The sequence below is a fragment of the Artemia sp. Qi Xiang Cuo genome, chromosome 15 (genome assembly GCF_049724085.1).
Source record: "Artemia sp. Qi Xiang Cuo chromosome 15, ASM4972408v1, whole genome shotgun sequence".
NCBI classification, from domain to species: Eukaryota; Metazoa; Arthropoda; class Branchiopoda; order Anostraca; family Artemiidae; genus Artemia; species Artemia sp. Qi Xiang Cuo.
Window position 1 is genome coordinate 34,022,965 of NC_142808.1, and position 144,179 is coordinate 34,167,143.

Sequence of the window (144,179 nt, forward strand, 5' to 3'; positions counted from 1 at the left end):
CTCGAGTTCAATAAGCCTACTGCCATTAATTCTAGTAAATTTCGGTTGTCAATACACAATTGCGATTTCTGAATTCGGTTCAAAAGCGCTTATTGAAACCAATTAAATTAGTTTTTTGCTTATTCTGCTTCAGAGCTTAATGTGCAATTTCTCCTTTAACTGACAAAAATTCTTGTTCGAAATATAAGTTTTTCAAAGAAAAGTAAAGGCCATTTTAAAGTTAAGATTAGCAGATACAAATACCTGTTAAAATCAAACTCAGGACGACCAGAAATTACTATTAAAGAATAAATGAAACCCAAAACGAACAGAAATTAAATAAACAAGTATAGTAAAAAACATACAACAAGTAATAATATAAATGAATAAATAGATCTTAAAGGGAATGATGCTTAGATTGAATATGAAAGTCAAGTTTAAAACGAAAAAAAAATATTTTGCTATATAATTATCAATGAAACTTAAAACTAACAGAAATTAAATAATCAATCAATGAAAAAAAAACATACAATAGATATTAATCTAGATGAATAAATAAATCTTAAAACGACCGAAACTTAAATTGAATACGCAAATCAAGCTTAAAACAAAGAAAAATCACTACAAACAAGAGTTTGGGTGTCGCCTCCTCTCTCTCACTGAAAAAGTCTAAAACCTGCTACGTCATTGGCGCCTTACTTAAAGCCAATTATATTACAAATATTTTCTTTTGTAGTTAATATTGAAAATAAACATTAAAATTACAGTAAAATTTTGAACCGATGAGCTTTCAACAATTAATATCATTAGACATCAAATATTCAGTTTAATTTATTAGTTCTTTCTAAAGTTGTTGAAGACGAATATAGTTTCACTACAAACAAGAGTTTGGATACTGACCCCAGTAGAGTAGTACCTTATACTTCTATCGAGGCCCTAGGAATTCCCATGCTATTTACTTGAGGCCATAGGAACCACGTTCTATAGAGGTCCTAAGAGCCATTGAAATGTATCAAGTTGAATGAACTTTATCTAGGTCATTCCTTAGGGCACTTTTCACCTTTCAAAGAGATTTGCTTGAGGCCCTAGGAATTCCCATACTATTCTACGGACCCTCTACGCCTTTTCAAAGAGAGTCAGAACTCCCTCACACAGTTTGACGCGCAAATTGCCAAAAAATTAAGTTTTGAGGAGATTACGTTCCTTGGCACCTTTTCATGTTTTCAATCAGATGGGTTTTTGAAAGCACAGTGTGTACATGTGTGTAGGCTTTGTTATTTAAAAAATTGGACGCTACAATCAGAATTCTTTGATTGGAATTTGCAAAAAAAGGGTTTAGCATTTGCAAATTTGATCCTATTAAGGTGGAAAAAAAAGAGTTTAGCATTTGCGAATACTTCAGAGCCGACTTGCTAGCAAAAAACCCTTGTGATTGACTTGAAATAAAAAAATTTAACAAAAAATGGCTGAAAAGTGTTTCGGGGGAGATGAGGTGATTGTGTACTGTATAATACACAAGTGATGTTTGGACAGTGTTGTCAATTTAAAATAGTTTAACGTTATACTATACAAAGGAGTAAATCGATTTTTTTTTTGTTAAATAAGTAGTTCTTGTATCTTTTAAAAAAGCTTTACGGGGTTTGAGAGACTCGGTTGCCTGATTCCGTGTTGGTTATTCTTTACTTGGTTCAAATTAATAACAAAATTCGTTTCTTACTGACTTTTTTAAGTTATAAATAATAATAGTTCTATTGATTCTGAACAACTTTCTGGGCTCATTCAGTGTTGTTTTTCCTCAGTTAGTTTTAGTTAGAAACGATTTTTTTTGTTATAAAATTTTGTCTTTTTTATTTTTTAATATAATTACGGGGTTTGAGACAATCGGGTGCCTAATTCCGTGTGGTTTTTCTTTACTTGGTGCCCATTAAAAACTAAATTTATGCGTTAAATGAGTAGTTCTTCTATCTTTTAAAACAGTTTTACGGTGTTTTAAAGACTCTGTTGCCTAATTCCTAGAGGTTTTTCGTTACTTGGTTCCCAATAAAAAATAAAAATTTTTGTTAAATACTTATTTTTTTTATCTGTTAAATTATCTTTACTGGGTTTTATAGACTCTGTTGCCTGATTCCGTGTGGTTTTTCTTTACTTGGTGCCCATTAAAAACGAAATTTTTGTGTTAAATATGTAGTTCTTGTATCTTTTAAAAGAACTTTAGGGGGTTTGACAGACTCTTTTGACTGATTCCGTGGTGTTTTTATATTCTTAGTGCCCAATAAAAACAATATTTTTGTGTTAAACACTTAGGTATTGCATCTTTTCAATGAGCTTTTCGGGGCTTGAGACTCTCTTTCGCCTGATTACAAGTTATGTTTCTTTACATGATGCTCATTGAAAACGAAATTTGTATCTTAGATTGGCATTCCTCTTATATTTAAATCTAGCGTTACGGGGTTTGAGAGAGTCAGCTGCCTGATTCCATGTGCTTTTTCTTTACTTTGTGCCCATTAAAAACGAAATTTTTTTTTTAAATATGTAGTTTTGTATCTTTTAATGTGCTTTACCTTGTCACAGTTACATTCTCTTGATTTTTCAAAGTTCATTTTGAATTTCTTTCGTGAAATGCAAGAGTTGGAATATTTCAGTAGTGTTGTGTCATGGCTTACCTTGTCACAGTTACATTCTCTTAGTTTTTCAAAGTTCATTTTGAATTTCTTTCGTTGAAATGCAAGAGTTGGAATATTTCAGTAGTGTCTTGTTGTGCTTTATCTTGTCCCAGTTAAATGCCCTTGAATTTTAAAATTTAATTTTTTATTTCTTTCATTTAAATGCACGAGTTCGAATATTTCAGTTGTGTTTTGTCGTGGTTTGCCTTGTCACAGTTACAGTCTTTTGATTTTTTGAAGTTCAATTTGGACTTCTTTCTTTGAAATGCAAGAGTTGGAATATTTCAGTAGTGTTTTGTAGTGTTTTACATTTTCACACTTTCATTATCTTGATTTTGCAAAGTTTATTTAGTATTTATTTCTTTGAAATGCAAGAGTTGTAATATTTAAGTAGTGTGTTGTCGTGGTTTACCTTGTCACAGTTACATTCTCTTGATTTTTCAAATTTTATTTTGAATTTCTTTCGTGAAATGTAAGAGTTGGAATATTTCAGTAGTGTCTTGTTGTGGTTTACTTTGTCGCACTTACATTCTATTGATTTTTCGAAGATCAGTTTGAATATCTCTCGTTGAAATGCATGTGCTGGATAATTTCGATAGTATTTTATTATGGTTTTACCTTGTCGCAGTTCAATATTATTATTGTTTATTATTTTATTTTGAATATCTTTCGATGAAATTCAAAAGTTTGAATATTTCAGTAGTGTTTTGTCGTTGTTTACCTTGTCACAGTTACTTTCTCTTGATTTTTTAAAGTTCATTTTGGATTTCTTTCCTTGAAATGCAAGAGCTGGAATATTTCAGTAGTGTTTTGTCGTGGTTTACCTTGTCACAGTTACATTCTCTTGATTTTTCAAAGTTCATTTTTGGATTTCTTTCGTTGAAATGCAAGAGTTGGAATATTTCAGTAGTGTTTTGTTATGGTTTACCTTGTCATAGTTACATTCGCTTGATTTTTCAAAGTTCATTTTGGATTTCTTTCCTTGAAAAGAAATACCAGAGTTGGAATACCATTTTTCGTTAAGTGTCAGAGTGAATAAATTCATTATCAACACTCTATCTCAGATATATTCAAATAAAATTGGCAAAATCTAAATTTCAGAATGAATAAATTCATTATCAACATCCTTTGTCGGATATGTCGGATAAAATTGATAAAATCTAAGTATCAGAGTGAATGTTTTCTTATCCACATCCTTTGCCAGATACATCGAATATAATTGATAAAATATAGGTGTAAAAGTTAATAAATATTTCTATCAACATCCTTTGTCAGATATACCAAATAAAATAGACAAAATCTAAATTTACGAACGAATAAATGCTTTAACAACATCTTTTATCAGATATGTCGGATAAAATTGACAAAATCTAAGTATCAGAGTGATTAAATTATATATAAACATCCTTTTCTCCTATACATAGGATAAAACTGACCGAATCTAAGTGTCAGTGTGAATAAATTTTTTTTATCAACATCCTTTGTCAGATACGTCAAATAAAATTGACAAAATCTAAATTTCAGAATGAATAAATTCATTATCAACATCATTTTGTCGGATATGTCGGATAAAATTGACAAAAAATAAGTATCAGAGTGATTAAATTCTATATCAACAGCCTTTTCTCGGATAAATAGGATAAAATTGACAGAATCTAAGTGTCAGTGTGAATAAATTTTTTTATCAGCATCTTTTGCCAGATACATCGAATAAAATTGATAAAATATAAGTGTCCGAGTGAATAAATTTTTTTATCAACATTCTTTGTCAGATACATCAAATAAAATTGACAAAATCTAAATTTCAGAACGATTAAATTCATTATCAACATCTTTTGTCAGATATATCAGATAAAATGGACAAAAAATAAGCATGAGCGTGAATAAATTTTTTTTTATCAACATCTTTTTGTCGGACACATCAAATAAAATTTGACAGAATCTAAATTTCAGAATGAATAAATGCTTTAACAACATCCTTTATCGGATACAGCGGATAAAATTGACAAAATCTAAATTTCAGAATGAATAAATTCTATATCAACATCCTTAGTCGGATATGTCGGATAAAATTGACAAAATATAAGTCTCAGAGCGAATGAATTTTTTTTTATCAACTTCCTTTGGCAGATACATCGGATAAAATTGACAAAATCTAAGTATCAGAGTGTCTAAAATCTATATCAATATCCTTTTCTCAGATACATAGGATAAAATTGACAAATTCTAAGTGTTAGAGCGAATAAATTTTTTTTATCAACATCCTTTGGCAGATACATCGGATAAAATTGACAAAATCTAAATTTCAGAATGAATAAATTCATTATCGGCATCCTTTGTCAGATACATAGGATAAAATTGGCAAAATCTAAGTGCCAGTGTGAATAATTTTTTTTTTATCAATATCCTTTTGTCAGACATATCAAATAAAATTGACAAAATCTAAATTTCAGAATGAATAAATTTTATATAAACATCCTTTTTCGGAAATGTCGGATAAAATTGACAAAATATAAGTATCAGAGTGAATAAATTTTTTTTTATTAACATCCTTTGTCAGATACATCGGATAAAATTGACAAAATCTAAGTATTAGAGTGTCTAAATTCTATATTAAAATCAATTTCTCAGATATAAAGGATAAAATTGACATAATCTAACTGTCAGAGTGAATAATTTTTTTTTCAACATCCTTTGGCAGACACATCGGATAAAATTGACAAAATCTAAATTTCAGAATGAATAAATTCATTATCAACATCCTTTGTCGGAAATGTCGGATAAAATTGACAAAATATAAGTGTCAGAGTAAATAAATTTTTATATCAACATCATTTGTTAGATACATCAAACAAAATTGACAAAATCTAAATTTTAGAATGAATAAATGCTTTAACAACATCCTTTATCAAATATGTCGGATAAAATTGACATATTCTAAGCATCAGAGTGGCTAAATTCTATATCAACATCCTTTTCTGAGATGCGTAGGATAAAATTGACAAATTCTTGGTGTTAGAGTGAATACATTTTTTTATCAACATCCTTTGGCAGACACATTAGATAAAATTGACAAAATCTGAATTTCAGAATGAATAAATTCGTTATCAACATCATTTGTCTGATATGTCGAATAAAATTGAAAAAATCTATGTATCAGAGTGAATATTTTTTTTTAACAACATCCTTTGCCAGATAAATTGAACAGAATTGATAAAATAAAAGCGACAGAGTGAATAAATTTTTTTTTATCAACATCTTTTGTAAGACACGTCAAATAAAACCGGCAAAATCTAAAGTTTAGAAAAAATAACTGATTTAACAGTATCCTTTATTGGATATGTCAGATAAAATTGATAAAATCTAAGTATCAGAGCGACTAAATTCTATATCAACATCCTTTTCTCGGATACATAGGATAAAATTGACAGATTCTAAGTGTCGGAGTGAATAAATTCTTTTATCAACATCCTTTTCTCGGATACATAGGATAAAATTAACAAAATCTGAATTTCAGAATGAATAAATTCATTATCAACTTCCTTTGTCGGATAGGTCGGATAAAATTGACAAAATCTAAATTTCAGAATGAAAAAATGCTATAACAATATCGTTTATTGGATATGTCGGATACAATTGACCAAATCTAAGTATCAGAGTGACTAAATTCTATAACACCATCCTTTTCTCGGATACATATGATACAATTGACAGATTCTAAGTGTCAGACTTAATAATTTTTTTTTTATCAACATCATTTGTCAGATACATCAAATAAAATTGGCAAAATCTAAATTCCAGAATGGATAAATGCTTTAACAACATCCTTTATTGGATATGTCGTATACAATTGACGGAATACTGGTATCAGAGTGAATAAATTCTATATCAACATCCTCTTCTCGCATACATAGGATAAAATTGACAAAATATAAGTATCAGAGTGAATATTTTTTTTATCAACATCCTTTGCCAGATACATCGGATAAAATTGACAAAATCTAAATATCATAGTGAATAAATTCATTATCAACATCCTTTGTCAGATATTTAGGATAAAATTTACAAAATATAAGTATCGGAATGAATAATTTTTTTTTTATCAACAACCATTGCCAGATACAACGAATAAAATTGACAGAATCTAAGTTTCAGAGTGAATAAATTTTTTTTTCATCAACATCCTTTGTCAGATACATTAAATAAAAATTGACAAAATTTAAATATCAGAATGAATAAATGCTTTAACAACATCCTTCATGGGATTTTTCGACTAAAATTGACAAAATCTAATTATCAGAATGATTAAATTCTACATCAACATCCTTTTCTCGGATACATGGATTAAAATTGAAAAAATCTAAGAGTTAGAGTGAATATATTTTTTTTATATCAATATCCTTTGGCAGTTACGTCAAATAAAATTGACAAAATCTAAGTGTCAGAGTTACTAAATTCATTATCAACATCCTTTGTAAGATATTTCAGATAAAATTGATAAAATCTAAGTATCAGAGTGATTAAATTCCATATCAATATCATTTTCTTGGATACATGGGATAAAATTGAAAATAGCTAAGTATCAGACTGAATATATACTTTATCAACATCCTTTAAATGTGTTATCAATATCATTTGTCGGCTAATTCAGGTAAAATTGACAAGATAGACATTGAGTGTACACCGTGATGTCGCATACATAGTGAGAGAGACATGCAAAGTCGACATAGCTTTATTTCATTTTTTAAGGTTAATTTAGACGAGGTTACGTGCGCGCACGTGCGCGCACGTCACCTCGTCTAAATTAACCTTAAAAAATGAAATAAAGCTATGTCGACTGTGCATTTCTCTCTCACTATGTATGCGCCGTTGCGGTGTACACTCCATGTCTTTCTTGTCAATTTTACCTGATTTAGCCGACAAATGATGTTGATAATGCATTTAAAGGATGTTGATAAAGCATTTATTCACTCTGATACTTAGATTTTGTCAATTTTATCCCATGTATCCAAGTAAATAATATTGATATGGAATTTAATCACTCTGATACTTAGATTTTATCAATTTTATCCGACATATCCGACAAAGGATGTTGATAATGAATTTAGTCACTCTGACACTTAGATTTTGTCAATTTTATCCGATGTAACTGGCAAAGGATGTTGATATACAAAAAATATATTCACTCTAACACTTAGATTTTGTCAACTTTAATCCATGAATCCGTAAAAAGGATGTTGATGCAGAATTTAATCTCTCTGATACTTAGATGTTGTCAATTTTATTCGCAAAATCTGCTGAAGGATGTTGTTAAAGCCTTTATTCATTCTGATATTTAAATGTGGTCAATTTTTATTCAATGTATTTGACAAAGGATGTTGATAAAAAAATTTATTCACTCTGACACTTAGATTCTGTCAATTATATTCGATGTATCTGGCAAAGGATGTTGATAAAAAAATTATTCACTCTGATACTTATATTTTGTCAATTTTATCCGACATATCCGACAAAGGATGTTGATAATGAATTTATTCCCTCTGAAATTTAGATTTTGTCATTTTTATCCGATGTATCTGGCAAAGGATGTTGATGAAAAAAAATTATTTACTCTAACACTTAGAATTTGTCAATTTATCCTATTTACCCGAGATAAGGATGTTGATATTGAATTTCGGCATTCTTCTACTTAGATTTTATCGATTTTAGCCAAAAGATTTAAAAAAGTTTGTTGTTAAAGCATTTATTTATTATGAAATTTGGATTATGTCAAGTTTATTTGACTTATCTGACAAAAGGTATTTATTAAGCAAAATTTATTAAGTCTGACACTTATAGTATTTAAATATTATTTTTTATATCCGATAAACGGATGGTATTATAGAATTTAGTCACTCTGATTCTTAGATTTTGTCAATTTTATTCAACATATACGATAAAGGATATTTTTATAGCATTTATTCATTCTGAAATTTAGATTTTGTCAATTCTATCCGACATATCTGATAAAGGATGTTGACAATTCATTTATTCCTTCTGAAATTCAGATTTTGTCAATTTTATCCTATGTATCCGAGAAAAGGATGTTGATAAAACAATTTATTCACTCTGACACTTAGACTCTGTCAATTTTATCACATGTATCCGAGAAAAGGATGTTGATACAGAATTTAGGCACTCTGATACTTAGATTTTGTCAATTTTATCCGACATATCTGATAAAGGATGTTGTTAAAGCATTTATTTATTCTGAACTTTAGATTTTGTCGATTTTATTTGATGTATCTGACAAAAGATGTTGATAAAAAAAATTATTCACTCTGACACTTATATTTTATCAATTTAATTCGATGTATCTGGCAAAGGATATTGTTAAAAAAATTGTGCACTGATATTTAGATTATGTCAATTTTATCCGACATATCCGACAAAGGATGTTGTTAAAGCATTTATTCATTCTGAAATTTAGATTTTGTCAATTTTATTTGATGTATCAGACAAAGGATGTTGATAAAAAAAATTATTCACTCTGATACTTAGATTTTGTCAATTTTATCCGACATATCCGACAAAGGATGTTGATAATGAATTTATTCATTCTGAAATTTAGATTTTGTCAATTTTATCCGATGTATCTGCCAAAGGATGTTGATAAAAAAAAATTATTCACTCTAACAGTTAGAATTTGTCAATGTTTTCATATGTATCAGAGAAAAAGATGTTGATATATAATTTAGTCAATCTGATGCTTACATTTCGTCAATTTTATCCAATGTATGTGCCAAAGGATGTTAATAAAAAACAATTTATTCTCTCTGATACTTATATTTTGACCTTAAAAAATGAAATAAAGCTATGTCGACTTTGCATGTCTCTCTCACTATGTATCCGCCGTCGCGGTGTACACTCCATGTCTTTCTTGTCAGTTTTACCTGATTTAGCCGACAAATGATGTTGATAACGTATTTAAAGAATGTTGATAAAGCATTTATTCACTCTGATACTTTATTTTATTCACTCTGATACTTATATTTTGTCAATTTTATCCGACATATCCGACAAAGGATGTTGATATAGAATCTATTCATTCTGAAATTTAGATTTTGTCAATTTTATTTGATGTGTCTGACAAAAGGATGTTGATAAAAAAAAAATTATTCACACTGGCACTTAGATTTTGTCAATTTTATCCTATGTATCTGACAAAGGATGTTGATAATGAATTTATGCATTCTGAAATTTAGATTTTGTCAATTTTATCCGATGTATCTGCCAAAGGATGTTGATAAAAAAAAATTATTCGCTCTAACACTTAGAATTTGTCAATTTTATACTATGTATCTAAGAAAAGGATACTTATATAGATTTTAGTCACTCTTACATTTATATTTTGTCAATTTTATCCGATGTATCTGCCAAAGGATGTTGATAAAAAAATTTATTCACTCTGACACTTATATTTTGTCAATTTTATCCGACATATCCGACAAAGGATGTTGATATAGAATTTATTCATTCTGAAATTTAGATTTTGTCAATTTTATCCGCTATATCCGATAAAGGATGTTGTTAAAGCATTTATTCATTCTGAAATTTAGATTTTGTCAATTTTATTTGATGTGTCTGACAAAAGGATGTTGATAAAAAAAAATTTATTCACGCTGACGCTTATATTTTGTCCATTTTATCCGACGTATACGACAAAAGATGTTGATAATGAATTTATTCATTCTGATATTTAGATTTTGTCAATTTTACTTTGTGCATCAGACAAATTATGTTGATAAAAAAATTTATTCATTCGGAAACTTGTGATTTAAGAATTATGTTCGATGTATCTGTCAAAGAATATTGATAAAAAAATTTATTCACATTTAGACTTAGATTTTGTGAATTTTATCCTATGTATCCTAGAAAAGGATTTTTATATAGAATTTAATCACTCTGATGCTTAGATTTTTTCAATTTTATCCGACATATCCGACAAAATGATGTTGATAATGAATTTATTCACTTTGAAATTTAGATTTTGTCAATTTTATTTGATGTATCTGACAAAGGATGTTGATAAAAAAAATTATTTATACTGACACTTCGATTCTGTCAATATTATCCTATGTATCCGAGAAAAGGATGTTGATATAGAATTTAATCACTCTGATACTTAGATTTTGTCAATTTTATCCGACATATCTGATAAAAGATGTTGTTAAAGCATTTATTCGTACTTAAATTTAGATCTTTTCAATTATATTTCATGTATCTGACAAAGGATGTTGATAGAAATATTTATTCACGTTTACACTTATATTTTATCAATTTTATTCCATGTATCTGGCAAAAGATGTTGAAAAAAAAAATCACTCTGATACTTAGATTTTGTCAATTTTATCTGACATATCCGACAAAGGATGTTGATAATGAATTTATTCATTCTGAAAATTAGATTTTGTTAATTTTATCTGATGTATCCGACAAAGGGTGTTTATAATGAATTTATTCACTCTGACACTTAACAAAAATGGTATTCCAACTCTTGCATTTCAAGGAAAGAAATCCAAAATGAACATTGAAAAATCAAGCGAGTGTAACTATGACAAGGTAAACAATAACAAAACATTACTGAAATATTCCAACTCTTGTATTTCAAGGAAAGAAATCAAAAATGAACTTTTAAAAATCAAGAGAATGTAACTGTGACAATGTAAACCACTACAAAACACTACTGAAATATTCCAACTATTACATTTCAAGGAAAAAATCAACAATGAACTTTGAACTATTCAGAAAATATAACTGTGACAATGTAAATCACTACAAGACTCTTCTGAAATATTCCAACTCTTGCATTTCAATGAAAGAAATTCAAAATGAACTTCGAAAAATCAAGAGAATGTAACAGTGACAAGGTAAACCAATACAAAACGCTATTGAAATATCCCGACTCTTGCATTTCAATAAAAGAAATCCAAAATGATATTTAAAACATAAAGAAAATATAACTGTGACAAGGTAAAGCACAACAAGACACTACTGAAATATTTAAACTCTTACATTTCACGAAACAAATTCAAAATGAATTTTGAAAAATCAGGAGAATGTAACTGTGACAATGTAAAGCACAACAAAACACTACTGAAATATTCCAACTCTTGCATTTCAACGAAATAAGTCCGAACTTAACTTTGAAAATCAACAGAATTTAACTCTGACAAGGAAAAGCACAACAAAACACTACTGAAATATTCAAACTCTTTCATTTCAAAGACGTAAATACAAAATGAACTTTGAAAAATCATGAGAATGTAACTGTGACAAGGTAAAGCACAACAAGACACTACAGAAATATTCCAACTCTTGCATTTCAACTAAAGAAATTAAAAATGAACTTTGAAAAACCAAGAGAATGTAACTATGACAAGGTAAACCACGACAAAACACCACTGAAATATTCCAACTCTTGCATTTCACGAAAGACAGTCAAAAGGAACTTCGAAACATCAAGAGAATGTGACTGTGACAAGGTAAAGCCCATTAAAAGATACAAGAACTACTTATTTAACACAAAAATTTCGTTTTTAATGAGCACCAAGTAAAGAAAAACCACACGGAATCAGGCAACCGAGTCTTTCAAACCCCGTAAAGCTCTTTTAAAAGATAAAAGAACTACTTATTTAACATAAAAATTTAGTTTTTAATGGGCATCGGGTAAAGAAAAACCACACTGAATCAGGCAACCGATTCTCTCAAACCCCGTAAAGCCCTTTTAAAAGATACAAGAACTACTTATTTAACAAAAAAATTTAGTTTTTAATGGGCACCTAGTAAATAAAAACCACACGGAATCAGGCAACCGAGTCTCTCAAACCCCGTAAAGCTCTTTTAAAAGATACAAGAAATAGTTATTTAAAACAAAAATTTCGTTTTTAATGGGCACCAAGTAAAGAAAAACCACTCGAAATCAGTCAACAGAGCCTCTCAAACCCCGTAAAGCTCTTTTAAAAGATACAAGAACTACTTATTTAACACAAAAATTTCGTTTTAATGGGCACAAAGTAAATAAAAACCCCTCGCAATAAAGCAACCTAGTCGCAAAAGCCCTTTAAAGCTCTTTTAAATGGTAAAAGAGCTAATTATTAAAGACAAAATTTCGTTTTTATTGTGCAAAAATTAATGAAAACCACACAGAATCAGGCACCACAGTATTTCAAACTCATTAAACATCTTTTGAAAGATACAAGAACTACTTATTTTAAAAAAAATTCGTTTTTAATGGGAACCAGGTGAAGAAAAACCACACGGAATCGGGCAACCGAGTCTCTCAAACCCCGTAAACCTCTTTTAAAAGGTACAAGAACTACTTATTTAACAAAAAAATTCGTTTTGCTTCTTCGTATAGTATAACGTTAAACTATATTAAATTGACAACGCTGTCCAAACATCACTAGTGTGTTATGAAGTACACAATCACCTCATCTCCCCAAAAATACTTTTCAGCCATTTCTTTTAAAAAATATTTATTTCAAGTCACTCACACGGGTTTTTCGCTTGCAAGTCGGCTCTGAAGTATTCGCAAATGCTAAACTCTTTTTTTTCGACCTTAATAGGATCAAATTTGCAAATACTAAAACCTTTTTTTGCAAATGTCAATCAAAAAATTCTGATTGTAGCGTCCAATTTTTTAAATAACAAAGCCTACACACATGTACACACTGTGCTTTCAAAACTCATCTGATTGAAAACATGAAAAGGTGCCAAGGAACGTAATCTCCTCAAAACTTAATTTTTTTGGCAATTTGCACGTCAAACTGTGTGAGAGAGTACTGACTCTCTTTGAAAAGGTGTAGAGGGCCCGTAGAATAGTAGGGGAATTCCCATGGACTCAAGAAAATTTCTTTGAAAGGTGAAAAGTGCCCTAAGGGATGGCCTAGACAAAGTTCATTCAACTTGATACATTTCAGTGGCTCCTATGACCTCTATAGAACGTGGCTCCTATGGCATCAAGCAAATAGCATGGGAATTCCTAGGGCCTCAATAGAAGTATAAGGTACTAGTCTACTGACCCCTTCCTTAACTGTAAATAAAAACCAAAAGTCTACTGCGTCATTGGCGCTTCACTGAAAACGAATTATATTACAAAAATTTTCTTTTCCAGTTCTTACAGCATTGAAAATAACAATAAAATTGGAGTGATATAAATTCTTGAACTGATGGATCTTTCAACAAATAATATCATTATATATCATATATCCATTTTGATGTTGTTTATACTTTCCAAGACTGTTCAAGACGCGTATAGTTTTCAGTAAAGCGCCAATGACGCAGTAGGTTTTAGACCTTTACAGTGAGAGAAGGAGGCGATACCCAAACTCTTGTTTGTAGTGATTTTTGTTCGTTTTAAGCTTAATTTGCATATTTAATTTAAATTTTACTTGTTTTAAGATTTATTTATTCATTTACATTAATATCTATTGTATGTTTGTTTGCACTGATTGTTTATTTAATTTCTGTTCATTTAGGGTTTCATTTTTACTTCAGTAGCAAAATATTTTTTTTCGTTTTAAGCTTGATTTTTATATTCAATGTAAGCATTACTCGCTTTAAGATTTATTTATTCATTTATATTATTATTTGTTGTATGTTTGTTTGCTATGATTGTTTATTTAATTTCTGTTCGTTTTGGATTTCATTTATTCTTTAAAAGTAATTTCTGGTCGTTTTGAGTTTGAATTTTAACAGGTATTTGTTCTTTTTCGGAAAGTTTTTTAAACTAATTTTTGTTGGTTTTTGATTGCAAAAAGTTTCAAGTTTTAAAACATTTCTTATTTCAAAATCAAACTTAAAAAAAAATCCAATCTTCATCAAAGTATCAAAACTGGTATCAAAGTAACAATATAAAAATGAAAAAATTTTGCCCCCTTTAAAATGAGCCCCCTTTGAAGTTTATACGACGACCCCTTCTATATGAAGTGCGTCTGGAAAAAAATTAATGGAGTGTGGGGGGAGGTTAGCTGCCCTCCGATCAGTTTTTACTCTACACTCCACACATCAACAACTTTATTGAGAGCAATGGGAAAACTATTATTCAAAATCAAAGGAGAGTACAGGATTTAACGACTAAGACATGCGGCTTTCATGCACTACTCTTTTTCATGTTCAGATGTCGTGGCTATACCTACAGACAGTTTCTCAACATTTAGAATCAAACATTTTTCCATAAACACAAGATTCCCTATGATTTTCTCTTTCTCAAATGTATCCATTGTTTGAGTCCTAGCACTCTCACAACCAACTTCAGACTAACCAGAATTCATTTTTCTACTTTAAAAATATACGATAGCCTACTATAGAAAGAAAAATATCCTTGATTTAGAAACAGTTTTATTGAATATAATTACAACAGTAATAATCACTGATTCAATTTATTTTCCTCGATATATTTCACTAGTTTATCTAATGCAGCTTGAAGTCTATCTATATGCCCAATTTTCAGTTTTGCTGCAAAGCATAATTGCTCCTCCAATTTAAATTTGCACAATGATATCACATATCTTACATACATATCGTCCCATTCGAGGCTTAGTCTACATCCACGTGTAATTTCCACTGCCACGTTTGGTACTCTCGCTCTTGTATCATTGCTGCTACCTGCTCCACCATCAAGCTCCAATAGTGTAAACGTACCACTCATTTTATTTGATAATATCGTCTCAAATAATAGTAAACTGTTCTCTCTCTGAATTCAAATCCCTTACTAATATGAACCACAATGAAAATCACTCCTTATATTTGACTCTGATTACTATACTAATCAAGTTACCGTATATGGAGTACCGTTCGTAGAAACATCTCTGATTGGTCCAGAAAATAGGTGTTGCCTCAGAAACCCGTCTGGTATCTCGCTGCATATCTCGCTTCCGCTTCACTTTTATGCCTCATTACCTCCATCTTTTTTCCATGCCTATTACTTTAGCTGTTCGGATTCATACAAAATCAAGTGTTCCAACACATATTCACTCTAAAATATCTAAAATTTGCAGCATCGTTTTAAAGCATCAAAACAAGCATCGTTTTATCCTTCAATCAGAGGCAACGCTATAGCTTTGCCTATAGTAAAGAACATACGGTTCCAATTTTTTATTATTTATTCATTTATTTATTTTTCCCAGAGGCACTTCATATGGAAGGGGTCGTCGTAAAAACTTCAAAGGCTCATTCGATTGGAAATCAAGAGTTCTAGTCTCCTTTTTAAGGGTCAAAAGCGATTGGAAGGCAGCGAACACCACTTCCACGCCCACCATTTCCCCAAACACATCTAATCAAAATTTGGAGATAGCCATTTTGTTGTACGTGGTGGATTTCCAGATAGAAATTATGTTTTTGAGTAGGACACAGCCCTCAGGGCAAGGATTGTAAGTTATGTCCTGGGGACATATAAGCTTTTTATAGAAAGCTTTGTCGTAGAAATTTCAAAAAGGGCTCATTCGATTGGAAATTCAAAGAGCTATTGCCCTTTTTAATAGTCGAAAGTGATTGGAGGGCAACTAACCCCCCTCTCACGCCCACCTTTTCCCCAAACACATCCAATAAAAATTTTGAGATAGCCATTTTGTTCAACGTAGTTGAAAGCTCTAGAAATTACATCTTTGAGCATGACACTCCCCCCCCAAGGTCTTCAGGGCAAGGGTTATAAGTTATACCCTGGGGGCATATATGGTTCTTATAGAAGGAATGATCGTTTAAACTTCAGAGAGGGCTCATTTAATTGGAAATTGAAAGTTCTAGTTCGCTTTTTAAGCTTCGAACGATTTTGGAGGGAAACCAGCTCTCCCCCCTCTACGCCCTTTTTCCCAAATGCATCTGATAAAAATTTTGAGATAGCTATTTTGTTAAGAATAGTTCAAAGATCATATAACAAAAACTCCGGTGTCTACACAACCCCCAGGGCCCGGGGGCAGGCGCTGTAAGTTATGCCCAGGGGGCATATATTGTTCTTATGGAAGGGATGCTGGTATAAACTTCAAAGAGGGCTCATTTGATTGGAAATTGAAAGTTCTAGTTCACTTTTTAAGAGTCAGGGCCCCCCCCCTCCACGCCCTTTTTTCTCAAACCCATGTGATAAGAACATTGTGATAGCCATTAAAAAAAATTGTTCAAAGACCATAAAACGAAAACTCCGGGGTCGACACAGACCCCAGGGCCCGAAGGCAGGCGTTGTAAGTTATGCCCTGGGAGAATATATGGTTCTTATTGAAGGGATGCTCGTAAAAACTTCATAGAGGGATAATTTGATTTGAAATTGAAAGTTCTAGTTCAGTTTTTGACAGTCAACAGAGATTAGAGGGAAATACCTACGAAAGGCTAGGAAATCTAGCTCAGAAAAGTCCAAAATAGCCAACTAGACATCTCAAATCATAAGTTTCATGCATCACACACCTACGAAAAGCTATGGATCCTAGCTAAGAAAAGTCTAAAATAGTAAATCAAACATCCCAAATCAGAGATTTCAGACAACATACACCTACGACAGGCTAAAAAAGCTAGGTCAGAAAAGTGCGAAATAGTAAACCAAGCACCCCAAATCATAGGTTTCAGACAACAAACATCTACAAACGTTAAGAAATCTCGCTTAAATATGAATATTTTATGTTTTAATTATTTTTTATGTCATTTTAAGACATGTAAAAAAAAAGTTGAAATAAAATTATCGTGTTAAGGAATAGGTATAGATGAAAGGAATAAGTATAGAATAAGTATAGATGAAAAGGTAACGTTGGGTAACGAAGAGATTGATCAGGTAAACCTGGTATTAGCCTATTACTAGTAAAGACGATGGGAGCAGTGAAGAGGTTAAAAGTGGAATAGCCAAGGATTAGGGTGTTTTTTCACAGTTAAAAAATTCTAGAAGAATAGTAAGATAAGTCTGCAAGCCAAGATTAGAATATTGGAAGCTACAGTGATGGTAGAGGTCAAATATGGGTCTGAAGCTTGGGCATTCCGAAAAGCGGATGAAGATTTGCTAAATGTTTTCCAGAGAAATTGCCTACGGACCCGGCTAACTGACCGTATTTCAAACAGTAGTCTGTACGAAAAGTGTGGTTCAATCCCGCTTTCTAGGGCTATAACGAGTGAATGATTGAGATGGCTAGGGCACGTTAGTAGTGTGTTATCAATTACCGCGAGAGGGGATTGCATAAAGCGAATGGGGGATTGCATAAAGTGACCAAACACGGTATATTATTGGACTTATAATACGATCAAGCAACCAGACAGGTTTTTCTATTTAAGCATCCTATTGTACTGGCACGTTAACAAATTGAGAGGGAGTAGTCAATCCGGGCTTGGCCCAGTTAAAGATAGGAATGGGGTCGCAATTAGCGATAAGGAAAAAACTAAAGAGAGATGGGCCGAACATTTTTAGAATTTGCTTAACCGAGATAGAGTTGCAGGAAAGGAAAATGAAAAAGTTTGTGATACCTTGAATGTGAAGGAAGATTTGTTTTTTGAGGAGGAATTAGCAACAGCACTAAAAGGATTAAAGAATAATAAGGCTCCGGGTGCTTATAGGGTGGTAAATGAGTTTCTTAAATATGGTGGCTCTGAGGTTAGAAATAAGTTACTGAAGATTATGAATATGATTTTTGAAAAAAGGGAGTACCTAACGATTTTAGGAAAACATTAATTAAGCCACTTTATAAGAAAGGTGATAAAAGTGAGCTTGGTAATTATCGAGGCATTAGTCTAGTCTCTGTAGGTAGTAAATTACTTAGTAATATGATACTTTTTAGACTGAGAGATGCCGTAGACAAAGTTTTAAGAGAAGAGCAGTGCGGTTTTAGAAAAACTAGAGGATGTGTCGACCAAATTTTCAGTCTTAGGCTAATAATTGAGAAGTGCCTGAGTTTTCAAACACCTTTGGTCCTAAGTTTTATAGATTATGAGCAAGCGTTCGATTCTGTTGATAGAAGAGCTTTAGTAAAGGTTTTATCCTTGTATGGCATACCAGACAAATACATTAAAGTGATTAGTGTTATGTACGAGAACAAAACTTGTGCGGTTAAGGTAGGAAATGAGTTAGCAGCTGGTTTTGTATTAAATCAGGAGTTAAGCAGGGTTGTGTTCTATCCCCCTTTACATGGATTATTTTGAGGGACTTTGTTTTAAGGAGCACAGGAAAGGCAATGGGAGACCACGGAATCAAATGGGGAGGAAAAAGTCTCCTGGACTTGGATTGTTCTGATAATTTAAGCATCCTAGATGAAAGTGTGAGCAAAATGAATGAAGTTTTAGAGGTTTTGCGAGTTCAGGGTGCTAGAATTGGTTTGAAAATTAATGTTAGGAAGACTAAGTCACTAAGGCTAGGAATAAGTGAAGATGAAAAGGTGATGATGGGTAATGAAAAGATTGATCAGGCGGGCAGCTTCACTTACCTTGGTATAGTAAAGATGGTGGGAGCAGTGAAGAAGTTAAAAATAGAATATCCAAGGCTCAGGGTGTTTTTTTCAAAGTTAAAAAAAGTCTGGAAGAATCGGAAGATAAGTCTACAAACCAAGATTAGAATATTAGAAGCTACAGTGATGACAGTGGTCAAATATGGCTCTGAAGCATGGACGCTCCAAAAAGCGGATGAAGATTTGCTAGATGTTTTCCAGTGAAATTGCTTAAGGATTGTTCAGGGTACTCGGCTGACTCACCGTATTTCAAACAATAGGCTTTACGAAAAATCTGGTTCAATACCACTCTCTAGGGCTATAATGAAAGAAAGGTTGAGGTAGCTAGGGCACGTTGTGCAGATGAAGGATGACAGATTGACAAAGATTGTTCTTTTTGGCCAACCATCTAGGGCTAAACAGAAAGCAGTTCGTCCCTGTCTGGGGTGGGAGGACGTCATAAAGAAAGATTTAAAGGGAATGGAAGCTTCGTGGGCGGGTGTAAAAAGGGAGGCTTTGAATAGATTGGGGTGGAGGAGGAGCGTGCTTAGCTGTGTTTGCCTCAGGCGGCTAAGTGCTGCGGTGAATTGTTAGTAGTAGTAGTAGTTGTAGTAGATGAAAGTGTGAGAAAAATGAATGAACTCTTAGAGATTTTGAGAGTCCAGGGTACTAGAATACGTTCGAAAATTAATGCTAAGAATACCAAGTCACTAAGGCTAGGAATAAGTATAGATGAAAAGGTAACGTTGGGTAACGAAGAGGTAACGATCAGGTAAAGCTGGTATTAGTCTATTACTAGTAAAGACGATGGGAGCAGTGAAGAGGTTAAAAGTGGAATAGCCAAGGATTAGGGTGTTTTTATACAGTTAAAAAAGTCTATAAGAATAGTAAGATAAGTCTGCAAGCCAAGATTAGAATATTGGAAGCTACAGTGATGGTAGAGGTCAAATATGGGTCTGAAGCTTGGGCACTCCGAAAAGCGGATGAAGATTTGCTAAATGTTTTCCAGAGAAATTGCCTACGGACCCGGCTAACTGACCGTATTTCAAACAGTAGGCTGTACGAAAGTGTGGTTCAATCCCGCTTTCTAGGGCTATAACGAGAGAAAGATTGAGATGGCTAGGGCACGTTAGTAGTGTGTTATCAATTACCGCAAGAGGGGATTCCATAAAGCGACCAAAAATGTTATATTATTGGAGCTATAATGCGACCAAACAACCAGTTTTTCTCAGTTCAATAGCCAAAAATAAAGACCTTGGTATAGCGTATTCAAAGGTTTGATGGACTTTCTGCCAGACGGGTATCTGAGATTAAGAGCCTAGCTGGTTTACAGCCAAGCTGAGCGTGTAATAGTTTCATAGTTAGGTTTAATGATTTAATACGGTATTAGGGATATCAAAAGTTGTATTATCGCATAAAGCTAACTCAATTTGTGAAAAGATATTCCATTGGCATAACTCTACTCTGAAGGAACTTAATTGGTGATTGAATAAAGGGGGTGAAACAGAGCTCACTAATATTTTTATTTGGATTGTATGAAAGTGGTAAAAAGGTTTAAACTACTTACCAGTTAAGGTAAGTCCGAGGGGGGTACCTTAATATCATTGATATCAATCTATGGAAATGGTTAACGATGCCAAGGTGATAATGGGACTTGACCTAGCTTTAAACCTCGACCGTGTTCTGTATAATACACAAGTATCAATCGAGCAGTGTTGTCATTATAAAATATGCCTTAGCATTGGACTTTGCTAAAAAGTTGAGACTAATAGAGTCGTAGGCACCAAGATGACCTTGTGCTTTGACCTAGATTTACTTCTCGGGTTTGTTCTGTATAATACACAAGTACCATTTGAGTAGTGTTATCAATATAAAATATGCCTTAGCATTGGAGTATGCTAAAAAGTTGAGACTAATAGAGATGTAGAATGCTAAGAAAATAATTTTAATAAAGAAATTCAGAACAATCCTTAGAAATCCTTAGAGATCAACTTGTGAGATGATTATGGGTTGGAACCATCAAGGACCGCAACCACCAATGACCCTAACCACCAAGGACCTCAATCACCGAGGCTCCCTTATCTCCAACCACCAAGGGGCCCCCTCCCTCCAACTTTTTGGGCCCCTCTCCCCCTCCCATTTTTATACTTTTTTTGTTTGTTTTTTAATATTTTTTAATATTTTTTACATGGTATTTTTCAACTTTTTTTTACATGTCTTAGAATGACATAAAACATGCTGTAAACATAAAAATTCACATTTAATATTTTCCAAATTCAAATGAGAATGATATAGAAATGTTAGTCGTGACTTTTACTATTAGCAAAATAATGATTGTAGCAGCACTTTTTTTTATGAACTGAATTTCTTGGACTTTCAATTTCCAATCAGATGAGCCCTCTATGAAGTTTATGCCCGCATCCCTTCCATAAGAGCCAAATATGCCCCCAGGGCATAACTTACAGCGCCTGCCCCCGGGCCCTGGGGTTTGTGTAGACATCAGAGTTTTTGTTATATGATCTTTGAACTATTCTTAACAAAATAGCTATCTCAAAATTTTTATCAGATGCATTTGGCAAAAGGGCGTGGAGGGGGAGGGCTGGTTTCCCTCCAAAATCGTCGAAGCTTAAAAAGTGAACTAGAACTTTCAATTTCCAATTAAATGAGCCCTCTCTGAAGTTTATATGAGCATTACTTCCATAAGAACCATATATGCCCCCCAGGGTATAACTTATAACCCTTGCCCTGAAGACCTTGGGGAGGGGGGGGGTGTCATGCGCAAAGATATAGTTTCTAGAACATTCAACTACGTTGAACAAAATGGCTATCTCAAAATTTTGATTGGATGTGTTTGGGGAAAAGGTGGGCGTGAGAGGGGGGGGGGGTTAGTTGCCCTCCAATCACTTTCGACTATTAAAAAGGGCAATAGCTCTTTGAATTTACAATCAAATGAACCCTTTTTGAAATTTTTACAATGCTTTCTATAAAAAGCTTATATGCCCCCAGGACATAACTTACAACCCTTGCCCTGAGGGCTGTGTCCTACTCAAAAACATAATTTCTATCTGGAAATCCACTACGTACAACAAAATGGCTATCTCCAAATTTTGATTGGATGTGTTTGGGGAAATGGTGGGCGTAGAAGTGGTGTTCGTTGCCTTCCAATCACTTTTGACCCTTAAAAAGGAGACTAGAATTCTTGATTTCAAATCGAATGAGCCCCCTTTGAAGTTTTTACGACGACCCCTTCCATAGGAAGTGCCTCTGGGAAAAATAATTAAATGAATAAATAATAAAAAATTGGAGCCGTAAGTCTTTTACTATAGGCAAAGCTATATAGTTGCCTCTGATTGAAGGATAAAACGATGCTTATTTTGATGCTTTAAAACGATGCTGCAAATTTTAGATATTTTAGAGTGAATATGTGTTCGAACACTTGATTTTGTATGAAACCGAACAGCTAAAGTAATAGGCATGGAAAAAAGATGGAGGTAATGAGGCACAAAAGTGAAGCGCAAGCGAGATATGCAGCAGCGAGATACCAGACCGGTTTCTGAGGCAACACCTATTTCTGGACCAGTCAGAGATGTTTCTACGAACGGTACTCCATATACGGTAACTTGATTAGTATAGTAATCAGAGTCAAATATAAGGAGTGATTTTCATTGTGGTTCATATTAGTAAGGGATTTGAATTCAGAGAGAGAACAGTTTACTATTATTTGAGACGATATTATCAAAGAAATGAGTGGTACGTTTACACTATTGGAGCTTAATGGTGGAGTAGGTAGCAGCAATGATACAAGGGCGAGAGTACCAAACATGGCAGTCGAAATTACACGTGGATGTAGACTAAGCCTTGAATGGGACGATATGTCCTTGAATGTATATAGATATAGCCTTGAATGTATGCAAGATATGTGATATCATTGAGAAAATTTAAATTGGAGGAGCAATTATGCTTTGCAGCAAAACTGAACACTGGGCATATAGATAGACTTCAAGCTGCATTAGATAAAGTAGTGAAATATATCGAGGAAAATAAATTGAACCAATGATTGTTATTGTTGCACTTTTATTCAATAAAATTGTTTCTAAATCAAAGATATTTCTCCTTCTATAGTAGGCTAGCGCATATTTTTAAAGTAGAAAAAAGAATCCTGGTTAGTCTGAAGTTGGATGTGAGAGTGTTAAGACTCTAAGCAATGGATAGATTTGAGAAAGAGAAAACCATAGGGAATCTTGTGTTTATGGAAAAACGTTTGATTCTAAATGTTGAGAAACTGTTTGTAGGTATAGCCACGACATCTGAACATGAAAAAGAGTAGTGCCTGAAAGCCGCATGTCTTAGTCGTTAAATCCTGTTCTCTCCTTTGATTTTGAATAATAGTTTTCTCACTGCTCTCAATAAAGATGTTGATGTTTGGAGTGTAGAATTTATAAGATAGACCAAGAGAATAAAAAAATTCGATATTCTTCGCTGTTTGAAAGATGCATAGCCAATGACCTGTCTTCAAACTCGATGGACTGCTATTAACAATGATTAGGGTATTGTTAACACTTGGAATTTTTTCAATGATGTCTGATGATATGCAATAGGACTTGTACTGGTACATGTATAAAACCATATTAAATACGTTGAGTATTTTGGTTTGTGTTCATGGTGCAAGGTCTAGTAGAACACTGTCGTTGGGTGTGATTTCAAGGCGAAAAAATTGGGATATGTAGAAATTTTATGGAACTAATTCAAAACACACTATGCCCACACAGGTTGTGAAGCGGACGCGTAAGAAATGCTTCAGGAACGATTGATGGTATTAACCTCAATCTTTCAATGTGTGGTGAAGGTGATGTTGAAGAAACCAAAGGTGCAATGCGTCTACTGCTACTAATGCTGCTAAGACTGTTGCTACTGCGCAAGCTAAGGGTATTAGGGTGACGCTTTAAAAGAATATTTAAGCGGATCTTGAATTAAATCAAAACAAACTATGAGCATCTGGACTTTCAAAAAGGAGACAAAACAATATCTGAAGAACCACTTATATTATTAAGTTAGACCTTAAAGGGTAAGTTGTGGGGGATTTTGAACTAGCCGAAAGGCACTATGTGCATACTGTTAGTACTAACACTGCAGTTACTGTAACTAATGACGCTAACGGTATTAAGGTGAAGCTTTTAGGGAACTTTTAAGAGAAGTCAATTAAACAAAAAAAACTGTATATATACAGGTTTTCAAAGGGGCATATAAGCAATATCATAGGCAGTGCCACTCTATAATAGCTAGCTAGAAATATCATTGAAACTTTTAAAGGAGCTAATTCGATTCAAAATTAAAAGTTCTGGTGCCCTTTTTAAGAGTAAAATGAGATTGGAGGGCAAGCAGCTCTCCTCTCAAGCCCATTCATTTTCCAAACGTATCCAGTAAAAATTTTGAGACAACCATTTTTTTCAACATAGTAGAATGGTCACTATGCCATTAGGGATATGCCATTAGGGAACAGCAACTATTTCATTAGGAATATTGGGAATATCAACCCACCACAATAATGCATTATGCCCATTATGCTTTAAACTTTATGTTGCTTTAAACTAAATAAAAAGGCATTGTGTTAATTTTTGCCAATAAGACAGACTCACCAAAAAAATTCATTTACAAAACTCCAACCTCAATTTAAAAAACATTTCTCACAAAACATGTCTTTCAGAGAAACCTAAAGAGCTCTATCAAGCCAAAAATGAGCAGAAATAAAGTCAAATAATATCCCAAACGTGAAACTACAACAAATCACTATAAGAAAAAATAAATGAAACTCAAAACGAACAGAAATTAACATGAGTAGGGCTGATAACCCCCATGCCTCCTCAAGACAAGAACATAATTTGCGCTTTACTGAAAACAAAATCCATTTTAAATGTTTTCACTTTTTTTACTTTCATAAATGAGAATTATCAAAACTATAAGGCACAAATATCAGTAGGCATAACCTAACAAAAACTAACCTGACAAGTTTGTGTCCAATTACAGATTCATACTTACTCCCGCCATTTACCCGTGCCGCAGCCATTTAAATATTTGCCTCTCAATTACTTGGACAATCTGTCTTGGCTTGTCTCTTTCTACAATTAGCCATGTCTTGATGCAACCTACTGCAAAATACTTGATAACTTCAATTCAACAAGTATGTGTCCAATAAGAGAGTCATACTTACTCCCGCCATTTACCCGTGCCGCAATCACTTAAACATTTGCCTCTCAATCTACTTGGACTACCTGTCTTGGCTTGTCTCTTTCTACAATTAGCCATGTCTTGATGCAATCTACTGCAAAATACTTGATAACTTCAATTCAAAATCAACGGAAAATTCAAAATCTGTTGATTTTGATTTTTCAAAATTTTTAAATAGCTGTGAAACGGGTAAATGGTGGGAGTACGGTATCCGTTGATTTTGAATTGAAGTTATCAAGTATTTTGCAGTAGGTTGCATCAAGATATGGCTAATTGTAGAAACAAACAAGCCAAGACAGATAGTCCAAGTAATTGAGACGCAAATGTTTAAATGGCTGCGGCACGGGTAAATGCCGGGAGTAAGTCTACTATAATGTCAGTCTGATGCCTAATCTGTAAGTCGGACCTATATGTCAATTCAACTGACAATCAACGATCACTTGTTTGTTTTTTTCAATAAAGCGCAAATTATGTCGTGGTATTGAGAAGGCATGAGGGTTATCAGCCCTATTCATGTTAATTTTTGCTCGTTTTGAGTTTGACTCGGCACTTTATTTTAATTTCTGTTCGTTTTGAGTTTCATTTATTTATTGATAGTGATTTGTGATAGTTTTACGCTTGGGATATTATTTAACTTTATTTCTGCTCATTTTTGGCTTAATGGAGCTCTTTACTTTTCTTTAAAAACTTGATTTGTGGAAAAGGTTTATTAAATTAATCTTAAATAAGTGGCTATGAGGTTAAAAATAAGTTACTGAAGATGATGAATTGGATTTTTGAAAAAAGGGAAGTACCTAGCGATTTTAGGAAAATCTTGATTAAACGCTGTATAAGAAATGTGATAAGAGTGAGTGTGGTAGTTTTGGAGGCATTAGTCTGGTCTTTGTAGGTAGCCTACAGACATTTGCCTCTCAATTACTTGGACTATCTGTCTTGGCTTTTTCTCTGTCTACAATTAGCCATGTCTTGAAGCAACCTATGCAACCTAGTGCCAATCTATGCAACTACTTGCCTCTCAATTACTTGGACTATATATCTTGGCTTTTTCTCTGTCTACAATTAGCCATGTCTTGATGCAACCTATGCAACCTACTGCAAAATACTTGATAACTTAAATTCAAAATCAACGGGCTCGGTCTGTAGGTCTCTGTATGATGCTTTTTAGAGTGAGATATGCTGTAGACAAAGCTATGAGAGTAGAACAGTGCGGTTTTAGAAAAGGTGGAGGATGTGTCGACCTAATTTTCACTCTTAGGTTAATAATTGAGAAGTGCCTGAGATATTAAACACCTTTGGTCCTCAGATTTGTAGATTATGAGCAAGCGTTCAATTCTGTTGATAGAAGAGCTTTATTAAAGGTTTTATACGTGTATGGTATACCAGACAAACATAAAAGTGATTAGTGCTATATACGAGAATAACACTGCGGCGGTTAAGGTGGGAAATGAGGTTAGCAGCTGGTTTTCTATTAAATCAGGAGTTAAGCAGGGTTGTGCTCTATCCCCCTTTATATGGATCGTTTTGATGGAGTTTGTTATAAGGAGAACAGGAAAGGCAATGGGAGACCACGGAATCAAAACAAGAAGAAAAACTCTCCTGGACTTAGATTATGCAGACAATTTAAGCATCCTATTGTACTGGCACGTTAACAAATTGAGAGGGAGTAGTCAATCAGGACTTGGCCCAGTTAAAGATAGGAATGGGGCCGCAATTACCGATAAGGACAAAACTAAAGAGAGATGGGCCGAACATTTTTAGAATTTGCTTAACCGAGATAGAGTTGCAGGAAAAAATGTAGAGGAAAATGAAAAAGTTTGTGATACCTTGGATGTGAAGGAAGATTTGTTTTTTGAGGAGGAATTAGCAACAGCACTAAAAGGATTAAAGAATAATAAGGCTCCAGCTGCTGATAGGGTGGTAAATGAGTTTCTTAAATATGGTGGCTCTGAGGTTAGAAATAAGTTACTGAAGATCATGAATATGATTTTTGAAAAAGGGGAGTACCTAACGATTTTAGGAAAACATTAATTAAGCCACTTTATAAGGTAGGGGATAAAAGTGAGTTTGGTAATTATCGAGGCATTAGTCTGGTCTCTGTAGGTAGTAAATTACTTAGTAATATAATACTTTTTAGACTGAGAGATGCCGTAGACAAAGTTTTAAGAGAAGAGCAGTGCGGTTTTAGAAAAGGTAGAGGATGTGTCGACCAAATTTTCACTCTTAGGCTAATAATTAAGAAGTGCCTGAGTTTTCAAATGTAGCAATAGAAAAAATTATTTGGCTTATACTAAATGCGGTACTAAATACTGACCGCGTCAAAGGCGATATTATGCCCAAGGGTCATGAACTTACACCTTGTAATTCCTCCGATAGCGCCGCTTATAGCGCTAAAGATTGTGTCAACTAGGCTAGCACCGCCCTCAATTAATGGGAGAAAATTGAATATGTAGACATATAAATGTGGCCTCTTTTTTTCTCGAGCTATCTGGAGATCCGATTCCCGGGGAGCGTTTACCTTGGAGACATGCGAACTAATTACCTATTATTAGACTAGATGCAGACATATAAAATGAAATAAACACAGATAAAAAAGGCAATAGATTTATTGAACTTACATGCTTAGGTGCACCGCAGTGGGTCACTTCAAATGACAATAATAGTGACAATGATGAAAGAATATAAGAATTCTGTCTGAATGATCCTGAATTAACTTTTCAAATCCTTCCAAATCTGATTTACAAATCATCTTAAAAAGCACTCCTACCCCCTTATCAAACATAGCTTTTCGGTCCTGCGCCATGAGGACTGACTCATAATTGGCCCGAGTGGTTCAAGGATGCGAACCTTTCGTCCAATAAATTCTTTTAAATATTTTTGATGATTCAAGCGTTCACACGGTTTTAGCCATTTAAACTTCCTTAGAAACATTGTACGTAGCATATTTTTTATTTCTCACTCTCTTAGCGAAATCTTAAGCCTGGATAGCGCCGTTCTCTGTCTGGGGTGACTGCACTTTTTCTCTTTGCTGATTAATGACTTCATTTTTGAAACTAGGTTTAACTTAATTATAGGAAATCGGAATTATCTTTAGAAAGAAGGAAGTTTATTTTGGTATTTTAAATACATTGCATTTTACTCATGGTACACAAACACCTTTGGTCCTCAGTTTTATAGATTATGAGCAAGCGTTCGATTCTGTTGATAGAAGAGCTTTAGTAAAGGTTTTATCCTTGTATGGTATATCAGACAAATACATTAAAGGGATTAGTGTTATGTACGAGAACAAAACTGCTGCTGTTAAGGTAGGAAATGAGTTAGCAGCTGGTTTTGTATTAAATCAGGAGTTAAGCAGGATTGTTTTCTATCCCCCTTTATATGGATTATTTTGAGGGACTTTGTTTTAAGGAGCACAGGAAATGCAATGGGAGACCACGGAATCAAATGGGGAAGAAAAAGTCTCCTGGACTTGGATTATTCTGATGATTTTAGCGTCCTAGATGAAAGTCTGAGCAAAATTAATGAGGTTTTAGATGTTTTGCGAGTTCAGGGTGCTAGAATTGGTTTGAAAATTAATGTTAGGAAGACTAAGTCACTAAGGCTAGAAATAAGTGAAGATGAAAAGGTGACGTTGGGTAATGAAAATATTGATCAGATGGGCAGCTTCACTTACCTTGGTAGTATTATTAGTAAAGATGGTGGGAGCAGTGAAAATGTTAAAAATAGAATATCCATGGCTCAGGGTGTTTTTTTCAGAGTTAAAAAAAGTCTGGAAGAATAGGAAGATAAGTCTGCAGACCAAGATTAGAATATCAGAAGCTGCAGTGATGACAGTGGTCAAATATGGCTCTGAAGCATGGACGCTCCGAAAAGCGGATGAAGATTTGCTAGATGTTTTCCATAGAAATTCCTTAAGGATTGTTCTGGGTACCCGGCTGACTGACCGTATTTCAAACAATAGGCTATACGAAAAATGTGGTTCAATACCGCTCTCTAGGGCTATAATGAAAGAAAGTTTGAGGTGGTTAGGGCACGTTGTGCGGATGAAGGATGACAGATTGCCGAAGATTGTTCTTTTCGGCCAACCATCTAGGGCTAAACGGAAAGCAGGTCATCCCCATCCGGGGTGGGAGGACGTCATAAAGAAAGATTTAAAGGAAATGGGAACTCAGTGGGCGGGTGAAAAAGGGAGGCTTTGAATAGATTGGGGTGGAGGAGGGGCGTGGGTAGCTGTGTTGGCCTCAGGTGGCTAAGTGCTGCGGTGAGTTTTTAGTAGTAGTAGATGAAAGTGTGAGCAAAATGAATGAACTTTTAGAGATTTTGAGAGTCTAGGGTGCTAGAATACGTTTGAAAATTAATGCTAAGAATACCAAGTTGCTAAGGCTAGGAATAAGTGTAGATGAAAAGGTAACGTTGGGTAACAAAGAGATTGATCAGGTAAAGCTGGTATTAGCCTATTGCCGGTAAAGACGATGGGAGCAGTGAAGAGGTTAAAAGTGGAATAGCCAAGGATTAGGGTGTTTTTTCACAGTTAAAAAAGTCTAGAAGAATAGTAAGATAAGTCTGCAAGCCAAGATTAGAATATTGGAAGCTACAGTGATGGTAGAGGTCAAATATGGGTCTGAAGCTTGGGCACTCATAAAAGCGGATGAAGATTTGCTAAATGTTTTCCAGAGAAATTGCCTACGGACCCGGCTAACTGACCGTATTTCAAACAGTAGGCTGTACGAAAAGTGTGGTTCAATCCCGCTTTCTAGGGCTATAACGAGAGAAAGCTTGAGATGGCTAGGGCACGTTAGTAGTGGGTTATCAATTACCGCGAGAGGGGATTTCATAAAGCGAACGGGGGATTGCATAAAGCGACCAAACACGGTATATTATTGGACCTATAGTACGACCAAGCAACCAGACAGGTTTTTCAAGGTTCAATACCCAAAACTAAAGACCTTGGTGTAACGTATTTAAAGGTTTAATTGACTTTCTGCCAGACGGGTATCTGACGTTAAGAGCCTAGCTGGTTAACAGCCAAGCTGAGCGTGTAATAGTTTCATAGTTAGGTTTAAGGATTTAATATGGTATTAGGGATATCAAAAAGTTGTATTATCGCATAAAGATAACTCAATTTGCGAAAAGATATTCCATTGGAATAACTCTACTCTGAAGGAACTTAATTGGTGATTGAATAAAGGGGATGAAACAGAGCTCACTAATATTTTTAATTGGATTGTATGAAAGAGGTATAAAGGGTTAAACTACTTACCAGTTAAGGTATGTCCGAGGGGGGTACCTTAATATCATTGATATGAATCTATGGAAATGGTTAACGATGCCAAGGTGATAATGGGACTTGACCTAGCTTTAAACCTCGACCGTGTTCTGTATAATTCACAAGTATCAATCGAGCAGTGTTGTCATTATAAGATATGCCTTAGTATTGGACTTTGTTAAAAAGTTGAAACTAATAGAGTCGTAGGCGCCAAGATGACATTGTGCTTTGACCTAGCTTTACTTCTCGGGTTTGTTCTGTATAATACACATGTACCATTTGAGTAGTTTTATCAATATAAAATATACCTTAGCATTGGAGTATGCTAAAAAGTTGAGACTAATAGAGATTTAGATGCTAAAAAAATAATTTTAATAAATAATTTTAACAATCCTTAGAAATCCTTAGAAATCAACTAGTGAGATGATTATGGGTTTGAACCATCAAGGACCGCAACCATCAATGACCCTAACCACCAAGGACCTCAACCTCCAAGGGTCCCTTATCCCCGACCTCCAAGGGGCCCTCTCTCTCCAACTTTTTGGGCCCCTCTCCCCCTCCCATTTTTATACTTTTTTTGTTTTGTTTTAACTTTTTTTATTATTTTTTACATGGTATTTTTCAACTTTTTTACATGTCTTAGAATGACATAAATATACTTTAAAAATAAAAAATTCACATTTAATATTTTCCAAATTCAAAATGAGAATGATATAGAAATGTTAGTCGTGACTTTTACTATTAGAAAAATAATGATTGTAGCAGCACTTTTTTTATGGACTGAATTTCTTGGACTTACAAATTATTCAACTTTTTTTTACGTATCTTAAAATGATCTGAAATATTCTTGCTGCTCTACCAATCGTACTCTATGCTTGCTCATAGACACGACGCGGCTTTCCCACTGGTACTCTATGGCAGGTTATCGGTACAACCTAGTTTATTGCATGTATTAAATCAGTAATTTTTACGCAGTGGAAGGATAAACACATAACTCTTATCTTTAAAAAAGTGAAGATGAAGCATTTTAAGAAAGTGTGTTCACATGATAGTGTTATCTTAGCATTGAATGCTGACAGGGAGAAGTATTTGAACTATGAAACAAGTAAAAGTGGTAGCACTATCGGAAACGTATGCGTGCATTGTCCTGACAGTATGGAATTAAATTCCTTTGGAGTACCAAAAAAAATTCAACTCTTATGTTGGTCGATATGCAAGATTGAGATCTCCGGAGATGATTGCACTCAAAGAGAATGCCAACATAAAAATAATCGTCGATGATAGAGGACGACTCCTTACTACTGTTGCTGGTAACACATTACCTACCGATACATCGTATCGTCAGCTTTCGGGTATTAGCATTCAACGGAAAGTAAAAAGAAGACAGGCGTACTCTTCTACTAATATCATAAACCATATCTTGTCTACTGTTACCTACCGGAACTGTTACGTGTGTAAAATTAATGTGGCAATAGACAGTGAAATTGCCGGAAAATAAAAAGGGCGTTGGTGGAAAATATCACAGAGGAATATAAAGATGAATCGATGAAAGACAAAGTGCCAGCAAACGTTACCACCATCATTGATCAAACAGTCAATGAACCAAATAATACCAAAGACAAAACGCATATTGAACCTTTCGATGACACGCCATTAAAAACTGTGTATGACTCAAAATGGAATAATGATTATTCTAATGATTACGAACTAAGAGAAGACAATTGCTACAGTATCAAGAGAGAACATGGTGAACTATTTTATGGAACAGATTCAAAATGTCCAAAGTTGTTCATTGATATTAATAATGTATAATAATATATTTTTTGTATTAATATTCTACATGTTATTATTTCATTAAAAATATATCAGGCATTACATTGTTATTATTTCATAATTTTTAGAGTATGCTACCATATCCAATGCTTAGAATGTCTATTGAAGCATCGGAGATGCAATAAAAAGAATTTTCATGCATCATATGTCGGATAAATAGGTTAACATAGACAAAATCTAAGCATCAGAATGAATAAATTCTTTATCAACATATTTTTTCGGATATGTCTGGAAAAAATTTATAAAATCTAAGTATCAGAGTGAATATATTCTTTATCAACATCCTTTGCCGGATATATCGGTTATCATTATCAAAACCTAAGTGTCAGAGTGATGAAATTCTGTATCAACATCTATTGTCAAATACATGGGATAACATTGACAAAATCTAAGTGAATTTCTTCTATCAACATCTTTGTCAGATACACCGGAAAAAATTTACTAAATCTAATCAGATTGAATAAATTCTTTATCAACATCCTTTGTCAGATACGTTGGATAACATTGTCAAAATCTATGTATTAGAGTGAATAAATTCTTTATCAACCCTTTGTCTAATACATCAGTTAACAGTCACAAAATTTAACTATCAGAGTGAATAAATTTTTTATCATCGTCTTTTGTCAGATATGCTTGATAAAATTGAGAAAATCGAAGTATCAGAGTGAATAAATTCTTTATCAATAATTTTGACAGATACGTTTGATAACACTGACCAAATCTAATTATCATAGTGAATAAATTCTTTTACAACTTCTGCTGTAGGATACATCAGATAAAATTCACGAAATCTAAGTATCAGAGTGAATTAATTCTTTATCATCGTCGTTTGTCAGATATGCCTGATAAAATTGAGAAAATCTAAGTGTCAGATTGTATAAATTGTATATCAATGTCTTTTGACAGATACTTTTGATAACACTGATAAAATTTAAGTATCAGAGTGGAGTGAAAAAATTCCTTATTAACATTGTTTATCGATATCAGTTGTCAGATACGTCGGATAAAATTGACAAAATCTATGTATTAGAATGAATAAATTCTTTATCAACATCTTTTGTCGGATAGATCGGGATAAAATTAATAAAATCTAAGTATCAGAGCGAATAGATTCTTTATCAACATTCTTTGCCGGAAATGTCAGTTAACATTATCAAAACCTAAGTATCAGATTGAATAAATTCTGAATCAATATCTATTGCCAGGTACAAGGGATAAAATAGAAAACAAATCTAAATATCAGAGGGAACATTTCTTGTCTATAAGCATCTTTCTCAAAAAAAACAAGTATAATTGACAAAATCTAGATATGATATTTAATTAATTGTTTATAAGCATCTTTTGTGGGAAATATCGGGTAAAATTATCAAAATCTAGGTGTCATAGTGAATAACTTCTTTATCAACTTATTTTGTCTGTTACATCAGATAACATTCACAAAATCTAAGTATCAGAGTGAATAAATCTTTATCATCGTCTTTTGTCAGATACGTTTGATGAAATTGAGGAAATCTAAGCATCCGAGTAAATAAATTCTTTATCAATATCATTTTACACATACGTTTGATAGTATCAGAGTGAAAATTCTTTATCATCGTCTTTTGTCAGATATGATTGATAAAATTGAGAAAATCTAATCATCAGAGTGAATAAATTCTTTATCAATGTCTTTTGACAGATACGTTTGATAAACATTGACCAAATCTAAGTATCAAAGTGAATAAATTCCTTATCAACTTTTTTTGTCGGACACATCAGATAACATTCACAAAGTCTAAGAACCAGAGTGAATAAATTCTTTATCATCGTCCTTTGTCAGATATGATTGATAAAGTTGAGAAAGTCTAAGTATCAGGGGGAATAAATTCTTTATCAATCTCTTTTGACAAATACGTTTGATAACACTGACAAAATTTAAGAATCAAAGTGAACAAAATCTTTATTAACATTCTTTATCGATATCATTTGTCGGATACGTCGGATAAAATTGACAAAATCTATGTATTAGAATGAATAAATTTTTATCATCATCCTTTGTCGGATACGTCAGATAAAATTGAGAAAATTCAAGTACTATAGTGAATAAATTCTTTATCAGCATCATTTGCTGGATACTTCGATTAGCATTATCAAAATATTAATATCAGAGTGATTAAATTCTATATCAACATCTATTCTCAGATACATAGAATAACATCGACAAAATCTAAGTATTAGAGTGAATAAATGTTTTCTATCAACATCTCTGTCATTTACATCGTATAAAATTGACAAAATCTACGTAACAGATTGAATAAATTCCTTATCAACATGTTTTGTCGGATACGTCGGACAACATTTTCAAAATCTAAGTATCAGAGTGAATAAATTCTCTTATCAACTTCCATTGTCGGTTACATCAGATAACATTCGCAAAATCTAAGTATAAATTCTTTATCAGCATCATTTACTGGATACATCGGTTAAAATTATCAAAATCTAACTATCAGAGTTATTAAATTCTATATCAACATCTATTCTCGGATACACAGGATAACATTGACAAAATCTAAGAATTAGAGTGAATAAATGTTTCTTATCAACATCTCTGTCAATTACATCGGATAAAACTGACAAAATTAAACTATCAGATTGAATAAATTGTTTAACAACATCTTTTGTCGGATACGTCGGATAACATTGTCAGAATCGAAGTATCAGTGTGAATAAATTTTATTATCAACTTCCTTTGTCGGTCATCTGAGACAACATTCACAAAATCTAAGTATCAGAGTGAATAGATTCTTTATCATCGTCTTTTGTTAGATACGCCTGATAATATTGAGAAAATTTAAGCATCAGAGTGAACAAATTCTGTATCGATGTCCTTTGACGGATATGTTTGTTAACATTGACAAAATCTAAGTATCAGAGTGTATAATTTTTTTATCAACATCCTTTGTCAGATTCGTCGGATAAAATTGACAAAATCTAAGTATCAGATTGAATAAATTCTTCATCAACATCCTTTCTCGGATACAGTGGATAATATTAACAAAATATAAGTAGCAGAGTGCTCTTTATCATCATCTTTTTTGTCAGATACGTCGGATAAAGTTGATAAATCTAAGCATCAGATTGAATAAATCTTTTATCGACATCGTTTGTTAGACACGTTGGATAGCATTGACAAAATCTAAGTATCAGAGTGTATTAGAGTGGATACAAAGGATAATATTGAGAAAATCTAAATATCAGAGTGAATATATTTTTGATCAACATCTTTGTCAGATACATCGTATAAAATTTACAAAATATAAGTATCAGAGTGAATAAATTCTTTATCAACATCCTTTGTCGGATAAAATTGACAAAATCTAACTATAGGAAGCGAATAAAATTTTTATCAACATCCTTTGCCAGATACATCGGATTTCCGGATAAAATTGATAAAATCTAAGTATCAGATTGAATAAATTCTTTATCAACATCTTTTGTCGGATATGTCAGATGATAGTGTCAAAATCGACGTACCAGAGTGAATAAATTCTATATCAACTTCTTTTGTTGGATACATATGATAACATTAACAAAATTTAAGTATCAGAGCGAATAAATTCATTATCATCACCATTTGTAAGATACGCTTGGTAAAATTGAGAAAATCCAAGTATCAGGGTGAATAAATTCGTTATCAATGTTTTTTGACAGATACGTTTAATAACATTGACAAAATCTAAGTATTACGGTGAATAAATCCTTTATTAAAATTTTTTTATCGACATTATTGTCGGATACTTCTGATAACATTGACAAAATATATGTATTAGAATGATTAAATTCTTTATCAACATCTTTTGTCGTATATGTCGGATATATTTGACAAAATCTAAGTATCAGAGTGAACAAAATGTTTATCAACATCCTATGATGGATACCACGGATAACATTATCAAAATCAAAGTATCAGAATGATTAAATTCTATATCAACATTCTTTGCGGATACATAGGATAACATTGACAAAATCTAAGTGTCAGTGAATAAATTCTTTATCAACATCCTTTTCAGGATACGTCGGATAACATTATCAAAATTTAAGCATCAGAGGGATTAAATTGTATATCAACATCCTTTTCTCGGATACATAGGATAAAGTTGACAAAATCTAAGTGTCAGAGTGAATAATTTTTTTTTTATCAAGATATTTTGTCATATACATCGGATAAAATTGAGATAATCTAAGTATCAGCGTGAATAAATTTGTTATCATTGTCTTTGTCGGATACATCAGATAATATTCATAAGATTTAGGTTCACTTAGACTGGTGCGCCACTCTCAGTGAACCTAAATTAACCAAAATTGTTGCAAGTCTCTCTGGCTATGACTCTGTGTCTGAGCAGGTGTGCTGCCATCTATAACCTGTCTAACTTAAATTCAATGTAACGATGCATAAAAACAAAATTAAAAAAATTTAGATTTTATGAATGTATCTGATGTATCCGATAAAGACGATGATAAGGAATTTATTCACTCTGATACTTAGATTTTCTCAATTTTATCCGATGTATCTGACAAAAGATGTTGATAAAAAAAATTATTCACTCTGACACTTAGGTTTTGTCAATTTTATCCTATGTATTCAAGAAAAGGATGTTGATATGGAATTTAATCACCCTGATACTTAGAACTTGATAATGTTATCTGACATATCCAGAAAAGGATGATGATAATGAATTTATTCACTTTGACACTTAGATTTTGTCAATGTTATCCTATGTATCCGACAAAGGATGTTGATATAGAATTTAATCACTCTGATACTTATATTTTGATAATGTTATTCGACGTATCCATCATAGGATGTTGATAAAGAATGTTTTCACTCTGATACTTATATTTTGTCAATTTTATCCCACGTATACGACAAAAAATATTGATGAAGAATTTATTCATTCTAATACATAGATTTTGTCAATGTTTTCCGACGTATCTGACAAATTTTGTCGATAAAAAAATTTTAATAAAGAATTTATTCACTCTTATACTTAGATTTTGTCAATGTTATTAAACGTATCTGTTAAAAGACATTGATAACGAATTTATTCCTTCTGATACTTGGATTTTCTCAATTTTATCAAGCGTATCTGACAATTGACGATGATAATGAATTTATTCGCTGTGATACTTAGATTTTGTGAATATTATCCGATGTATCCAACAAAAGAAGTTGACAAAGAATTTTAGTACTCTAATACTTAGATTTTGATAAAGTTATCCGACATATCTGAAAAAAGATGCTGATAAATAATTCGTGCGATCTGATATTTAGATTTTGTCTATTTTATCCGGAGAAGAGATGTATCCGGCATAGGATGTTCATAAAGAATGTATTCGCTCTGATACTGGGATTTGTCAATTTTATCCGACATATCCGACAAAAGATGTTGATAAAGCATTTATTCATTATGATACTTATATTTTTTAAATTTTTTACGTTGTATCTGACAAAGATGTTGATAAAAAATTTATTCTCTTTAATACTTAGATTTTCTCAATGTTATCCTATGTACCCGTCAATAGACGTTGATAAAGAATTTAATCACTCTGATACACTCTGATACTTAGATTTTGTCAATGTTATCCGACGTATCCAACAAAGGATGTAGATTAAGAATTTATTCAATCTGATGCTTAGATTTATCAATTATATCCGATGTATCTGACAAAAAAAGATGATGAAAAAGATTATTCCATCTGATACTTATATTTTGTTAATATAATCCAATGTATCCGAGAAAGGATGTTGATAAAGAATTTATTCAATCTGATACTTAGATTTTGTCAATTTTATCCGATGTATCTGAAAAAGAATGTTGATAAAGAATTTATTCACTCTGATACTTAGAATTTGTCAATTTTATCCGACGTATCCGAGAAATGATGTTGATAAAGAAAATTAATGAAAAATGTATTCACTCGGATACTTAGATTTTGTCAATGTTATCAAACGTATCCGTCAAAGGACATTGATAAAGAATTTGTTCACTCTGATGCTTAGATTTTGAGAACGTTATCTGATGTGACCGACAAATGAAGTTGATAATAGAATTTATTCACTCTGATACTTAGTTTCTGACAATGTTATCCGACGTATTTGACAAAAGATGTTGATAAAGAATTTATTCAATCTGATAGTTCAATTTTGTCAGTCTTAGATGATGAAAATTGTAAAATTGATCTTAGATCAATTTTATCCGATGTATCCGACTAAGATGCTGATAGAAATAATTTATTCACTCTGATACTTAGATTTTGTCAATGTTATCCCATGTATCTGAACAAAGATGTTGATAAAGCGTTTATTCAATCAGATACTTAGATTTAGTCAATTTTCTCTGATGTATCTGACAAAGATGTTAATAGAAAAAATTTATTCATCCTGATGCTTAGATTTTCTCAATTTTATCAAGCATATCAGACAAAAGACGATAATAAAGAATTTATTCACTCTGATTTTTAGATTTTGTGAATGTTATCTGATGTAACAGACAAAGGAAGTTGATAAAGAATTCAATCACTCTGATACTAAGGTTTTGACAATTTTATTCAACCCATCCGACAAAAGACGATGATAATGAATTTATTTATTCGGATACTTATATTTTGTCAATTTTATCACATGTTTCTCACAAAGATGCTGATAAAAAAAATTTATTCACTCTGATACTTAGATTTTGTCAATGTTATCCCATGTATCCGACAATAGATGTTAATACAGAATTTAATCACTCTGACACTTAGGTTTTGATAATGTTAACTGACATTTCCGGCAAAGGATGTTGATAAAGAACCTATTCGCACTGATACTTAGATTTTATCTATTTTATCCCGACATAACCGCCAAACAATGTTGATAAAGAATTTATTCATTTAATACATAGATTTTATCAATGTTATCTGACGTATCCGACAACTGATATCGATAAGGAATATTAATAAAGAATTTGTTCACTCTGATACTTAAATTTTATCAGTGTTATCAAAAGTATCTGTCAAAAGAAATTGATATAGAATTTATTTAAAGAAATTGATATAGAATTTATGTCTATTTGTTCCTGTACCTGCATGTATGATGAATTTGAGTCAGTACTAACTCCGTCAGTTGGTTATACAGGGGCATAATTCCCCTGACTGATATCTTGTACCTTTTGGTCATGAAGAGTAACTAGAACTCTGTAATTAACAACTTTTCAATTTAATTTGGACGTATGAACTTCCTCGTCCATCATGCATAATCTAATTTTTGGAGATTTTCTTCTCCAATTGATTCCATGTTCTGTCGTAACCATTTATGTGCACTTAAGGGCGAGGCACAGGTAGCTGATTTCGGGACCGATTTCCTTTTAATCCTTACGATTAATTTACGATAATCATTAAATACGATTAATTACATGCTTAAAGCTCTAAATCACTAATACATTCCTAGTCTAGAACGTAATTAATGATGATTAATCACCGAAAAACGTCACTAAGCCCCGCCTCTTAGCATCATTAATCATAATCACCCGACTTGGAATACACTCTTGCTGAAATCGGTTCCCGAAATTAGCTACGTGTGCCGAGCCCCTTAAGGACAGTCCATCACAATTTTTCTTATAAAAAGGGACAGGACAAAACCCCTTATAAAAGTATCACTTTTCTACCTGGGATCCTGTCTATTTATTCCTGCACCTGTATATATGATTAATCTGAGTCAGTACTAACTCTGTCAGTTGGTTATACAGGGGTGTAATACCCCTGCGAGTGTTGGACGATATTTTAATTAAACGACATATCGATATTTTTACTTCCGATATTCGATACTTCTGATCAATTTTTTCTCCAGAGGAACTTTAGGAACAAAATTTGCAAATAAAGAGTATTTTGACATTTTAATTTAAATCTTAATTGCACATCATCTAAATTCCTAATAAAATAAATATGCTTCCATTACATGAATGGAGTGGCGCATCCATGGGGGGCGAGGGGGCGCCCCCCTAACATAGTCTACTATGTTAGGTGTTTGTAACTTGCTCCTAACGCAAGTTTATCGGATCAACCTATTTTGCGCCTCCCCCTTTAAAAAATCCTGGATCCACCCCTGCATGAATGAACATCCAGTGTTTACATATGGATTATCCATCTTTTATAACGGAAGATTTCTGTTCTTTTAAGTTTTAATGTTGCTCCTTACTTTCAGTTGAAGAAAAAAAACATTTTTTTTTCAATCACTGAAAGGCTGAACCAATTTTCAGGGGAAAATATTGACATGTGTCTGATTTGAATAGCCAAAACTATCCAGTAGTTTATTTTTCTCTTTCCTGAGCCAGAGTAATTCCAAATCAGGGTTACAGAAATCTTCCGGTATAAAAGATGGATAATCCCTCGTCAATACCTCACCCTTTACGCCAAAATTTCTTTTTGTATTTTAAAAATCTCCTGACTAATTAAATGGCTCTTGTGTTTCAAGAGATGTTCTTAAATAATTGGGAAAAAAGTTAAAATTAGCGTAAAGAGCGAGGTATTGAGGAGGTGGATCCATCCTCATATACGCGTTTTAATGTTGCTCCTACTTTTAGTTGAAAAATTAGTTTTTGTTTCTTTAATTTGTGATCGTTTTTCAAATAATGCTGGAAGATCCACTTTTTCTCTCCATGGAAAATCTACCCAAGAAAATTTTCCTTGGAAAAATTCCCCTGCGTAAGATCCCCCTTCCCCCAGACAATTCCATCCCTGCTGAAAATTCCCCTTAAAAAAAAAAAAACTTCTTGTGGCAACTCCGCCAGGAAAATGGCTTTTAACCTTTTTTTGTTTGGAAAAGACTTGTTTTTCTTTTACTTTTTAATGGTTTTTCAAATTATGCCAGAAATCCTCCCTCCATGGAAAATTTTTCATGGAAATTCTCCCCACCAGATTTCTCAATGGAAAGTTTCTCCCACGCAAAGTTCCCCCATTGAGAATCTCCTGCGGAAAATTACCACCCCCGTAAAAATACCCCCAGACAACTTAGTCCTTTTAAAATTTTACTTGGGCTATTTCCTCGGAATATCTTCAAATATAAAATTTCATTGGCAAAGAGAAAGTAGGTCAAATAAAATGAATTTCTTGTAAGAATTCTGGTAAATTCTCCCGTGTATAGTGTCCCTTTGAAAGTTCATCCCTGGAAACTTCCCTTCTCACGGAAAAATCTCCCCTTGGAAAATCCCTACGCAGAAAGTTCTCCCCCCCTCCCCTCAGAAAAATCACAAGCCGCCAAAAATGTCTATTTACTAACCAAGAACAAATGCTATATGTAAACACTGGAAATATTTCATAACTTACAACCCTTTCCTCAGGGACTTGCAGGGCCGTGTCATCCCCAGAGACATGATTACTTGACCTTTTAACCACATTAATCAAAATGGCTATCTCAAAATGTTGATGGGATAATTTTGGGGAAAAGGAGCGTGGGAGGGAGGGGAAATTATCGTTGCCTTCCGATCGTTTTGGTCACAAAATGGAGAACTAGAACTGTAATTTTCGTTTGAGCAAACCCTCTCCCGATCTTATATGACCATTGGTTCGATACGATCACCCTGACAAAAAAAAACAAAAAAAACAGAATTTCCTCTCTGTCTAAAAACAATTTCTATATAAATTTTAATACAGATTTTCTGAGGCTCGTAGCTTTTGATGGGTCTATGAAACTTGATGAATTTTATATATCTGGAGTCCGCATAGTCAATTCATTTGATGTATCTATTGTTATCAAAATGCCGTGTTTTAGAGTTTCAGTTGTTGTTGGGCCGAGTTGCTCCTTACTTACAAATTGTTATCAAAAACTATTTGATTAACTGATTAGGCTTGGAATACAATTTCAGAAAGGACATTGGTGGTGGACATGGGCACTAATTTTATGTCAAGTTCGTATTGATATTTCTGAAACCCATAGTGGATCAATTTTTCTTAGAAATAAATACTCCCTGATGAAAATCTGTAGGGCCATGATAGATGCAGCTGCTGACGAAGCCTGCTTTGCATATACCACTGAAACTCCGTCATGTGCTCCCCACAAACTGGCTGAATTCTGTAGTGGCTGAATCACAGGGACTGTGACAGCACTTGATTCTGTTGGTACAGATTCCAGTAAGACTCAATCCATGTCTCTTGCCATTTCACTCTCAACTTGGATACGATTGTCATAGTTAATACGCAATTTCTAGAAACGTGAATTGAGTTATTTCGCAATCGTGGCCTGACCTGACCTGGAGTGTGATCTGAGCAATATAAGCTTATATTCTATAAGCTTAGAATATATTTTATGAAGCCAAGACCTTTGGAGGTTCTCATTCACATTTCAGAGTTCACCCACACTAAACGTAGTTTAAGAACAGGCCTTTGTCAACTTATGGATGCACCTTGGCATGCTGTGTATCAGCATATGAGTTAGTAGATTGGACACATTTTTCTTCTTCTCGGCCATCTACGAAACAAATTTCGATGTTGGATACTTTCTGCTGAACGTTCACCGGTAGATACCAGAAAAAGCCGAAATAATATCGTTGATATCGATATTTCGATATCGATATTTGGTGCGATATATCGATATCTAATATCGCTCAACACCACCCCTGACTGATACCTTGTACCTTCTGGTCATAACTAGAATTATGTAATTAACAACTTCTCAAACTAATTTGGACGTATAAACTTCCTCATTCAACATGAATAATCTAAGTCTTGAAGTTTTACTTCCCCAATTGATTCCATGCTCTCTCGTAGCCACTTATATGTACACAAGGACAAATTCCATCAGAATTTTTCTTATAAAAAGAAACAGGACATAGCTCCTTATAAAAGTACCATATTTCTACCTGGAATCAATTTGTTCCTGCACCTATAGATAAGATTAATCTGAGTCAGCAGTGTCTCCGTCAGTTGGTTATACAGGGGAATAATACCCGTGTTACTAATGCCTCGCACTTTTTGGTCATAAAGAGTAACTAGAACTCTATAATCAATCCCTTGCCACCCTAATCAAGACGTATAAACTTCCGCATCCATCATGATTCTGATTCCCTGCCTATGCACCCCATATTTCCTACCTTAATAAATAAATTATGCATTACTTAAGTTCATGTTTCCTAACCGTGGGAGAAGAGTTTCTAAATCTCTAACAATTTTAGTTCAAAACGGCTGAGTTTGTCAGTCATATTGTCAATACAGGAGCTGTCTATTAACACCAATATGCTCTATGTCACAACTGTCATATTATCTAAATCATTTAAGTCGATAGGGCCTTGAACACGGAATATTTGAAGGGACAAAGATTATTACAAACTCGCGCTACGAGTTAACGAAGAAGATAGACTTAACTAGAAACTGAGATTAATTACACTCATCAACAATCTTTTAGCATCTTCGATAGTTTCATAATGGATGTCACCCGAGTTAAGCAAGGGTCTATTGGCACATCATAATACAGTTTTGCTGGCCAACAGACGTCAAACCTGAATCTGGGCATACTTATCCATAGGCGAGATTTCACTAGAATCCTGATGAAACTCGAAGTTGAATAAGTATCGTAAGCTCTTCTTGAGTTAAGTCTATAATAGTGGTCCTTTTATCTTCGTTTTCTCTAAAACAATGTTTGCGACGAATAATTTGCTAATTTCGGAAAGTGCATATAAATATTTGTCATATTTATTATTATAAAGGGCATTGCGAACGAAAACGACAACTCGACTAGTCCTATAACTTTAAAAAATATATACACAATTTAAAAAAAACTATCACGATGAGTAAAGAACTCAGTCCACACGGGTTTTTTCTTTCCAAGTATCTGCTCCTTGTTTAACCTTTTCTCCAGCGTACTGAGCAGCATCAGATGCTCTATGCTAAAAAAGAAAAAAAAAACATAAATATCGTGTCATAAATTCAAATTTCAGCGCTTTCCATCCAAACTTTTAAATAAAATATGTTCCCTTTTTGCTACTAAGCTCTTACTTTTCTGATCTTACACCATCCTGCTCAGATGTCAGTCGAAAGTGACAAGAGAACATATTACAGAGGGTGTTACGGGATTTCTCGTTACAGTCTTCAGATCAGAGTAGGATGAATTTTGATTTTCAGAAGAAAAAAAAAATGTTGACCTGACAAGCACAATCAGTCTTCAGATAATCTTAGTATTATTTTCTGTCAAAAGATATTATGTGTTAGCAGATTATTTAGCCAAAAAACAGGTTTTATACGCGTCCAATCACCTCGAGGTTTGTGCAAAAATTATTCTGTAATACTTATAGCAGAGGCTATGAAAAGTATCTGTAACTGTTTGGAACACCGATTTCTAAATACCTCCGTCAGAGCAAAGTGCCTCTTGTGGCTCTTAAGCCACGTCTCAATTTGCCTATTTCGGTCGAAGCTGGTTAAGTGGCGTCTGAACCAGTGACCAAATAGCGCATGCTTACAGGGGGTGAATAAAGTGTCATCCTATTCGGGTGTATCTTAATCGATTACCCATTTAAAAGTGGCATAACCAACACAGCAGCATTGTATTTTGCAATTTTCTTTTGGTTTATATTTCACCAACTGATTTTACCTGACGGCTACTAAATGATAATAAAATTAATTTTTCAGTGTGACACCTGTGCGCTTTTGAAGCTTACCCCGGTGTTGCTCCATATCAATTAGGTTCGCACAAAAAATTTGTGCGTTCGCACAAAAATATTCTTGATAGTTAGCCGTTCCATTAAGACAAGGTAAAATAAAGTGTCATAATGGTTGGTTTGAATCATAGGTTACACTTTCAGTCATACACATAGCGAAAACTCGCTCTTACATTTTCATAATCTTGAGCGCAATCAGGATTTTAATCTTTTGTGGCACTAGTTTTTATTCAAGGATTCACTTGTTTCAGATCTATCCGTTCACAGGGCCAGAATTATGAAATTACTTAATTTTTCTTAGAAAAAAAAATTAGAACAGACCAAATAAACTGGTGGCAAACTGATGTATCTAAAACATGAAGGTACTCAATGTTGAAATTTACTCAATGTTGAAATTATACGCATTATTTTATATTATGCAGCATTGAGTTTTTACTTTCTAGACTCAATTAATTTTTAAAAAGGAAAGAACCAGATCCAAACATGCCAGATTTAGAAAATTTCTAAGAAATAAAAGAAAAAAGTAAATAAGAGTGTTTGCAGTTTTGGCCAACGTACACACGCACTAAAGTTTAAACGTGGAAATCGTCGTGATACAATTTCCATCTCAAAATTATATTCTTTTAAATATTCAAGCACATAACTTGGTTCGTGCACCTGTTCAAAAGATCCCTATTTACGATAAAAAATAACAACTTACTTTTGATGCATCATATGCTGATCCTGTCACTTCCCTTGCTGCACCTGCACCATGAGCAGCGGTGTCATATGCTTTTTCAGCTCCATGAGCCGCCGTATCCTTTACTACACCGGCACCATGGGCTACAGTGTCATATGCAGCACCAGATGCACGCTGTGCAGCACCAAAAGCAGATCCAACGGTATCTTTGGTAGCATCATATGCCCCTCCAACAGCTCCTCCAACAGACGCAGCAGCCTGCCTGGATGTATCATAGACTGCCTGTGGTGATTCTTTAACTGCGTCATAAACATTTCCAGCAGCATCTTTTACCTATTAAAGAAACGTTCACATATTGTGCTTTCGTCTTGGCATAGGAAGAAACGAAAAAAAAAATGATGGAAAGAAAGGAGTAGCAAACAAACAAATTGAGGAAGAGCTGACCCATAGGTCAGGTCCTACGGTAATTCAAATTGCACTATTACAATTTCATAGGAACACAAAAAACAAAAAATGCTTTTGGATTCTTTTTAATAAAAATTACTCCTAGTTGCTTGAACAAAGATTTTTTTTTCCAATACGACAGATGGTAACTAAAGTATTACCGTATTTTCTTTGAGAAAAAAAGGTATCCATAATCAAACAGTTCGTGGTAACCGATAGTAACCGATACTCTAAACAACGGAATTTTGATACCAATAGACATATCAAAAGAATCGGCTTCTTATGCTGATTTCAGTTATATAAATTTCATTAACTTTAGTCTTGCCCATCAAAGATAGTTTTCTGATTTTCGAAAAAAAGGGGTAAACAGCCCCTAAAAGTCAAATAATCTCGATAAAATCACATCAGCAGCTTCAGCGTATCAGAGAACCCTACTGTATAGGTTTCAAGCTTCTATCCGCAAAAATGTGGAATTTTGTATTTTTTACCAAAAGAAAGATCACGGAGGATACGTTTGTTGTTGTTTTTTCCTCAGGGGTGATAGTTTCGACCCATTGGTCCAAGAATATCGGGAGAGCTCATTCGAACGGAAATTGAAAGTTCTAGTGCCCTTTTTAAGTGACCAAAAGAATTGAGTGCAACTAGACTCCCTCCCCCGCCCTTTTTTTCCCAAAATCGTCAGATCAAAATTTTGAGATAGCCATTTTGTTCATCTTAGTTGAAAGGCCAAATAACTGCTTTTGGATATAACATGACCCCCTCCCCAAAAGCCCCAGGGGAAAGGTCTAAGGTATAAAATTTGTCCATTGTTTGCGCATGGTATTTGTTATTGTGATGTAGGTATACATTTTTCAGTGGAGAGGGGGGGGACAAATTTTCTGCTGGGGGTTTTTCCACGGGAGAATTTGACATGGGGAGGGAAGTTTCCAGGGAGTGAACCTGTCAGGGGAAATTATACACTGAAGGATTTCGCAAAAATTCTAATACAAAATTGTTTTTATATGTCTTGCTTTCTCTTTTCCGTCTCAATTTTACATGCAGTGGTTAAGAGCAATTATCCGGGGTAAATTTTCACCGGGATTAAATTATATAGAGGATATTTCCGTCGGGAGGGGATTCTCCGTGGAGGTAGGGCCAGGATTTCCTGGAATTATTTAAAAAAACAATCAGAAACTAAATAAAAAAACAAGTTTTTTCAACTGAAAGTAAGGAGCAACATTAAAACTGAAAACGAACAAAAATTACTTCGTATATAAAGGGGACTGTCCCCTCCTCAACAGGTCGCTCTTTACGCTAAAATTTGAACGAAACACAAGGGCCGTTTAAATAGAACAATAAGACACGTTTTAAAAAGTATTAAAAAGCTTTAGCGTAAAGAGCAAGGTGTTGAGGAGGGAACAACCCCCTTTATATTCGAAATAAGTTCTGTTCGTTTTAAGTTTCAATGCTGCTCCTTACTTTCAGTTGAAAAAACTTGTTTTTATTTAATGTCAACAAAAACTGACCTGATCTCAAAGTAAATTGTTGAAACCTGTAACGATATAGCTAAGCGAAAGAAGCTACTTGTATATGGTGACCCAGCTGATGAAAATGTGGCTAAAATATTTGAAAGAACTCTTATTTTTCCTACTAAATCAATTTTTCAGAATCAGTGAGTGTCCAGTCATACCGTAAACCTTACCCAAAACGTAAACCCCAATAAATAAAAGCTCTGCCATTTTTTTAAATAATAAAAAGTGCAAATGTGCTATTTTTATACAATTGTGCTTATAAAATAAATCCTCTGGGCAGGGGATTTCAACCATAGATTTTAATAGTGCTCTTAAATGGCATCAGTGTAAATTTTAGGTACCAATTGACAATTCATGATGGCGTTATCAAGATGAGTTTACAAAAATCTTTACGATCTTGCTGTAGCCCACAAGCCTTGGACGAAACAAACGAGAAATTACTGCCGACCACAAGTAATTCTTTATTCCAAGATTGGAGCTCAGAACCTCTGGTTAAGGGTTTTCAACTATGGTGATTCCAAAGGTGCACTTCAAGCTCTCAAAATTTCAGGAAATTCGTTTCCATAATGGACTTTTACTTTTACAGCGAACTATACAATAGTTATCATTCGCGATCTTTATCAAAATAAGAGTTCTTCTCAGTAGTTTTTTTTAAACCTATTTCTAAGTTTTCCGTTACTATGGGCCGTAATTCGCTCTTTACTAGGTTACAGCTATTGCTGCTTCACATTGAAGATTAGACTTAACCCTGTTCATTGTCACAAAAATTTCAGGATCACCTACACACTGACATATGACCTCATGATGAAGAAGAGACTAGTTATTCTAAGGCTTAATTCAAAGAAAGAAGTAAAGTAAATATTGATGCACATACGTAGGACACGAAAGTCAGGTATAACCATATTTATCTTGTCGTTTGCAAACTGTAAGTATCTTGTCGTTTGCAAACTGTAAGTATCTTGTCGTTTGCAAACTGTAAGAAGTTCGATGTCAGCAATGGCACACTGACAAACAATATGTATTGTTTTACTGTTAATATTCTACATTAAAAAAGATAATCAACATGACTTACAGGGATACATCCCAGCATCTATCTACAGCTAAGAACGGATAACTGGGGGCTAACTCTACAATAACATACAGCAACCACGTATAAGATTTAGTTGAAATTTTTAAGATAAAAAGTAGATAATTGTGGCAATGAAAACTATAGAGAAATACTTCTTTTACAAGTTAAATTTTCAAACCTTGAAGTAGAAAATCAAAAAAGACCTAAACGGCAAGTTTCCTTTAATGGCTACACATCTCCTTTGATGGGTCATAGGGGATAATTTTTAAATTTAAATGACATCCCCTCCAAAATGTTACATATTGGGTATATAAAAAGAAAAAAAAAACTTTTTCTGGGGAAGCTGCTTGAGTTTTACCCCTAAGACTTGGATGCTTTTATTTTTACCCCGAAGTCCTTGGTTTCTTATAACAGAATTTTTCAAAAAAACAAAAAAATTAAAAAAACATCCTTTTTACAAAATGAACCTTTTTTAGTGTGCCTTTAGTTTTTGTTATGCTCTGCCACTTCTTAAAGTGGGTGGAGGTTAGTGCTCCTGAATTCTAAGGAATTAACTTCTAAAGGAACTAAATCCTAAAGAATTAATTCTAAGCAATGTTAATTCTAATTAATTCTAAGGGGATAATTTCAAAATTCAAAATGGCATCCCCTCCAAAATGTTACATAAATGCCCCTAAGGCTTGGATGCTTTTATTTTTACCCTGAAGTCCTTGGTTTTTTATAACAGAATTAAAAAAAAAATAAAAAATTAAGAAAACGTCCTTTTTACAAAATGAACATTTTGTAGTGTGCCTTTAAATTTTGTTATGCTCTGCCACTTCTTAAAGTGGGTGGAGGTTAGTGCTCCTGAATTCTAAGGAATTAAATTCTAAAGGAACTAAATCCTAAAGAATTAATTCTAAGCAATGTTAATTCTAATTAATTCTAAGAGGATAATTTTAAAATTCAAATTGGCATCCCCTCCAAAATGTTACATATTTGGTATTAAAAGGAAAAACAACTTTTTCTGGGGAAGCTGCTTGAGTTTTGCCCTAAGGCTTGGATGCTTTTATTTCTACCCTGAAGTCCTTGGTTTTTTATAACAGAATAAAAAAAAAAATAATTGAGAAAACATCCTTTTTACAAAATGAACATTTTGCAGTGTGCCTTTAAATTTTGTTATGCTCTGCCACTTCTTAAAGTGGGTGGAGCCTGAATTCTAAGGAATTAAATTCTAAAGGAACTAAATCCTAAAGAATTAATTCTAAGCAATGTTAATTCTAATTAATTCTAAGTGGATAATTTTAAAATTTAAAATGGCATACCTCCAAAATGTTACATAATTGGTATTAAAAGGAAAAACTTTTTCTGGGGAAGCTGCTTGAGTTTTGCCCTAAGGCTTGGATGCTTTTATTTTTACCCTGAAGTCCTTGGTTTTTTATAACAGAATTAAAAAAAAAAAAATTAAGAAAACATCCTTTTTACAAAATGAACATTTTGTAGTGTGCCTTTAAATCTCGTTATGCTCTGCCACTTCTTAAAGTGGGTGGAGGTTAGTGCTCCTGAATTCTAAGGAATTAAATTCTAAAGAAACTAAATCCTAAAGAATTAATTCTAAGGAATGTTAATTCTAATTAATTCTAAGGGGATAATTTTAAAATTTAAAATGGCATCCCTCCAAAATGTTACATATTTGGTATTAAAAGGAAAAACAACTTTTCTGGGGAAGCTGCTTGAGTTTTGCCCCTAAGGCTTGGATGCTTTTATTTTTACCCTGAAGTCCTTGGTTTTTTATAACAAAATTTAAAAAAAAAATTAAGAAAACGTCCTTTTTACAAAATGAACATTTTGTAGTGTGCCTTTAAATTCTGTCATTCTCTGCCACTTCTTAAAGTGGGTGGAGGTTAGTGCTCCTGAATTCTAAGGAATTAATTTCTAAAGGAGCTAAATCCTAAAGAATTAATTCTAAGGAATGTTAATTCTAATTAATTGTAAGGGGATAATTTTTAAATTTAAAATGGCATCCCTCCAAAATGTTACATATTTGGTATTAAAAGGAAAAACAACTTTTCTGGGGAAGCTGCTTGAGTTTTGCCCCTAAGGCTTGGATGCTTTTATTTTTACCCTGAAGTCCTTGGTTTTTTATAACAGAATTTTAAAAAAAAATTAAGAAAACATCCTTTTTACAAAATGAACATTTTGTAGTGTGCCTTTAAATTTTTTTATGCTCTGCCACTTCTTAAAGTGGGTGGAGGTTAGTCCTCCTGAATTCTAAGAACTTTTATTTTAAAATAAATTAGAACTTTTATTTTAAGAATCCCGACAGGATTTTCAAAAAAAAGAATTACAACAAAAATAAGTACTTTTGTCCCTGCAGATTAGAACTATGTGACATTTTCAAGAAATTCCGATTGGAAAGTTTTCGAGTTAGTCTCTAGTGGCCCTGAAGTGAGGACGCATACAAGCGCATTTACAAAGTTGCCTTTAGCGTTTTCTTTCAGCGTAAAATTTTTCTTTATATTGATTATACAGGTGTAGAATTTGCATTTGGGTGTTATAGTTGTAGTTAGTACTTAGTTCTTTTTCATTTGATCATTATAAATTAGTTAAAAGGCGTGGACTATTTATATGTAAAAATCTAAGATGTAACGATTTAGCTCATCAATTGATCTTTTAGTTGCGTCTGTGTAACCATTTAATCTAAACTAGCCAACTTCGAATATATTTTACCTTGCCAAAGACGTTAGTTCCACTCTCTGGAGTCTTTCTATAAGCTTGTTGCCCTTGCTGATATACCTGCTCTCCTGACTGTTGGGCTGCATTGTAAGCACCTTCTGCGCCCCTCTTTATTCTATCTGAAGCCTCTTCCACTTGTTCAGAGCTGCTTTGGAAAGGATGCATAATGGTATCAGCAACGCGATGGAGGAATCCTTCACCCTGGTGTCTGGCCTCCTCTGCTTCTCTTTTAGTTCTTTCGATAGCCTCTTGGGATTCATCACCACCCGATCTAAAGGGTGATGCAACTGTATCTTTAACTTTTTGCATAAAACCTTGACTCTGATCCGCAGCTTCTTCAGCTTGTATTTTTGCTCTTTGGCCAGCTTCTTTGGCTGTATCAGCTGCAGAATTAAATGGTGATGTGATCGTCTCCTTAATACTTTGGAACATTCCTTTGCTTTGTTCTACTTGCTCTTCAGCAGCTTTCTTGGCTCTTTCAAAGCTTTCTTGAGACTGTTCCGAACCGCTACTAAATGGAGAAGTAATTGTTTCTTTAGCTCTTTCAAATAAGCTTTGACCTTGGTCTGCGGCTTTCTGTGCTGCTTCTTCAGCAGATCTTCTAGCTCGCTCATATCCTTCTTGGGTCTGATCATATCCGGAACTAAAGGGAGCAGCAATAGTATCTTTTACTTTTCCAAAAAAACCCTGACCAGCATCAGCTGCCTGTGGAGCACGATATTGAGCTTCATCTTTGGTGCTATCATACGTGTCCTTAGCCTGATCTGATGAACTAAACGGAGCTGTTAAAGTATCTTTAACTCTATTAAGAAATCCTTTGGATTGCTCCTGTGCTGCTTGTGCCGTCTCCTGTGCTCTCTTGTAAGCATCATCTGCTGTGCCTGCTACTGTTTCATACGCACCTTTACCTGTATCTTGTGCTTGGTGGTAAGTATCTCTGGCTACTCTTTGAAGATTTTCAGGACTTTCCTTTAGTCCTTCATAGGCTCCCTGGGCTTGCTCTGCAGCTGTATTCTTTATTTTTCTTGCTGAACGAACAGCATCATCAAACACACTTCTTGCCGATTCGTAAGCCTTATTATAGGCTTCTTGAGCCCTATCTGGGGCACTAACAAATGCGCTTTTAACTTTTTCGTATATTCCAGGAGGTTGCTCTGGTTCACCCATTGCTTTTTCATAGGAATTTCTTGCTGCTTCGTACGCCCTGTTATACAAATCTTGTGTCTGATCAGCACCAATATTCAATGCATGTTTGATTTTTTGCATGACAGTCTCGCCACCTTCTTGAACACTTTCTCCCGCTTCTTGTGCCGTTCTAACTGACTGCTCATAAGCGTTCCTTGCTGCATCAAAGGCACTATTGTAAGCATTTTGAGCCACAGTTTGTGTGCTTTCGGCCGTATCCTTAACTGTCTGCGCCCCCTGTGAACCGTAATCGGCGGCACGCTTGTAAACATTTTGAGCCGTGTCTTGAATTTGTTCTCCTCCTGATTGTACATACTCACCACCCTGTTTTGCAATATTTGAGGCTTGGTGGTATGCTCCTTGAGCTGTGTCTCGAACCTGTTCAGCCCCTTGCTGAGCCATATGAGCTGCTTGTTGATAAGCTCCCTGTGCCGCATCTCTTGCTTGATCTGCACCTCTTTGCGCTAATTGAGCAGCTTGGTCGTAAGCCCCATAAGCCGTGTCTCCCACTCTTTGGCCTGTTTGTTTTACATAGTCTCCAGCACCTCGAGCAGTGTCTTTAGTCCCTTGGTATGCTGAGCCAAGGGTGTCTGTAGCTTTATCATAAACACCCTCTACTTGATATTGGGCTTCTCTTGCCTTCCTACTCAGCTCGTCAGAGGTAGTTAAAGGATGCAAAATTCGATCGACCATTCCAGGACTTGGTTCTTCTGGTACAGCTGCAGGTGTTGCCTCTCTGCCTAATTCATGCCTTTTTTGCCTCTGGAGCTCTTCTGATGAAGTAAAAGGGTGCAAAACATGATCAGCAATACTAGGCTCCTCTTCGGCAATATGTCTTCGTTCTCTGTTTTGTCTTTCTAATTCTTCATTTGGAGTAAGAGGATGGGTGGCTCTCTGTAATAGGCTCGGTTGATCATCCTCCCTAGCATGAACTTCTCTTGAATTTTGCTTTAGCTCTTCCTTCGATGTTAAAGGGTGAGCAAGTCTTTCCAGTACTCCTGGCTCTTCTTCTGTTCCTCTAGTTGCAGCTCTTTTTCTGCGTTCAAGTTCTTCTGGACTAGTCAAAGGATGTTTGATTTTATCCATCACTGACGGACCAAAATCTTCCCCCGTTTCTTTTGTCCTTAATATGTGGGGCTGATCGTCATTTTGAGCTTCACTGCCAGTAAAAACATTCTTCACCTTTTCTAAAATGCCAGGACCTAAAAATAGAAGATTGGTGAAATTCAATAAAACTGTCGTCGATTGGATATGGGGGTTCGCTGTCCTATAAATTTATTAGCTGCCTTACTAACTAAATGAATAGCTTACAAACAAAATTCTTTACCAATTGGTAAGTAGTATAGTAATTATTTAAAACCATAAGCAGCTGTCAATTAGTAAGTAGTTCAAACAGTTTTATGAAGAAATTTTCCGTACCAGTTTGAAAGGGAAGAATCATTATATTATTTGAAAGGGAAGAATCGTTTGAAACGTACTCATTATATCAAGTGACAGACATTTGGGAACGCAGAACTACTGGACGGTGTCTGGTTGGAGCATGGCGCCTAGGCTCTTATTTTGGGAGGGAAGAGTTTATTCTGGTTTCATATTTGTTGAAGCTATTTTCTGCGTTAACCATGACCCATCAGGGCTTTTAAGGCGAAGTCTCGTACGATTTCAAAAGTTTATCAAAAGATTCTGTATGAACAAATAAATCGAAACAAGTTTAAATTTGTGTACTAAGCCTATTCCAAACTTTTTTTTTCTTTTTTTTTTTTAATACTGGAACAAGATTTAGCTAGACAATATTTCGTTCTCAGTTTGAATTTATGTTTAGTAGAAGACACCCAATTCTTAAATTTTACTGTTGATTCTGCAAGCACAAATTTCATTAACCTTACAGAGTTCTCGCTTAGAAACAATTTATATTAAAAAAATTTTTTGAGTGAACTTCCCTGATCACTTAAAAATCGAACAAGATCGGTTTTTTGTGAGATTTGAAACTACGCCACTACATATGAACCCCCCCTCCCTAATTCTAAAGCGTTAATGTTATTTTTATTTTGGACCCGAAAAAATAACACATAGGGAAGAGTAACTTTCCAAAAGCAACATTGAACTTGCCTGTGTTGTAAACTCACTTGCTGTATTAAGACAATGGGAGCAGTGAAGGTGTTAAAAGTAAAATAACCAAGGCTCAGGGTGTTTTTTCACAGTTAAAAAAAGTTTGGAAGAATAAAAAGATAAGTCTGCAAATCAAGATTAGAATACTGGAAGCTCTACAGTGATGACAGTGGTCAAATATGGCTCTGAAGCATGGGCGCTCCGAAAAGCGCATAAAGATTTGCTAGATATTTTCCAGAGAAATCGCCTACGGATTGTTCTGTGTAAGCAGTTGACTGACTGTATTTCAAACAGTAGGCAGTACGAAAAATGGGGTTCATTCCCGCATTCTAGGGCTATAATGAAAGAAAGGTTGAGATGGCTAGGGCACGTTCTGCGGATAAAGGATGACAGTGCCAAAGGTTGTCCTTTTTGGCCAACCGTCTATGACTAAACAGAAAGCAGGTCGGTCTCGTCTAGAGTGGGAGGATATCATAAAGAAAAATTTAAAGAAAATGGGAACTTCCTCGGAGGGTGTAAAGAGGGAGGCGTTGAATAGATTGGGATCGAGGAGGAGCGTGCGTAGCTGTGTTGGTCTCAGGTGACTTGGTGCTGCGGTCAGTTGTTAGTAGCAGTAGCAGTATTCCTATCCCCCCCTTCTTGGAAAAAGCAGCATTCAATTATTTTTCAAGTTATCTAAGTTCTTTCAGGTTTTTTGATGCACCTACTGCAATGAAATATATTGATATTGACAACTCTTAACTATATTAATAGCAATTTATCCAAAACAAGCTTTCAATGGGATGGAATTGTCTTTACCAGTGCGTTAGTACATAGTGGATTAACAATACGAGTTAAAATGATGAACATAATAAGAGCTAGTAAAATTAAACAGGTGAACAGGGGGAAGGTTATTCTCCCGAAATATTTTTACCCTAATGTGAAAACTAGTTTTGATATTAGACTAGTTAAACAAACAAAATAGAATTTTTCGTTGCATATTTGTCGTTCTGACTAAGATTCTTTCAGAACCTCAGACCAAACCATGGTAAATAATTGAACAATCTCAAGGTTTCTTTTTCTCCAGTAAACATAGTAAAAGCGAGAAATCGGTTTTTCACATAAATTAATTCTAGTGAGTCCTAAAATCTTAAATGATGCTTGAAACTTGTTTGAATAACCAAGAGTGCAAAACAAATTATAAGCTCAACTAGATTTTTTCACTTTTCAACACTTCTGTTTTATGTGTTCCAGCGAAAATACAAATTTTGCATAAATACACAAAAGTTTATTTCCATCCATAATGCATTCCAAAGGTACCAGACTTAAAAAGCTCACAATTTACTTGATTTCTTTCTTGAAGCTACGTTATAAGCATCATAGATTAACTCAATTTGTGGTATATTGTTGTATTTACTTTTGGCCACTTCTGTTTCTTGTGTTCAAGCGAAAATACAAACTTTAAATACACAATGTTCCTTCCCATCTATAATGCATTTCAAAGGCACCAGACTTAAAAGCTCACAATTTAAATTGAGTTTCTTCCTGAAGCTAATTTATAAGTTTTCACAATAATTCTATTTTCTGTATAAATTACTCTATTCAAATGCAACTTCAGTTTCTTATAAAAAAATCCTATGTGTTTATTGGTATAGTTTAAGGGCTTAAAGACCCATCCATAACTTTATTCTGTTGACTTTGACTTGATGAACCTTGACCAATAGCTATCAACTCAGACGTTGGTAGTCTCAACTTCAATCCCCCCCTACCCCCTCAAATCAAAAGTAGTAGAAATCCCGAAATATCAAGTAGCAAGTCTATCAGCTATGGTTTATGTATTTATATATCAGCAATGACTTATCCGATAACCATTTTTTATTATTTTATAAGAAATCAGGAAAGGCTGTATCACTTACACAAGCGAGCCTTGTGATACTTAAAATTTATGTTGCAGTGGTTTTGCGACAAAAACAACAAAAAAACAAAAACAAAAACAAGATACTTCTATCCTTTGGTCAACTGATTTCAGAACTATCCATTCACCTGACGGAATTATGATATTATTTTCATTTCATAAAACGATATACACTTGCTTAAAAATAAAAACCATTTTCGGCATGTTTTGGAATTTTTTCACCATACCTAAAAGAAAATGCAAAGTAAATTTAAAAATTATCGTTTGTAAGATGGATAAACTGAATCTCAGCTATCGATTGATGTCATGTCACCTTACATTGAAACATTAAAAATTACAACACCAAAAAAATAATATACCAAACTTGCACAGTGAATATTAACCTTAAAAAACACAAATATTCATGTATGTAAGTTCGGATTTTGACTAAAATTTAAATGTTAATATTGCCTTTTTACTGAAAGATTATACTTCCGCACTCACATCGGTGTATTGGCTGAAGATAGATGGCATCCCTGGCCTTACGGAGTGATTTTTTCTCATTTAAACTTTGAATTTCATCTCTGGTATAACTGAATATGATCGTTAGTTCTGTTTATTTTTAATTGGTTGTTCTTCCTCATCTATGTCTGCAAAGCGATCAAAATAAAAGATAATCACAAAGTATGTCAAAGAACTGTTTTTATTTGCTTTTCCCTTGAATTTATGTTTTGATTCCGTTTTAGGTTAAAATTTGCCCTTTTACAAAAATGAGTAGTTTGTGACTCAAACGACAGTAAAAACTTCTGGATGTACTGAAAATTTTTGAACATGATAAGTTTCCAACATATGGTAAGCGCACCCTTTGATATGCGGAATGCCTTTCCACCAAATGATGTACGCGGATCTTTCAGGGTGGTTTCCTTTTCTTGAAATTCCTTTAATTAGGCTTATATGCCTTACCTCCTGAAAAACGTAAGCTTTTACTAATTTCTGGAACTGCTTGTGAGAGCCCCTCATATTACATTTAATTTTACTTTTTAGTTGGTTCATTAGGAATTATTTCAAACTTGTCGGATCACTTTGGTTTTAATGGAAGCATGAAAAATATGTGATATGAAATAAAATACTATACAGTACAAGCTTGGTAAAACGGTATACTTGGCTAGAAATAGGATGGGAGCCGTCGTCCTTAAAGAGAAGAAACTCCTTAATTTTGTTACCTCTATTGAGCTGTCCATGCTCGGCATACACATTATCAACTGCTTCAGCACCAACATTGTACATAGATTCTGCTTTATCTTTGACAGGATCGTAACTCTTGTCTAAGGCTTTAAGTATCCTTCGGTACCACAAATCAGCTAAAGAGGATGAGCAATTTCAAAGAGAAACTTTAAAGTCTCACTGAAGGCAGGTTATGGTGGTGTGTTATAGCTGTAATATACTATTATGTATATTACATAATAGTAGTATAATAGTAGTATAAATATGGTGTTTTATAGCGGGATAGTATGTAAAATACTATCCCGAGTCGCATTTTTAGGCTTATTAAGAAGATCTCATTCTAAGTCACTCCTCATTCTTTACGGTTCGTTTGGGAATGGGATTAACTTTAAATAACTAAGGAGGAATAGGCAAACTTTTCTAATAGGCAAGCTAGCTACTGTAGCAATTTCTTTTCAGCTCTGAACTTTTTTAAAAAAAGGAAGGAATTAATTTTCAGTAAAAAAAAATAGTTCGCCTATATCTAGTTAGCTAGAGTTAATTTCTTAATAAACCGTAGAAAGTGAGGAATGAACTGGAACGAAGCATTCTTAATAAAACGGGCCTTATGTACCTTAACTTCTGGCAAATCTAAAATTACCAATTTGTCAAGCTTTGGGGTAAAAATTTTCTCTGCAACGGCAGGGCTATTTTAAGTCACCCTATAATATAAAAAAGGAAAAACATTCATGATTTCACCCTTAAACAGATTCAAATTATAAATAATACCAAAAATTTGACAATAAACAAAAATATATATTATCATTCTAAACTTTTAATTTAATTTTGGCTTCCATTAATCCCGGTAATTTTAGAGAAAATTCCATTTCGCTAAAATATTACAAGTAAATGTACTGCTTGTGACCCGATGATATATGTTTGAATGTATTTCTAAGGAATCATTGAGCAAAACTTATCATGCTGGAAAACAACTTTCATTACTTCCAGTTTACACCTATACATAATAAATCTCTGTACCCCTTTCCAATGCGCCTTCAGTTAGCCTTCAAAATTGTTTTGTCGGGTAGCCTACTAACTTACCGACAATTTTTTTTTTTTTAGCAAAAGAAATGTTGAAAGCAGAGTGACGTTCCATTGTTTCCACATATTATATTTTCCCATCACTTCGCTGTCACTTCGATCACAATCGAACGATCAAAATTAATCACACATAAATGTGATCACATCACTTTGATCACACTTATCAGAGCTGATAGGTTTAGCTTATTTTATAGGCCTCTTAATTTCGTTTTATTTTCCTAAGCCGTCTTCTCAAACTTGGCTGAGCTATCAGTAAGGTGGTGGCAAATATACCCCCCCTCCAGGAAAATATCCCCCCGTCCCGGAAAATACCCCCCCCCCCCGTGGAAAATAAGGATTTCCAAATTTGAGAATTTTATTTGAGTCTCATTTCTTAGATATTAGTTATGAGTACTAGAGAAGCTAAATTTTGGCAATGATCTTGATAGAGTGAGTTTTATGTTTCTATACAGTCCAAAATCAATTCTTAAACGACAAGCTGATTAAAAACATTTTCTATCGAAAAAAAAATTATTTTTATAGAAGCTAAATTTTAACAGTCCATTATATTATTTTCTTTAGAATATTCATCATCCTAAAGCGCGTTTGCTAACACCAAAGTCTGAAAACTGCTTGCGCCAAGAAATCACTGTAGTAAACCTGAGCTAGCAATGAATGCACATTATTGATTTTATACATTATTTTTCTTTCGTAAACTTGATCAATATGGGCTCTCAAGATATTATTTCATAGATTCTAAGCTTATTGTTCTTCCATTGTGATCTTTTAGTTATCTTTTTTGCTACGTTTTTGGGATTGGGATGAATTGCCAGTAATAGCATTAGCAGCAGTTAACAAGACTATCAGCAAAATATTCAGGAGTTCATTTTTTGAATTTTTAGTTAGCTGTATTAGAATAGCCTAATGAGTGAACTGTCTTTTGCGTACATTCTAAATAGATTGCTTTCAAATCTTTGAGTTGTCGATCTAAAAATTATAACAACGTTCCAGTTTCTTTTTCCTTAAAAAATTACAAACGTGTGAATGGGAAGAGGAAATAAAATGCGAATATTCAAATTTTTGACACTGGTGCATCCCCTAAGACTATCATATTGTTTTACTTAGGACAAAAATAATGTTTATCCCAAATTTTGTCTGTTTTTTTACGGTTAAATTTTGCATTTTACGTAACTGGACCACAGATCCTATTAACTCTTGGGTTTTCGTTGTTTTTATTTACTGTTTTTATTTTTTATTTATTTTTTTTTCGTTCAATTTTGTTCCCTTGGTTTTCTTTCTCCTTCCAATCTTGTTTTTAAAATGAAGGCTGTTTGTGCTAATCTGATAGCCCCTCATTGACACTGAAGGGTCGAGAGGATTCTGAGCAATTATTCTGAGGATTCTGAGAAAATCTACAAGAGGCCTCAAAAATGAGTAACTTGGACTACCCTCGAACCGGTTAGGCAACGATTATGGTGAAAATAATATCTGCTTACTTACTCCCTTCAGCTGCCTGATGAGCAGTGTCTCTTGCAGCTCTATAAGCATCGGATCCAGCTTGCTTAGCTTGATGATACCCTGACTGCCCGGAGTGGTATGCTTGGTCAGCCGCCTGTCTTGCTTGGTCATATCCTCTTTGCGTACTGCCGACTCCAGGAATATTTTCTGAAAGAACTTAATAGATAAGAATAGATCCGTGTTTTTAACAAATTTTGGACTCGCTTAAAATCGTAAATAAGTGGGATATGGAAAAAGCCTGCTAGATCAAAATTTACATTAACTTCAATATCCTACATCTCCCCTCCCTTTCCCGCTAAGAAAACAACAATCAAGCAAACTTGCCTTCAATTAAAATATTTTTTTACAAAAAAAAATATTTCTATAATTTAGACCCATTAATTATTACCAGAAGGCATTGTATGATTTTAAGATTAAACTAAGGACACAGAAGTAAAAGAGTAAAAGCAACTCGTGTACTCTGTTATAAATTGGCAAAACTTCAGATATCCCCAAAATAGGCAAATTTTGAGAAAAACTTATAAATTCTGAAAAACGCATATGAATAAGACTTTTTGCAAGTGATAGGGGCTAGCAGGCTCCCCACCCTGCGTTTATTTCTAAAGCCGATATTTAAAAAAAAAAAATTAACTACCAGCTTTTTCTTAAGTTACCATTTACCTGAGGAAAAATGGGACATCGGCATTTTACGTCTAGAAGGAGCTGTCTTTTCTTAAGCTTCTAAGTATATTTGAATGTCATTAATCGCACTCCAAACTAATAAGATGTATTTTGCCTACTCACCGTAGATTACGCTTTGCCGACATGGCATATTTTTTTTTTCCAGAGAGCTCTCCGACCAGATGCAAAGGATATCCTTAAGAATAAATTTTTGAACCTGTTAAGTCCCTTGGCTGTGTCTTCCGGGGAAAGCTAAGCTTGTAATTTTAGAGAATACTTTCCTTAAACTTTCCCTTATAAGTTTACAAGCCATTTCCCTTTGATTCCTTACGGCACAAAAAACTTACACTATTAAAGCATGTTAAAATTTCTAGTACCTCTGACAGTATCGTAGGCTCCCGATACTTTGTCCTTGGCCCCGGACAGTGAATCTGCGACATAATCAGTAGCTTTTTCGGTCAAAGTTTTGCCTCTTTCTATACCCTCTTTGCTGAAAGTAGAAGAAAAGATGACATAAATATCTTCTTAATGAACCTATTGGCGTTTCCATATGGCTACAATGAACCTTTTAAATTGCTGTTGCTATTTTCAAGTACCTTTCTTAGTATTTTACGCCAAGAAATAGATTACGATGTTCTTATCCCCACAGGGTCAACATAACGTAGTTTTTATATAGCGTACGAAATATAGTAAATATTTGGACCCTATTTTTACGCTTCATTATAGCTTTAGAATTTTGAACATCGATCTTTTTAAACGAAAAATTTGCATTATGAATGATTAGATTAACATTCAATTCAATTCAATTTATTCAAACAAAAATGAAGCATTACATCAATAACAATAAAGATCCTAGAAGAGAACTTGTTAAGGACCAAAAAAAAACCCATAGTTGGGTCTAAAATTGTCAATTACCTAGTTTATCTCGCATTCAATAGAGGTTGCGAACTTGAATTAATACATTTGATCAGCTCTCATTGAACGCGGCCGAAATTTTCTATCCATAAGAGGACGGAATTGCAGAATAACAATTGAAATAAGTCACAACAAGCTTTCATAAATCTAATGGACATAAGTTCAGTTTTAAAAATTTAGGACTATTTCTCTCCAGAGATAAGGTAATATAATCAACTTACAAAAATACATCACAAAGAACAATGGAATTAGAGCACGCTTTTCATCACAAATGTGCATGATAATCATTTTTTTTTCCTTTCCCTGAATTTTGTCAATCAGGAAATCAGAAAGATAGTGCTAAATCCAAAACTGTTCGCCATTCTTTTATCATTTTACTCCAATCTGTTGTAATTCAACGCAGAAAAATCTTATTCTTCACGTCAAGATCTTGCAAATACAGAAACTAAAGTAAATTCATATAGCACACAAAACTTTACTAGCTCGAAAACTTGGACAACATTCGTTGGCTATGGAAATTACTTTTTGTTAACAAGAAAACGGCCAATAAAAATATAATTGCTTCTCAGAACTGGATACGTTTCTGCAAGGAAGTGACTTGTGCAAAATTAAAGTACAGATTTATAAAGAATCCAATACAAAAATAGGACAAGCCCGGAAAGCCTAGGTTGGTTGACTTCTTTTACTTACGTCTGATGATGTGCAGCGTCTGCTGCTCTGTGTGCATAGTGGGCACCTGTTTCCGCTCCTTCTTTTGCTGGTTCTCTCGAGGTTCCCGTAAGCGTGTCGGAAATTCCATGTCCAAGCCTGCTAATATATTCTGAGGTTTTTGAAATCACACCCTCTTGCTGATGCTCTCTGTAAAACAACACTTTCATTTAAAACCTGTTTAGTAAGTTTTTTTTTCTGCGTGGCAATTTGTGTCTAAACTTTTCATACGTATCATGAAACCAGACGCTATTTAATAATATTTAATGCATGCCCAACAAAATCAACTTGTGACAGCTCTTGTTAATTTTTTTAGCATCTCTTTCATGGGAGTTCCTAGAAATCTGGACCAAAATTCCCTGTACCCCCTCCCCCAACTCGAAGTACGATCTCCCAGAATTTAGAAATCAACATCGAGCTGCTGTCTATTAGAATGAACCTTTAAATCTAGTGGATTATTAAACAGTAGTACATATTTATAGCTTACGATATATTTATTTGTTTATGTAAAATATTGAATTTATGCCTATCTGTACAGAATTAAAGGACCAAGATAAAACAAAAAGTAATAGAAAAGAATCTACAAACACGTATATATACATACACATAAAATAGTATTATTTCAACAACAATATATTAAAATATACTCAGCATGCGTAAATGAGGAGCAAACGAAGAAGATCAAACAAAAAGATCATCGGGTTTCCTTTGCACTTTCAGCTCTAGGTCGGGTAGAGGGACCATGATATCCGGCAACTCATGTGAAGAAATAGGAGTTATTCTCCCATCGCTGCAATTTAATGAAAAACTTCACGTACTAGTCATCCTACTTTGCTGCAATATCAGTTTTTGAATAGTACTCTTCAAATTCTCGAACAACTTTCCCCAATAAAGGATTTAATTTCTTGAAACAATAGGGGCGTTTTTTCACATATCAATGCGCTAATATCTTACATCTTTTGTCAGAAAACGCTTAAAAGTGAAATCTTTGAACAAAGATCTTACATCTTTGGTCGTTTTTGTGCAAAAGTCTCATCATTCTGCTCTGATCAGTGATCTGAGAACAATGATGAGTAGATCATCAAAGTTCTCTCATCATTGTTCTATATGGCAAAACAGTGGCGGTCTTCACACTTTTTGCTAACATCAGTGAGCTGCAAGATCTTAGAACAAAGATAAGTTAAAAAACGATAATCTTTGCAGAAAGATGTAAGACCTTAGGTGTAAGATCTTAGCGCTAAAAAACGGGCCTAATTATTTATTGACGTTTTGGTTAGCTCATGGAGGCTCAAACAATAGTCAAATTGTTACCCAAACATTTATTAGAACAGGAGAAACACAGCCATGATTACAAGGAAAAACAGTCAGTTTCAGGACTGACATTTTTATCTTAATTGTCATGGCCATCTAATCATTCCTCGGGATGTAACATGTGTTTCTCACTATGTAAGCTCACTAGTTATGAAAAGATACACTACAAATGTCATTGTTAATGCATCCTAGTATTCCTAAAAATTTCCTACCGACCAAATTTCTTCTTTCCTCTGTTTTCATTGAATAAATCACTATGTTACGATAGGTGAATTACTTGTAAAAGAAAAAATAAGCTCTTTCGAAAATAACTATTTTAGAGGTTCCTGGGAGAAATTATAGCTTATATTAGCTTTATTTAGTAGATCAGTCTTTATTTTCAAACAGTTCGTGGTAACGAACTGTAAGTAAGGAGCGACCCGGCTCAATGGTAACCAAAACTCTAGAAAACGGGTTTTTGATACCAATAGATATATTAAAAGAATCAGATTTCAATGCTGATTTCAAATATATAACTAGTGCTACCCATCAAAAGTTACGCGCCTGAGAAAATTTGGCTGATTTTCAAAAAAAGGGGGAAAGACCCCCTAAAAGTTATAGAAACTTAATGAAAATCACACCATCATATTCAGCGTATCAGAGAACCCTACTGTAGGGGTTTCAAGCTCCTATCTACAAAAATGTGAAATTTTGCCTTTTTTGCCAGAACAAAGATCACGGATGTGTGTTTATTTGTTGTTTTTTTTTTGTTTTTTTTTTTCCCCAGGGGTGATCGTACCGACCCAGTGGTCCTAGAATATCGTGGGAGGGCTCATTGGAACGGAAATTAAAAGTTCTAGTGCCCTTTTTTAGTGACCAAAAAAAATGGAGGGCAACTAGGCCCCCTCCCACGCTTATTTTTTTCTCAAAGTCACCCGATCAAAATTTTGAGATAGCCATTTTGTTCAGCATGGTCGAAAATATGATAAATATGTCTTTTAGGATGACTTAATCCCCCGAAACCCCCAGGGGGAGGGCTAAAAGTTATAAACTTTACCCAAGTTAACATATAGTATTGGTTATTGGGAAGTATACAGAAGTTTTCAGGAAGGTTTTTCTCTGGTAGTGGGAGGGAAGTGTGGGTTGGGGGTTATGTTGGAGGATCTGTCCATGAAGGAAGTCTTCATGGGGGAAGGGAAAGTGCCATGAAGGGGGCGCCGGACTTGCCAGCATTATTTATTGGTTATTGGGAAGTATGCAGACATTTTCAGGAAGGATTTTTTATGGAGGGGGGGGGAGGGGATGGAGGAGGGGGTTACTCGGGAGAATCTTTCCGTGGAGGATGTTCCTTTGGGGTAAGGGAAATCTCTATGAAGGGGGCGCCGGATATCCAAGCATTATATAAAAAACCATCAGAAATTAAATAAAAAAAAACAAGTTTGTTCAACTGAAAGCAAGAAGCAACATTAGAACTTAAAACGAACAGAAATTATAACGTATGTGAGGGGGTTCTCCCCCAAATCAAAAACTAGCTCTTTAAGCTACAGTTTTTTTTTTAGTGCTTTCAAAATAGCTATCTATTCTAATTAAAAGGCCTTTGTGATTCAGGGGTTTGTGAATCAAATTTTTTTTTTAACTTTTAACGTAAAGAGCGTCGTATTGACTAAGAGGAGAACCCCCTCATATACGTAATAACATATACGTATAAAAAAACAATAAAAAACAAGCGATACGGCTCAAAAGTAATCGAAACTTTTAAAAACAGAATTTTGATGTCAATAAATGTATCAAAAGAATGTGCTTATAATGCTGATTCTAAATATATAAATTTTATTAAGTTTAGTATTACTCATCAACGGCTACGAGCCTTAGAAAGTTTAACTGATTTTTTAAAGAGGGGGGAAACATCCTCTACAAATGAAAGAATTTTAATGAAAATCACACCGTCAGATTCAGCGTATCGGAAATCCGCATTTCAGAGGTTTCAAGCTCATATCTGCAAAAATCTGCAACTTTGTTTTATTTGCCAGAAGAAAAACATACGAATATAAAAGTTAGTTACGTAAGTTAATTTGTAAAGACATCCATTTAGCAAAATATAAGTAAAATTTTTATACAAATTTTGTTTACTTATTCAATGACAGCTAGCCAAAATAAAAGCTGCATTAACTAAAAAACGATCAGAAATTAAATAAAAAAAAAAACAAGTTTTTTAAACTGAAAGTAAGGAGCGACATTAAAACTTAAAACGAACAGAAATTATTCCGTATATGAAAGGGGCTGTCCCCTCCTCAACGCCTCGCTCTTTACGCTAAAGTTTTACTCTGTCTCACAACTTTATTTTTTTTAAAAATAAAAAACTTTATAATAAAGAGCGAGGTGTTTATGCGGGGAGAGCCCCGTTAATATACGGAATAATTTCTGTTCGTTTTAAGTTTTAATGTCGCTCCTTACTTTCAGTTTAAAAAACTTGTTTTTTTTTATTTAATTCACAATATCAGAATCGATGTAAACTGTAGCCAAAATCATCTGGAAGCTTTTTCTCTGTAATTAGCCATGGCTTGATGGCAACTTGATTTTATGGAAAGCTAACCTGAAAAAGGCTGATGCTAGCTTTGCCTATCACTCAGACTATCTGCCTTGGCTTTGTCTCCAATTGGCCCATTGCTTGATGGCAACTTGATTTTAATTCAAATAGGCGCATAGGTCGCCAAAAAAGATCAAAATTACTGTCGCTGTTTGTTGAAACACATTGTTGGAAGAAGATACTTGAAAGTTACTTACGGCTCGGTTTCTACCATAGGCGGCTCGACGTAAGCTAACGTAGTTGTACTCATGCATATTAAACAAAAAACAGTGAAGGCAGTTATACTTCTTCCCAACCTCATCTTGATTTACTTTTAACCTAGAACAAAAAGGCAATTACTTACGTTGCCTCAAGAGCTCCGACGTTTTTTTGCTGCAGCCGAGAAGGGAGAGACACGTCCCCTTTTGGCTCTATTTGCGAACATACTGATGACTTGACTAAATGTACCTTAACTTCTTTTATTGAAGGGGTAGCTGAGGAATTAGCTAGTTTTGCGGGGGTTAATTCTGTCAGTACCTTCGTACTGACTTCCACCACAGCTTCAGGGACAATCATGAAGGTTGAAGCAAAAAAGCTTTTAACTTGAGCCCAGTCAGAATTTAACCTGGAATTGCTTTTAATTACTAATCGCAATAGCTTTTATTAATAATTCTCCGTCCTTTTTGTAAATTAAGCGACACAATCAAGTCATATTTTGTTCAAGAGTAAGCAAATTTAAATAAAAGGGGGAGCGTATTCGAATTCGAGCGTTGTAACCACAATCTATCTAATCTGTCCTAACTTCAACGCAATGCTTTTAGTGCCGCCAAATTTTTAGGGTTCCCCAAAATTTCTCCGAGTGAAAATTGGGTAGTCTAAAAACTGAAAAATTTAGGAATAGTCCTTCATCGTCAAATAGCCCAGGTTCGCCTTTTGGCCCAAGGAGACACGTCCCCTTTTGGCTCTATTTGCGAACATACTGATGACTTGACTAAATGTACCTTAACTTCTTTTATTGAAGGGGTAGCTGAGGAATTAGCTAGTTTTGCGGGGTTAATTCTGTCAGTACCTTCGTACTGACTTCCACCACAGCTTCAGGGACAATCATGAAGGTTGAAGCAAAAAAGCTTTTAACTTGAGCCCAGTCAGAATTTAACCTGGAATTGCTTTTAATTACTAATCGCAATAGCTTTTATTAATAATTCTCCGTCCTTTTTGTAAATTAAGCGACACAATCAAGTCATATTTTGTTCAAGAGTAAGCAAATTTAAATAAAAGGGGGAGCGTATTCGAATTCGAGCGTTGTAACCACAATCTATCTAATCTGTCCTAACTTCAACGCAATGCTTTTAGTGCCGCCAAATTTTTAGGGTTCCCCAAAATTTCTCCGAGAGAAAATTGGGTAGTCTAAAAACTGAAAAATTTAGGAATAGTCCTTCATCGTCAAATAGCCCAGGTTCGCCTTTTGGCCCAAGGAGACACGTCCCCTTTTGGCTCTATTTGCGAACATACTGATGACTTGACTAAATGTACCTTAACTTCTTTTATTGAAGGGGTAGCTGAGGAATTAGCTAGTTTTGCGGGGGTTAATTCTGTCAGTACCTTCGTACTGACTTCCACCACAGCTTCAGGGACAATCATGAAGGTTGAAGCAAAAAAGCTTTTAACTTGAGCCCAGTCAGAATTTAACCTGGAACTGCTTTTAATTACTAATCGCAATAGCTTTTATTAATAATTCTCCGTCCTTTTTGTAAATTAAGCGACACAATCAAGTCATATTTTGTTCAAGAGTAAGCACATTTAAATAAAAGGGGGAGCGTATTCGAATTCGAGCGTTGTAACCACAATCTATCTAATCTGTCCTAACTTCAACGCAATGCTTTTAGTGCCGCCAAATTTTTAGGGTTCCCCAAAATTTCTCCGAGAGAAAATTGGGTAGTCTAAAAACTGAAAAATTTAGGAATAGTCCTTCATCGTCAAATAGCCCAGGTTCGCCTTTTGGCCCAAGGAGACACGTCCCCTTTTGGCTCTATTTGCGAACATACTGATGACTTGACTAAATGTACCTTAACTTCTTTTATTGAAGGGGTAGCTGAGGAATTAGCTAGTTTTGCGGGGGTTAATTCTGTCAGTACCTTCGTACTGACTTCCACCACAGCTTCAGGGACAATCATGAAGGTTGAAGCAAAAAAGCTTTTAACTTGAGCCCAGTCAGAATTTAACCTGGAACTGCTTTTAATTACTAATCGCAATAGCTTTTATTAATAATTCTCCGTCCTTTTTGTAAATTAAGCGACACAATCAAGTCATATTTTGTTCAAGAGTAAGCACATTTAAATAAAAGGGGGAGCGTATTCGAATTCGAGCGTTGTAACCACAATCTATCTAATCTGTCCTAACTTCAACGCAATGCTTTTAGTGCCGCCAAATTTTTAGGGTTCCCCAAAATTTCTCCGAGAGAAAATTGGGTAGTCTAAAAACTGAAAAATTTAGGAATAGTCCTTCATCGTCAAATAGCCCAGGTTCGCCTTTTGGCCCAAGGAGACACGTCCCCTTTTGGCTCTATTTGCGAACATACTGATGACTTGACTAAATGTACCTTAACTTCTTTTATTGAAGGGGTAGCTGAGGAATTAGCTAGTTTTGCGGGGGTTAATTCTGTCAGTACCTTCGTACTGACTTCCACCACAGCTTCAGGGACAATCATGAAGGTTGAAGCAAAAAAGCTTTTAACTTGAGCCCAGTCAGAATTTAACCTGGAATTGCTTTTAATTACTAATCGCAATAGCTTTTATTAATAATTCTCCGTCCTTTTTGTAAATTAAGCGACACAATCAAGTCATATTTTGTTCAAGAGTAAGCAAATTTAAATAAAAGGGGGAGCGTATTCGAATTCGAGCGTTGTAACCACAATCTATCTAATCTGGCCTAACTTCAACGCAATGCTTTTAGTGCCGCCAAATTTTTGGGGTTCCCCAAAATTTATCCGAGAAAATTGGGTACTCTAAAAACTGAAAAATTTAGGAATAGTTCTTCATCGTCAAATAGCCCAGGTTCGCCTTCGTTAATTTTGTAAAATAGCTTTATAAAACGTCCCACTTCATGATGTCCTTTAATTTTGTAAGTTTTATATTGTTTTACAGTTTTATAGTGTTATTGTGTTATCATAGCGTTCTTGGATATGACTTAATAAAATTTTTAAGCACAATTAACTTTATCATGATTTTTTCCAATAAAATTTATTAGTCAAGTTCTTTCTAAGTATCAATTTAAAAAAAAATGAAGTTTTTCTGAGGGAATAAAGAGCGAAATTGAAACTTAAAACAGACAAAAATTATTATTCACAGCCTATCTAATATATATAAATAAAGCTAGTATAAATAAACCAACTAATTCTGTTTCCTTATGCTTTTAGGATTATAGAAAACTAGAGCTTTACTGAAAACACAAAAGTCAAGTATTACAAACAGGAATATTGATTTGGGAGTCAAAAGTGAGTATGTAGCCTGACAATAATAAACAAATCTATAAAGCTTTTCAGTCTTACATCAGTGGTGACATCAGCTACATTCAGCCAGCAATTTAAATTATCTTAAAAACATAAGCGTAAAATTAAATATTTTTTAAATAACCGCGAAGTAATTGAACAGCATACAGATATATTGGATTGATTTATCAGGTAGCATTTTGGTCTCGCAAGCTATAACATCAATAGTGAGTAATATACAATCTTATTGTAACAAATTTGCTTTAGTATTACTTCAAAGGAAGATCAAATACGACATAAGACATATGAATTATCGAATATCCGATTATTTTTCTCAGTACAACAGTAAATTTCAAGCTATGATACAAATTCTGAAGCTAGTCTATAGTCCTAATACTATCAAGTTGGATTTACTTCGAAATTGTGTACAATTTTTTTCAGAACCAAAACGAGCACCAATCATTGAACTGAGCCATTGTGCAGAAGTGATACCATATTAAACGTAAAAAAAAAGCAATAATCCTAAAATGGATTGTTGCTTTATCTTAAAAGGGATTGACAAAATTTTTATTCTGTAAAAAGCGCCCTTAATTGGCCTTAATTGGTTTGTTTTTACTGTACCAAAACGCCTATATTATTTTGTGTTTTCAGTAAAGCGCTAGTTTTCTATATTCCTAAAAGCATAGGGAAACAAGTAGTTGGTTTATTTGTACTAGTTTTATTGATATAGGCTATAAAGTAATAATTTTGTCCGTTTTAAGTTTCAACTTCGCTCTTTACTTCCCTCAGAAAAACTTCTTTTTTTTAAATTAATCTTTGCTCGTTTTTGATTAAAATTTAATGTAGAAACAACGTTGCCATGATCTTTTTTATTTATCTGGAATAATGTATGTTTGTTTAAAGTTTAAATGTCAATTCTTAGTTTCAGTTGAAAACTTATTTTTAATGTAAATTCTAATTATCACCGATCTAGGGGAGATAAGACACCTCTAGAAAATACTTTAAACAACCTTGACAGCTACAGAAAACTTACAATCTATAACATAAAGTTCATTATCCATACTTCACAAAACAGTACATGTTTTTCATGAACGTTTGGTTTCCGATGAGCGATGAGATGTTTTTACTCGGCCGACTTCGCCTGAAAAAGCCATAATGAAGGCAGGGCTTTATAAATCACCTACTGAGTAGCAGAAACAAAAAGGCTACTGTAACAAAAGACAACTGTTTAAGGGCTCATTTAAAAGCTTATATTTATACCTAATCGCTTTTTATAAATTTGATTTGATAGCACAATCCAACAAATTGCCCTTTCGGTTGTTTTCCCCATTTTGTTAAATGAAGTGCCTTTTCCAGTGAAATAACCAAAAAAGGTGTTTTTCAAAACCTAGGCAGGAGCAAAACCTAAGGGGGCAAGGACGAACCTATCCCTCAATTACCCCCGTTTGAACTAGCACATAGGCTTCATTTCAGTGAAGTTGGAAGGTTCGACTCAAAACTGTTAATCATTCAAGGTTATTTTTTGGTAAATTTTAGTTGAAGTTTTTAATTCTAGCTAATTTTCTCCCAATAATCTTTTACTTTTAAGATTAGTAGGTGATTTATGAAACCTACTAAGAGGGTCTGGAAGGTCTAATGTCGCTTATATTTATACGTTGTCTGGAGCACTCGCACCTCGGCCCGGGTTTTTATAATGGGTGAGATAGGGAAAGATCATACTGCTAATTATATATACAGTAATCTTTACTAATAATACTACCAAGGTAAGTGAAGCTGCCCACCAAATCTCTTTTCATTACCCAATGTCATCTTTTTCATCCTCACTTACTCCCAATCTAAAAAACTTATTCTTCCTAACATAAATTTTCAAACCTACTCTTTAACACTGTACTTACAATATAACTAAAACTTCATTCATTTTGTTCACCCTTTCATCTAGGGTGCTTAAGTCATAAGTATAATCTAAGTCCAGGAGACTTTTTCCTCCCCATTTGATTCCGTGGTCTCCCATTGCCTTTCCTGTGCTCCTTAAGACAAAGTCCATCAAAACAATCCATATAAAAGAGGATAGAATACAACCCTGCTTAACTCCTAATTTATTACAAAACCAGCTGCTTACCTCATTTCTTACCTTATCTGCAGCAGTGTTATTCTTGTACATATAACTAATCACTTTAATGTATTTGTCTGGTATACCATACAAGGATAAAACCTTTACTAAAGCTCTTCTATCAACAGAATCGAACGCTTGCTCTTTAATCTTTAAAACTGAGGACCAAAGGTGTTTGACAACTCAGGCACTTCTCAATTATTAGCCTAAGAGTGAAAATTTGGTCTACTACCTTTTCTAAAACCGCGCTGTTCTTCTCTTAAAACTTTGTCTACATCATCTCTCAGTCTAAAAAGTGTCATAATACTAAGTAATTTACTAAGTAAGTAATTTACAGCGTCAGATATGAAATTACCAGGTAATGGTATCTGATCTTTGCCTGGTAATTTCTACTTTAGATACTTTTGGCTATCTTCGAAAGGGGTTAGGTTAGGAAAAGGAAACTTTCAGGGATGGGTCTACAGACTAGAGTATCTCCCGAGAAAGTATTTTGAAGTACCTATCTCCACTCCTTCTCCCTCTAGAGTTTCCCGACCTTTGACGACCTTTAAAAATTTGTATGTTATAAAATTGAAACCTTGCAAAATAGATCTTCTACTAAAATGAAGTACAACAAAATTGTTTTCAGCTTCACAACTTTGCTCAATCCCAATTTATAAGGTTATAAAGATACATTTCCTAAATTTTGAAAAAAAATATTGATATGGCTTGAAGTTCTACTCAAATAATGGGAATTGCATTTTCAGAACTAAAGCCAGAGAAAAAGAAACTGATAACTGAAAACCAAGGTAAAATGTTGTTTTGTCAAAATTGCAATAGGTAGTCAGACCTGTCATGCAGGTAAATTTCAGGACCCTCTAGAGGGAGAAGGAGTGGAGGTGGGCACTTCAAAATAGCTTCCGGGACACACCCTGAAAGTTTCATTTTCCTAATGCAACCCCTTTCCAAGATAGCCAAAAGTAGCTAAAGTAGAATTTTACCCAAAATAAAGTTTCAGAGCTCTGTGCAGCAACATTAAGTCGAATTAGGTTAATACAGTAAGCATTTGGTTTTGTCTGATTTTTAGGAAAAAGTAAAACCATGATTATACAAAGTTCTTTGACTTCATCTGTATCAACTTGTTTTCCCAGCTAATAGAACAGTACCTAAATTAGTTTAAAATTTCATTATTTCGTCTCAAATTGCAAACTGAAATTAAAAATTATTCTGTGAGAATAAATATTTGATCCGAAGAAAATTTGTTGAAAATTGTGCGTCATCTAAAACTAGCCTAGTAACTCAGCTACCCATTTATTTTAATGGTTGCACAGCCCGTGCCTTCGTTTCTAGACGTGTTGGGGTGATAGGCCTATATGTAACATACTGTCTCACCCCTTCATAACAATAATCTAAATTTAATCCCAACAATCCAAATTTAATCCGTGAAAATTTGACACCAGACGATAAAATTGACAACACTAACCTCTACTCTCTCTAATATTGGACGTTGTATTTTCATAAACCTTTGAAAAAAAGTTCCAAACTTGCAGTAGTAAATAGGACTTGTTAATCTTCCTTGTCTCGCACATAATCTGAGCCCATGAAACTTGCTTAAACGCATATGTTTTCGTTGGTATGACGTTTCTCAGAATTTTCAGGACAACAACTGATTACTCGTTTCCCATTCCGGAATAGTGTTGGGCGATAATTTGATCAAACGATATATCGAAATATCGATATTTTTACTTTCGATATTCGATAATCGATATATCGATTTCGATATTTCTGATCAGTTTTTATTCAGATTAACTCTTGGCTTTGCAAAGTTAAAAAAAAATGGGCACTTATCTGTTAGCCACTACACACTCGAGAATCTGAATCTATAAAATCATACAACAACCAGTTTATTGCTGTTTGTATACGGAGACAATAAGCTTCGATTCAGTGGAAAACTACATTGTAGCTAAATTTTAATAAATATTTAGTTGGTATTTTGGTCTATTTAGGTTAGGTTACTTATTGCATGCAGCCCTGCTATACTTAACCCCTATCCCACCATCCCCCTAGTGTGCAAATATACAGCCCAAATTATATATATGATTGATGATTTTATATAATATTATTCTTTACATATGAAAAAATATAATTGATATCGAATCTACATGGGCCAAAATTAATCCTTCTCTCCTTTGGCGTTTTCTGTCCTCTAAAAGCGATGAGTCTTTATTCGCATCTGCTATCCCTGATTCTGAATGGTACGCAAATTATAGACTCAATATATATTATCATATTATTATTATTATTATATCTTATCTATTTCCTAAGCATAGCAGTTGTTTTTACCCCGTACCTGTAGATCCAAATTCTCGAATGTGTACTGGCTGATAAAAAAGTACCAACAACTATAGTAAAAGTGTATTTTGCACAATTTCTTTAAACTTTGAATAATAGAAAATCAAGCAATAAAAACAAACTTCGATTACAAGAGTGAATATCATAGAAATCTAGACTTGAAATTACTCGGGCTCAAGGTAAAGAAAGATGACCTACTGACTACTTTTGGCTATTCAAACTCAGCAACATGTCAATGTTTTTTCCCTGAGCATTTGTTCTACCTTTCAGTGATTTAATAAAAAAAAAAGAAAACAGGTTTTTTCAACTGAAAGTAAGGCTTAGCATTGAAACTTAAAACGAACAGAAATTATTCCGTATATGAGAGGGATGCCCTTCATATACGTTTTTTCTAGTATTTTAAAAACAAGCTTCTTATTCTAATTAAATAGCCCTTGTGTTTCAGTAGTTGTTTTTAAATAATTGGAACTCTTTAAAGGAGGGGGTAACTCCCCTCGCATACGGTAGGATTTCTTTTTGTTTCAAGTTTCAATATGTCTCCCTAGTTTCCGTTGAAAAAAATCGTTTTTTATTTAATTTTTGGTTGTTTTCATTTAATACCAGGAAATCATCACTACAAATCCGTCCCTGCTGAAAATTCCACCCAGATATTTTCTTGTGGACAATTTTGCCTAGAAATTTCTCTTACGCCTATTTTCAATCGAAATAAAAGACTTGTCTTTCATTTAATTTTTGATATTTTTCAAATCATGCCGGAAAACTCCTTCAACAGGAAATTTTTCATTGAAATCCCATCCTCCGAATGGAAAGTTTCTTCCACGGAAAATCCTCTGATGAAGAATTTCTCCCGCGAAAAATTTCTACTTGGAGAATATCTCCTGCGAAAAATTCCGCCACGAAGAATTGCTCCCACTGAAAACTTTTTTCATGAAAAATTTCCTCCGTGGGAACTCCGTCCCTCCCACAAAAAAATCTCCCAGGCAATTTTAACCTCTCTGAAAATTTACCCCGGATAATATCCCCGGAACATCTCTAGATGTTAAATTGAATCGGCAAATAGAAAGTAAAATAAATTTGATATAAGAGTTCTGGCAAAGCCTCCTGTGTAATATTTCTCCTTATAAGTTCATCTTTGGAAACTTCCCTGCCCATGGGAAATTCTATCTGTGAAATATCCTTACGCAAAATTTCCCTCCCTAAAGACGTCTGTTTACTTCCAAATAAAAGAAACTATATGTAAACAACAGATAAAATTCATAACTTATAGCCTTTCCCCCTAGTACCATGGGGGATCATGACAATTTCCTCGGAACATCTCTACATCAAAAATTGAATCGGCAGGGAAACATTATGACTAATTTTGTTTAGGAGTTATGACAAATCTTCCGTTGTAAAATTCCCCCGTGTTAGTTCAGCCACGGAAACTTCCCTGCCCATGGTAAATTCTACCTGTGGACAATCCCCCCACAGAAACTTCCCCCTCCCCGCATCAGGCCTGTTTACTTACAAATACAAAATACTATAAGTAAACAATAGGCAAATTCATAACTTAAAGCCCTTTCCTCAGGTTGCGGGGAGTCAGGTTATCTCCGGAGGAACATTTTTTCAATCTTTCAACTATGGTGAACAAAATGAATATCTCAAAATTGGGATCGGGTATTTTCAGGGGAAAAGGGTGTGGGAGGGAGGCTATTGGCTCTCCAATATCTCAGGTCACTTTAAAAGGGAACTAGAACTCTTATTTTCTTTCGAACGAGCACTTTCCCAACATTCTTGGGCCTTTGAATTGATGCGATCACGCTGGCGAAAGATAGAGGAATAAATAAACATGTATCCGTGATTTTTATTCTGACAAAAAAACAAAATTCTACATTTACGCTGACGGGAGGTTAAAATCTTTACAAGTAGGGTTCCATGATATGCTGAATCTGATGGTACGCTTTTATTTAAGATTCTTTGACTTTTTGGGGGGTTTCTCTCCTTTCCCAAAAATCACGTAAATTTTCTCAGGCTCGTATCTTTTGATGGGAACACTAAACTGAATGAATCCTATATATTTGGATTCAGCATAGAAAGCCAATTCTCTTTTATATGAGCAAGGCCTATCAGCTTAGAAGGCATTAATACAGCCAAGGCCTTTTGGAGGTTCTCAGCAACATTTGGAAGTCCTCCTGACTAAACGTATTTTGAGTTTGAGAACAGGCTATACCAACTTATGGATACAGGTAAGTATGCTGTGTACCAGCATGTATGAGTCAATGGATTTAAATACATCATTGTTCTTCTTTTCGCCCATTTCCCAAACAATTTTCTATGTTGGATCTTTTCTGCAGGACGTTTACCAGTAGCAGAAAAGGCCAAAAATAGTCCAATATGTTCAAATATCGTTTTCGATATCGATATTTTCGTTTCGATATTCGATATCGATATTTGCTCTGATATATCGATATATCAATATCGATATTGAATATCGCCCAACACAATTCCGGAATCACCAAGAAAGATGGGATGGTTCATTCCTGTCAATAAATTACTTTTTTTATGCTAAGGAACAATAATCGCTTTATTTTTAGTACTCTATTCGGTACTGATGCATTAAACGGACACTTTTATATATTAATGAGAGACGAAACCTGCCAGACTGTTTTTTTTAAGAGACTGCTATTCAGAAATGGAATGCAAAGAGTAGTTTCCATTGAGTTTTACGATATTTAAATTGTTGTTTTTTGGGTTTTAGGGGGGAGAGGTACATAGGTTAGGTTACGTATTTAATATATGTTATGCTTTACCCCCACCTCCCCCTAATGTGCAAATATATAGCCCAAATTTGTTTATAAACTATTATATATTCATCCTATTTTATTTCATTAGCATTAACCAAACTTGACTTTTTAGAAGTGTCCGTTTAATGCACCAGAACCCTCTATTCTAAGCTAAACAACTTCCATTGAAGTTTGCTTCACTGAAAAAAGGGGTAATTTTGAAGAAGGGCAATAATAGCACAGACCAGAAGATTTCTTGGGGGAATCAAAGTTACACATTCTTGGGTAATCGAGGCTTTTTAAACCAACAAGTTTGACTGTTCAAAAATTTTATTTAATATGGCTATTTTTTTTTCGCCGCAAAGGAATATTAGCCTAATTGCTGTTTTTTAGTATTCTATTGTCAGTTGGACATTCTTGTATTGAAATCTTTTCATAAGAAACAGGGACAACTTTGAAGAAGCGTAAAACAAATCTGGTAAATACATTTTTCAAAAATAAAAAAACAAGTTTTTTATAACTGAAAGTAGGGAGCAACATTAAAACTTAAAACTATCAGAAAATATTCCACATATGAAAGGTGCTGTCCCCTCCTCAACACCCCGGTCTTTATAAGATTGCCTCTTTGTCGCAACTGTACTTTTTAAAGTAATAAAAACTTCAGCGTAAAGAGCGGGGCGTTGAGGAGGGGAAAGCTTTTATATACGGAATTATTTCTGTTCGTTTTAGTTTTAATGAACAATTAAAGCAAACTAATTGTTCCATTTTAATGAATAATTAGAATGGAATTTGCATATTAACTTCTGCAAAGTTTCACCCAGTGTAAACTTTCTCTGGAAAGTCCACCTCCAGAAAATACTCTCCCGATGTGAAAATCTTACCACAAAAACCAAAATTATTTATTATGTGTAGGAGGGGACTGTTCCCTCATACAATGCTAGGAAATATGCCCCCCCCCTCCGTGGAAAATTCCCTCCCCTGACGGAAAATCCCTCTATGTAAAATTTTTCCCACATAAAATACCCCTCCACCAGGAAAATTCCCCCCAGACAATTCCATTCTAGCTGAAAATTTCCCCTGGAAAATTTCTTACGCATGATTCCGACTGAAAATTTTCTTTTTAGCCCACTTTTATTTGAAACAGACTTCAATTTCTGATTATTTTTAAAATCATGCCGGAAATGCTCCTCTGGGAAAAATTATCTCACAAATACCTCCGCCCCCTAGTTGAGAGGTACTCCCGCAGAAAATTCAATTTGGACCCCCCCCCCCCCCATAGGGGTTTTTCTCCCTTGTGAAATCCCCCACCCATGGATATATACTCTAGACAATTCCAACCCGGTAAATGTTCCCCCTGGACAATTCCCCTTAATACCTCTATATATAAAATTGAGTTCGCAAATAGAAAGTAAGACAAATCAAAATAATTTTGTATAGGGATCTTGACAAATTCCCCCGGTGTAAAATTTCCCTTGGAAAGTTCACCCCATGAGAACGTCCCTCTCCCACGGAAAAGTATCCCGGTAAAAAATTACTCCAGCAGAAAATGTTCCACCCTCCCCGGAAAATGTCTGTATACATACCAATAAGAAATACTATACGTAAACAATGGGCAACTTTTCTTACTTACAAACCTTTCCCCAGGGGCTGTGGGTTTTATCCTCAAAGACATAGTTACTGGGCTTTTCAACTATGCTGAACAAAATGGCCATCCCAAAATTTTGATCGGATGACTTTTAGGAAAAAAGGTGGGTGGGAGGGGCCAGTTGCCCTCCAATCTTTTGGGCACTTAAAAAGGACACTAGAACTTTTGATTTTCGTTTGAACGAGCCCTTTCTTGATATTCTAGGACTATTGGTTCGATACATCCCTAGAAAAAAAAAAAAAAAAAAAAAAAAAAAAAAACACATCCGTTATCTTTCTTCTGGCAAAAATTACAAAACTCCACATGTTTGTAGATGGAAGCTTGAAACTTCTACATCAGGGTTCTTGAATACGCTGAATCTGATGTTTTGATTTTCAATAAGATTCCTTGAAATTTAGGGAATGTTTCCTCCCAAATTCAAAAATCAGGCAAATTTTCTTAGGCTCGTAGCTTTTGATACATAACACTATCCTTAATAAATCTTATATATTTGCAATCAACATAATAAGTCGATTCTTTTGATCATGTATTGACATCAAAATTCCGTTTTTTAGAGTTTCGGTTAGGCTACTATTGAGCCGCATCGCTCCATACTTACAGTTCGTTACCGCGAACTGTTTCATACAAGATTCGAAATTTACATGGAGCAATATATAGATACAATTTTTCGTCTGAGCAAATTAAATGTCAATTATCAATTAAGGGAATCTACCGAAAAAACTATTAGGGCGGTACTCAAAAGTATTCCCTATGTTTTTCCTTCGTCTGTCGATAGACATGGCTACCCACAGAAGGGGGCAGACAGGGCACCCTCCTTTGGAAGATCAAAATAGAATAAGTATAAATTTGCGCCTGGTTTTACAAAGGAGCTTACTCATCCCCTTGTAAAATATGTGGTGCTCATGAGCTGAGACTATTTTAGGAAAGCAGTAAACCCAAAGCCGCCCTTGAGTAACTGCTAAAAACTGGCTTAGTTCTTCCACAAAGGCTCAAGATTTTTAATTCAAGAATTTCGCTCTCTCAAGAGTATAGTTGGATGTGATCAAGTTCAGAAGCATGCACTAAAGTCATCTTAGTTCTTAAACACTTTTCAAGAATCTTAATTTGTGGAAGTGAGGCATTTGTCGAGACAAAATCTAAATTACAGGTCACAGGTAAGCTAACGATCGAACCGAAGGTGGTGGACCAAGACCCTGATGCTGGTTGCGTCTACACTTCCCCTGATAAATTTGGCGCTAATGATCAAGTGGCTAATGATCAAATGGAAAGAAAATGCCTATGGTCTATTTAAATTAGAAACAGTGTTGTGTCCCACATTATTAAAATAATTAATCAATTCCGTTATATTTTTGTTGATCTCCCAATCTTGGTCTTGACGCCTTGCCTCTCTGAAAAAGTAAACGTTGTAACAACGATTGTTGACATTGCCTGCGCACAGGATTATTCGACTTGTATATGCAATTGTGTGGTGAATCGTTTAGTGAAGTAATACGGTACACACCGAAGAATGGAGACAGTTGAAAGAAAAGAAACACAAACTGAAAGGAAAGTAGAGTCCAGAGAAGGAGGGAACCCTGTAGTAAAGGAGAGAACGGAGGAACGAATACCAGAAGAAGCACTTAGGTACAAGCTTATTATATTTGACCCCATTAGAGGGTGGGGGCTGGGATGCAACGGTATTGAGTAGTGTTGACTGAAAAATCGACTGGTATTTACTTTTTTGTTATTAAAATGTTACCTGCAGAAAAGGAATCTTGCATATATTAGTATATGATTTCAATTATTTAGGTTGAACTATAAGGCGTACCTAAAGTTTTTTTCTTTCTTTTTTTTTGCTTGTCTCATTTTTGCAAATTCTATAACTGATAATTTTTCAAATTATTTATAGGGATATTCATATTTAGTGTTGGGAGGGGAATGGGCTTAACAATCTTTGTCTCCAAACCAGTAAAAAATAAAATTTTTACACTAAAGCTCCTATGAGACTGTTGTGCATGGTGAAGTAGTGGGAAAAAAAAAATAATAAAAAAATCTATGCAGCCAGACTGTCAGGGGGCCGTATCTAAAAATATGGCTCAAAGTATTGACTTAAGGGGAATGTTTAATTAAACCGAAGACACTTGTACATCTGGGCTATCAAAATACAATATCTTTAATATCTTGGGAACGGGAATTAATAGCCTAAGATATTAAATTGAAATTGCAGAAGTATTGGAGGAAGGTCGAATGGATTTTTATTTTATTTTTTTTTGGAGGAGGGGTGGGGTAGGTCGAAAGACACTGTGCATAACCAAGTCAAGGAAATAACGTCTGAAATGTCATAGGAATGGCTTGGGAAAAGAATGAAAAGGGAATGAGGCGAAGGAATTCAAGTTGATGTTGGGGAGGGGGGAAGGGTAAATAACTTTTACCGTCAGTTCCGATAAAACAATCTTTCGCCACAAGCTCCTATGGGACTTGTTATTTATTCACGATAAAGTTGCAAGAAAAATCAAAATTGAAGACCCGAGCTGTCAGGTTGTCAAAATGGCGTATCTGTAATATCTTAGGAACTGCTTGGAATATTAAGTTTAAACTTTCGGGGGCTGTTGTGGAGATCCAAGTCAAGACAACAAAAAGTCGTCATCTAGAACGTTACCTTATCATGTTGCTGTCGACCAACCTTGCCAATTTGTTCTTGTTTTTTTTTCTAGCAGCTCTTCAGTTGACAGGCTGAGGTTGAAGTAAAAAAAAAGAAAACAGAACAGGTCAATTTACAGACTGATTATCATTTGATAGTAAAAAAAAACTCTGAAGCAAGCAGCTAATAATAAGCTAATGAAACGCTGATTAATGGTCAATACTTAAAAATAAACGTCACTGAAACCTGTAAAAATACTGCTATGCTGTTTTTGGATCTATAGTTGTTTCCTATTTAAGGCCAATAACCGACCAAGGTGTGCTTGAAAGAACTCTGGATTATCTATCTTCTGCAGCCCAAAATGTGCCACAATCAGCTGGAGCGATTGCAGAAGGAACAAGAGACCAATTTGGAAATGCAGTTCATGCTGTGCAGGAAATCGGAGCATCTGCACAACAGCAAGCAAGTGGGCTGACAATAGGTATTATTTGTTATCCCTATCCTATTCTCTGTTTATAATTAATCACATTATAAGCTTTGAATTATAATTTTTAGCTAGTGTAGTTTGAATTTGTGTGGAAACTGATGGATCCTGTGTTTTGATTAAATAAAAAAAATAAGGGTAAAATTCTACTTTAGCTACTTTTGGCTATCTTGGAAAGGAGTTTGGTTAGGAAAATGAAACTTTCACGGATAGATCTACAGGCTAAAGTATGTCCTGGGAAGGTATTTTGAAGTACCTACCTCCACTCCTTCTCCCTCTAGAGGATGCTTACCTTTGATGACCTGTAAAAATATGTGTGCTATAAAAGTGAAACCTTGTAAAATAGATCTTCTGCTTAAAATGCAGTCCAACAAAATTGTTTTCAGCCTCACAACTTCGCTCAATCCTGATTTATAGAGTTTTAAAGATATGCAAACACATTTCCTAAATTTTGAAAATTAACATTGATATGGCTTAAAATACTACTCAAACAACAGAAATTACATTTTCAGAACTAAAGCCAGAGAAAAAGAATCTTATAACTGAAAATTAAGGTAAAATGTTGTTTTGTCAAAATTTCAATAGGTATAGACCTGTCCTGTAGGCAAATTTCAGGATCTTCTAGAGGGAGAAGGAGAGGAGATAATTACTTAAAAATACCTTCCCAGGACATATTTTAGCCTGTAGACCCATCCCTGAAAGTTTCATTTTCCTAACCTCACCCCTTTCCAAGATAGGTAAAAGTAACTAGAGTAGAATTTTACCAAAATAAGTTTTTTAAATGAAAGTAAGGAGCGACATTAAAACTTAAACCGAACAGATATTACTCCGTATATGAAAGGGGCTGGCCCCTCCTCAAGGCCTGGCTCTTTACGCTAAAGTTACTCTTTCTCACAACCCAAATTTTAAAACAAAAAAAAACTTCAGCGTAAAGAGCGAGGCGTTGAGGAGGGGACAGCCCCTTTCAAAGACGGAATAATTTTTGTTCGTTTTAAGTCTTAATGTCGCTCTTTACTTTCAGTTAAAAAAACTTGTTTCTTTATTTAATTTCTTAATGTTTTTGAATTAATGCAGCTTTGATTTCGGCTCACGGTACGTGAATAATTAGAATAAAATTTGCATACTAATTGTATGGCTTTCTCGAAATTTTGTTCTGACGTAACTTACGTAACGAACTTCTATATTTGTATGTTTTTATTACGTATATTAGGGAGTTTACCCTAGTCAATACCTCGCTCTTTACGCTAAAGTTCGAATTTTGTTCAAATCACAAACACCTGAATCACAAAGGTCGGTTAATTAGAATAGATTGCTCTTTTGAAAGTACTAAAAAAACTTTAGCGTAAAGGGTGAGGTGTTGACTAGGGGGCGAACCCCCTCATACGTAATAGTTTCTGTTTGTTTTAAGTTTTAATGTTGCTCCTTACTTTCAGTTGAATTTTTTTTTTTAATTTAATATCTGATTGTTTTTCAAATAATGCTGGGAAATCCGCCTCATAGAAATGTCCATTCCCCCAAGGAAACATCATCCTTGGAAAGATCCTCCCCGTAACCCCCTCCTCAACCCCCCCCCCCCAACCAGAAAAAAATCCCTCTTGAAACGTCTGTATGCTTCCCATTAACGAATACTGTATGTAAACAATGGGCAAAGTTCATAACTTGCAGCCCTTCCCCTGGGAACTGTGGGGGATTAAGTCATCCTCAAAGACATATTAATTAGATTTTCGACTATGCTCAACAAAATGGCTATCTAAAAATTTTGGAGTGGGTGATTTCAGGAAAAAAATGAGCAAGGGAGGGGGCCAAGTTGCCTTCCAGTTTTTTTGGTCACTTAAAAAGGCCACTAAGACTTTTAATTTCCGTTCAGATGAGCCCTCTAACGATATTCTAGGACTACTGGATCGATACGATTACCCCTGGGGAAAAAAAAAAAAAAAAAAAAAAAAAACTCTAAAAAAAACAAAAAAAACAAATAAACACGCATCCGTGATCTTGCTTCTGTCAAAAAATACAAATGTCAGTAGAATTGAAAGGCTGAGAGACAAAACCTCCTCTGTTAAAAAATTTCATCAATTTTCAAAAGGAATGGAAATAACTTTCTATCAACAAAATAGCATAAAAAAGAAAGAATACAAAACTTTTCGTAGACTTTTTGAAAACAATCTTAGAAAGTCCATCTGGAAACCACGAATTCCGACTACTAGTTATAACTTAGAAAATACTTGATTTCAACTGAGTTTTCTGAAAATTCTTATGCTTGTTCTCGGGTCAAGAACTGGACTGAAACAGCTGTAATCTAGCTTTCATGGAGGTCATGGATGGGGAAAGGAAGTTAAGGGACTTCCAGAGTCAGCAGGCTCTAGCAGTGTTGCTAAGAGATAAAAATAAGGAATATCTTTTCTGTTAGGTGAACCATCAAACGAGAAACAGACACTCCTCGGACATTTTCAATATTCCTAGTAAATTTCTAGAAAAAATAGAAATCGTAGCCTACTAACTATATTTAGACAAAAGGAAAACGAAGCTGTCCTAACTTCGAAAGTTGACTTCTTTGGTATCATTCAGCATTGGACTCGTTTGGTATGTATATACATCTCTGCTCTAGAATACAGTAGAGAGAATATACAGTGGTTCTAGAAGTGGAATGAGGCAAGTCTAGATGTGATCTAACTCTCAGTCTCAGGTGAGAGTAACTAGATGGGTTACCAGAATCGTCTCATTTGCCCATGTATCAGAACGGGTTATCACCTGTTGTCTATGTTTGACCGGTAGCGAAAGTTCGTTTCTTTTTCGTGCGTTAAGAATTATCTGAGCGCAATCCAAACTCTGATTGGTCCGGGAGGGGGGGGAGAAGGATTTCTAAATTCGTTTCATCAGGACATTTACAAAAAGGGATTGCCAGATTTAGACCAATCTGTGTGATAGGTACGAGTAAGTGTAATTGTACTTTTCAGTCTATATCTGATGCGATCTTTGTGGGAGGCTAGGTCAGGCCCTCTAGGTTTCCAGGCAGGAGTCCTTTGGTAATAGCAAGCTATGTTCTATCGGAGTGACTCAGGAATATAAGTAACCTTAAGAAAAAAAATATAGTAGGAGAATGAGTAGTTCCAAAATCCTCGTGTCGCCCGTTCTGTTTAAAACGTGGTAAATTGAAGGGGCAAATGTCTATTTAAAAATAAAACTGACTTATAACGAAAAACAAAATTGAAATTTTAAGTTACAAAAGGAACTCTTGTAAGGTTTACCAATTAAAAAAAAATGTAATTAAATAAAAATCCCATTCAAAAATCTCTTTGGTTTGGTTTTCAGTCCTTTGTTTTCTTTTGCCGATTGTTCGACAGACCGTTTAAGTAATAAATAAAAAAAGTTGTTTTTACTGAAGTAAGGAGCGACATTAAAGCTTAAAACGAATATAAATTATTCCGTATACGAAAGGGGCTGTCCCCTCCTCAATACCTCACTCTTTACGCTAAAGTTTGAACCTGTCACAAAACTCTATTTTTCAGCGTCAAACTTCAGCGTAAACAGCGAGGTGTTGAGGAGGGGACAGATCCAATAGTTCGATGCGATCACCCCTGGGGGAAAAAACAACAAATAAACACGCATCCATGAAATACAAACTTCCACATTTTTGCAGATAGGAGCTTGAAACTTCTATAGTAGGGTTCTCAGATACGCTGAAGTTGATGGTGTGATTTTCATTAAAGTTCTAGGACTTTTAAGAGGTGTTATCCCCTTTTTTCGAAAATAAGGCAAATTTTCTCAAGCGCGTAACTGTCGATGGGTACGACTGAACGTGATGAAACTTATATATTTGAAATCAGCATAAAAATCTGATTCTTTTAATGTATATATTGATATCAAAATTCCAGTTTTTACAGTTTCGGTTACTATACACCGTCTTGTAGAAAAAAAAATTTGTACAACATATCAAAAGTCCCCAAAGATCCCCTTGGCGGAACATGGTAAAAAACAGGGGGAAAGGGCGGAAATTGGAAAAATTCAGGGGCAGATTTAATGTGTGCTCGAATTTCACGTCTGTTCTTTTTCTGCGCGGAGAACTCGAAAAAAGAAAGTTACACTGTTTTATCATTGGACTTGGTTCGATTTCCCCCTTTAGCGGGGGAGGGGGAGGGGGAAAATAATATCCTCGAGAGTTGTGCGACATGGCTGGTCAAAATGTTACCCCCAAGGTTTCTTGACTCGATGATTTCAAAAAACATGGTATTAGATTCGTATCTTGCTTTTTTGCAGTGTTTTGACCGTAGGGGATACAATGCATCGGGCCTTCAGAGTACGTGGGCAGATTTACTTCGACTATAGATTTACTTCGACTATATAATAGGAACATAAGACAAAACTAAATGTAAAAATGAAACAAATCAGGTAACTTCGGTAATAACAGCAAAAGATAACTACGGTATTGATTGAACTAAAAAGAATAAGATCAAGGATTTGTACTAAACATCGTCTTCTTCATTGTTATCAACAAAAACATCTTTATTGGAACACGCAATCCCTTGGCAGTCATTGCAAGCAAGTGTGCAGGACAATCCATTTTTTTGGGAACTACAGCGTGAATTGTCACAGTTGGAACGCGCGCAGCTGCAACTAATCACATTTAGTACATGAGGCAGAGTAGGTCCGACGTCTTTCATGATCGGAGTGAGGCGTCCGTCACATCATCGCCAATCCCAGTCTTTCGGGTCATGTTCTGACACAGTATTGCGCCATTCCATTACCTGTTAACAGACTATAAGAATGAAATTTCACAGCCGATGGAGTTGGTGGAAGTCTCTCTGGGTTCACAAAAGTTGATGTCTTTGAGCTGCTTAGTTTTTAAAGAAAACCCTGTACCTAGCTTTACTGAGACCCTCCCCTTTCTTAGCCTTGTAGAAACACAGCAAAATGTTTTCACTGGTTTGCTGGACCTTCTTCCTTCGTAGAGCTCGGATTAAGGAATACTTCAGTTATTCCTAAAATCTTCATGGCTTTTCAAGAATGGCAGGACAGCCCGCTTTCCTATCCCAAACAAACGGAACGTTGTGTCGCAACCAAGGAAAGCGTGGTCAACAAGAATATAATGACAAACCTGTCCAAGCGATCTTTTGATAAAGTTGATGTGCCAGTATTTAGTTGACAGCGCTCTTGACTTGGTACTGGTTTCAAAGTAGAGATCCCTGGCTTCCGAAGGCAGGTGATGGAGGAGAAGGATCAATAAATCAGTGTCGTTTCCGACTAATTCAGTTACCCTTTCCTTAGCCGCATTAACACCTGTTAATGGAACCAGACCATCCGCATCTCTCCTGCATGAAGGCCAATGAGGCCGGCTTGGACAAGCTTCTTACCAATAGCTCGAATAATGTTCTGCTTATTGTTGGGATTCCGCAAGAAGTCCCCCTTCTTCCTTTGCAGCTTCATACTCAGTGTGAAATCGGCGGTCGGACACTGGATACCTTTCGTTCGTCTAACCTAGGTGACATCTCTGATAGACGGACCTGAAGTGTAACCATCAAAGACGACAGAAGTATTTGAATATGTCTGTGTCACGAATGAAACGTAACTGTTTCAAATCTGTTGGAAAGTGTTTCCTGTTTCTTTTATGGAATATACTGGAGCGGCCATCCACGCTCGATCACGTATTTTTCAGGCTCTTTTGATAGGACGTTCCTAGGTTCTGCCTTTGCTAATTTTCAAATAGCTTTCGCTATCTCCGCTTTATCTGGCTGTCGCGGCAGGCTTGGCGATTCGAAAAGGGCAGTAGGATAGCTTGAAGTTCAAATATGAGTGTTTTTTCCATTACCCCTCAGGCTATAGTTGCCACTGCTACAAGAAGTCGGAACAGAAGACTTGTGTCAATTTGTATGTCTTCACCATCAGCTTCGGAAATATTGCCTTGATAGGCCATCGCAATCACTTCGTTTTTGCGCTTGAAGATGTAGCAATCGTCATCGGCATCGTCCAAATTTCTTTTCCAATCGCCTTTGCTGCATCCACGTTGACATCTCTTGCTGCTGTCATAACATTGGATATATTGCGCAATTGAGTGCAGTTGTCGCACGGACAGGACTGCGCCAAAAAGCTACTAAAGCCTTTACGTCCTTTCTATCTCTTTCTATCTGAGCTGGTCTTGCGGACACGTGCTGGTCAGATGACACGTACTCAATGACGGTGAATGACTGCATCAAGCTAATTAATTTCAGCTCGCACTGGTATTGACATTGTCCAGATTAACCTTTGCGTCCCACTCATTCCATTTCCTCTTGAGAGTCACATGCTTGTTTTCAGCGACCTTCTGGTTACTTTCTTTGAGCTCTTCCATTTGATCAAGAAATATTCTCACCGATTTCGTATACAGGTTGTGGCCTGCAGCTGCAAAATAAGTGAGCATCTCAGGGCTTCAAGATATTACACCCAGTTTCCGGCTCCTTCTGCCCTGATGGCCTTCTTAAGCATTCCGAACATTTCTGAAAGTCCTGTTGTTCTGCAGCGTGTCTTGAAACTCCATCATTCGCGTTTGGTTTCGACCCACTACGTCTGCGTTGGATGCGTCTTCAAGGGTTACTTCCTCATTCAGTAGAGCTATACATATTGCCGAAGCTTCTGCAAAGTCTTGATGATTCGCACGTATCTCATCTATGCAGTCGAAATCATACGATTTGGAAATGAGTGATCTGCAATGTTGAATATATAAGCTCGTGCGATCTCATGGCTCTTGAAACAGCCTTACCGCTAAGGATATGCTTAATGGTGTTATCGGCATATAGGCATTCGAGCAATTCTTTTATTCCTGTTTTATTCCTGGAACTGCTTCCTAGAGATGACTATAAGCAGGCTCAGCATTGATCATGTTCACCGCTTTCATGTACAAAGGTTGGTCGAAAGTAACAACTGGTACCATTCCGTGCTGGTGTGCTTTATCGGAGATAAAACGTAAGGTCGTGTATACACAATAAAGATCGGAGGGATTATAGTCGATCATAGGCAGAAAAACATAGACGAAGCGCCTTCACATGACCCATGGTGAATTTCTTGCATAAATCCAGTCCATCCGACTCGTTTCGTGTCATGTATCCAGCTTGCATGCCATAGTAGGTCAATGCTATCGATCTTGTCTTCGAAGGTGATGGTCGGGATGGGCTTGTACACACGACTTCTCCTATTGGCTTCTGTTGTAGAAGAAGAAAGATACTTGTCCAACCTGCTGGAGTACTTCAAGGTTTACAACTGCTCTTGGGATTATGATAGGGAATTTGGGTAGCCTTTGTGTGGCAGCAGCTAGCATGCCCATCCCATGGAAAGTACCTTTTCCGTTGATAGTGCAAATGTTGCGGTCGACTTAGTCGCCAATGAACTACACAAGAGTTTTAGAAGCCATCACTGGAAATTCTGTACCATAAGTTACTACCGTTGAACGCTCGAATCGAAGCACTTCAGAGTAAGAAGTAGAAAAGCCTAGTCTATTCAGCTGGTCTATGAGAAAACGTGAACCAGATTGCAGATGTTGCTGGACTCCAAGGTCTACTTGTAAAGGAGCGAGCAAAGATTGGGGACGGCAAGCCTGCATTATTGCTTCACCGATGGAATCTACGAGTTGGTAGTGAATCCCCAGCAAAAAGGAAAAGAGAAACACCAGGGAATAGGATATTAAACTCTCGTCAAAACGATGTTAGAGGGTTTTAAAACTGAGTTGATAGACCTTCGTCTCCTCTCCACATTCTGTAGAGCCGTCTGACTATCTTTTTCCCTTTGGAGGATATTTTGATTTCCCCCTCTTTTTCCCTAGTAACTAGAAAACTGGGAACTAGAACACTGGGAAACCCCAGAAAACAAGTCTTGTAGACTGATGTAAAGGATCTTTATTTCCCCCCTCTTTTCCCCCTGTAAGTGGGAAAACGGAGGGACGATTTATTATACAGCAATAAAAAACGCATATTCGATCTTTTTGGACCTAAGAGCATCAGAAATGCCATTCTCAACATCAAAAACTACCGGTCGTAGATTGTTGAGTTTTCCCTTTTTTCCCCGTTTTTCATCCTGTTCCGCCAAGGGGATTCCTGGGGACTTTTGGTATGTTGTACAAAATTTTTTTTGTCTACAAAATGGTGTAAAAATCATTTATATGGTAATTTTGTCCCAGATCGTCAATTTTTACCGTAGATTTACTGGACTATGCGGCATTGGCGCTTTACTGAAAACTATATGCGTTTTGAACAGTCTTGGAAAGTATAAACAACATCAAATTGAATATTTGATGTATAATTGTATTAATTGTGGAAAGATCCATCAGTTCAACAATTTATTTCACTGTAATTTTATTTTTATTTTCAATGCTTTAAGAACTGGAAAAGAAAATGTTTGTAATATAATTCGTTTTCAGTTAAGCGCCAATGACGCAGTAGGCTTTTGGTTTTTATTTATAGTTAAGAAAGGAGTCAGTATCCAAACACTTGTTTGTAGTGAAACTATATTCGTCTTTAACAACTTTAAAAAGAGCTAATAAATTAAACTAAATATTTGATGTCTAATGATATTAATTGCTGAAAGCTCATCAGTTCAAAATGTTACTATTATTTTAATGTTTATTTTCAATATTAAATGCAAAAGAAAATATTTGTCATAAAATTGGTTTTCAGTAAAGCGTCAATGACGCAGTAGGTTTTAAACTTTTACAGTGAGACAAGGAGGTCAATCACAAACTCTTGTTTGTAGTGATTTTTGTTCGTTTCAAGTTTAATATGCGTATTCAATTCAAGTTTCAATCGTTTTAAAATTTATTTATTAATTTACATTAATATCTATTGTATGTTTGTTTGCATTGATTGTTTATTTAATTTCTGTTCATTTTAAGTTTCATTTATACTTCAATATGAATTTTTTTTTTCATTTTAAGCTTGATTTTCATATTAAATCTAAGAATTACTAGCTTTCAGATCTATTTATTAATTTGTATTATTACTTGTTGTACGTTTTTGCTATGAATTTGTATTTAATTTCTGGTCGTTTTGAGTTTGAATTTTAAAAGGTATTTCTACCAGCTGAGTTTAAGTTTAAAATGCCTTTACTTTTCTTTGAAAAACTTATTTTTCAGAAACTTTTTTCTTTTTATTTATTATGGTTGCAGCGGCAGCTGCAACCTAGTAAAGAGCGAACCACAGCCCATAGTAATCAAAAGTTGAAGAACATGTTTTCAAAAACACCGTCTGGTGAGAAAAAATTGCCATTTGACACTTAATCAGGAATGGTAACTGTTGTTTCGGTTAATCTTAGAAGTAAAAGTTTATTGCAAAAGAAATTTACGGTGATTTCGAAAGAGCCCTGAAACCCCTTGAAAATGGCGTCAAATCGAAACAAAAAGCCCATAATTGGAATCAGCATGGTCGAAAACCTATTGTAGGATAATTACAGTCCCCCACCTTGAACACCAAGGAACATGACTTTTTTGCATGGGTAGCATGATCTGTTTCCTTTTTTTTTTCCCCCTTTTTTTCCAGGGCTAGCGGTTTACCAGAACATCATAGAGAGATGCTTAATGACTCATTAGAAAGCTGTTTCTCACATCTACGTGTTTTCAAAGGCGGTATATTTGTATAAACGCTAATCTGGAACATATTAGGAATTTTTTTTTTTGATAGTTAGCTTGTTGTATAATCTATTCAATTGAATCATGAATCTACGCACTATATCGTAAAAAATCACTAGATTTAGGTAAAAATTACTAGTTTTCGAACGAAAATCACTAGCTAGAAAAAAAATCACTAGGCAACATAAAAAATCACTAGAAATAGTGATAAATCACTAGGGGTGGCAAGCCTGCTTCTCCTGCACACTCCTTTCATTACCATTTTAGTGTTTTCTTATTATATTCAATGTTTTGAATGATACTTTGTTTGGAATTTTATTTCTTCAGAGAGAGAAGGGGCATTTCTTTATGGCATCAGTGGCTGCCTTAGTAATTATGATCAAATATTTGAATAGAACAAGCTATCAATATAAATATTTTCCACTCACAAACTGAGGAAAATAATAACAGACTTACCATTTTTTGTTGGAAATCAGTCGTTGAATCCATGGAATTATTTTTTTCTTCAATTTATGTACTTAGTGAATATGAGCTAGTTCAAAATATGAATGATGAATTGTTGAAAATTCGGTGTTTTTATATGGCATAAGAAATATTGTATTCTAGGAAGTATTTTCAGTGCTAATTGCTAAACGTCTAAATGCGACCTACTTTCTCCATATTCTCTAGGGAGTGTTTTCTGCTATTTATCTATTGTTTCTGTGAATAGCGAAAATATACTGTTCTTTGATTTAAGGGGGAAATGCAAGTTTTTGATAAACTGAGTAGGGAAAGAAAAATGGAAAAACTATTTATATAAAAAAAAAACAATAAGAAAGGTAGGATGGTAAATAGGATGCAGTGTTTACAGCTTCTCTTCATAAGGGTTTAAAATTGAATTTTGCGCCAAAAACAATTATTATATTCGGAAAAAAACTAAAAAATAGGCATCGAGTGATATGTTTACTTGAATCATAGGTCATATTTGTGAATATTTTCAACTGAAACTAAGAAGTGACGTTAAAACTTAAAACGAGCGTACATTATTCCGTATAAATAAAAAAGATCATGGCAGCGTTGTTTATGCATTAAATTTTAATCAAAAACGAACAACGATTAATTAAAAAAAACTAAGTTTTTCCAAGGGAAGCAAAGAGCGAAGTTGAAACTTAAAACGGACAAAAATTATTACTTCACATCCTATTTAATATATATTAATATAACTAGTAGAAATAAACCAACTTATTATGTTTCCCTATGCTTTTAGGATTATACAAAACTAGCGCTTTACTGAAAACACAAGTCGAGTATAAAAAACAGGATTTTTGATTTGAGTCAAAAATGAGTATCTATCCTGACAACACTAAACGAATCTATAAGGCTTTTCATAGTCTTACAGCAGTTTCGACATTATCAACTTTCAGCATACAAATAAAATCATCTTAAAACCATAAACGTTGAACTATATATTTTATAAAAGTTGAGAAGTAACTGAACAAAGTACAGAAATATTAGACTGATTTATCGAACATTGTTTTATTTTTACCAGCTATTATACCCCTAGTGGACAAAATACAGTGTGATATTGTAAGAAGTGTGCTTTAGTATTACCTGAAATGAAGATCAAATAAGACATAATGTGAACTCTGGAAATCCGATTGTTTCTCTCTATACAAGAGTGAATTTTAAGCCATGATGCAAATTCTAAAGCTAATCTATAGTCCTAATACTATCAATATGGACTTACTTCGAACTTGTGTACAAACTAATTAGGACCTGTCCTTTTAAGAACCAAAACGAGAGCCAGTCATTGGACTGAGCCGTGGTGCTATAGTGACACCAAATTAAACGTAAAATAATAAAGAAAATCCTAAAATGGATTGTTGCTTTATCTTAAAAGGGATTGATCCTAAAAGGGATTGAAAATATTTTGATTCTATAAAGTGTTCTTTATTGGTTTGCTTTTACTGTACAATAATCCTATATTATTTTGTGTTTTCAGTAAAGCGCAAGTTTTGTATAATCTTAGAAGCATATGAAAACTTATTTAGTTGGTTTATTTATGCTAGTTATATTAATATATATTAAATAGGCTGTGAAGTAATAATTTTTGTCCGTTTTAAGTTTCAACTTTGTTCTTTTCTTCCCTCGGAAAAACTTTGTTTTTTTTAGATTAATAACATACAAGGACTTTAGCTCTTCTATGGGCTGAATTAAACACCTGTTCATATTCTGTAAAACCGAGGACTAAAGGGGTCTGGTGATCCTGACACTAGCCTACTAAGAATCATCGTGCTAAGTAATTTGCTTTGTACAGAAACTAAGTTAATTTATCTATAACTACCGAACTCTTTATCAACTCTCTTATAAAAAGATTAAATTAAGGTTGTCCCAAAAACCAAATAAGTAGGCTACTTCTCCTTTTCTTAAAATCATTCAAAAACTTCAGTATTTCATCTTTAACCTCCCAACCACCATATTTCAAAATCCCATTTACTACGCTATCAACACCTGAGACCTTATGTTTTTAGATTCTTGTAGTACAGTCTCTAACCCTACTTCACAGAATAAATCTTTCTTCCCTTTCAAATTATCAAAAATTTGTTCATTCTTTTGTAAATAATTTCCTACAACTTTATTGTTTTAACACATTCTCAAAGATTCTGCCCATCTCTGTTTAACACTTTCCTTATCACTAATTAGATTTCAATTCCTATCTTTAGCTGGGACAACTCCAGGCTGATTAGTTCCTCTCGACTTATTAACATGCCAATACAAATTTTTACTATTATGCTGTCTGGCTGCATCTTCCAGATCTTCAACAGTTTCATACCTGGCCTCCATTTTACGCTTCCATAATTTATAATTTAATGCCTTGCTCTACTTCCCTTACTTTCCTCTTATTCTCATATGATCTGTCACTCATGCTTCTTGCACAAACCCCTCCCTTTTTCCCTACCTAGCTAAGTGTTTTACTTATATTCCTTGCTGCCTTTCTAACTCCCCACCCTTATGACACCTTCTGCTACTTCGTGAAATTTTTTCCAAAAATTATTCCATCACTCTTACATATTGTCAAAATTTAAACTTCAGTTGTATATTTAACTGCTCCTGGAAACTCCAAATTCTTATCCTTGAGTGTACCAACTTCATAACTTCCGGAAAGGTAGCTATTTTTCCTAAATTTCATCTTTAGATTAATTTTAGATACTAGTAGATGGTGTTCTCTGCTTTTAACATCAATATCAACGCTGCTATATACCATAGTGTCTTGTTTCGATCTTGCCAGTCTTCGATATACAGTATCATAATAAATTTGGCCGTCTTACCATAATGTGACCATATGCCGTATGGTCATAACTAAATTTACCAAACAGTTCGTATAAGTAAGGAGCAACATGGCTCAATAGCAACCGAAACTCTAAAAACAGAATTTTTATACCAATAGATACATAAAAAAAACAGATTTTAATGCTGATTTCAAATATATAAGTTTCATCAAGTTTAGTCCTATCCATCAGAATTTACGTACCTGAGAAAATTTGCCTGATGGATGCGTGTTTATTTGTTGTTTTTTTTTCCCAGGGTTGATCGTATCGACCCTGTGGTCCTATAATATCGTGGGAGGGCTAATTCGAAAGGAAATTAAAAGTTCTAGTGCTCTTTTTAAGTGAACAAAAATGGAGGGCAACTAGGCCCCCTCCCACGCTCATTTTTTCCCAAAGTCACCCGATCAAAATTTTTAGATATCCATTTTGTTCAGCATGGTCGAAAATATGATAACTATGTATTTTAGGATGACTTAATCCCCCAAAGTGCTCGGGGGGAGGGCTGAAAGTTATGAACTCTACCCAATGTTTACATATAGTATTGGTTATTGAGAAGTATACAGATGTTTTTAGGGGGATATATTCTGGTAGTGGGGGGGGGGAGTCGCGGTTTATGTGGGAGGATATTTCCATGGGGAAAGGGACATTGCTATGAAGGGGCCGCCGGATTTCCCAGAATTATTTAAAAAATGATCAGAAATTAAATAAATAAAAAAAAAAACAGTTTCAACTGAAAGTAAGGAGCAACATCAAAACTTAAAACGAACAGAAATTATCACGTATATGATTGGGTTCGCCCCCTAGTCAATACCTCACTCTTTAAGCCAAAGATATTTTAGTACTTTCAGAACAGCTATTTATTCTAATTAACGACCTTTATGATTAAGGGACATTTTTAAAGAATTGGAACAAAATTCGAACTTTAGCGTAAAGAGTGAGGTATTGATAGGGGTGAACCCCCTAATATACGTATTAAAAATATATGAATATAGAAGTTCGTTACGTAAATTAATTCGTAAGCTACGTGTATTTATTACTAATAGAAACGTTCATAAATAAAATTAAACGACTTTCGAGGAAGCCATTTAACCAAATAAAAGTAAAATTAACATGCAAATTTTGTTTTGATTATTCATGTATGTAGAGCTAAAACCAAAACCTGCATTAATTCAAAAACGGTCAAAAATTAAATTAAAAAAACAAGCTTTTTTAAATGAAAGTAAGGATCGACGGTAAAACTTAAAACGAACAGAAATTATTCCGTATATGAAAGGGGCTGTCCCCTCCTCAACGCCTCGCTCTTTACCACAACTCTTATTATTTATTTTTTTTTACAATAAAACACTTTAGTGTCAAGAGCGAGGCGTTGAGGAGGGGACAGCAGCTTTCTTATACGGAATGATTTCTGTTCGTTTTAAGTTTTAACGTCGCTCCTTACTTTCAGTTAAAAAAAAACTCGTTTTTTTTTCATTTAATAACTAAAAAACTGCAGCAGTCTACAACAGTTGCCATTTTCCTTTCCTACACGTAAATAGCGACGAAGACCAGACTGGTTGAAATTTGCTGAAGTAGGGATGCTGGGACTGTTAAAATTTTCATTTCAGTTTTAATGGTCGTGTTTTATTGTAGTTCTCTTTTCTTTTATATATTTGTGTTTTGCTGAGGGTGGCCGTTTGACATAGGGTCGAAATATTCATTCAAATATAGAATTACACTGTATTGCGAAAAGAATTCCCTATTGTTCTTCATGTTTGTTGACCTTTCTTATACCAAAAGTCCGTATAATGAGGTACCATCTATCCCTATTTCTGTAAGTCTGGGCATTAAAATCCCATTACGAATACCATATTTCTTCATGAGGTGACTATTTGTTACTGTAACAATGTGTAAAATTCATCTGAGTCACTATTATCTTCGTCAGTTGCTTCTTCAAGGGCATTTACCACTATGACATGAAAACTGCCGTTTTTTAGTCATAGACTGAGCAGCTATAATTGTATTAATACCTTTCCAACCTAAGCAACTTCCTTGTTCATCATGAGCCCTAATCCCTGCCTGTGTTTCCATCCCTCTTACCTAAGTAATTGAACTCTATTTCACTTAATTTCTGAATTCGTCAGTAAAAATTTCAATACGATAGTTCTTTTTGAGCATTGTAAAGTTCCTACTTGTAATTTTCATATTATTTAAGTTCTTGAAATTCTCATGGCCTCCAGAAAAGCAGTGGGTCGCGTCACGGCAGATCAGGGACTAATACTTCTTCTGAAGTTTACACAGAACACTCAAGCCGGCTTGCAATTGGGCTGCAAAGTTCTTTTAACCTCCAGTTGGATGGAGGTTTTGCGCAATACTTGGTTCATCTTTATCGCTAAATCGTTTTCCAGACTTGGCAATGCTCTTCTATCAACAAGAGCTTTCACAAACGATCTCAAGTCCATTACCTCCGACGCATTATGTATTTATGCTTATAAATACTATACTACATTGGGAAGGCAGCCATTTTAGATAACATAGCTAGGACGAGGCTATTCAGCCCAAAAATACCCACCCAAAAAAAGCAAAATCCAGAGTAATTGTCCGTTTATCAAAACCTAGCACAATGCTGTGTCGCTTACTAACACCTTGTCGGTATCTCTTCGAATTAGATTTACCGTTTCTTTACTGATTCCGCTTTTGAGTGTGTTTAAACTAAGTATTATTTAGTCTAAGCTGTTACACCATTTTTTTTTATTACGCTACTTCACGATTACGCTTTTCTTGTAGGTATTGTTGGCTCAGCTCACGACGCTTGGGATCTCACAAAAGACTTGGCAAGCGCTGGTGTTGAAATCACAGAACAGAAGTTAGGTGGCTTGGTTGAAGGAAGCAAACACATTGCTTCTTCAGGATTAGAGCGAGCAAGAGCTGCTACTGGAGCAATTTCCAACGCTGCTTCAGAAACAGCACATAAAGGCTCTGAATATATAAGTGATGTTACAAAAAGTGCACAAGAAAGAGCTGGACCAGCTGTTGAATCAGCGAAAAGCACTGCAAGTAGTGCAGCTGAGAGTTCTGGTGAGGTTGCTGAGAATCTTGGGCGTATGACTTTAGATAAAACACGAGAAGCTTCAGAAGGAGTAACAAGTCTTACAAATAGAGCTAAGAATGTTGCGGAGCAAGGGTATCATACTGCAATGGACACGGCTGAGGGTGCGGTGGAAACAGCAAAAGGAACAGTACAAGGTGCTGCCAGTCTAGCTCAGCAAGGCTGGGGAAAAGCAAGGGACTTAACTGGTCAGGCTTTTGAATATATAACACATTTAGGTGGTCAAGCTGCTGAGCAGGGGCAACAAATTGCAGAAAAAGCATCAGAACAGACAGCAAAAGCTGCTGATACTGCCAAAGAAGGTGGGCGTCAGGCTGCAGAAAAGGGGCAAGACTTAGCAAAACAAGGAAAACAGCAAGCTGGCCAATCAGTGAGGGCTGCCCGTGATATTGGTAGTAAGGTATATGAACAAGGCAAAGAAGCATCACAAGTGACAGCGGAAAAGGCACGACAAGGAATTGAACAAGGAAAGGAAGTGTCAAGTGAAGCTACTGAACAAGCAAAACGATGGGCTGAACAAGCTGCTGAGAAAGGGCGGGAAACCACACAAGCTGTCTCTGAAAGAGCAAGGAAAGCAGCAGAACAAGGAAAAGAATTTGGAAAACAAGGGGCTGAAAAAGGCAAAGAGTTTGCCGAAGATGTTCAAGAAAAAGGAAAGGAAGGTATTGAAAAAGGGAAAGAAGCTGCTGGTCAGGCCACTGCAAAAGGTCGTGAACTTAGTGAACATGCAAAAGAAACCGCTCAGAGAGGTGTTGAGAAAGGTCAAGAAGCTGCTGGAAAAGTATCTGAGCAAGGTAAGCAATCTGCTCAGAAGGCCAAAGAATCGGCTGACCAAGGAATTGGGAAGGGAAAACAGTTTGCCGAAAATGTAACCCAAAAGGGCAAAGACTGGGCAAGTCAAGCATCGCAAAAAGGTCAAGAAATGGTAAAACAAGGAAAGGGAATCGCTGAACAAGGTGCAGAAAGAGGACAAGAAGCAGCAAAAAGGACTGCTGAACAAGGTAAGGAATGGGCCGGTCAAAAAGTAGAGCAAGGCAAAGAAGGAGCTGAGCGGACCAAAGAAAATATGCAACAAGGAGCACAAAAGGGAAGAGAGTGGACAGGGCAGAAAGTAGAAGAAGGCAAACAAGCAACTAAGGAGACTGACGAGAATGTTCAACAAGGAGCCCAACAGGGTCAAGAGGCCACTGGGAATGTCGGACCGAAGGGGATCCAGTGGACAACTCTTGCAGCGGGAAAGTTAAAACAAAGTGTAGACAAGGCAAGAGAATTGGCGGAAAACCGAGCTGAAAAAGAAGAACAATCACGTGAAGAAGCAAGCCAGAGAGAATCTGAAGGTCAAGGACAAACACCTAGATACGAAAGCCGACAGGTAAGAACAAGGACAATTTGTATTTGATCTGTAAATTAGTCCATAAAAGACGAACCGGAAACTTAATCTGGAGTCCTAAAAAATTTAGGGATGGTAGAATAATTCCGATTAAAATCCCGCATTTGCTCCAATTAGCTTTTAAGATGCGCGATGCAAACAACCCGGCTCTATATGTATACATATTTTGGCACGGACGGCAAAAAAAAACTGGGTAACATGAAATTAATTCATGCTAAATTCGATATTGGTTAGCAGAAGAGCATATAATACCTTCACATGACATCTAATTTTATTATTTTATGCACCTTTTTTAGTGCGTTTAGATTTTTTTAAGTTATTAATAGGATTTATACTCAAGAATACCATAAATCGACTTTAACTTATAACATAGAAAATAAAAACCAAATTTTTTTTTTTTTATTTCACGGTTAGCAGGATTTATGCTTCTTTTAAACTAATCATCAAATCTTTCATTAAGGTTTTATGTACCCTATGCAAGTTGTGGCACATTGTGTTTCTACTCCTACAGGTTTTAATATGTCAGTGAAGGACGACAATTTTTTTTATCTCTGCATAGCTTAGATCTAGCTCTATCCGACTACAAAAAACAATATTTTTGAAAATTGGTGTTCATGGGTTTTTAGATCGACAATGAGTCGACAATTGGGTGAAAATATTGAACGATTTTCCTATTCTTTTATGCCAGTTTAGATCCTACCTCAAGAAAGGGTCTGATTAATATCATAATTATGGCTTGTTGAACAGATATATCTGCGATTAATGAATCCAATGATATAATTTTCTTTTCCTTTGGTGCAAGCTACAGCTACAGAGTCGTCGCAAATTCAATTCCTTTAGAACCTTTAGAACATAATATTTCAAGGAACGATATCAAATTGACTATTTCTTTTAAGTCATGTTTTTCTGCTGCAGCCAAGGCAGCTGCTATGATAGGTAGGGCAAGGGTGTACCAAAATGTCTCTGGAAAATCATTCATAATAAATGATATAAAGTAAATATCAGGTAGAAATTGTCGAAATGAAAGCTAGTCGCTTTTATATGGGAAGCTCTAGGCAAGTGAATTGTAAAAACAATTGAAGATCTTTCTAAGAATAAAGCAACTAATAGAATACGATAAGCCATTTCAAAACTAAGTTTTAAGAACGAAATGGTGAGAAGTTAAGTGAATAGAACGGGGAAATTAACATGAGGGGCACTGTCAAACCAACCTGTGAGTTGACAGATTTTATCGGTTATTTCACGCTCCGATGTAATTAGTTTGTATTTGTTAAAAGTGAGTAGTTTGGAACTTCACTATTATGTCCTTTTTTTTCCATTTTCAGGAAGGATTTCACAGATGGGTACCACCCGAAGCACCAAGGGAAGGCAGTTACTCAACCATTGTGAGAGAAGGTTAGTAACAATACCCTGTATTGCCGTTTACAAAGCGAAAAGACGTATTTCTCTCTTTATTATTTGTACAGGAGATAGAGAACATTATTTTTAGACTAAAAAATACTGAAAATATAAAACAAATTCCTTATTAGGCTAAGTGTCATCAAACATGTTGTTTTTCATCAAACAAAATAAAAAACGTCTTGTTTATCTTAGTATATACAAACTTTTGGGCGCTTTAAACATAATTTTTTCTACTTTTCATTTTCGTAAGGGTATAACTGTGGGATTAGAGCTAGTCAGGCATTAAAATCCTGAATGCCAAATAGGTGATTAATGAAGTAAAGTATAATTAAAGGTTGCATGCAGCAAATAAATAATGAAAATATACCAGAATTATGGATTGTACTAAATAATAAGGCTGCAATGTAATATGTATTGAACAAGATTATTTAAAGTTCTACTAGGGACTGGGTACTGAAAAACGCTTAGCCCATCGTCATGACTGGTCTTCCTTACCTTATATTTGTTAAGCAAATTTCTGCCACTGCGAACAGCGGACGAGGATCCGCTATAGGAATATTTATCACTACCTGAATAATTTTTGAAGGTTTTGAAGAATTTTGAAGATAACTTTGAAGGGATATATATATATATATATATATATATATATATATATATATATATATATATATATATATATATATATATATATAAAGCTAGAACTGCAGCTAACAATATTAGTGAAAAAGCCTTATGTTTGATGGAAAGGAGAAAGGACTTGTACAAGAATTACCTTAGTGATAGATCATATGAAAACAAAAGGAATGTAAAGAAAGTGGAGAAAGCATTAAAATATGAACTAAGGAGGTGTGAAATAGAGGCCATGGATAAAATTGCCGAGGATATGGAAAACGCATCTAGACGGCATAATAGTAAAATATTGTACTGGCATGTTAACAAATTGAGAGGGAGTAGTCAATGTGGACTTGGTCCAGTTAAAGATAGGAATGGGGCCGCAATTAGTGATAAGGAAAAAACTAAAGAGAGATGGGCCGAACATTTTGAGAATTTGCTTAACCGAGATAGAGTTGAAGGAAGAGATAGAGGAAAATGAAAAAGTTTGTGATACCTTGGATGTGAAGGAAGATTTGTTTTGTGAGGAGGAATTAGCAACAGTACTAAAAGGACTAAAAAATAATAAGGCTCCAGGTGCTTTACTTAGTGTAAAAACAAATTTCAATATTGAACTGAAGACAGTTCAATCAGTAATCTTTATTCCTTGTAGATAATTTCGGAGACCACACTGCCTTTCCATGACGATAAATAAAAGTTCAAATAGGGATAAAATCCTTTTAATAGACAGTGATGATAGAAATTCACAAAAATACTAGATATTTCGGTCACATATACAGTGACCGTCATCAGTAGTAAAACTAAAATAAAACAATTTAAAACAAAAGTTTATATACTAAATAAAATAACACTACATATTGTTTTAATCTCTAATTCTTTTCAAAGCAAAGGCGGAAGCTATTCTCTTTGACCTTCTTGGATTCGGTTCATTAGCGTTCAATGATATAACATTTGGACAAAGGTCAACTACATTGGGTGAATTGAACTTTACTCTCTCAGATTTTAATAAATTATCATAGATAGAATTCAGCCCATATTCACCTGTATCTCGATTCAAAGCAATATTCTGGAATAAGATTTTCTTTATTTCAAGAATTTCACGAAAATTTTTCTTTAAACCCCGATCCCTAGAAATCAAAGAGACATTCTCGAACAAAATAAAATGGTCTGGAAAATTAAAAATATGTTCAGAAAGGGCTGAAGTGAAATCTTCAGACTTAGAAACTTGCTTTAAAGCCGTAGAAATAGAATCTTTGTGTTGTAATAATCTCATTTCCAAACTCTGGTTAGTACGTCCCACATATGAGCTTCCACAAGTACATGGGATCTGATAAACCCCACTTTGTTGCCCCAATAAAGTTAGATCCTTCCCAGAATTTCGAAAACTACCCAAAGTATTATTACTCTTTAAAGCTACCCTTAGACCATTGATTTGTAAAATTCTTTTAAGTTTTTCACTTAGCCCGGGTACATATGGTAAGGAACAAAAAACATCCTTCTCCCGAGTTGTCTCCAAGACTTCCTTAGAAATCTCTAGATACCTTTTTCTTCTTTTGGAAAAAGTCTGGTTAATTAACAATTCTGGATACATGTTACTTATTAGTATTTTCTTTAGAAAAGACAACTTCTCCTCAACAAATTTTGGAGAGCAAAGACTAAAGATCCGATGAGTTATAGAACTGATCGAACCAATTCTTACTTGGTGTGCATAACTGGAACTATAAGACAAAGATCTATGGTTATTTTTCGGTATTCTGTAAATTTTAAAATCCAGACTATTTTGGATTTTTCAAAAGAAGAACATATAGGAAAGGAAGTTTCCTCTTCTCTTTAAATTCGGCGGTAAACTTTAAATTCCCCCCAAAAAATCTATATGTTACGAATGTTCCTTTTAGTGATCCTACTAAAAATTCCATACTAAAATATGGACACCCATATGACAGCTCAGGAATACATATTTTAAGAAATATTTATACAAAGAAATTGTTTCAATATTCTCAGCAAAAATATTATCAAATAAATGGGATAAATTATATGGACTTCCCAAAATTCATAAGCATAACCTACCATTACGACCAATTGTGTCAAGTACAAGGTCACCAACAAGTGTTTTGAGCAAATGGTTAGTGTCAATCTGTAAACCACTTTTGTCTACACAAATTTCGTTTATTAAGAATTCTTCGAATTTGGTTGAAAAACTGAAAACAGTAGAAATTTCTTCGAATTCTTTGCTTTCAAGCTTCGACATTGTATTAATATACACAAATATTGATGTAAAAGTAGCCGAAACTCTTCTAGAAGGGAAGCTCTTAAGAAATTTTGATTTGATTAGTGGCAAAACAGATTTTGAAGTTTCTGTAATTATGAATTTAGTAATGTTTTGAAATACTTTCTCTTATTTTTTTCAATTCTGAGTGAAGTATTTTTAACAGATTTCGGGCAGTCCGGTGGGGGCCTCTGGATAAAAGTTAATTGCTTATATTTTTGCGGGGAATTTTGTCACAATAGCGTTATATACAAATTTTTTAAAATTAGGTTTCCTGATCTGGTCTTTGGATATTGAAATTTTAGTATGTATGCCGGAGTAGAAGTACTAAAAGAAATATTCGAAACGTATAGAGTTTGGGGGAGGGGATTTGAGGTTTACCGTTGAATTGAAAGAGAAGGGGAGACTTACTTTTCTATATTTTCTTCTTTTGAAAAATCAAACTATTCTGGATTTTAAAATTTAAAGATAACCGACCAATAAAAATAGGTTTTTGTCTTATAGTTCAGGTCACGCTCTCCAAGTAAAAATTGGTTTGATCATTTCTTTAACTGATTGGATCTTTAGCATTTGCTCTCCAAAATTTGTTGAGGAGAAGTTGTCTTTTCTAAGGAAAATACTAATAAGTAGCAAGTATCCAGAGTGGTTAATTAACCAGACTTTTTCAAAAAGAAGAAAAAGATTTCTAGAGATTTCTAAGAAAGTCTTGGAGACAACTCGGGAGAAGGATATTTTTCGTTCCTTACCATATGTACCCGGGCTAAGTGAAAAACTTAAAAGAATTTTACAGAGCAATGGTCTAAGGGTTGCTTTAAAGAGTAATAATACTTTGGGTAGTTTTCTAAATTCTGGGAAGGATCTAACTTCAATGGGGCAACAAATTGGGGTTTGTCAGATCCCATGTACTTGTGGAAGCTCATATGTGGGACGTACTAACCAGAGTTTGGAAATGAGATTATTACAACACAAAGATTCTATTTCTTCGGCTTTAAAGCTAGTTTCTAAGTCTGAAGATTTCACTTCAGCCCTTTCTGAACATATTTATAATTTTCCAGACCATTTTATTTTGTTCGAGAATGTCTCTTTGATTTCTAGGGATCGGGGTTTAAAGCAAAATTTTCGTGAAATTTTTGAAATAAAGAAAATCTTATTCAAGAATATTGCTTTGAATCGAGATACAGGTGAATATGGGCTGAACTTTATCTATGATAATTTATTAAAATCTGAGAGAGTAAAGTTCAATTCACCCAATGTAGGTGACCTTTGTCCAAATGTTATATCATTGAACGCTAATGAACCGAATCCAAGAAGGTCAAAGAGAATAGCTTCCGCCTTTGCTTTGAAAAGAATTAGAGATTCAAACAATATGTAGTGTTATTTGATTTAGTATATAAACTTTTGTTTTAAATTGTTTTATTTTAGTTTTACTACTGATGACGGTCACTGTATATGTGACCGAAATATCTGGTATTTTTGTGAATTTCTATCATCACTGTCTATTAAAAGGATTTTATCCCTATTTGAACTTTTATTTATTCCTTGTAGTTTGTCAAGTCGGGTCATCTAATGTAGAGGAAAATTTTGTCAAATATTCGAGTCTTTTATAAGCTAATCTCATCAAGTCCACCAAGAGACCGTTCAGTTTCCAGAGCTACCTCAATTCACTCCTATAGTTAATGAACATTATGGTAAATACACCTTCTGTGCCCACTAAATAATACATTTTATTAGTGATTTAAATTCAAGCTCAACTCTGGCTATTCTACGATGCCATGAAGTGGATCCTTTTGTCAGAGTATCCATGTTGAAAAAAAAATCCAGTAAAAAAGGAAATACAGAGGTAAAGTATTAAGGCAAAGAACAGAGTAGTCTGATCGAAGAATTTTGGACCAAAGGCTAAATTTATTTTTAAGTTTTTGTCTTGGGTAAAAAGTACTCACTAATTTGTGGAGTACTTGATTCCAATCCCCAGCGAATAGGTGTTGACTATAAGCAAAGAATTTCACCAAAACATTTTATACCATGGCTGCAAAGGGTTTTAGAAGAAATCATTACATTGCTTGATAAATTACTAGTCTAGAAAAATGATCAAAGAAGAAGTGTAAACCTACAAGCGCTGCCTTTATTTGGATCTTTCATGCAAATTAAGAGAGCCTGGGAATTTTTTGCTAGAAATTTTGCATTCTTTATTTTGAGTGATTTAGGATTAAAATTTTGTTTAGTTAAAAATCGCGTCACAAGACTAGAGTACCCAGAAGAAATGAACAGAGTGGAAAAAATCGTTTTAAATATCACTAGAAATTACAACAGATAAATACCCTAAGGACGAGAAAGAAAAAACATGAATAGTAATAATTATGGGAAAGGAGCCCTGTTCATTGAGCTTTTTCTAGAATGTGTTTGACCCATTTTAACGCTATGAATCGTTTTATAAGTGTTTATATCCCCTGCTGCATCGCCATAATAAAAAAAAAGCTGGTTGAGCTGCCACCTATATGTCGAGATTAACGGAGGGCTAAAAGTACTTGGTCATCACTTAATCCTTTTCAAAGTAAAAATGATTTTGCTAAAATTTAATTCTACAAATTTGCCATTTTATGGTTTGTGGAAAGGTAGATTAAAAGACCTTTTTTTTCTAATGGTAGCGCGTTGGTACGCACATTTCCTTACATTTACAGTTAAAGAAAGGTTTCAGGTTGCACTAGAACTTCTGTCTCTAAATGGTCAAAATGAAACTTTCTGTCTGTGCCCTATTAGATATTATGCTTTTAGCCTAATTCTGGACGAAGTTTTTAAAATAACATAAGTAAACGATAGTGTGGTCCAAAAACAATCTCTTTTTTTAAGAGCTTGGTTTGAGTTGATCCTAGTGTCTCTATACAGATTTAAAATACAATGTTGCATGTTCATGAGGGAAATTTAATGCTCTTCACCCTTTGCTTGCTGAGTGTAAAAAAAAAAAAAAAAAAATCTAAGAAAATTAGCGTAATATATACTGCTCTAGCCCATGGCATGATATTCAACGAAAATACCTCACTTCTGTAAAAATGGTGATGGAGAATATAAACTGATAACGCTTCGATCCGTGTATTCCAACCTGACCAGAATGTCTTGACAGAACACAGAATCATACACGGTGCATTTTTTACATAAGACTTCGATCCGTGTGAAATTCTGTTTTTCTCTCTGTTCAAAACGGCAAACAAGAGGAAAAATATGGCCACAGAATTGATAATTGTTAACGAGACAATGCTGCCCCTTGTTCTTACTGTAATTGACTGATGTTCTTAGAATAGCGAAATCCACTGGAAAGAAAAACGTATCAATTTAGAAAAGGAATCCAATAATTGAAACTAGGGTAGTTTTAATTTTCTGGCCGTTCATGTGTTGTGGTTGTTTATTTTTGTTTGTTTCGTTTTTTAAATGGGGACGGTCGTGTCAAATTTGCGTATTGGAAGAGGGCCCAAATAGGGCAAAAATACTGTCGAGAAACAATATCAAGGCATCCAATTGCTTCAAAATTGTCCATGTAACGTAATCAAGTTACACAGGCAATACTACCGCGCGATTCCACACTCGCCCCTAAACATATGCACTCCATTCAACATGAATATTATAAATCTTTTGCGTAGTGTAATGCTATTGCGTAGCGTAATGGTAACGGTGATAGACTACTGTCTAGTTGTACACAAGCTATTAGGGGATATTGTTGGTCTTTTTTGCTGGGGAAGAGGGACCTAAGGCTAGAAATAACTTTTCTTTGAAAGATCCAGCAAAGCAATATAAAGGGGAATTCATTCCCTTTTGTCCCTTCATCTGGAAGAATATATTTGAAATAACCCTGCTGTATAATTGCTGATGGGTGACACATCCCCATTGCAGAAACTGCAGTTTTTAACCAAAAACTACAACGGTAATTTGAATAGCTGAAGCATTGGCATTAAAATATCAAATTTGTATAAAGGGTGGGAGATCGAGGGATTTAACCTCCCTTTAGGATAAATACAATAAGATACTAAAATGAACCAAAATCAAATCTTAAGCACTACCTCTCTCAAGAAAAAGCAAAGAAGAAAGGTATTATCCTAAATACATGGGGGCTAACGCATTCCTGAAACTTGCTTTTTGCGCTTAGGTTTGATTTTTCCGTGAACGCTCAAACACAAAAGCAACACTGCAAAATTTCTGGCATTTATCACAATACTTCGTGAACTATAGGACTCATTTAGGTGTAATCCCTTTGTAGTGCAACTGTGCTGAAAGACGCTCGGTAAATAAGATTGCTTTCGGTTGCAAATTGCCAGTACTTCCTGTGTCCTAAAATGCACTCAGGAGAGCACAGACGAGACTCGTCTCACATAAAATAATTTATCTTCGCTTACTGTCGCTCTTCACTTTCGTTTGATTCGTTTTTCAAGGGTCCAAGACGAGATATTTTTTCAGTCCAACCCTTTTATGGAAACAGAGTAATTTGAACTTTTTTCAACATTTTTTGTACTTATTTCACCCGTTTCAAGATATTTTTTCAGTCCAACCCTTTTATGGAAACAGAGAGTAATTTGAACTTTTTTCAACATTCCTTGCACTCTATTTCACCCGTTTCACTATTTTGGGACCTTTGTTTGACCCTATTTTTGCCCTCTTTTTCAGGACCTCCTGAAGCTCAGCAGGATGCAAGGAAACAATCAGAAATAACCCAGCCAGCACAGCAGCCGTGGGAAACGTTCAAGCGCCCATCTTAATTTTCTAGCTAGATATTTTGGGAAATATTGGTTTCGAATGCTACAATTAATATTCATAGAAATGCCATAATAGATGACTGAATCTTATGTTCAAAAACTAGGGTAATAATAAATAATATCTTTTTGTTAAAAATAGTGTTTTGGTAACCAAATAAAAGCAGATGTACCTGAAGTTTATAGAAAAAAAAATGGAATAAACTGCTTTAAATTCAAATTCCAATTCACGAAGGCGTTTTTATGGCGAATAGCCCAATTCTAAAAATAACTAAAACATGAGAATTATTAGAGAATAAGTTGAATTTTAAAAATGGACTAGACAATGAAATACAAAATTTCTGAACGATTTTTTCATCTCACTTAATTTGAGTATTTGATACTTACTTTGAATTTAGTTATTAACTGGCTCTGATTCGAAATCTCGCCATTTTCATAACATATTACAGATTAAGTTAACCTTTCAGAGGCCAAATTTGACAAAGTTCATATTACGTTTAGCGCTTTCCTTAGCGTGAAAGCGCTGAAATGACAATTTTATAAGGACATTTCAACACTAAATGGTTCTTTAGAAATACATTAAACCAAGGTCATTTTTGTAATACAGGCTATTTAAGAAGATTCTGCAACCCAAAAACATTAACAACCACTAAAAATTATGGAAATTGTTCAACCTTCATGGTCGGTGAATTAAAACAAAAAAAAATACTTTGGAGTTTCTCCGCTTTTTCCATGGTCTAGATTAAATTGGCCACTGAGGGGTATGGCTACTCGTTTTTTAGTTCGTTCGACGGAAACCTTGATGCCTATGTTTATTTTGATTGCTTGTTCGTATGTTTCTTGTGATATATTTTCCATAATTTTTGTTTTCATTATTGACGGTTTTACGATTATATAAAATTAAACGTTCTTTTGTGGTAAAACTCGTCTTATCTTTTCTAAGAAAGTTAAGAGGTTAAAACTAAGGATGTTTTCAATTGAGAGTGCATAATATATTTAGCTGCAATAAGAAGTGGTACTTATGGAGGCTACTGCTTAGAAGGATTTACGCAACGAGACGTGTCTTAGCGGCAAGAACGTGCCTATCGCGAAGAACCCATGAAAAGTGAAGCTGGTTTGTAAGACAGGCTAGTAAAAAATATACCAGCTAGTCGAAAATAACGGGTGATAAAGCAATTTAGTTAAAAATTGAACAATCTTCCTTTGCTAGTCCAATTTTTACGCACAAACCAGTATTGATAATTAGTCTCAGTCATTAGCTTGCAAGGTTTTAAAAATACTATTCATTTCTTGAAATAACTGATAATTACATGAAGAAAAATTCAAAATTGGGAGTTTTTTTGAAGTCGTAAATGTATTAATTGGAATATTGCACCAAAAGCCACCAGTCCGGAACACTTGTTACTAGCGGGCTGGATTCACTTTTCAAGTCTATTCTTTTCTTCTCACAAATAACGGTCTGGTGGTTTTTCTCTAGTCGCAAATAATGGAAATAAACTATGGAAAGCTAAACCGACTTCGCTTTCCAGCTCGCGAAAAAAGGTCTTATTGTTCTCTTGTGTGGGAAAGGAATAGCCAAAGTTAATTTTAATATTAAGACTTCTTAGAAGCTATAATTCCTGGTACAACTAGCCTTAACTAATATTCATCTTAAAAATTTTTTTTTAATATCAACATTTAAAAATCTGGTTTTTAATTTTAAAAAAAAAAAAAAAAAAAACACATTTCCAGCAATTATATAAAAAAAATTAGATTATTTCTATCAGTAAAGTTTCATTCTTTTAAATTAAATTATTTGTTGTTGTTTTTTTTTCAGAATTTTATGAATCTCTCAATACCAGAAACAAATAGAAAATGAAGGTTTTGGTTTACCAGCTTTCTGTTGCATCTTAAATGCTTGGAAAAAATCTTCCTGGTCCTTAATAAAACTAAAAACTTGGAAAAACTTTTTTGTTGTTTTCTACTTCCCCGTAAAACCTAAATCGTATAACAAAGCCTACGGAGTTGCGTCAACTCAGCTATTGGTCCCTTGAACAAGCTATTGAGTCAAATTCCACTCAAATCACAATATGAAATATTAATTTGTTGTAAGTACTTCGTGATCACAAAATTTGGAACTGCACATCAAAGAAGTCTTCTATGGACGCTAGTATTGAATAAAACTAGATTTCCGTTACCAATACTTTGTGAAGTGTTTGATCAAGTGTTAATCATGAGCCACGCTGATGGAGTAACAAGTGACGCATTCTATCAGATTCGCTTTGAACTTTCTACATGCACAAAATGCCGCAGCCGCTGATATATAGTGAATTTTATTGGTGTAAATCCAGTGGGCCTTTCTTAAGAGTACGAATAGAAAGAATGTAATACTTTTGCAACATCGAGGACGGTAGCCTATGGCCACAACTGGTTTCTCAACCACTTATCTAGCTTACTGACCAAATGTGTAAAAAAAAATCTTGACGTGTTTCTCAAATTGTTCTGGGTTTCCTTTTCGACAAGGGACATTATCGATGCAGGCCATTGTTCAAGCAACTAGGCAACCTAATAACCTTGGAAAAAACTGGGTATTACCAAAACTCATGCCTATTTCTATATTATTGCCGGGATGCCTTTTTCAAGGTATGATCACCATTCCTTCTTTGTATGGTTTTCCAGCCTCATCATAGCTAACAGGCTTTGATCTTCAGTAATCTGACGACTCACTTTTCCTGCTATACCTGTAATATCTACATTTTCCTTTAACCAACTATTCTTTTTTCCTTTCCCTTGCCTCTAAATAATCGGGCCAGCTTTCCCCTTTCCTTATTTTTATAAATTAGCAAATTTGTTACTAACTTTCCCAAATTTCCTACTGTCACTACCACAAAAGCCTTGTCAAATTTTAATACTCTTCTCGTGTTCATGCAACTTTTTTTTCACTTTTTTATCCTTATATATTATCTTCTCCACATTTTATGTATATCAAAATACGAGGCGTGTTTTTAATTAAGGTCCGGTTGATCATCACATGTACACAACAAACGATTAATTTAAAAAAGGTAAATTTATTTTCAAAAAGTATATACTTTTACTCTATTTAACAGCATAGTTTCCAAGTTTGTTGTAACACTTATCATACCTCTCAACTAATTTTAAAGTAACAATCTGTATAAAAACGTGCCCCCTATTCCGCTAACCAGGAATTCCGTTCCGGTTTTACGTCGTCATTATTGTAACTTTTGCCATTGAGGTGGAGAAACAGATGGTAATCACTCGGCACAAGATCAGGACTGTATTGTGGGTGATCGAAGACTTCCCAGCCAAAATTGTCCAACAAATTACGGGTCTGACCAGCAGTTTGAGGTCTTGTATTGTCATGAAGAAGAATAATTTCCTTGTCAGCATACCAATTTTTTTTGTTTTTTTTATGACTCAAAAACACTATGCCTATTCCCAAACACCGACGCCATGATTTTGCGCTGGGAGAGAGGGTGTTCGACCTTCAAATTTTCAGGGGAGTGTGTGTTTCCATTCCATGTTCTGTTGCCTCGATTTGGGCGTGATATGTGAAACCCATGTTTCGTCTCCAGTTCAGCCGGTTGCCACCTTAGTGGCAACCAGTTAAAAAGAAGAGGATGACGTAAAAAAAGCGTAGTGAACTTTTGGCTATTGGAGCCGGCGGCAAGTTCTTATAAAGTCTACTTTAAAATTAGTTGAGAGGCATGATAAATGTTTCAAAAAACTTGGTAACTATGTCGAAAAATAGAGTAAAGTATGCACTTTCTGAAAATAAATTTACTTTTTTGAAATAATCTTTCCTTTTGTACTTATATTAAAACGGACCTTAATTAAAAAGCACACCTCGTGCTTATCAAATTCTTCCTTTTGTCCATATTCTCCTATTTCTACTTACACAAATTAACCGATTCATTGTATTTTTCCAAGCTAGTCATACCATAGAAAGAATTTTTCTGTATATACTACGATTAATAGTACTAACAACTCGCTGTAGCATCAAGCCACCTGAGGTCACCATAGCTGCGCTTGCTCCTCTTCCATCCCAATATAATCAAAGCATCCCTCTTTATACCCTCCCCAGAAGATTCAATTTCCCTTAAATCCTTCCTTACGACCTACTCCTTACCGATTCGGGGACGGCTTGCTTATCGTTTGGCCTAAAATGGTTGGCCAAAAAAGGACAATCTTTGGCAATCTATCCTGCTTCATCCCCAGAGCGTGTCCTAACCATCTCAAGCTTTCTATCATTGCAGCCCTAGAAAGCTGCATAGAACCACGTTTTTCGAAGAGTTTTCTGTTTGAAATACGGTTAGTCAGTCGGGTATCCAAACAAATCCGTATACAATTCCTCTGGAAAACAACTATCAAATCTTCCTCTGTCTTTCGGAGTGCCCACGTTTCAGTACCATACTTGACCATTGTTACCACTATAACTTCTAATATTCTAATCTTGGCTCGCATGCTTGCCTTCCTATTCTTCCAAACTTATTTAAACTTTGAAAAAACACCTTGGGCCTTGGCTAGTCAATTTTTAGCCATTTACAGCACAAACTGTCTTATTAAAACACCTTGGACCTTGGCAAATTTAACTTTTAGCCGTTTGCACCTTAAACTGTCTTCTTGTTCAAGTCGTTGAATCAAATTTAAAAATTGAATTAACCGTTTCCAATTCTATATAAGTGGATTTATGTCGGAACGATGAGAAAATTAAAGAACAGTAACTATGCAGAATATAAAAGAAAGTCAAACTACAGCATTTAGAACATACGGTAAAGACTTTCTAGTAAAAAAAATCAAGGAGTAAGTCACACCGTCGGAATTTTTAGACATACGGAAACAAGCAGTTTTCCTCATATGTACTCGATAAAAGGATCTGCGCACTCAATTAAAGAAATTACATACCCCTGACCGAAAAGTACTGAGTACTGAGTACTGCTCAGTAGGGGCCTCTGCCAGGCCACTCAGTGCGTCCCCAGGTGGCGGACAGGGGAACGTCCTGTCGAATTGCAGGGTACCTCCCGGTAGGGAGGTACCCTGCAAGGCCATAAATTCAGGCGGAGGAGGTGGAAGGCCCTTCTGATGTGCACTGGGCAGGGCCCATCGGCGTATGGGTACGTCCCACCAGTCACAAACCTTCTCCCAGCAATGGGAACATTGCAGGTGATGCAGGCCACCAGAAGGGCGCATTATCGGTAGTAGATATAGCCGGCCCCTGCTAGGGATGGAGAGGAGTGACTTACCGTCGTCCTGAAATTAGTCAAGAAACCTTCTTTCTTATTAAAAACTATGAAGTACAAACGATCAAGAACGAGAACCAATACTACCGCGTCCGGGGCAACCGACGAAGTTACCGCGTCCGGGGCAACCGACGATCTGGCGACCGAGATTCTTGTGAATGGAGACCCTTTAACAATGTTGACAACTCCGAACCCGGAGGCTATGCTTTCCCCTAAATTGATTTTATCTATTGGAACCCTGAACGTTAGGACGCTTGCTAAACAAGGCAAAATAGATCTTGTCCTTAATGAACTAAATCGATATAAATGGGATATTGCAGGACTTTCAGAAACACACCTCCCTAGCACTGGCGAAGAAAGGATCGGCAACACTAGTCTGATAGTGTCTGGGAGAACTGATGGCGTCCATCGATAAGGTGTTGGCTCTTTGATGTCGAGTAAGGCACGAAGATCCCTGATTTCCTTAACGCCTGTGTCAAAACGGTTGATTATGATACGAATGAAAGGATCACCGATCAACATCACGATCATACAAGTCTACGCTCCTGACTGCAGCAAACCAGATGAAGAGTCTGACAATTTCTACCTTCAACTGCAGAGCCTAATTGACGCAGTTCCCAAAAAAGACCTTGTTGTTGTCATTGGCGACTTCAATCCTATTGTTGGTAACGATTCTGCTGGAAACGAAGATCTTATGGATAAATTTGGCTTTGGACGACTTAACAAGAGGGGACATCGCCTCATTGATTTTGCAGAGACAGTGATCTAGCCATTACCAATACTCTCTTCAATAACAGAAAACGTCGTAAGGCGACATGGACCTCGCAGGATGGAAAAACTCGTAATCTTATTGATTACGTGCTCGTCTCTAGACGGTGGAAATCGTCTGTGCTAGATACTGTCACCCTCGCAGGTGGCAATTTCGACAGCAACCATTTCCTGGTCGTGTCTGCGCTATAGATACGCCTGAAATCTTCCGCAAAGCTGAATAAGAGACCCACTCGTTTTAACACATATCTTCTCAAAGACCCTCAAACCCGCCAGACCTACATCGATGTATACTCAAATATTTGACCTTCTTTCTAATATTCCTATAATTTTATCTAAAGAGGATATCGATAAATTGGTAACAGACTCCTCTAAGATCATCAGCAAAGTAGCGATGTCCACCCTAGGAGCCAAAAAGAGTGATAAAAAGCCTTGGATAACCAGCAAAATTATTTTCTTATGTGCTGAGAAACGAAAACACAATGACGGGTCAGAAAAAGAGAGCAGGGACAGATATAAGCAGTTGAAGTGTACTGTAGAAAAAGCCACTCTTAGAGTCCATTGCACCTACATTAAAGACAAATGCAAACAGTGTGAGTCTGATTTTAAGAAAGGCGACTCATACTTCATGTATAAGAGAGTTCGTGAGATAACAAGCAATAAAAGTCTCAGTTCTTTTGCACTAGTAGATAAAAACGGCTCCCAGATACAAAGCACAGAAGATATCCGATCGAGATGGGTGGAGCATTTCAAAGAAAAGCTTAATCCTGATATCCTTCCATACCCTGCTGTCCTGGACTTGTTTCCCGTTACTGTCTCAGAACCCAGCCCACCTCCTCTCCGTTCTGAGGTCGAGGATGCCATCCAAGCGCTGAAGACTAACAAGGCCCCTGGCCTGGACGGAATATAGGAAGAACTGTTGAAAGTCCGGTGTGAACCCCTTATAGATCTTTTCCACAAGATTGTATCCGCTGCCTGGCGAAAGAGTCATTTCCCAACTTCTTGGTGCGAAGCCACAATTGTTCCACTACACAGGAAAGGGTCGAATGCGATATGTGATAATTACCGTCCTATTAGCCTAATAAGTCAAACTGCCAAGATCTTCACCCGAATTTTACTCCAACGGATCAGAGCCGTGTCATCCTTAGTCATCCAAGAATACCAAGCCGGTTTTCACCCTGGGAGATCGACCACTGACCAAATTTTCACTGTTCGCCAAATCTTAGAGAAACATCTGGAATTCGGTCGCGACCTGTATCAGCTCTTCATCGACTTTAGGCAAGCATTTGACCTTATTTGGAGAATTGGCCTGTGGCATATCCTCCTCCATTACGGAATCCCGCGAAACCTAGTAGATCTTATCAAAGATATGTACTCAAAATTTGGGAGTCGTGTCATGACTAGTGAAGGTCTCACTTACAATTTCCAGACTTCCGCAGGTGTCCTTCAAGGATGCCTCTTGTCTCCAGAGCTGTTCAACCTTTTCCTCACAGCAGTCTTATTCCTAGTGGAAACAACTTGCGGTGCACATATAGGGGGTGTTCAGACAGATAAGCTAGCCTACGCCGACAAAATTGACGAAATGACTGAAACCCCCGAGGATCTACAAACCGTTACTAACGACGTCCTCGAAGCCACTAGTTCTTTTGGAATGATAATAAATGTATAAAAACAAAGGCTATGTGCTGCTCACGAAAGCCGCAGGATACAGTTAAGCCAGACCTGAAACTTAATGGAGAGATTACCCAGTGGGTCGACGAGTTCCCTGACCTCGGTAGTATGATCACCAGCGACAACAGTTTATCAAAAGACATTAAAAGACGTCTCAACCACGAGAGTTCCAGTTTCAAGGCCCTTATGCCCATATGGCAAAGCAAGGATTTGTCTCTGTGGCTTAAGACACGACTTTTTTTATTTGTTGTTTTTTTATTGTTTTTATTTTTTATTTTTTGTGCTTTCGCAAGAAAATAGCTCGCCTTTAACGAACTTAGCCGTAGTTAGTTGAAAGTGTGCATAAATATCTTAATTTTTAGTCTAATTGCGTGGCTACTAAAGGAACAATGAACATTTTTTTTTCTGTTTTTATTTCTTATTTTTTGTGCTTTCGCAAGAAAATAGCTCGCCTTTAACGAACTTAGCCGTAGTTAGTTGAAAGTGTGCATAAATATCTTAATTTTTAGTCTAATTGCGTGGCTACTAAAGGAACAATGAGCATTTTTTTCTGTTTTTATTTTTTTTTTTTTGTGCTTTCGCAAGAAAATAGCTCGCCTTTAACGAACTTAGCCGTAGTTAGTTGAAAGGGTGCATAAACATCTTAATTTTTTCTTCTGTAAAAAGGGAAATTGTTTTTTCCTTAATAAATTTTTCTTCTTTTTTAAGGAGGAGGAGGATTCATATAATTACTCTCCACCTGAAAAGAGAGCAAGATGGAACGATACCATATCGATGCAAGCTGCAAGGCCTTCCATCATCAGATATGCTAGTTCCATTACAAGTTCTTTGGACCCGCTAATGACCACGCAACTTTTAATGCCAGGACCCTCTCATGCCACTGTCAGCTCTGCACAAACCTCTATGCAACCTGGCAGAAAATTCAAGAGGGAATGGATGGCTTCTCATAATGCATCAGTCTTGTCTACTCAAGATTGGGAGGGCACCCCCCTTCATGCTTTGCCAGGGACTTCAGGCATACAAGTGCAGTCTGAATTTGGAAATGTAGATATTTTACCTCTACCTTATACCTGATTATAGAAATATCTACCTATTTCTTTCCATCATTTTTTACTCTTTTATTTTCACCATTTTTTTTTCAATACCCTAAGAGTGTATGTCAGAGATATTAAAATATTAATCCCTCGCCCCCGACCATTGTCTTAAATTTCTCTGATCCCCTCAGAAATAGCTGAATATAATGCATTTTTTTTTATTGTCAAAGAAAGCAATCGTTTGCGTCTTTCTGAACTTTCTGGGGAGGGGGATGGAGCCAAGTATTTACTTAAATAATTCTAGGAGGGGGAAATTGAGTTTTGTAGGTGGGGTGATAAATGCTACTTATTCAATATCCAGGTAAACATACGACTAGCAATGCTTCAGCATAAATAAGGGTATTACATCTTTCTGAACTTTCTGGGGAGGGGGATGGAGCCAAGTATTTACTTAAATCATTCTAGGAGGAATTGAGTTTTGTGGGTGGGGTGAAAAATGGTACTTATTCAAAATCCAGGTAAACATACGACTAGAAATGCTTCAGCATAAATAAGGCTATTGCATCTTTCTGAACTTTCTGTGGGAGGTGGGGTTGGGGGCAAGCATTTAGTTTAAATAATTCTAAGAGGAATTGAGTTTTGTGGGTGGGGTGGAAAAATGAACATGGTTTTTTAACTTTATAAAATAATGGTTATTTCACATAGAAAAGAAACCTTTTTTCTATAGATTAATGAAATAGCAGCGCCATTGGGTCATGAAACATCACCATTTAGTGGACCTGAACCAATTCTAGCACCACCAATGGAGTTTGGAGATGAGCCTACATTAGTTCTAAACAATATGGAATGGCATAGGGGTTTTCTAAATGATTGTTTTGGGGGCATGGCCAGCCTAGACGATTTAACCTGTGACAATGACATGATGGAGGACCCGGAATGGACAGATAGATTTATGCAAGAGTATTTAGGCGATGCTAGTAGTGCATCTGAACCGGGTTCTTATAAAAAATTCCGTCACAGGACAATACAGGCTGGCTTGATCAGCTATCCCCAAACACCTTGGAATACATACTAACTGACTTGGAGGACTTCATGCCATCTCCATCCATTGCAATTGGACAGACTGGGGGTGGTGCTATTGACTATTCTCTATCACCCCCCCCCCATTCTGCTTAATGATACAGCCAGTAGTAGTAGTAGTAGTAACGATGCAACAACAACACAAGTATCCCCTCTTCCAGATTTTTTCTTTCCAACTCTGCCTTGCACCACACAAAGGTCTACAACGCCAAATTTGGTGACCCCTTTAACTCTCTAGTGTCGTGGGATATAATAACAGTTCCCCAGGCCATTACACATTTATATACTAATAGGATTTGAGCCATTCTTGAACAACAGCTGGGGGTGTGGGGGATGGGGGTCAGTTTAAAAGCATCAATAGCACTAAAAATATTTTTTTTAAATGAAAATGTGGGCGAGGTGTATTCGAAATACTTGCACACAGAGATGTTGGCAATTCGCCCGCATTTATCAAATTATGAGGAGGTTTTTCTAAATTGGGTTAATAGCATTCAAAGTAAGTGGGAAAATTATAACGAGGGAGGTAGTGGATCGGTGTTTTTATTTATTAAATTTTTAAACGTTAACATCTTTATGTTCAGAAGGGATTTTATTGTTAACGGTGGGCATAGGGTAGGGGGGGCAATTGAATTTAAATATTATTCAGATTTAGAGAGGTGTCTGGGGACAAGACGAAGCTGTTCCGATACAAAGCTACAGTGTTTCAAGTATGCATTTGTAATTGGCACCTACAGACCTCTTCAAAAAGATGCCACTAAGAAAAAGTTGGATGAAATGGCAGTTAATGGTAGGGAGGGTTCAAAGTTCCCCATAGTAGATTTTAATTGTTTAAGTGGTCAATTTCCCGTGACACTAAAAGGAATAGATATTTTCGAGTGGGCTAATTCACATTTAAAGATTGGTGTCACGGTGTTGCAGTATGAAACAGAATTTGAGGAGGGCCACCGTTCCGATAAGAAGGGCGTATTATTTTGCAGTGAGAGCTCCGTCAATTGAATCAGTGGAGCATTGGGTGTTGCTTCTATACACGCCACTACACCCCGATTCAATTGGACATTTTAATCCAATTACCGATATTAGTAGGATTCTATGTGAGGGTAAAAAGCGGGATGGTGTGTATTATTACTGTCCAACATGCTTCTCAAGATTTCGCTCTGATTTAAAGTTAAAGCATCACATGAAACACTGTAAACAGCATGGATACCAGGCTGTGGAGACGGTGTGGAGACGGTTTTAGAAATTTCCAAAACACGCTCCTGCAGAGCAATAAGATCGAAGCGACTGCGAAGACTGCGAAGAGAAACTGACAGACGTGTACAATCCATCCAATTCAAATCATATTAAAATACATGAACCTATAGGAGTCTCTTAAGCTTATATTGAACGAAACAATAAAACTATCCTATAATTACTAGAGGTAGTGGAGATACCGAGTAATGATAAACACTCCATGCGATTGGCATTAGGCAGTTTGGTCAAAATTGTAAACGGTGCTCTTTCGTCCCTGCGTTACACAAACTATCCTTCGCTTCTATCACCAGATAACATATTGGCCATTAAAAATCGTAAAATATGTTGGGTTTGCAAGGGAGAATTTGATGATGGTGTTGGGAATGGAGGGTGGAGGAAGGTGATCGACCATGATCATTTTTGGCAGGAAATTACATCGGGGAGGGTAGTAACTATAGGGGGGTAGCGTGCATCAGTCGTGCAATTTAAACGTTAGACAGCAATATTTCGTACCTGTTTTTATACACAATTCCAATTATGACTTAAAGTTTGATCTTCCAGCGTTGGCCGACATTGCCCAGGGAGGAAATGTAGATGACACATGGATAGAAGGTTGTTTTTTATATAATATTATACCCAAGTCATCGGAAAAGCTACTGCTGATGAAATTCATGTAGAAAAAAACCGACAAGGGTAACAAGGGCTAAAATAGAGTCTGGGTCTTAGACACTTTTTGCTTCATCTACAAATCCTTAAAGTCAATTAATTCAGGTGCGGAAAGGTGAAAATTTTGATAGCTTCCCCCTCCTCAAAAAGCACTCCCCCGATGATGAACTGTATGATTTATGACCGTGTAAGGGTATATATCCATATTACAACTCTGGCTCGAAGCTAGATGAGGTGTCACTACCGCCCTTTAAAGCTTTTAACAATTCTTTTACTGAGAGTGAGTGCGACACTAGCGACTACGAATTTTCTCAGAGCTTTTGGGCAATGGGCGGATGTGAAATAGGGTAGGATTATTGTAAACTGTGCTTGGCCAGTGACGTACTCACTCTTTTGTACATTATGTGCAAAAATACGGATAAAATCTATGGGGAATTCGGTTTGGATTTAGGTTATTATTTTTCAACTCCTCATCTGGTGATGGACTTCATACTTAAAATCAGCAAAGAAGAAATAGGTCTGATCGCCGATGTGGATCAGCATTTGTTTGTAGAGAGATCAATGTGGGGTGGGTATGTTTTTCATGGGGACCGTATCATGAAAACTGATCCGACCGGACAGCACACCGATGAAAAGTCAGACGCGTTGTTTTGGATGTGAATTCTCTTTACCCATCGGTAATGTCTCACTACTGTTTGCCGCGTGACACATATAAATTGCTTGACAATCCATTTGCTTTGAATTTCCCCGACATTGCTAGCGTTGAGGAGAATGGTGCACAGGGAGGGTTTTTTGAAATTGACGGTGAAATACCCATGGAAATCCATGACTCGGTAAAAGACTATTTTTCCGTGCATAAATAGACCGGTGAGTAGGGGCTCTCTGAGCCCCTACAATTTAACTTTAGTAGAGGATGGGCGTATTGCACTGGGTACCTTCAAAACAAAAACTAATTGCCGACCTCAACCCGAAACAGAATATCGTTGTTCATAACGTGCTATTGAAATGGATGGTTTCCAATGGTTTCAAGGTCACAAAGATTCATAGAGCCCTCCAATTTGATCAAAAGCCTTACATGAAAACATTTATTGACACCTTTGACACTTAAAGGCGAGATATTTTCTTGCGAAAGCACAAAAAATAAAAAATAAAAACAGAAAAAATGCTCATTGTTCCTTTAGTAGCCACACAATTAGACTAAAAATTAAGATATTTATGCACACTTTCAACTAACTACGGCTAAGTTCGTTAAAGGTGAGCTATTTTCTTGCTAAAGCACAAAAAAACAGAAAAAAAATGCTCATTGTTCCTTTAGTAGCCACGCAATTAGACTAAAAATTAAGATATTTATGCACATTTTCAACTAACTACGGCTAAGTTCGTTAAAGGTGAGCTAAAATCCAAATTAATAAAAAACTTAAAATTTCTTCCCAAGAAAATATATTTGAATACGATTGGGCTGTATATCAATTCTGAGTTTAATCTACTATTCTTTAATTAGCAACTTCCATAATGATATAACTCAATGAATTTCCATATATATATCCAAAATTACTATAAAACTTAAATTTCTTTCCAAGTAAATGTTTAGAATACGATTTGACTGCATATAAATTTTGAGTTTCTGACTAGAATTACACAAAGTCCGTCTTAATCACCAACATTTTGTTTTCATAATTCAGATAAGACACGTTTGAAGTTTGGTTTCAAAAAGGACCCTTTCTGTAATTATAAACACATGTGGTTTTAGACCGGAAAAAAGATTTTTGATAATGGGAAAAAAGGACATTTCGAAGGAAAAGAACTAGAACTAATGAAATAAACTCGTAAACATAGGAGTGGCGGAGGAGGGATTTTATTTACATAATGGAAAAAAGATTGTACTTTACGTTTTCTAGCGACTATAATCCTCATATTATAGGGTTTGTATTGTTGGGGGGAGGGTGGCTATGTCCCCTGAATTTGAATTTACTGGAGGGATGGTAAAATGATTTTATTTGGAAATAAATTAAGAAATTTACTAAGCTGTACTCACATTATAAATTGATCTATCCATAATTTCAATGTCAATAATATTTAGTGTACTATCCATGATATGTTAAATCATTATGAAAATTTAATCGTAAGTTATGAGCATTTTATTCAAAATCTCAAGGACGAATAAAAAATCACTCCTTTTATTTGTAACCAATCACCAATCAACTTACCATATATTGAGCAACCTCCGCTGTCTCTAATTGACCCCCTAAAAATTGAGTTATATTGAGTCTGATTGAGTTATATAATTTCGACTATACTCTCAAATCATGTTGGACCACTTTATAGGTAGCCAACTTTTTTGCAATGTCCACGCAAAGGTACGCTGCATATTCTTGTGAAATTCATTGAGCAATTGATATCATAGCAAAAAAAAACACAAAAAACCAGTATGATTATCTTATACAACCATGACCATACTCTCAAAACGTGTTGGACCACTTTATAGGTAGCCAAATTCTTTGCAATGTCCACTTGTAGCTGTAGTGTCTCAGCCGTAGGTTTTCTTGTAGGTTTCATTTTAGGGTGTGGATTTCCTATATAGATACTACTGTCGTAGAAGCTCAAAAAGGGCCCATTCGATTGGAAATTGAAAGAGCTAGTGCCCTTTTTAATAGTCGAAAGTGATTGGAAGGCTTGACATTTTCAAACAGTTCTTGGTAACGAACTGTAAGTAAGGAGCGACCCGGCTCAATGGTAACCGAAACTGTAGAATAGATACATCAAGATACATCATGTATCTATTGATACCAATAGATACATCAAAAGAATCAGATTTTAATGCTGATTTTAAATATATAAGTTTCATCAAGTTTACTTATCAAAAGTTACGCGTCTGAGACAATTTGCCTGATTTTCGAAAAAAGGGGAACAGACCCCTCAAAGTTATAGAACCTTAATAAAAATCACACCATCATATTCAGCGTATCAGAGAACCCTACTGCAGAGGTTTTAAGCTCCTATCTACAAAAATGCGGAATTTTGAATTTTTTGCCAGAAGAAAGATCACGGATGCGTGTTTATTTGTTTTTTTCCCAGGGGTGATCGTATCGACCTAGTGGTCCTAGAATATCGTGAAAGGGCCCATTCTAACGGAAATTAAAAGTTCTAGTGTCCTTTATAAGTGACCAAAGAAAATGGAGGGCAACTAGGCCCCCTCCCAAGCTCATTTTTTCCCCAAAGTCACCCGATCAAAATTTTGAGATAGCCATTTTGTTCAACATGGTCGAAAATATGATAACTATGTCTTTTAGGATGACTTAATCCGCCGAAGTCCCCAGGGGGAGGGCTGAAAGTTATGAACTTTACCCAATGTTAACATATAGTATTGGTTATTGAGAAGTATACAGACGTTTTCAGAGGGGATTTTTTCTGGTAGTAGGGGGGCGGGAGTGGGTTATGTGTAGGATCTTACCATGAAGGAAGTTTTCATGGGAGAAGGGACATTGCTATGAAGGGGACGCCCGATTTCCCAGCATTATTTAAATAAGTTTTTTAACTGAAAGTAAGGAGCAACATCAAAACTTAAAACGACAGAAAACATTACGTATATGATTGGGTTCATCCCCTAGTCAATACCTCGCTCTTTAAGCCAACGATTATTTAGTACTTTCATAAGAGCTATTTATTCTAATTAATGGCATTTGTGATTAAGGGGTCATTTTTAAAGGATTGGAACAAAATTCTAACTTTAGCTTAAGGATCAAGGTATTGACTACGGGGCGAATCCTCCAATATACGTATTAAAAATATAATAATATAGAAGTTCGTTACGTAAATTAATTCGTAAGTTGCGTATATTTATTACTAATAAAAACGTTCGTAAATAAAATTCAAAAACGTTCAAAAATTAAATACAAAAAAACAAGTTTTTTTAACTGAAAGTAAGGAACGACGTTAAAACTTAAAAAGAACAGAAATTATTCCGTATATGAAAGGGGCTGTCCCCTCCTCAATGCCTCGCTCTTTACGCTAAAGTTTTTTATTGTTTAACAAAAATAGAGGAAAGTAAAACTTTGGTGTTAAAGAGCGAAGCGTTGAGGAAAGGACAGCCCCATTCATATACAGAATAATTTCTGTCCGTTTTAAGTTTTAATGTCGTTCCTTACTTGCAGTTAAAAAAACTTGTTTTTTTTATTTAATTTTTGAACATTTTTGAATAAATGCAGGTTTTGATTTTGGCTTACCGTATATGAATAATAAAAAAAATTGAATATTAATTTTACTTTTATTTGGTTAAATGGCTTTCTCGAAACCTGTTTAATTTTATTTACGAACGTTTTTATTAGTATTATAGTAAAGATCTATGTGGGTACAATGTATTATTATTTTTTTTACCAGGACACTTCTTATCGAAAGAGCTGTTGTAGGAACTTGGAAAAGGGCTCATTCGATTGAAAATAAAAAGCGATAATGCCCTTTTTAATGGTTGAAAGTGATTGGAGGGCAACTAGTCCCTCTCTCACGCCCACCCTAGTAGTATTGTATTAATATCTCCGAGCGGGGTCCTATAGGCCCTATATGGGCCCTATAGCGGGAACATAGGTTTCTCAAAATTTTGCAAATTTTTATTGTACTTCCGCTTTGAGAAGCGTTGCCCAAGATTCCTATGACAGCCAGCTGGTGTTCTAAACACCGTCCAAGTTATTGTATACATTTTAACGACACACATCCTATCATTCCTACAACACACATAGTGTTATATCAATATAAGGAATATCAATCTAATTACAGTGTCAATCTAAGAGAGCGGAGAGTTGTTTTATTGTATGGATATTTTATGCTCATGGATTTTTATTGTGCATAGCAGACAGTACTCCCACCATCCAAGTGGGCTATCATTCCAAGCAGACACATAGAAAATGCATACATGTCTTATTTTATGGATGTTTTATGTTTATGTATTTTTATCGTTCATTGTATAGGTGTTATATTTGATGTTTTATTGTATGGATATATGGTTGTTATTGTAGGGACGGTTTTGTTTTATCATTCCAAGCAGACACATAAAGAATCCATACATGTTTTATTGTATGGATGTTTATGTTTATGGATTTCTTATTGTTCATTGTAGTGGTGTTATATTTGATGTTTTATTGTGAGGATGTATGGTTGTTATGGAAGGGAGGGTTTTGTTTTATCATTCCAAGCAGACACATAGAGAATCCATACATGTTTTATTGTATGACTGTTTTATGTTTATGGATTTTTATTGTTCAATGTATTGGTGTTATATTTCATGTTTTATTGTATGTATGTATGGTTGTATGTATCATCCTAAGAATATTCATACCATGATGATTTGAGATGCATAACAGACAGACAATTTCTTCTGGTAGTTCGTTTCCATGTCCCCAATCAAGTACCCTAAGCCCCCCTACCCTCTTCCCGTTGATTTTGAATTGAAGTTATCAGGTATATTGCAGTAGGTTGCATCAAGACATGGCCAACTGTAGAAAGAGAAAAGCCAAGACAGATAGTCGAAATAATTGAGAGGCAAATCTTTAAATGGCTGCGGCACGGGTAAATGGCGGGAGTAAGTATGACTCTCTTATTGGATAAATACTTGTTTGTCAGTTTTTGGAAAAGGCAAGCCCAACTAGAGTCTCAGGCAGGTTGACCAAGAATTTAAAATTAACATAGGGCCATTAGATTGCCTGGAATGAGAGGCAAACAAGGCGCCGTTTTACGTGCACCGCACGTAACTTAGTTTAAGTTAACACTAAAAGGTCAAAGAATCTCCATGAAAAATACACTTTCAGATTCAGCATGTCGGAGAACCCTATGGTTATGATGTTTCAATTATGTGCTGCCATCTATATCTATATATGTAAAGATGGCAGCAGTTGAGGTAGTGAAAAGGTGTCACCATATATAAAAAAAGGTTTTTTCATCTCTTGGATCCATGTATCTTATGTTCAATCATACCTAGAAACAAGACTTGGTATGTGTGCTGCCATCTTTAAATTGAAGTTAAAAGATGGCAGCAGTTGAAGTAGTGAAAAGGTGTTACCATTTATGCTTTTTTAAATGTAAAAAAAACTCACTGAGAGTTTTTTTTATGTGGATGACTCCGTATTACTCTGTGACTTGTCATCGACACCAGTTTTTAAGACTTCTCTTCATATTTGGAAGTGTTGGTATCATGGACATGAAATTAAAATATTTTTCATCTCTTGGATCCGTGTGCCTTAGGTTCAATTAAGAGGAAAAGTGCTTTTTTTATTAATTTTTTAATAATCATGAAATTAATATGTTTTTTCGTCTCTTGGATCCATGTGTCTAAGGTTGAATTAAGATTTATTTTCTACTACGACATTATTTTTGCATAGGTCGCAGCTCTTTCCTGAATTTTTCAGTAGAAGAGAGAAAATTCTCTTCTGAATTTTTCCATAGAAGAGAAAAAACTTACACTTCGATTCTGATTTTTTTTTTTAAAAGATATATTCCAGTTCTGAGAATCACCAAAGAAGATAAAAAAAAGCTACACTTCAGTTCTGACTTTCCTCTGGAGCTGATATCGTACCCTAAAAATAATGGAAACAAAGACGAAGTAATGCAATAAAATATTTTTATTGAAATAATTACATGATGAATATCATCATAAAAAATGAACACCTTAATTCTACTCATAAAATACTTCATGTTTTTTCTCCAGATGTCATGTATTTCCTTTCAGGGGTACACACATCTTTTAACAACCTCGTCATACATTTCACTGTCGATAAAACCGATTTCACGGACTTCATCCGTTGGTAAACCCGTTATGATAGCAGTAACGTTTGCTGTTGCTTTGTTTTTCATCAGTTCATCTTTATATTCCTTGGTGATATTGCCTGTCAAAGCCCCTTTTATCTTACTTGCGGTTTCTTCATAATGTTTTCTCTTGACAGAGCACATATTCCATTTCTGTGTCAAATATGACTTTTTACCTGGTTTCAGATATATTCACATCATACATCTCATCATTGATATTTTGTCTTCATTAACAGTATCTGATAGTAAACTGTCGATGATACCATCAATATTCATCAACGCTTTTCTTAGAATTGTCATTAATTTCTATGATAATATTACCTACCAGTGCCCTTTTTATTTTAGCGGTGATTTCACTGTCTATTACCATATCAATTTTACACAGGTAACAATTCTGAAACTGAGACATGATATGTTTTATGACAATGGTGCAGCAGTATGCCTTTATTCTTATTACCTTTTGTTGAATGCTAATACCCGAAAGATGGTGATATGATTTATCAATAGGTAACGTGTTACCTTCGCTATGACCAAGAAGTTGACCCTCATTGTCAACCATTACTTTTAGGCTTGCATTATCTTTGAGCCCTATCATCTCTGGAAATTTGTTTCTGGCATATCCACCATAAGAAATCTTGATATTTTCGATACTCAAAAGAAATTCAATCTCTCACCGTCATGACAATGCACGTATACATTTCCAATGGTGTTACCATTAGTGCTTTTATCATAGTTTAAATATTTTCCTTGTCAGCATTCAATGCTACGATAACTCTGCTATGTACACGTACATTCAATGATGATATCTGACGGTAAACTACCATTGATACTATAAATGTTCATTGATACTCTGCTTTTCATAGAATTGTCTTTAATTTCCTTGGCGATGTTATCTCTCCATGCCCGTTTAATTTTGCTCTCGATCATACTGTCTATTACCGAATTATGTTTACACAGGTTACAGTTCGTACACATAGACAAGATATAATTTATGGCATGGATGCTGGAGTATGCTCGTCTTGGTTTTACCTTCTGTTGAATGGTAATACCACGAATATGATTATATGATTTTTCTACAGGTAACGTGTTACCAGAAGTATAAGCAAGAAGTTGGCTTTCGTTATCAACTATTAATTTTAGGCTTGCATTATCTTTGAGAACTAACATCTCTGGAAATGATACTCTTACATATCCACCTTCACCAGTCTTGAATTTTTTCGGTATTCCAAAGAAGTTCAATCTCTCACTGTCATGACAATGCACACATACATTTCCAATGGTGTCACCATTAGTGCTTTTCTCATAGTTCAAATATTTGTCCTTGTCTGCATTCAATGCTACGATAGCTCTGTTATTGGCATATACTTTCTTGAGGTATTTCCTTTTCACTTTTTTAAAATAAGACTTATGTGTATATCCTTCCAGTGTACAATCAATAATGGTCGAAAGCATAGGTTAAACCATGTATCGTCGACGACCAAACAAACATTACCAGTGGGGCGGCCGCATAGTGTCGATGAGCAGCCATAAAGTACCTCTGGTATAGCTGCATGCAGATTTCATGTCATTTTAAGACATGTAAAAACAAGTTGAAAAATGTCCTGGTTGTAGCATTAAGGCCTCTACTAGGACGTTCCCACATCTTTGCAAACAAAGTGCCAAGACAATAGCTCGTTATTGATGAATGATCTTTGTAATAGTCCATTTCATAAGCCTTTGGTCTTGGATTTAAAATATATGATAAACTATGTAGTGTCGATGAGCAGCCATATAGTACCACTAATACAGCCACATAAATAAAATAAAAACAATTTTAAAAAAGTTGAATAATTTTCTAAGTCAAAAAAATTCCAAGTCAGAAAAACCAGAAAAGTATCACTACCAACACTATTTTTCTAATAGTAAGAGTCACGACTAACATTTTCATGATTTTCTTGGTTTTAAGCATATTTCATGTCATTCTAAGACATGTAAAAAAAATTTTATTCAAAATGTCCAAAGTTATTCAATGATATTAATAATGTATAATAATGTATGTAACATATTTTTATGTTAATATTCTACATGCCGTTATTTCAATAAAAATATTTTATGCATTACTTTCTTATGTTTCAATTATTTTTAGGGTATGTTAGCAAGTCGAACGTTTAGAATGTTTGACTACAATAAATTGAGGGAGTCTTTTTTCTTCTTCGGAAAAAAAACAGAGGTGAAGTATAGATTTTTCCATCTTCTACCGAAAATTCAGAAGTGAAGTGAGACTTCTTTATCTTCACTGAAAAAATTTAGAAGTCAAGTGAGAATTATTTTTCTTCTTTAAGAAAATTCAGAATTGAATTGGAACTATTTATATTCTCTCGAAAAATTCAGAATCATACCTTAGTATTTTTGTTCCTCTTTTTTAAAATGCAGAACAGAAATGGAACTTTTTTATGTTCGTTGGTGAATCACAAAACCGGAGTATTTGTTTTTCTCTTCTTTGAAAAAATTCAGGATCGAAGTGTAACATTTTTCTCTTCTCAGGAAAAATTCAGAAGAAAACTTGAACTTTTCTTCTCTTCTTTGAGAAAATTCAGAACTTAAGTCGAACTTTTTCTTCTTTGAGCGAGCTCAAAACTGATGTGTAGCTTATTTTTCCTCTCCGGAATAATCAGAATTGAAGTTTAAGGTTTTTTCTCTTCACTGGAAAAAATTCAAAATCAAACCTTAGCATTTTTTCACTTCCATGGAAATATCCAGAAGAGATTTTGAACTTTTTTTCTTCTTTTAAAATTCAGAACAGAAGTGAAACTTGAAAAAAAAATATTTAAAAAACTATGTAAAAAAGTTGAATAATTTTCTAAGCCCAAAAAAATTCTGTCCAAAGAAAAGTGCTACTACAAACATTATTTTTCTAATATTTAAAGTCACGACTAACATATCTATATTATTTTCATTTTTAATTTGGAAAATATTAAATGTGAATTTTTTATGTTTTAAGTATGTTTAATGTCATTCTAAGACATGTAAAAAAAGTTGTAAAAAAACAAAAAAATGGGGGTCGGACCCTGGAGGGAGGGGTGGGAGGAGGGGGGGCTTGTGTTGGAGGAGGAGGGTATGTTGGAGGTTGGGTAGAGGGAGATGGGGGACTTGGGGTCCTTGATTGGGGATATGGAACCTGACCATCAGAAGAAATTTTCTGTCCAGTATGCATCTCAAATCATCGTGGTATGCATATTCTCAGGATGATACATGCAACCATACATCCATACGATAAAACATCAAATATAACACCAATACAAAGAACGATAAAAATCCATAAACATAAAACATCCATAGAATTAAACATGTATGGATTCTCTATGTGTCTGCTTGGAATGATAAAACAAAACCCTCCCTTCCATAACAACCATACATCCATACAATAAAACATCAAATATAACACCAGTACAATGAACAATAAGAAATCCATAAACATAAACATCCATACAATAAAACATGTATGGATTCTTTATGTGTCTGCTTGGAATGATAGCCCACTTGTATGGTGGGAGTACTGTCCACTATGAACAACAAAAATCCATAAACATAAAACATCCATGCAATAAAACTACTGTCCACTCTCTTAGATTGACACAGTAGTGTCCTAGGGGCCCACTTCCTTAGATTGATATAACACTATGTATTTTCTGTCATAGAATATTGGACTTCGATCCATCAGACATATGATTATCATAGGCAGCGCAATAGCGCTGCCGACGTAAAGAACGATGTTGGAACATTGTATAATTTTTTTTTTCTTGGTCTTAGACCAGGGCACTTCGTATCGAAGGAGTTTTCGTAGAAATTTCGAAAAGGGCTCATTCAATTGGAAAGTGGAGTGGCTTGTGCCCTTTTTAATATTCGAAAGTGATTGGATGGCAACTAACACCCTGTCCACACCCACCATTTTCCCAAACACATCCAATCAAAATTTTGAGATAGCCATTTTGTTCAGCGTAGTTGATTTCCAGATAGAAAATATGTTTTTGAGTAGGACATTCCCCCACAACCCTCAGGGCAAGGGTTTTAAGTCATGCCGTGGGGAATATAAGAACGATGTTGGCACAATATATTATTTATTATTTTTTTTTACACCAGAGCACTTTGTATCAAAGAAGTTGGCGTAGAAACTTCGAAAAGGGCTTATTCAATTGGAAATTGGAGTGGATTGTGCTCTTTTTATTAGTCGAAAGTGATTGGAAGGCAACAAACACCCCTTCCACGCCCACCTTCTCCCGAAACACATCCAATCAAATTTTGAGATAGCCATTTTGTTCAGCGTAGTTGATTTCCATTTAGAAATTATGTTTTTGAGGAGGGTACTCCCCCTAAGCCCTCAGGGCAAGGGTTGTAAGTTATGCCCTGGGGACATATAAGGTTTTTATAGAAAGCGTTGTCGTAGAAACTTCTAAAAAGGTTCATTCAATTGAAAATTCAAAGGGCTAGTGCCCTTTTTAATAGTCCAAAGCGATTGGAGGGTAACTAACGCCCCTCTCAAGTCCACCGTTTCCCCAAACACATCCAATCAAAAATTTGAGATAGCCATTTTGTTCAACGTAGTTTTAAGTTCTGGAAATTAGGTTTTTGAGGATGACAACCCTCCCCCCACAGCCCTCAGGGCAAGGGTTGTAAGTTATGCCCTGGGGGCATATAAGGTTTTCATAGAACGCGTTGTCGTAGAAACTTCTAAAAGGGCTCATTCGATTGAAAATTGAAATGATAATGCCCTTTTAATAGTAAAAAGTGATTTGAAGGCAACTAACACCCCTTCCACGCCCACCATTTCCCCAAACACATCCAATCAAAATTTTGAGATAGCCATTTTGTTCCACGCAGTTTGACGTTCAGGATATTATACCTTTGAGCAGGACACTCCCCTCACAGTCGTCAGGGCAAGGGTTTTAAGTTATGCCCTGGGGGCATATAAGGTTTTTATTGAAATCTTTGTCGTAGAAACTTGAAAAAGGGCTGATTTTAAATTCAAAGGGCTAGTGCCCTTTTTAATAGTCGAAAGTGATTTAAGGACAACTAAACTCTCACGCCCACCTTTTTGCCAAACACATCCAATCAAAGTTTTTAGATAACCATTTTTATTAAACGCATTTGAAAGTTATGGGAATTAGGTCTTTAAGGATGACACCCCCCCCCCCACAGCCCTCAGGGGAAGGGTTGTTTGTTTCACCCTGGGGACATATAAGGTTTTTATAGAAAGCGATGTTGTAGAAACATCAAAAAGGGCTCTTTTAATTGGAAATTGAAAGGGCTAGTGCCCTTTTTCATAGTCGAAAGCGATTGAAAGGGAAACTAACCCCCCTCTCACGCCGACCGTTTTCCCAGACACATCCAATCAAAATTTTGAAATATTCATTTTGTTCAACGTAGTTGAAAGTTCTGGAAATTAGGTCTTTTAGGATGATAACCCCCTCAGAGCCCTCAGTGCAAGGGTTGTAAGTTATGCCTTGGGGGCATATAAGGCTTATATAGAAAGTTGTTGTAGAAATTTCAAAAAGGGCTGAATTTATTGGAAATTGAAAATGCCCTTTTTAATAGTCGATAGTGAATGGAGAGTAATTAATCCCCCTCTCACGCCCACCATTTCCCCAAAAACATTCAATCAAACTTTAGAGACAGCCATTTTGTTCAACGTAGTTGAAATTTTTGGAAATTATGTATTTAAGGATGACAAACCCCCAAGAGCCCCCAGGGCAAAGGTTGTAAGTTATACCCTGGGGGCATATAAGGTTCTTATAGATAGAGTTGTTGTAAAAATTTCAAGAGGGGCTCATTCAATTGGAAATTGAGAGGGCTAGTGCCTTTTTTAATAGTCAAAAGTGATTGGAGGGTAACTAACCCCCCTCTGAGGCCCACCATTCAGGGGCAGATCCCGGATTTTTTTTAGGAGGGGGGCAAAATAGGTTGATCCGATAAACTTGCGTTAGGAGCAAGTTTATTTAACGCAAACTTGCGCTAGTTAAGTAAATTACACGACTTTAGACTACGTTAGGGGGCGCACGCCCCCCTCGCCCCCCCTCTCGATCCGCCACTGCCACTATTTCACCAAACACACCCAATAAAAATTTTCGGATAGCCATTTTGTTCAACGTAGTAGAAAGTTCTGGAAAATAGGTCTTTGAGGATGACAATCCCCCCATCCCTCAGGGCAAGGGTTGTAAGTTATGCCTTGGGGGCACATAAGGTTTTTATTGAAAGCGTTGTCGTAGAAACTTCTAAAGCGCTCATTTGATTGGAAATTGAATGGGCTAGAGCCTTTTTTAATAGTTGAAAGTGACTGGAGAGTGACTAACGCCCCTCTCACGCCCATTATGTCCCCAAATACATCCAATCAAAATTTTGAGATAGCCAGTTTTTTTAACGTAGTGGAAAGTTCTGGAAATTAGGTCTTAGAGGATGTGAACCACCCTAACAGCCCTTAGGATGAGGGTTGTAATTTATGCCCTTGGGGCATATAAGGTGTTTATAGAAAGCGTTGTCGTAGAAACTCAAAATTGGCCTATTCGATAGGAAATCGAAAGGCCTGATGCACTTTTTAATAGTCGAAAGGTATTGGAAGGCTTGACATTTTTATAGTAAAGATCGATGTGGGTATAATGTATTATTTGTGTTGTTGTAGTTGTTTAGACCAGGGCATTTCGTATCGAAGGAGTTGTCGTAGGAACTTCGAAAGGGATTCATTCGATTGAAAATATATAGGGATGATGCCCTTTTTAATATTCGAAAGTGATTGGGGGGCAACTAATCCCCCACCCCCGCCCACCCAACCCTTTTCCCCTTATGTTTAAAAACTAAATGTTGCCTTAAGATTAAATCAAAATACACTGTGTTAATGCTAATTCCCAATAACGCTTCTCAGCATGTATCCCAAAGACGACTGAGGGTTTTATGTTCAAACTTTCGGGGCTACTTCTGCTCTTAAAACTTAACCAGTGCATGTTGTTAAAAATTGCTGAAAATTTTTCTCCAGCATACAAATAGCAGGCCAAACTATAAAATCTTAAAAAACGAAACGATTTAAATATTATTTTCTTTTTTCCTCAAAAGACTATGTCAATATAAAACGAACAGAAATTAATTAAAAAAAAATTCCAGAAAATAAGTATTTCAAAGAAAAGTTAAGAACTCCATTGAACAAAAAAATGAGCCAAAATAAATTCAAATCATCTACCAAGGGTGAAACTATCACAAATCAGCATCGATAAATAAATGAAACCCAAAACGAACAGAAATTACAATAAATAACCCGAGTCAAACTCAAACGAGCAGAAATTAACATAAGTTGGTCTCAAAACCCCTATGCCTTCCCAGGGCCGGAATATAATTTGCACTTTACTGAAAAAAAATACAAATGAATGTTCATTGTCAGTTTAATATACATTTACTTTTATTTAGTAATCAAAATGTTAACGTTATTTGATTTATTAAAGTTATAAAAGTAAAAACATTTATATTTTTCCAATAAAGTGCAAATTATGCTCTTAATTCCATCATGACAGTGCGAGTTTTGAGTCTCCATTTCCAAAAAATCATGGTATACCAGTAGATACATCAATAGAATCCAGTAGATATAACAAAAGAATCGGATTCTCATGCTGATTTCAAATATTAAGTTTCATCAAGTTTAGTCTTACCAACGAGCCCTGACAAAATTTGCTTTATTTTCGAAAAAAGGGAGAAACTCCCCCTAAAAGTGATAGAATCTTAATGAAAATCAAACCATCATATTCAGTGTATCAGAGAAACTTATTGTGGGGGTTTCAAGCTCCTATCTGCAAAAATATGGAATTTTGCATTTTTTTGCCAGAAGAAAGATCACGGATACTTGTTTATTTATTTTTTTTCCAGGGGTGATCGTATCGATCCAGTGGTCATAACATATGTCGAGAGGGCTCATTCAAACGGAAATTAAAAGTTGTAGTGCCCTTTTTAAGTGACCAAAAAAATTGGAGGGCAACTAGGCCCCCTCTCATACTCATTTTTTCCCAAAGCCACCCGATCAAAAGTTTGAGATAGCCATTTGGTCCAGCATAGTCGACAACTTAATAAATATGTCTTTGAGGATGACTTAATCCCCCACAGTCCTTGGGGGAAGGGCTCCAAGTTATGAACTTTGCCCATTGTTTACATATAGTATTTGTTACTTGGAAGTATGCAGACGTTTTCAGGAGGGATTTCTTCTGGTGGGAAGGGGGGTTTGAGGAGGAGGCTACCTGGGAGGATCTTTCTCTGGAGGATATTTTCATGGGGGAAGGGAAATTTCTATGACGGGGGCCGCCGTATGTCACAGCATTATTTAGAAAAAGATCAGAAATTAAATTAAAAAAACAAGTTTTTTCAACTGAAAGTAAGAAGCAACATTAAAACTTAAAAAGAACAGAAAATATTACGTATATGAGGGGTTCTCCCCCTATTCAATACCTCGTTCTTTTAGCCAAATTTTTTTTTATTACTTTAAAAAAAGCTGTTTATTATAATTAAATTGGCTTTGTGATTCAGGGCTCATTCTTAAACAATTGCAACAATATTTAAATTTCGCTGACAGAGCGAGGTTTTGACTCGGGGAAGAACCCCTCCTTTACGTAATAAAAATATACGAGTATAGAAGTTTTTTACGTAAGTTATTTCGTAAGTTACGTCAGATCAAAATTTCGAGAAAGTCATTTAGCCAAAAAAAAGTAAAATTAATATGCAAATTTCATTTTAATTATTCATTTACGGTGTGCCAAAATCAAAGCTGCATTAATTCAAAAACATTCAGAAATTAAATAAAAAAACAAGTTTTTTTTAACTGAAATTAAGGAGCAACATTAAAAATTAAAAAGAATATAAATTATTGCTTATATGAAAGGGACTGTCCCCTCCTCCACGCCTTGCTCTTTCCGCTAAATTTTTTTAATTGTTTTAACAAAGAGAGTTGCGAGAAAGATTCAAACTTTAGCGTAAAGAGCAAGGCGTTGAGGAGGGGACAGTCCCTTCCATATACGGTAATTTCTGTTCGTTTTAAGTTTTAATGTCGCTCTTTACTTTTGAGTTAAAAAAGAACTTGTTTTTTTTTATTAATTTACAAGAAAGGTCAAATGACGCTTTCTGAATTACAGCAGCCAACTGTTAAAACAAGTTGAGGTACGTATTCCCCGTGTGCAAACTTCCATTCCTGTGGAAAATTCCCCCTAGAAAACACTCCGCAGAAAATTTCCCCAGGTAATTTCACCTGGGAAAAATTCCGTCCCCCTGAAAATTCCCTTCTGGAAAATACTCCCCACATGTAAAATTCAGCAGCCAAAGGGAAATTAAGAGAAATAAAAAGAATGAAGAAAAGAAGAAATTATGGAAATTTTACCTATATTCCAAAATGCTGGTAAAATATATGGTGTAGATTCAAGGAGCAACTCAGGCCAATAGCAACCAAAACGCTAAAAGACGGAATTTTGATAACAATACATCAAAAGAATTGACTTTTTATGCTGACTCGCAAAATATATATTTCATTAAGTTTAATGTTACACTTCTAACTCCAAGTCTTTGAAAATTTGCCTGATTTTCCAAAAAAGGAGGAAGCGCCCCCAAATCGGCAAAGGATCATGATAAAAATCACACGAATAGATTAAGCATATTAAAGACCCGGATTGTGAAGGTTTCAAGCTAATATCTAGAAAAATGTGGAATCTTAATTTTTTTCTTTTCAGGTGTGAACGCGGTAAACCGATGTTCCTGGAAGATCGGGAGAGGGCTTATTCGAAAAGCAATAAAAGTTCTATAGGTTTTTTAAAGTAACCAAAAAGATTTTGCCATGGGAAAGTGGCGTTTTCTGCCAAACACTGGCTAGTGGCGGCTCCAGTTGGTACCAGACAAAGTCCACGGGAAGAAGTTACTCGTACTTCTTAGTCCAACCCTATTATACCTGTACACTTTCATCATTTAGCAACTGTTCTTCATTTGCCACTGATTTTGTATTTTCAAATTATTTTCTTAAACCTTTATCTTACCGTGGTATGAAAACTAAACCCACCAAGGGTTGAGTTTGCTGTTGCATTTAGTTTTACTTCGCCTGACTTTGTGAAACTGTTTGACATAATATATATAGATCAGCTACGCATGATCCTGGCCCACATGATGGATTCATTTGACCTTGATCCAGGTCAGGGAACTGCAACAACCCCTTTATTTGACAAACCTTTTAAATTATAGAATCGTTTTTGTTTACAGCCAGCTTTGTTATTTGGCTACAGCCAGGAATTTCCGCCTGTCAAAAGATTAATCATTAGTGGAATGCGGGTTAAAAATCCACCCTTGTAGGGGAAGAAGATTTTCTGGGAAGCCAGCTAAGTATATGTTGGTGGTAAACAAAAATAATGATAGCTGGAAAAGCTGAGATTTTTCATTCTAGTTTGAACTTTGTTACAAAGAACATCGAAGGAATAAAATTAAAACAGAATGAGGTAAGTCATATATTTGCATGGTAAAACTAATTTTAGTACTTATATTGGTATTATTCTAGAATTCTACCTGTTTTAAAGATAAATGCTGGGGAATTTTGTAAGTTCAATATGAAACCCAGCGTTATTTTTCGTTTTTTGAAGTTAACCCTCCCCCTAAGTCACCCATCCCGAAATCCTTATAGAACAAAAAATGAAGTAATTTTAATAGCAATAGGGTAGATAAATACTGCAGCTTCAGTAAAACTTCAGTTTCAGTGAAAGTTTCCGTTTCCGAGTTGAATTTACTCTAGTTTTTGTTGTTGAAAACTTGTACTTTTTGGGGATAAATATGTAGTGTAGCGGCTCTCCAAAAGGAGACATGCGAAAAAAAAGGTATTTTTAGATTAATAACTGCTCTTTAAAGTCGATTTTGTGACAATTCATACCCCTCCCCCCAGATGGTACGCTATTTGATTCATTATTTTATGCTCCTTTTCAAACAATAGTCCTTACCATACCTTAAAATATAAGGTCTTGGTGGATTTGATTAACCGAAAAACAGGCCTAATAATTCTTGCCTTAAGAACATCTGCTAATTTCTCCGAGGGTTAATTTCCCTGAAAATTATAGATTTTGGTGAATGGTTTAAAGGTCTGTCTGGTAAAATTCTACTTTAGCTACTTTTGGCTATCTTGGAAAGGAGTTTGATTAGGAAAATGAAACTTTCAGGGATAGATCTACAGGCTAAAGTAGCCTATGTCCTGGGAAGGTATTTTGAAGTACCTACCTCTACTCCGTCTCCCTCTAGAGGGTCCTGACCTTTGATGACCTTTAAAAATCTGTCAGTTATAAAAGTGAAACCTTGTAATATGGATCTTCTGCTTAAAATGAAGTCGAACAAAATTGTTTTCAGCTTCACAACTTTGCTCAATCCTGATTTATAGAGTTTTAAAGATATGCAAATGCATTTCCTAAATTTTGAAAAAAAAACATTGATATGGCTTAAAATACTACTCAAATAACAGAATTGTATTCTCAGAACTAAAGCCCGAGAAAAAGAATCATATAACTGAAAATTAAGGTAAAATATTGTTTTGTCAAAATTTCAATAGGTCTACCTGTCATGTAGGCAAATTTCAGGATCCTCTAGAGGGAGAAGGAGAGGAGATAAGTACTTCAAAATACCTTCCCAGGACATATTTTAGCCTGTAGACCTATCCCTGAAAGTTTCATTTTCCTAGCTTCACCCCTTTCCAAGATAGGTAAAAGTAACCAAAGTAGAATTTTACCGGTCTGTCTTAATTGGTGTAATAAGGGCCATAAAGATGCTATATTTTAGTAAGTCCGTAAAAAGAATGTATTGATTCATGCGAAAACAATCTGCCGTTGTCTTAATTCATGTATGAAGATTAGAAGAAACAACACCTTCATCTTCATTAGGCTTATAAGAGGGTACAAATAGGATAGAAATTGCCATCTTACGCCCTTTTGGACAAATAACAATTCCGAGCTTCTAAGCGGGCGTTGCTTTAATGCCATGTGAAATAGTCTCAAGGATTAATCGACGCTTCCCTTTGGCCATCTTCTAGCTGGCGTGTGTTGATAAAGTGGAAAAAAAGTCGCTTGCTGTTTTCCTTATCTTTGCTTTGTAAATGGTAAAAATTCTCAGTCAGCTTTGTGGAAATGTTTCCAAATGTCAAAAAGACCGTTTGTGCTAAACTTCATTCCTCTCTTTAATCTTGAGAAAAAGTAACTATTCAGAACATATTTTATATGATATATACTACTACTAAAGAGTTTAAAATAATTTGGAAGGATTTTATATAGTTTTCTTTATTTTAGCGACAAAAATGTATTCCAAAGAGCTGGCGAAAGCGTTTCTGATGCAGCACAACGTGCAAAAGATGCTGCCGGTGATGCCGCAAACAAGGCTGCAGATACTGCAAGATCTGGCATGGAATCTGTAAGTTTCTTTTTTTCTATTCAAAATGGGGTATTCAAAGGTACACTCGAGAATGTGGTTCTGGGGGGGGGGGCCGGAGGTATGAACATCACCAATTTTGTCAGAAAACGTTGCGATGTTGGAATGTCGAAGGGGATTGACGTTTTTAAGTATTTCACAAGGGATTTATCTTTCTAAGATTTATAAAACAAAAATGGGATAATTGTGACCAGATTGTCAGCAAGATTTTTTTTCAGACGGGAGCAAATGTACCAAGTTTTCTCCCAAATCAGGCAGAAAGGATTGGAGGGCTTTCTCGTCTAAGCCTGGATAAGAAACTATTCCTTGTCTCTTGTGTACATTGTAGCTCCATGTAATTTAATATTTAAATAAGAAAATTAACAAATAAGACAAAATGCTCCGAGTAAAAAATTGCGTAGGCAAATGCTAAGACCTTTTGTCCTGTCTTTATTGCCCATCGTCTTATTTATTGCTGTAAAACGTGCAAAACGTGTCGTATACTTCAAGTCCATAAAACGACAGTTCCTGATAATCAGACATTTTCTTGTTTAATCCCCCCAGCCACCTCCCAAAATGTATTTGATCATCTCTGAAGTAAAAAAAGGGAGATAAACCTTATTGCTGATAACCAATCACTTAAAAAAATTAAACCAAACTTATTACAAGAATTTTTATAGTGCAGTCGTCTGAGAAAAAAGAGCGAAAAAAGCAGTCTAAAAGTTCGGAAAGAAGATGTGCATAGGGTAACCAAAATCCTAGCTTATTTTTCGTTTTAAGTGAAACAATTTGACAGCTAAATAAATACTGATTCATTACTTTTTATTTCAGGCGAAGAATATGATGGGCTCAGGAACTGACAAAGCGAAAGAGTCTGCACAAAGTGCAAAAGAATCTGCCCAGTCAGCTGGCGAGAAAATATCGGTAATGCTATTCTCTTTGTAGTCACTGATGTCCAATTTGGCTTATTGCCACCATTTGGTTTAGTAATATTGTAATTGGCTACCGATTTTTCAAAAATGCGAATAACTAAACTTATTTCTTGCCTTTGACCTGGTTAATTTCGAAAAATTCGATGACTAATTAGAATTCTACTAAATTTGTTGGTCCAAAGTATATCAACCACACGTCAATCTTTGTTGCTGGATTTTGAACATTTTTGAGCTTTTTATAATTTTAATAGTAGCTTAACCTGTCAGACGAAAAGGAAAAAAAATCTAGCGCATGTTCTATTATAAGGAAAGGCAAAACAAAAATATTTTACCTCATTCTCCAACATTAAATTTTACTTTTCAATTCCTCCCCTCCCCAATAAGAAAATGGATCCCTTAGCTGTGAAATCTTTTGAGATAGACCAAAATTACCCATTTTAATGAAAACTATCGATTAGAATGGGTTTTTAAAACCCATTCTAATCGAAACAAACGAGACTCACTTGCTCCAGGATTCAGGTACCTGTCCTATAGCGTCGCACCATTGTTTTCAGAACTGAACATTAATGGTTGACTGAGATTTACTAATATAGGCAGTTATGGAGCTTAAAAATAGAATATTTGGTGAGGTTATGATTGTTCAGATGCAGAAATTAGGAAATATCAGATAAAATAAAAATTCATATTTTAAATTATCGCCATTTTTACGTTGATTTATTTCAAATCTTTTGAATTCTTTATTTGACCTTTATGATAAAATTAACAAATTGTCTTCAAAACTTGGTAAAAAAAAAAAAAAAAAACGTTGATTACCCGGTTTTTGCGTAAAAAATATTTAGATCCAATCTGCACAGCCTTGAAACTACTTCAAATAATGTCAAGGGTAAGGAAATTTAGATCTTTGATAGTAGAATCTAAAAAAAAATGAAAGAATGGACTTGGGACACGTTGCCGTCACACACGTCATTTATTTCTATCAGTATAAACAATAGAATAAAAACATCGTCTCACATAGCGACTTTCTTCACAACCACAGGTTGATAGTCCAACTTCACCGATAGTAACACTAAATACAACATTTTCAGTTTAAATTGGTTCACATATTTTAATAAAACGAAACAATAGCCATTGCCAACATGCCACAGCATGCCAATAATTTTCTTGTTTTTTTTCTGTGAATTGCTTATGTGTTTAAAGATTTGCTTATGCACCTGAGGCAATATTTCCTGAAAACTTCGAAAGTTCTAGTTTTCTCGATCATTCTAGATTAAACTGGTTTACCCAGAATTTTTTTACCCTATACAGGTCAAAATTGTTTCGTGGCACAAACTGGGCGTAAACGACAATTTAGTGTGTTGCGATTTCTTTTGTTACTTGGTAGAACTTTAGAACCAAATTTAGAAATTAAATTTTTCACTTCCCAAAATTAAACAGCTTATTGCTTCGATACGATCACCTGGGAAAAAAGAAAAATTATTAAGCATAAAACTCTGTATTTCTGTGAATGAAGGATTCACAACTCCGTCCTCAGACTTGTTGAATATGATGGTGGAGTCCTTTTTGGGATGTTACATTGTTCAAAAACAATCTAATTTTTTGTGACACCAAGTCGGAAAGATTAGTTTCACCAAGTCGACAAAAGTAGATTCTCTTAATTTTCAAAGGTTCAGCTTACAAGAGCCGCTCTTCACTTACCTTTCATTATCATGAAAGTTCACGTATAATAATTACTGCATTAATGACAGCTGAATTTATTTGAGTAAGGAATTAATTACTACTACCATAGTATTATTCTTTGTAGTAGGAAGTAATTATTGGTACTGTTTTGCTTAATGGTACACAACGGCTATAGACAGTCAAATGAATGCAGTGATGGAGAGTGGAGACTCGTAAAGCGGGTAATTGTTAACTAAATTGATCGAAGAGCGTGGTTTCTCATTGAATTTACAATATTTAAACTTGTTTTTTGGGGTTTAGGGGGGGGAGGTACCTAGGTTAGGGTAGGTTACGTATTTAATATATGCTATGATTTACCCCCACCCCTAATGTACAAATATATAGCCCAAATTTGTTTCTAAACTATTATATATACATCCCTTTTTTTTTATCAGTATTAACCAAACTTGACTCCTTTAGTGTGTACCATTAAGCAAAACAGTATCTAATTATCTTTAGTATTTTGCTCCAAGGCTTATGTAGTTTTTTTCAGGCAAAGGGGTTTCCATTCCGATTCCAGGGAGAAACTTACATGTGGCCAACTAACGGAAAGGTCAGAATTCCCTAAAGCAAGACATCTTGTAATCTTTTATTTTGATTATTAGCGACGTGAATAATCCCTTCTGCTAATTGGATCTGTAGGGGGCTCAAAACCCGGCAACAGATAGGAGACATCGAATATTTACTGTTTACTAAAAACAAAAATGTGAAAAAATCGGTAATATCTTTTTCGTCTTTATTTAAAGAATATCTAAAATATCAAGTGGTAAAACTAAAGTCGCTGCTTCCGTGGTCGGATCTAAAGTTGGGGTAGCTTTCTTCTTAGATCTTACATCATCTACTCAGGCTAATCATTTTGCGTGAGATCTCAGTCAAACGTGCTTAAATTAAAATTTGTCTACCCAATACGACACAGAACAGGTCTAATAATACTATTTAAGTCCTTAGAACACTCGTTGAGGCAGATTGAACTTTCATTTTCTGAAAAACAAACAAAAAACCACAATAAAAATGTGTAGTCCTCGGATCAGAATCCCTGGATTTCTCAAGAAATCGCTTTTTGTCAAAAAGATTTAAAATCTGAGCAGATTGATTAGCCAACAGAGAACTATTGTCTTTTATGCGTAGTAGAATATAGTAGAAATCAAGGCAATATTATGTAGGTGAAGACTCCTTATAATTTACATCGAGAAGTTACCACCTTAAAAAAAATAACCGAAACTTTTTTTTAACATTACAGTAGATTAATTCGAATACATTCCCATTTTTTAAAATTTAACTCAGAGGTGGAGGTCTTATTTTACTTCTACTTGCCTAAAAATAGATTGATCAAGTACATGTCTTAAATTTACAAGCTTCACTCTAGCCTTCTGTGATGCTGAAGGCGTGGGATTATTTCAAACCCAATCCTTTGCTAATAAGACATTCTCTGAGAATTTTGTGCTTTTGCCTGTCCTGTCATAGAACAGTTACGTATAAGTGAAAAAGTCGAGCCTCTGGTAAAAATGCTCAACTTCTGCCACCAAATGGTGAGTATATTTGCCCAAGATCTGGTAATTTTAATAGTTTTATTGGTTGAATTGGCGGACAACCAATAGTTTTATAGGTTGAAACTCCAATTGGAGGAAACTAGCTCTAATTGGTGGTAAATGTTCTAGTATCTGAGAAACATTGCGTATCAGCAGTTTCTTTAGGCATAGACCATGCAAAACAAATCTTATAAGCACAAAATTTTCTAAATGAGTTAGTGCAGGTTTACAGTAATTTATCTAAATTAGAAAGGTTACACCGCAACTTAAACGTTTCCTATCCTAGTATAGACCTGGGTTGCCAATCCTGGGAATTTTCCACAATATCCAGGGATTTTAGTCCTGAGCTTGAACTTTGGGAAATTAAGTTCTTAATGGCAGTGATAGTATACATTGTTTGTCACAGTTCGAGCCTTACTAATTAGCACTCCAGATTTTTTTTTTTTCGGCTATAGATAGATTGGGACACATGCTACTGAACAAATGCGATACTAGATCAAAACCACCTTGGTTTTTGTTTTATTTTTCGAAGCATTTGTTTCGCATTTTGATCTCTAGCTAATCAATATCAGTTTACTTTACACTTAGACGGAAAAACTAACAACTAAGAACCTCAAATTTTAAAGTAAAATTTAAAACAAGATTACAAGGCCGTATCCAGGGGGGGGGCTACCCGTTTTGCCCCCCCCCCGAAATGTTTGTTTGACTCG

The 144,179-nt window shown here is 35.1% G+C and overlaps 2 protein-coding genes and 1 long non-coding RNA gene across 5 annotated transcripts in view; 2 read left to right on the plus strand and 1 right to left on the minus strand.

The window, feature by feature from the left end:
* Positions 1 to 44,080: 44,080 nt before the first annotated feature.
* Positions 44,081 to 73,792, minus strand: LOC148943595 (uncharacterized). 3 transcript variants are annotated; one of them, XM_089101930.1, is made up of 8 exons: positions 73,640 to 73,792; positions 66,799 to 66,919; positions 62,707 to 62,874; positions 61,479 to 61,591; positions 60,424 to 60,588; positions 51,471 to 53,863; positions 45,759 to 46,070; positions 44,081 to 44,290 (listed from the first exon to the last, which is right to left on the minus strand). In XM_089101930.1, exons 2-8 carry the CDS (start codon positions 66,900 to 66,902, stop codon positions 44,204 to 44,206), a joined length of 3,342 nt encoding a protein of 1,113 aa, XP_088958056.1. In that variant the 5' UTR covers positions 66,903 to 66,919; positions 73,640 to 73,792; the 3' UTR covers positions 44,081 to 44,203. The 3 variants fall into 3 exon arrangements, with proteins under 3 accessions (XP_088958056.1, XP_088958057.1, XP_088958058.1); XM_089101931.1 differs by lacking the exon at positions 73,640 to 73,792 and adding an exon at positions 71,101 to 71,119; XM_089101932.1 differs by lacking the exons at positions 60,424 to 60,588; positions 61,479 to 61,591; positions 62,707 to 62,874; positions 66,799 to 66,919; positions 73,640 to 73,792 and adding an exon at positions 57,864 to 58,025.
* Positions 73,793 to 80,374: 6,582 nt separating this feature from the next.
* Positions 80,375 to 109,309, plus strand: LOC148943596 (uncharacterized). Its single transcript, XM_089101007.1, has 5 exons — positions 80,375 to 80,538; positions 81,835 to 82,016; positions 97,674 to 99,367; positions 100,711 to 100,780; positions 108,315 to 109,309. Exons 1-5 carry the CDS (start codon positions 80,423 to 80,425, stop codon positions 108,404 to 108,406), a joined length of 2,154 nt encoding a protein of 717 aa, XP_088957133.1. The 5' UTR covers positions 80,375 to 80,422; the 3' UTR covers positions 108,407 to 109,309.
* A 27,896-nt stretch (positions 109,310 to 137,205) lies between these two features.
* The window catches only part of LOC148943597 (uncharacterized), a 9,809-nt gene continuing 2,835 nt past the window's right edge, over positions 137,206 to 144,179 (plus strand). The window contains exons 1-3 of the long non-coding RNA XR_016142925.1: positions 137,206 to 137,353; positions 139,175 to 139,295; positions 140,124 to 140,216. This is a non-coding gene — a long non-coding RNA (uncharacterized LOC148943597). The remainder of the gene's footprint in view (positions 137,354 to 139,174; positions 139,296 to 140,123; positions 140,217 to 144,179) is intronic.

Coding starts and splice junctions, on each gene's coding strand:
- LOC148943595 (XM_089101930.1), bottom strand. CDS start 66,902: ATGAGGTTGGGAAGAAGTATAACTGCCTTCACTGTTTTTTGTTTAATA. Junction 61,592..62,706: donor GACGCTGCACATCATCAGAC/GTAAGTAAAAGA, acceptor TTCTACTTTCAG/CAAAGAGGGTATAGAAAGAG. Junction 46,071..51,470: donor GAACTAACGTCTTTGGCAAG/GTAAAATATATT, acceptor TTTCTTTAATAG/GTAAAAGATGCTGCTGGAAA.
- LOC148943596 (XM_089101007.1), top strand. CDS start 80,423: ATGGAGACAGTTGAAAGAAAAGAAACACAAACTGAAAGGAAAGTAGAG. Junction 99,368..100,710: donor CTAGATACGAAAGCCGACAG/GTAAGAACAAGG, acceptor TTCCATTTTCAG/GAAGGATTTCACAGATGGGT. Junction 100,781..108,314: donor CTCAACCATTGTGAGAGAAG/GTTAGTAACAAT, acceptor CCTCTTTTTCAG/GACCTCCTGAAGCTCAGCAG.